The following is a 144,179-nucleotide window of genomic DNA, read 5'->3' as shown; positions in this document are numbered from 1 at the left end:
CTGCAATTTGCTTAACTAGTTTTGCCCTCTGGAATTCATCTAATGAATCCTAGGATTTTGGCTGTGAAATCTAAGAGAAATGTAGGAAGATAACTTGAGGGCATGGTAACATCAAGTCAAGGTTAAGGAAAATTGTAATAATAGTACATGTGGGAATGTATGCATACTTCGGAACACACACACATTTATATATGTGTGTGTATTATATATGCATACATATCTTTAAGATTTGCAAAGTGCTCTACAAATAACATCTCAGTTTATCCTTACAACAACCCAGGGAGGTAGGTGCTATTATTATTGCCATTTTACAAATGAGGAAACTGAGGCAGAAAGAAATTAAGTGACTCACCCAGGGTCACACAGATGGTAAGTGTATGAGGCAGGCTTTGAACTGAGATCTTCCTAACTCCAGGTCCAGCCCTCCATCCACTAGACCAGAGGAAGACCTTGGTCATTCTCCTTCCAGGCTGATGCACTCCATCTTCAGTTTCTAATCTGGCACTCCAGCTCCTGACATTGGGCCCAGTGCTTCTGATATGTGTGAAAGCTCAGTAGACTTCAGTGTCCCCAGACTCACCAGGACCCAGCCATTTTCCACTCATGCTCATGGTAAATGGCCTTTATCTTCTTAGGCAAGTAAAAAATTCAAATAAAACAGGTCCAATATTTTTCCACCAGAACCTTGATGATAGCTCTCATGTCTCCCAAAAGACTTCTTTTTTCAGACAAAGCATTCCCATTTCCTTCAGTTAGTCCTCACAGGGCAGGATCTCGAATACATTCTTCTTTGATTCTGTTCTGTATACAACTTCTACTCTGTATATAACTCATATGAACCTAATAATCTACATATTATCTCCTCCATTAGAAATGTAAGTGCTTAGAAGGCAGACCTGTGTTTTGCTTGTCTTTGTAACCCTAGTGCTAATGAACAACTTATTATGGGAAAAAGAAGTGATGAATACCTTAGGAGGAGGTGGCCCATCCATCCAAGAGTTTGTGACTAAGAGGGAAAACACAACCTGCTCAGTGTCTTACAGGCATCATAGATTTGGGGACAGCAGATGGTACAGAGAAGGATATGTAGGAAGGATTCCATGGCGTAAGTCAGTATAAGGGACACCAGCCTGTGAAGGATGGGATATTCTCAAGAATGGCATTATGAGGATCCAAAGAGAAACAGTTCCAATGAAGATGATAAGGAAGAATAGTCTTAAGAAATCTTTTATCAATTCAAAGGGGATTCATCAGAAAACTGATTTTTTTTTAAATGCCAAGAAGAGGGAAACAAAAGATGGTGAATGAGGATAGAGACAAAAGACTGGCACAGTCTTCTTCGAATAGCAGGCAGATTGCTGGTGCACTGAATGTACTTACTGGTGAGGAATAATAAGGACAACTAAAGGAGGAATTTTGTTTTAATGAGGGCAAATGGAGGATCTAATTAAACAGTCAGTTGAGAAGGAAGAGAAGGGTCAGAAGGGACCTCAGCAGCCATCTAGATGACCCCATAAGTAAAAGGAATCCATGTTTTAGTAGATTCCACAGTGGCCTAGCATTGGTTTAAAGAAACAATGATCAATGATGATAAACAGAAGATAGAACACCTCAGTTCTTACATTACCATTTTCTCTGTCAAAAAGAATCATCTGGGGGCGGCTAGGTGGCGCAGTGGATAAAGCACCGGCCCTGGATTTAGGAGTACCTGAGTTCAAATCTGGCCTCAGACACTTGACACTTACTAGCTGTGTGACCCTGGGCAAGTCACTTAACCCCCATTGCCCCACAAAAACAAAAACAAACAAAAAAAGAATCATCTTTGACTTGAAAGGATAAAAACAAACAAACAAACAAATAAAACTCATAAATGGCTAATAATGAGAGGAGAGAAGCATAGAAAGTGTAAAAGATGACCTAGTTTTCCTTAATGAGTTCCAGTTACAGGGCCCAGATGAATATGTCCCAGCATCCTGAAAGCAATGGCTGATGTGACTACTGGAGCTGTCAGTGATCATTTATTGACCATAGAAATTGGAAGAAACCCTGTGGGACTGGCAAAGAATAAATACTGTCCTGACTTTCAAAAAAAGACAAGGGTGTCTACAAACTATAGGCTAGAGATCTTAAATCTGATTTTTGTCAGACAAAAACTTAGAGTGCGGCATTAAAGGGAGGGTAGGTGAGCAGAAAGAAGCAGCATAGCTTCAAGAGTATTTTAAGTAAGTCCAACCCAGGCCCAAATTAGATGCTCAGATCACTAGGCATCTTGACTTTTGTCTTATCATTCCACCTCAACGACTCCTCTCTCCCTGACCCTATTAATTCTGATGTACTTGTATACCAAAATCTGTGCACATGTTAGTGATCAACCTTTCTTTGTCCTATTCAGATGGAAGTGGAGTTTATAACATACTCATTCCTCCCACTCCTTCCTTCATATTTATATATTCCTCATTTCATGTACCCCTCTTCTGTGAGATAGTAAGTTCTCTCTCCTTCCACTTTCCTCCCCCATATATATCCTTTTCTCTCCTATTTTCTTCTTGTTCTAAAACTATGAAACCATAATAAAATAACCCACTGAAAAACTGTCTGTATTATATAACTTTCTCTATGACCCCATCTAAGTCTTGGCATACTTTTCTGAATTCATGTTCCCTTTTGCTTACAATGCAATAATACTTTATCACATTCATGGCCAAAATTCCTCCATTTCCAAATTGAACTTCATTTGTTTCTGTAGCATTTCATAGAAAATTTTTAAAAGCTAAACCTAGAAAGTACCTTATAGTCTCATCCAACCCTCTCATTTGGAGCATATTATAGTGGAAAGGGCATTGGGCTTAGAGTCAGAAGGCATGGGTTCAAACCCTAGATCCAACCCTTACCATCCACGGAACTATGGGCAAATTATTGTACCTCTCTGAGTCTCATTTTCTCTACCCGTAAAATAAGGATAAGGATTATATCATTGTTTACTCAGGAGGTACTCTGAAAGTTGCAAAAGGCCATATAAATATGGGCTAGGATGATGATCAGAAGAACATCATGGATTGACACGAGCAAATGTCAACTCCCAGAATAGGACGTTCCAATGGTGCTTCACCCTTGAGAAAGCTCAACTTCCCTGGAGATCTGACTGCAACTCCTCCCACCTCCACACTTCCTTTGGCACAAAGGTGATTTTCCTCATGTTCATTCAAATCCATCCCTGACTAGCCACCAAGGAATTGGAAGATGAAATCCAAGCCTGTGGCATCAGTGAAGGTTGGTCCGAAGAAGACAGATGGAACTCAACAGATGCAGACACCAGCAGCTCAGTCCTGCCCCCCTCACTGATTTCATAAGATCACAGAATATTAAAACTGGGAGGGACCTTAATAGTCATCTTGTCCAATTAATTCCCTTATTCCATAGAGGTGTACCTAGTCAGAGCTCTGCCTAGAACCAGTGGGATGTGGATAATGTTGAAGAACTGGCTAGGGGGAGGGGGAGTGGGGAAGTGCTGCAAAGGTACATAAGTAACACACTTCTTAGTTTAATCTGCATTATTATTAACATTTTCTCCATCACTCTCAAGTCTAAACTCCATCCTGCCCCTCCCACACACACACCCCTTATTCTGTACAGACCATGAGCTAAGAATGGGTTTTGCATTTTAAAATAAAATACGATTTAATCTTAAACTGTAAATATCATTCTTAGCTCCACAGCCCTACAAAAACACCTCTCTGGGCTTCCATTTATTCACCTGGAAAAGGATCAGATGGTCTCTAAGTCTATGATTCTTTGGTCCCACATAAAATAAGGGCTATTGGAGATTATAGAAGGGAGAGTCAATCCAGACTCTATGGAGAAAGGGCCTTGAAGGGTGAGTAAGATCTGGATTGAGAGAGAAGAAAACATATTACAGAGGCTTGCCCCTCCAGTGTGACAGGTCCCCACCCTGCCTGGTTGACTAGGGGCAGTCCCCTGTTCCCTCAGCAGTGTCTCTCTTACTTCCAGGTTCTAGGGTTACTTATGACTCATGCCTCAATTCCCAAACCACCAGCATTTAAAACCAGTTAACAAATCACTCAAACTTCATGCAATAATCAAAAGCCAAACCAGTTAATTAATAAAAGCAAAATAGTAACAGCAGTGGCAGTAGCTACAACAAATCTAAATCCCTGCCCTGTCTTGTGTTCCTAGGGTGAAACCTGATCTGTATTGGAGAGGAAGTCAGTGGATTAACATAAGCCTCTTGTCTGGGCATACCTCAGGAGCGGCTGGTGATAGCAAGTACTTGGCTGAGTAGTAGGTGCAGGGCTGTGGAACATAGAAGGGTAAATGAGTCTCCAAGATGCAGCTTCTAGACAAGCATGACATGATGACCAGACATACTCCCTTCTACTTTGTACAGACCTTGTATGTACTTATTTATGTATGTTGTGTCCCCCTCCCCGACTTTCCCTCCATGAGACTGTAAGCTCTCCGAGGGCAGAAACCAAGTATTTACTTTTTGTTGTAGCCTGGCTCATGGTAGGTGCTTCATAAATGCTTGTTCATTGGGGCAGCTAGGTGGCACAGTGGATGAAGTACTGGCCCTATATTCAGCAGGACCTGAGTTCAAATCTGACCTTAGACACTTGACACTTACTAGCTGTGTGACCCTGGGCAAGTCACTTAACCTTCATTGCCCTGCCAAATAAACTAATTAATTAATTGATTGGTTGATTAATAAGCTAATAAATGAATGAATGAATGAATGAATGAATGAATGAATGCTTGTTCATTAATTAATTGACTGATTGATTGACCAGACCTCTCTTGTTCTATGGGCTTGGCAATTCCACTTCCCTTTGAGGTGCCCCACTCCCCTAGCTCATGCTTGCCAGCAGAGATTGTACATCTACCCTGCCTGCATGTGGGAGGGGCAAGTGTAGATGAAGGGTTCCAGTATCCAGAATGAGAGGTCTAGGCCCCCATCATGTTCAAAAGAGACCTAGTTTACAGGAGTCTTCCAGCAAAGAGCAGCCACTGGCCTCACCTTGCTCATCCTCTTTCTTCTTTTCCATTTTAACCTTCTAGCCAGTGCCTGCCTCCTCTGGACAAGGAAAGTATCCCACTAAAAATCACCCAGAGACCACAGAGCTTCATCCAAATGGATCTTTCTTACTCAGGCAGGGGGGATCTTGAGGAACCAATTAATAACAGCTAGCACTTGCATAGTGAGTGCTTCAAGGTTGGCAAAGCAGCTTACATATCCCATCTCATTTGATCTTCACCACAATCATGTGAGGTAGGCATTATTACCATCATCCCAATTTCACAGATGAGGAACCAGGAGCTGAGAGAGAAGTCAACAAACATGTATTGAGTGCTTACTATGTGCCATGTGCTGCCACTTTCCCAAGGTGACCCAGCTAGTAAGAAATTATTTGCCTAAGGTCATATTATAGCTAGTAAGTATATGAGGCAAGATTCAAACTCGAATCTTTATGATTCCAGGTCCAACGCTGTATGCACTATATCACCCTGTCTTCCTCAATGCAGAGGGGAATAAAGTTGGACAGACTTGATAGCAAGATTAGAGAAGCCTGGGGCAGCTAGGTGGCACAGTGGATAAAGTACTGGCCCTGGATTCAGGAAGACCTGAGTTCAAATCTGGCCTCAGACAATTATACTTACTAGCTGTGTGACCCTGGGCAAGTCACTTAACCCCTGTTGCCCCTTAAAATAAAATAAAAATAAAAAATACTAGAGAAGTCTTTTGACAAATTCAATGAGCCTGTATTAAGCTATTAAATCTTCATTATACTGGCCATACCCTGGGGGAAGAGCAAAGATATAGTTTACTTGGCCCACCTCCTCATTTCTTCTTGTTAGCAAGCATTACCTCACATGAGTGGTCTGACTCACAGAAGAGATGTCTTCTTCATAGCAGGGATGTTTCTTTCACATGTTTCAGAGCCTCAGGCTATCATTGATGGATCAAAGCTCATCCTCAGAGGATAGACACCTTTTGAACAAATTAACATCAGTCTTGGTTTCTGGAACTTTTGTTTTTCTGCTTTAAACAGTCAGTATGTTGTAAACTATAGAGTGTCTGCTGAGTTGGCCACTAAATCCACTGACTAAATGAACTTGGGTAGAGTCTTTTTACTTCTCAGGGATTCAGTTTCCTCATCTGTAGGATGAGAAAGTTGAACCAGGTGATCTCCAGGGTTCTTTCCAATCCTGTGATCCTACAAGTTTATGAAGGAGGGTGGTGAGGAGATATAGATGCAAGAGAATAGGAGTTAGGAGACTAGTCATTGATTTGCCAGGACCAGGTGCCCTCCATCAAATAAATGCTCATCCCCCACAGTCACATGAACCACCCAAGATATCAGAGAGCTGTCAGGGATGGAAGTGGGAGTAACTGCCAAACTTCCTGGCTCAGACAACTGGATGCTACTGTCTCCTTGGCTTTTCTCTCTTTCATCTAGGGTAACTGGATTTATACAGTTGGAACTCAAGGCTCTAGCCTTTTCCTGTTAGCTCTTGAATACAGGAGCTAATAATACCTAACTAAATGCACCACTATTTCATCATGGGCCAGGTGCCTTCATTTGTATTCCCAGAGTTTAGCACAGTGCCTAGCACTGTAGGTAGGTGTTTAACAAATATTTAATGATGGACTGACTGAATGATGTAAATAACCTCAATGTAACCCATATGGACATCCCCCTCCTCAGCCCCTGAAATTGGAACATCAGACCAGGTAGCAACTCAAAATTTAAAAAAACAACAAAGAAAAATAAAATATTAGCTCAACTGCTCCCCTAGTTGTTGTCATTTGAAGCTGGCAAAAGCTCTATCAAGGGTGATTTCCATTCATGGTAGATCAGAGTTTGGTTTTTTTTTTTTCCTATAATACAGGATCTTGAGGCTCTCGACTGGTCTCTCACAAGAGGAAAGGCAGTCTAATACTAGATCTGATTTTACCAGTGCTCTTCCCTCTTCTCTGGGTGCCTGTTCCACTTCATCCAGGGTAAAAAGCAAGAGTTCTCAAATCAGAGGCCCCAAATCTGAATGCTGCCTCTGAGGATTCTCACTAATGACAGTCAGTCTTGGTCTTGATAACCCTAGTGCCTGGAACAGAATAGGTACTTTTAAAATGCTAGTTGATTGATTGAGAATCACTATGTATATGATATTGAGTTAGTCACTGGGACTCAGTTTCCTCATCTGTAAGATGAAGGACTTGGACTAGATGGCTTGTGGATCCCCTTCCAGCTCTAGAACCCTATGACCTCTACAATCCCATAGTCTTGTTCTGCTCTCCAAGGACTCTTCAGTTTCATTTAATCCACCATTTGTCCCTAGTACTGTCTCATGACAAAAGAGGACATAGTCTCACTATTAAGACATTACCAAATAAAGGAGGCTGGACAGTCAGACGGGCTGATTCTAACCTGATTACTTTTTTTTTTTACTCTCCTATTTGACTCTGGGTGGGGGGTTGTGCAGCTAGGTGGCACAGTGAATAGTGCAGTGGGCTTGGAATCAGGAAGACCCATCTTCATGAATTCGAAGCCAGCCTCAGATACTTAATAACTGTGTGATCCTGGGCAAGTCAGTTCACCCTATTTGCCGCAGTTTCCTCATATGGAAAATGAGCTGGAGAAAGAAATGGCAAACCACTCTGGCATCTTGGCTAAGAAAACCCCAAATGGTGTCATGAAGAGTCAGGCAGGACTGACACAACTGTACAACAAAATTCCACTTTAAAAATCCCTTTGCTCTACTCTGACATCTCACTTTCCTCTTTTGCCCCATTTCTGCCTTTGGCCAGACCAGGGAGATTGATGACAGCAACTCAGAAGCTCTGGCTGAACTATTAGCATTAAGAAAAACAAGAAGAGATGCCCTTAAGAGTCCAGTTCCTCTGAACCTCCAATTTCTGCCCTACCCTGTGGGACCATCACATCCATCTGATCCTGGAAACCATGCAACTAGGGAACCAATGTAGTGCCTCCTCTGACCAGAAGAGGACCGAACAGCATAAAGAAAACAGGTCTGGAATGCAAGGTAGGGTCACAGATGCAAGCCCAAACTCTGTCAGGGTCCCTCTGTAGTTAATCCTCAGAAATCCTGAAAATACTTCTTACCTGAAGCAGTGGAAACATGAGGCTTGAGTTCTTCCACTGATTAGTGGTTTTAATTCATTCTTCAAAAAAACATTTATCAAGCAGCACCTGTTAGTTGGAAGACACTGTAGCAAACCCTAGCTGATCTTAGTTCAATTCCTAGCTTGACATACTCATCTGTGCTTCAGTTTTCTCATCTGTCAAATTCAATCTGACAACAAACATTTGTAGTGAGTCTAGTGAGTGTGAGTCAGGGGTAACATGAATTAGGTCCTGTCTTCAAGGAGTATACTTTCTTATTTTTTATTTTTATTTATTTATTTTTCTGGGGCAATGGGGTTAAGTGACTTGCCCAAGGTCACACAACCAATAAGTGCCAAGTGTCTGAGGCCATATTTGAACCCAGGTCCTCCTGAATCCAGGGCCGGTGCTTTATCCACTGCACCACCTAGCTGCCCCCAAGAGTATACTTTCTAATGGGGGATATGGCACATGTCTGAACAAGTATAGTATAGCTTATTTTTATTTGTACCCCCACTGTGTAGTATATAGCAAGCACTTAATACATCCTTTTTCATTCAGTCAGTCATTTGTTCACCCAATAAGCATTTATTAAGCACCTACTATGTGCCAGGCACTGTCCGAGGTGTTACTTTTTAATGCAAGTTAGGGGAACAAAACAAAAAAAAATCAAACATGTGTTAAAAAATGAGGAATGAAAAAGAGAGTTAACAGCTGGAGGTGGGGATCAGGGAAAGCTTGAGGGGGGACAACAAAGTTGAGACTAAGAGGAAATATATGGCATCTGAAAGGTGGAGATGTGCAGAAAATGCATTCCAGGTGGGACCTATACCCTCCACTTCCTAAATAAATGAATAATGAGAAAACAATGAATAAATAAGTGAATGAATGAATGAATGAGTAAACAGACATGAGTAAGTAAATAAATAAATAACAAGCCCCAAGATCATTCTGCTGAGTTGAAGGAATAGCTAAGAGTCCTAATGGGATAGAGTCATAAAACATAATATATATGAAGGGAACTAATATAAGCTTAGAAAGGTAAATTGGAGCCGTAGTTTGGAGGGAATCAAACACCAGGCTAAGGAGTTTGTATTTTCTAATAAGGAACCAGGAATGGATTTGGAATCAGGGGAGTAACATGATCAGATCAGATCTGTGCCTTAGGAAAATTATGCTGGCAGAGGCAAAGATATCAGCTGCAGGTTATTACAGTGGTGAAAAGAGAATGAATCAGGCTGGTGGCTGTATGAGTGGAGATGAGTGGAGACAAGGGAGATAAAGCAAGCAATTGACTATGGGGAGGGAAAAGAGGGAAAGGGAAGGGTCAAAAATAACTCTAAAGTTCCAAACCTGAGAAATCAGGAGAATGGTTGGACCCTCCATAGAAACAGGGAAGTTTGGAGGAGGGACTGGTTTAGTCAATGAGTTCAGTTTTTGACATGTTGAGTTTGAGGTATTGGCAAGATACTGGGATAGAAATAGGTGCCCAGATAGTGGTAGAGATAATCTTAAAGGACAAATGAAAGTTTCCTGACTTACCTCTCTGGATTGCTTTAAACATGCTTTGATTTTCTTGGCAGGGAGGTAGAAAAGGAGTGTGGAATGATAGAGGTATTTTAGAAACATAAAGCATTATTATTATTTGCCCTAAGCAAAAGCATTATCACTGATTAGTTCTACCGTTTTTGCATCAAAGGGCCAGTGGATGCTTGCCTACATGTTCAGAGTATTAACTAACCAGAAGGGCTGGTCCTGGAAAAAATCAAAGCATGCAGGCAAGCCCCAACCTCCAAACAGGTTGTGCTCCAACAGTTCATTTGTAAACCAATGGTTTGGAACTTGAAATTATTTTTCATAGAAACAATGCTATAAACATTGATTGGGTGCCCATCCCATCCCTCAAAAGCCCATTTAACCCATAGTGCAACCAAAGAAAAGGAAAGTAGTTTAGGAACTAACCCCTGTGGAAAGACCATGAGAAAATACCTTTCAAGTTTCAACTCACAATTCCAAGGACATATTTCTTGGTGATACAGTGAGTGTATCACCAACGTGACCTAAGGAATAGAAACTCCCATTAAACCTATACTCACTCACAGAAATGGGAACGCAACTATAGAAGCAGCAGGGAGAGTTCTGGGTTACCCAGCAGCTGTGAGCAGGGGGAAATTCTGGCAATTGTAGCAAAAAGGTGACTTCTCAACTAGGACAGAGGGAAGTCTGTAAGTCAGGCCTTTGTGATGGGGGTGGGGGATCATCTCCCTCCTCTCCTTCCCCTCATTGCCCAATGCCTTCATGATACCCAGGATCCCTCACTCGGAGGGAGACCAGCTAGTCTATGGCCCTAAGATTTATGTTCCAGAAAGTATGCAAATGTATTCCCTACCCACCCACCCTCCCTACTATGCCCCAAGCTTTCCTGTCCTCTAGCATCACATAATCAAATTTTAGGTGTTAAATGTTTGCTGATGTATTGTGTTATTCCCAACCAATTAACATCTAACATTTCAACAGGGACCTTCAATGCCTTAGAATGTCCTCTCCACAGCTGACATTTTCTAAGCAATGGTGGGGAAAGAGGGAGGGGACCATAAGAATGGAATATTGACCAAGGAAAGCTTGGCATACAGATTGATCACAAGCAACCCCAGAGCCCTGGTTATTTAGAAGCCTGCTGAGAGGGTTCTTCCCTCAAGAATATCATGTTTAAGTTTTCTATTCAACTTAGAACAGTGACTGGTAGATGAGTCATTTTTTGGTCATGTCCAACTCTTTGTGACCTCATTTGGGGTTTTCTTGGCAAGGATACTAGAGTGGTTTGCTATTTCCTTCTCTAGTTCATTTTACAGAAGAGGAAACTGAGGCAAACAGAATTCAATGGCTTACCCAGGGTCATACAGCTAATAAGTATCTGAGACCAGATTTGAACTCACAAAGAGAAGTCTTACTGACTTTAGGCCCAGCGCTCTATCCACTGTACTATCTAGCTGCCCACTGGGCACATAGTAAGTATCTAATAAATGCTTTTTTATTTGATTTAATTTTCCATTCTCTGGATCTTCTTGACCAGAAACCCTGATCTGGTCCCCTAATGTCTATTACAGTGTTTTCCTGCAGGTCTGGATTTCCTTGACATCTGATTCCTGACTCCTTCAATCAATAAATATTTATTAAGCGCCTATTAGGGGCCAAGTATTAAGCTAGATACTGGGGATACAAATAAAAAAACTAAAATCCCTATAGACAATGAGCTTACATTCCAAAGAGAAAGACAAAAAATACATACAAAATACATATGGCATAAATAGGCAGTTGATATATAGATATACATAGATATATGCAAACATACAAATATACAGGGTAGAAAGTAGTTAAATCCAAAGAGTTTGGGAGGGAGGGAACTAGAGGTTTGGAGAGATCAGGAAGGGGTTTATGTCAAGAGATGGTGCGTAAGCTGCATTTAAGGGAAGAGGGGGACTCTGTAAGGATGAGTCCATTCAAAGGAGGAGTGCATTCCAGGCATGGAGAATGGCCAGTGTTAAGACATGGAGACCAGATATAGGGTGATGTATGTGAGAAACAAAAAAGGCCAGTTTAGCTGGATCTCAAAGTGTTGGGAAGATGGGCTTAAATGTCCAAGGACACTGGAAAAGTCAGACTGAGACCAAATTGTTAATAGCTTTAAATGCTAACCAAAGGAATTCATCTTTTATCCTAGAGGCAATAGGAAGCCACTAGAGTTGGCTGAATAGAGGAGTGACTGGGTCATATCTGTGTAGGAGGGACTGGAATGGGGAGAGACTTAAGGCAGGGAGATGAACTATGATGCTGTTGCAATAATCTAGGTGAGAGGTGACGAGGACCTGAATGAAGGTGGCAGATATATAAATGAAAAAGATGCAAAAGATATGGTGGAGGCAGAAAGAGCAAGATTTTTTTTTTTAGTGAGGCAATTTGGGTTAAGTGACTTGCCCAGGGTCACACAGCTAGTAAGTGTTAAGTGTCTGAGGCCGGATTTGAATTCAGGTACTCCTGACTCCAGGGCCAGTACTCTATCCACTGCACCACCTAGCTGCCCCAGAAAGAGCAAGATTTTTAAAGTGATTGGCTCTGTGGGTGAGGAAAAGTGGGAGGTTGAGGATGATGCCTAGGTTATAAACCCAAGACACTGAAAGGATGGTGGCACTTTCAACAGATATAGGGAAGTAGGATTTAGCACCCAATTATCCCCTAAGACTGAATTCCCAGGAAAAATGGTAATAACTCCAGGCTTTACTTGATGGTCCAATTCTCTCCAAATAACAATATAAAACAAAGGAGGGGTTAATATGTTCAGGTAAGTGTCTACCAGATTGTACTAGAAAAGCAACCAACTAGTCTGGCTTGGGGTAGGATTTTTCCTATTAACCAAACATATGGACATATTGAAATATGTAAGGTTGAAATCTTCTAGAAGGAAAAATGGAGAAGGTGAAAACATCAGGAATTCTATTAAGGCAGCACTTTAAGGATTGGAAATTGTTGATTTTCCCCAAGCCTTGGGTCTTATAAAACTGCACTAGAATGTCCATTATTCTCAATAGTCACAATGGCCAAAGGAATGGAATGTTGTATTTTCACTTAGTCATTTGGGTTGGTGGGAGACCAGCTAGTCTATGGCCCTAAGATTTATGTTCCAGAAAGTATGCAAATGTATTCCCTACCCACCCACCCTGTGAACTGGAAAATGCAAGGTTGGAGCCCCTAAGAGCTGTGATGCTTGATATAGAATGTCTAGACCAGAAGCATATCCATCCTCCCAGAATGCCCAGCACTGGACATACTCCCTTTAAAGCACTGGCTTTGAGAAAGACACCCACCTGCCCTACAAGAACCTTTTCTGGACATTGGAGTCAGCTCCGCATCTTGGTTCCTGCTGTCATGGTTGGGAATGTCAGAGCAGGACCTGAACCTTTTTTACACCTGTGTATTTCTCCTAAACTTTACTGAGTCTGGTTGAACCCAGGCCCTGGATAGACAAGTTGTCCAGCTGGACTAGGGGATCAGATGGCAGAGCTGAAGGTACCAGGATGATGTAGTTCCCCTTAAGCTGGAGTTCATAGGCAATACGAGGAGAAGTGCCCATAAGATGTATACCTTGGGGGCGGCTAGGTGGCGCAGTGGATAATGCACCGGCCCTGAATTCAGGAGTACCTGAGTTCAAATCCGGCCTCAGACACTTGACACTTACTAGCTATGTGACCCTGGGCAAGTCACTTAACCCCCATTGCCCCGCCCCCCCAAAAAAAAGACGTATTCCTTGGTGAAGGGGGCTATCAGATCAGGCCTAGGGGAAAATCAGTGTAGAACTACTTTGGATGATCTGAAAGTCCCTCAAATGGCTCACTCTTGGACCTACCTGGGATCAGGGCTACTTTTTCAATCTTCATGGAATTTAATCTCTTGAGAATGTTTAGCCTATAGAAGGCTGGGATCCCTAGCAACTGTTTTCAAGTGTCAAAAGGCTTTCATACAGAAGAAGGATTAGTCTCATTCTGTTTGGCCCCAGTATGCAGATCTAGGAGTAGTGAATGGAATGTGGAGAAGATGCAGAGGCAGGTTTAAGTTTAATGTCAGGAAAAATCTCCTAACAATTAGTGCCCTCCCAGAGGGAAAGGACTTGCCTTTGTGGGTAACAGGCTGCCCCTCATTTGACTTCTTCAAGCTAGCTGACTCCTTGTCAAGACAATTAGTTAACCTCTTCGGGCATGAGTCACATCATTCCTACAATGAAGGAAAGACAGTGTGGACTCCCCCAGCATGTACATTGTTCTCACATTCAAGAGCAAGGGATGTGGTCTCTCTCTACATCAGCAATTCCCAAGGATAAATATGTGTTCTGTTTCAGAAAAAAAGTAATTTGCATAGGAGTGGTATGAGGACTTTGGAGTTGCTAGCTTGGAGTCCCCCACCATCTGGGCAAGGGGGAAATGACAATGGGGAAGTGAAAGATGGAAGGGGAGCAGTAGATTAGGAAGATTACACTGGCAGCCACAGGAAAGAGGAATTCAAAAGGGCAGGGACTGGAATCAGGGAGCCAGCTCAAATCCAGGCAAGAGACAATGAGAGCCTGGGATGGGATAGTCGTCATCAACAGCATAGCTAACATTTGTATTGAGCTCTTTTCTTTTTTCTTTTCTTTTCTTTTCTTTTCTTTTCTTTTCTTTTGCGGGGCAATGAGGGTTAACACAGCTAGTAAGTGTCAAATGTCTGAGGTAGGATCTGAACTCAGGTCCTCCTGAACCCAGGGCTGGTGCTTTATCCACTGTGCCACCTAGCTGCCCCTATATTGAGCTCTAAGGTTTGCAAAGCACTTTATTTTTATTTTCTCATGGGATCTCCACAACATCTCTGGGAGGTATTATCCCCATTTTATAGCTCAAGAAATTGAGGCAGAAAGGGGTTAAGTGACTCACCCAGGATCACATAGCTAGCAAGAAACTGAGTCAGGACTAGAACTCAGGCCTTCCCGAATCCAAGCATAAAAACAGTATAAATGATAAGGAGAAGAGAGATGACTTAGGTACTTTAAAGGGAGAGTTAAGACAGCTGAGCAACTGATTCAATCCAGTTCAATTCAACATGAATTAGTTAGTACCACCATATGCCAGGCATTGTATTCTATATAGCTATTGCTATAGTCCAAGTGAGAAGTAAGAAGAGCTTGAACTAGGGGGGTGGCCCTGTGGGTGGAGAGAAGGGAATGAATCCAGAAGATGTGGAACAAGAATCAACAACACTTGGCAAGTGATTGGAAAAGGGATGAGAGAGATCCAAGAGTCAAGGATAATACCTCTTCTGTTGAGAATCCAGGTGATGGAGCATAGTGGTGCTCTCAATAGAAATGGGAAAGATAGGAGGACCTGAAGTCTCTAAACTATTTTTTGTGGGGCAATGAGGGCTAAGTGACTTGTGTCTGAGGCTGGACTTGAACTCAGGTCCTCCTGAATCCAGGGTCAGTGTTTTATCCACTGTGCCACCAAGCAGCCCCCTCTGAACTATTTTTTAATAGTTTAGTCATTGTATTTGAGTATAATTGGTTTCTTTTGTACTCTTCTGTATTTTATCTTATGCATTTGTGAACATTATTCTCAAAAGGGCTCCATGGGTCTAGACCACCCCTCATAATGGCATGGGAGAAAGAAATTAAACAGAAAAGAACTCCCTGAATTAAGTTGGCTCCATCTTGTGGGACAAATGCTATTTCACAGCTCCTTTGAAAACCTTCCAGTGTTCTAGTATTGTGTGGAAGTGATATGATGATGATAACCTCATCTCTATGCAGCATTTTCAGGTTTGTAAAGTGCTTGAGAAACATGATCTCATTTGACTCTCCTAACAACCTCAGTAGGTAGGTGCTATTATTACCCCCATTTTACAGATGAAGAGACTGAGGCAAACAGAGCAAAAGTGACTTGCCCAGGGTCACCCAACTGAAGCGGGATTTGAACTCAGTTCTTCCTGATGCCAGGTCACTAGATGCCTCTAAAACAAAAAGTAAAGAACCCCTCATCTAGAGAATAGGGCTCAGAGTTTGGCCATCTTAATTTATGGCCAGGTATGAACTGGAGAAGATGGCCTCAGATTCTGTGACTCAGAATACCTCAGAGACATGCATACCCATGTGCATTCACTCACAAACATTCACACACACACACACACACACACACACACGCACACGCACACACACACATATATATTGAGAGTACTCTTCATAGCCACATCTACCCCACTTTTTGCCTGGTCCGTACCTACCTTCTTGTGGCATGGACCATTCACGAGCATCATCTACTGAGGCCAGAGGTACCATTATGGCTGTTGCTGACTACACAGATGACCCAGAAAGTGGGAAAAGCCTGAGAGGGGTAATTTGTGGTAAAAACTAAACAAACAAAAAAAAAGTTGGAAGTCACTTTCATGTCAAGAAGAGGCTTGGTCAGACTTCCCTTGGTCTTGCCCTGAAGGAAATTCCCCGAATGGAGAGGGGTGGCCAAGGGAATTTCTGGGTGTGAGAAAGAGGGTATCATTGAGGAATGTTCTGCCTCAGAGGTAGGTGGACCATAGATGGGGTGCCTAGCCCTACTTCCTGTGATTGCAAAATGTGTATGCCCATTAGTGTCAGAGGTTAGTCATTGATTTGGTAATGACTAGACTAATGACTGGTGCTTCTACAAGGATGGACAGATAAATGTAAAACATGATATAGATCGTAACATAGATTAATACTTGGGATACTTTACCATGTGATTAATATCTAGATTCATTTTAAGGCTTCTTTTTCCACTCACTCCATAAATACCCAATGCAAGTTGATATACGAGGTAATATGTAGTAGAGTGAGTAAAGTGCTCAACCTGGAGTTAGGAAGTCTTGAGTTCAAGTCCAACCTCTGACACTCCCTAGCTGGGTGACCCTGGCAAGTCACTTAACCTGCTTGCCCTAATTTCCTCAAAGGTAAAAATGCAGATAATAATAGTACCTTTCTCACAGGTTGTTGTGAAAATCAAATGAGATAATAATTTTAAAACATTTGGCACAGTGTTTGGCACATGGTCGGTGCTGTATAAATGTTAGCTATTATTATTAAATTAGAAACCCAAACATAGCTAAAATAAATGAATCAGCAATGTAAGCTAACACAGGACTTAAACTCAGGTAAACGCCTGCACCCTTATACCCACTGGGCTTTTGACAGAGGCATTCCAACAGATGGAGGCCAAATCCCAGTAGGAAGAACTACATGCTATCTGTACCTGCTCTAACAAAACCTAGACTTGTGTTCCTTGAGCCAAATTGTGGAATCATTTTGAGGAGTCCTTCCACTGTTGGCACAATAGAAAAAGACTTGAACAGGTCAAATCCTGCCTGGAATGTTTACTCTCTGTGTGACCTTGGGCATCACTTAACCTAATCGAGCCTCAGTTCTCTCTTCTGTAAAATGAGGAGATTGGATTAGATGGCATCCAAGGTGTCTTTCCAATCTACCTCAATGATCCTCTGATGAAAGATGTTGAAAAAAATTGAGGAGAAATTGAAGTGCTCAGATGGAAAACTAAATCAATTTAATGTTTTCCTTGGCAGTTTCAGAAGGCCAAGGCACAAGTCAGCATCAGTAAAAGATAACTTCATAGGCAGTATGACCTTCTGTATCAGGACAGTGTGCAACTAGGAATGGGCTAAATTAGGGATCAAGCAATATTTTTAGACATAAGGTACCCAATAGCCAAAAGCCCTTATATTTCCAGAGCAGGCTTAACAAGTTAGCACCAAAGTTTGAGTCTCTGCTATCTGTGTGACCTTGGATAAGTAACCTGACCTTTCCAGCCCTCAGTTTCCTCATTTCTAAAATGAGGATCTCTGAAGTTCCCTCCAGTTCTAAATCCTGGATTTTAATCCCCTTCACTTACCCCAGTGACACTGACCTTCCTCACACATAACGACCTGTCTCTCCACTCTGTACTTTTTACTGGCTCTCCCCCATTCCTGCAGTGTTCTCCCTCATGATCTCTGCCTCTTGGCTTCCTTGAAGACTAAGTTCAAATCTTATCTTCTGCAAGAGAACTTTTCTAGTCCCTCCTCTACTTCTGATGTCTTCCCTCCGAGGTTACCTCCATTTTACATTGTACATATCTTAAATGTACAGTTGTTTGCATGTTATCTCCCTCATTAGAATGGAATCTACTTGAGGTCTGGTGCTGTTTTTGCCTTTCTTTGTAGCCCTGGATCTTAGCATAATGGCTAGCATAGACTAAGAGCTTAATAAATGCTTATTGACTTTACTTGAGTATGATCCTTTGCTCTCTAAGTTCTCTTCTAGCTCTAATATTTTAGGATTCCTTGAGGCAGAAAGGTTACTTTGGACTGGTCGGTAAAGGTTAAATTATCCTGGACAAAGCTCAAGGACTGTGGTGGGCCTGGAGATGGGAACCTTCTTCCTCTTCCTTCTTCTCCCATGACCCATTGACTGGCAGTAGAAAATCAGGAAGTGGTTCTAATGTCACCATTTCCTGCCCTTGAGGTGTTGGGAAAGTACAGTATTTGTCTTTCTTACCCGCTTGAAGTGAACAACCTTCCTGATTCTCTAGGGATCTAGCATTTCCAGCACCCTTTCCTCCTTCCTTTCAATTTGGAAAAGTCATTTTACCTCAGCAGGGCTCCATTTGTGGACTACCCAATCTCTATTGTCTCTCCCAATGGTAACGTTCCAATATTGTTATGGCTTTGGAGAAGAATATGGTGGGTCCCCTGGAGAAGGTGAAGGGACTTGCACTGACAGGATACCTTGCACAGAGCAGACATTTTCTATGTCTAAATCTATATTGAGCTATAAAGTCTATAAAGACTACATACTGAAGTAGAATAAGAGAAAGTTAGAGAAGGAGAGACACTATCTTTTACAGGTCAAGAAAGCAAAATCCAAAAAGAAGACACTTCCGAATAGGGTAGCGCAGGGCTATGGAAAGAGTGCTGAACCTGGAGTCAATGAGTCAATGAGAACTGAGTTCAGATCCCCGCTCTGCCATTCTTTCATTTGCATCACCTTGGGCAAGTCACTTTATGCCTTTGGGTTTCAGTTTCCTCATCTAGAAACCAAAGGGATTGGACTAGATGACTTCTTAGCTCCTTCTAAATGAAACTAAGATCCTATAATCCCACAATTACCTTAGAGCTGGAATTCCCCCCATTCAAGCCCTTTGTACATACTCCAAATATCCATTTTGGAGAAGGTCTAGATAGAAGATACCTAACCAGACACCAAGGAAAGGTGAATTTCTCTATTTTTGACTCCCTCCTTTATCTAATCAACGTGCTTGATCTCAGATCCTAGCAATCAACAGGCATTTGTTAAGTTCCTAATGTGAAGAATGAAACAATCTCTATGGAAGATCCTGTTCTGGATATAACCCTTGGGTTTCTGGGAGATCTCAGCAAGGAAGCTAGGGGAGAAGGATACACTCACTGGAGAGACTGGAAAGCTGGGCCTGGGGCTCTTAATAAAGAGGCAAGGTGAGGAAGGGTGACATCTTTAATTCTTAAGATGAATTTGTAAATAATATAATAGGGGCAGCTAGGTAGCACAGTGGATAAAAAATAGTTCAGAAGAGGACACCCCAGTGACGCAGTGGATAAAGCACCAACCCTGGATTCAGGAAGACCTGAGTTAAATCCAGTCTCAGACACTTGACACTTACTAGCTGTGTGACCCTGGACAAGTCACTTAACCCTTATTACCCCACAAAAAAAGTTTAAAATGTAAATAATATAATAATAGCTAACCTCTATGTAGCATTTGAAGGTTTGATGTGCACTTTAGAAACATTATCACATTTGATCCTCACAATAACAATAATAATAGCTAACATTTATATAGTATTTACTATGTGCCAGACATTGTGTTAAGTGCTTTTCAATTATGATCTCCTTTGATGCTCACAACGATACTCGGAGGTAGATGCTATCATGATCCCCATTTATTCCATAATGATAGTATTTATATTGTGCTTACTAAGTGACAGGCACTGCACCTAATGTTTTCCAATTATCCTCTCATTTGATCTTCACAACAACCCTAGGAGGTAGATTGTTTTCCCATTTTACAGATGAGGAAACTGGGGATGAGAACTATTAAAGGACTTGCCTAGAGTTGCACAACTAATGTCCAAAGTTGCTTTTGAATTCAGGACTTCTTGGTTCTTCATTGACAGATGGACTCCTAGGAAAGGAGAGTTCAAGGAAGGAACTGGAGAGACAGGGGATGAAAAGAGAGATGCCCCAGAGCTCTATGCATGTAGCAAAAACCAACACTCCAACAAATCCCTTCATTCCCAGCACCTGAACCCCAAGAGACATCTCAAAGAAAACTGCTTGGGTAAAATTATTCTCCTTAGTCAAGCTGACATTAGGCCTCACTTTCTTTTTTTTTTTCTTTAATTTTTAGTGAGGCAATTGGGGTTAAGTGACTTGCCCAGGGTCACACAGCTAGTAAGTGTCAAGTGTCTGAGGCCGGATTTGAACTCAGGTCCTCCTGAATCCAGGGCTGGTACTCTATCCACTCCGCCACCTAGCTGCCCCATTGGCCTCATTTTCTAATCACCAAGTCCATTTGCTCCTGTATATTCTACTTTCTAAACTAATCCATGTAGTTTTCCCTCAATTTTGGTTTTAGCATTTGCTTTGAAAAGTGTTTATTATCAAATGATCAAATACCAGGCTACTATAATCATTTGCTTTTTTCCATCACATAGCTAATGTGTTCCATGGATCAGTCTCTCTATGAACCAATACTAAATTCTTTTGATGATCACTGCTTTGTGATAGAGTCTGGTATCTGCTATTATTTTGCTACTTATGTTGATGGCACCTGCATCTTCTGAGTCAAAACCTCTGAGTCATCTCTGACTCTTCCTCTCTCTTTTCCACTTCCATCTAATCAGTTGCCAAATCATGTCAATTTTACTTTGACAATATCTCCTCATCTGTTTCCCTTCTCTCCACTCTTACTGGAACCACTTTATTACCCTTGATTGGTAGCCCCAAAATGGCCTTATAATTCTCTGCCCCAAGTCTATCCTCTCTCCAATCCATGACAGTACCAACTAAGAACATAATAGACATTTAGTCAATAGTTGCTGATTGAGTGATTGATCCTTCATACTGCTGCCCAGGTCATCTATCTTAAGTACTGCGAACACACCAGCTATGATGGCTTTCCACTATTTTCCAAAAAGTATATCGATTCCTGATTCTGGCATTCAAAGTCTTCCATAGTTTCATCCTAACTCAGGGCTTCTTAACCTTTTTATGTCATGGACCCCTTTGGTAGTCTGATGATGCCTCTTCTCAAAATAATGTGGGTGGGGCAGCTAGGTGGAACAGTGGATAGAGCACTGGCCCTGGATTCAGGAGGACCTGAGTTCAAATCTGGACTCAGATACTTGACACTAGTTGTGTGACCCTGGGCACTTAACCCCAATTGCCTCACCAAAACAAACAAAAAAAACAATCAAAATAATGTGGGTTTTAAAAAATTCATAAGTGATCCTTCACTTATGCTATGCTAAAGAAATTAGTAAAAATAAAGATTTAACTTTTTTCCCAACCAAGTTCATGTGTGTCCCCTCTCCCCCACCACCCCTCGTAAATGACATTTAAGATTCCCCAGTCTAACCTATATTTCCAGTTTTATCTCATTCTGCCAATTTATATATACTCTATGTTCCAACAAAATCAGACTCCTCACACTTCCCCCTTCTCACCCAGCTCTCTTTCTCATCTCAGTGCCTTTGCTCGTACCTTCCCAATATCTAGCTTTTCTCTAGAGACTTGTAAAGCACTTAGCACAGTCCCTGGCACATAGTAGACGCCTATTAAACATTCATTTGTTTCTCTCATCCCTAACCTTACTCCTTCCTATCACCAATCTCTCCTTCTTCCAATTTCTCATAGTATTTGGCCCAGATTTCTTCACATCTACTGTATTTTCCCTTCTACCGCAGCTAATTGTTTTTGAATTCTTTCCCTCTAATTGGGCTGTGAAGCACCTGGAGGGCAGCACATCTGTGGGACCTCTTTTTGGATCCCCAGCACTAAATATATGACCTTGGAGAGTGTGTTGGACTGAATAGAGAAGATTACCCTTGGGAAGCATTTTTCCCAGTGATGCTGCCTGTGGGCCAAAGATGTTCCAAAGCCCATCTTTTAGCACCATAGTACAGTAGATAGAGAGTTAGCCTTGAACCCAGAAAGACCTGGGTTCAAGTCCCACCTCAGTCACCTACTGTCTCTATGACTTTAAGCAAGTCACTTGGTCTCTTTCTTCTTTAGGCAACTCTCTAAGACTCTAAGTACTCAAAACCTGAATTGATGAGGAAGTTTCCTGCCAGAGTTGTTGTGATGACCAAAAGGGCACTGGCTTATGTGGTAAAAAGTTTTAACAGTCGGTTAGATAATGTGTGCCCTTGCCACTGGAGCACACTAGTTCCTCTCTCTTAGGCTATTGTCACTGTTCTCTAAGCAGTCTTCCAGCCTCCACTCTCTCCCTCCTTAAACTTCTATATACCCAATCTTTCATTTGTTCTCACTGTCCTCAAGTCACTGGGTCCAGATGAACTTCATCCTTGGAAATGGAAAGAATTGGCATGTGTGCTTACTTATCTATAATGAGTGAACTTTGAAAGGCAATGGAAAAAAAAGAAGAGATTTTGAAAGAGCTGGAAGACAACTGTCTCAATTTTTAAAAAAAAAAGAAACAAAGGGAAGAAGCATTCATCAAGTGCTTACATGTACCAGCCACTGTGCTAAGTGCTATGACCTTGACCACAGGATTTCTGTTGGCTGCAAAATCTCTTCACTTCCTGTTGCATAATTCCTTACTCATCTGATACCCATAGTCAAAGCTTCAGAGATCCAAACAGTGGAGGAAGGTCAGACAGAATAAGAAGGGACCTATGATCATGTTCGTTTTTAGACAGGGTTAGTCAACTGGCATAGCAGGGAAATTATGTGGGTAATAGCTTATGTATATTTTAGCAAATCATTTAGCAAAATCACTCCTGCTGTCTTATTGAAAAGATCAAAGGATGTAATCTAGGCAGTAGTAGGATGGGGGTAGAATCAAAACTAACTGAATGGCCAGAACCAAAGAGTACTCATTAGTTGTCAAATGTCAACTTGAGAAAGGCAAGTTAAGTAATACAGTGGATAGAGTTCTGGTCCTGGAGTCAGGAAGACTTATGTTCCTGAGTTCAAATATGACCTGAGATACTTACTAGCTATGAGCCTGGGCAGGTTACTTAACTCTGTTTGCCTCACTTTTCTCCTCTGTAAAACAAGCTGGAGAATGAAATGGCAAACCAATGCATCATCTTTCCCAAGAAAACCCCAAATGAGGTCACAAAACAACAAAAAACTTGAAAGGGGGTCTCTAGTAGAGTGTCCCAGGGATCTGTTTAACATTTTTAATCAATGACTTGGAGAAAGGTATAGATAATATTTTTATCAAATTTTCTGATAATACAAAAATGGGAGGAAAGGTTAACACAATGGATAACAGGGTAAGGATTAAAAAAGTTCTTCACAGGGTAGATCATTGGATACAAATTAAATAAGATGAAATTTCATAAGGTTAAACGCAAAGTCATATATTTGGGTTCAAATAATCAATTCCACAAATACAAGATAGAAATGGTTTGAGTGGAATGGACAGCAATTTTATGAAGAAGATCTAGGGATCTTAAAGAATTGCAAGTTAAAATGAGTGTGCATGATATTGGTAGCACAAAAAAGCCATCAAAGTCTTAGGCTGCATTGAAAAGCATAGAAATCAGGACTAGGGATGTGGAGCCAGAGAATAGTGATGCTTATTCTCACCAGATGGGAAGTCCATGCTATTGACTGGAATGTTGTAAGGGGAAAACACAAGGGGGAGCTACATAAGACAATTGTTATAAAACAGCCATCTGCTCATTTGTGGTCCTATCAACTTCTATCCATATAGTCACCCTCCTTGGAATAGCACTTGGCTGTCTAATGACCCAGTTGGACTCTGGTAAATAATTCAAATAGTGGCTGGGCTGGGTGGGCTTTTAGTTTTAAAGAGGTGGACAAAAAAGGATGTGGATAGTGGAAGAGATAGGTGGTGGGAAGAGCCCCAACATCTTGGCAGAATACACTATTTTCAAGGACTTCCATATTCAGTGGGTGTTTGTTCAATGACAATTTACAAATCAAATTCAGACATTCTATGGATTGATTACAAATCATTTGAGCCCCTTCCAGCTTGTGTATCTGCTCTGAGCTACACTTTGTCATCCTAGCTCCAGTTACTGGGTTGGGTACTAGGTTGAGACAGGTGGAGCAGTCTAGCAGACGACCAGTGATGACAGCAGATTCACTCACAGCTTTGGGGACAAGAGGCAGAGGCTAGATGGCCAGGCTGGTGGGCACCTATAGAGCCAACCAAAACAAGGGCCAAGCAAGGATAAACATAGCAGAGAGTCACAAGGCAAACAGACCTTGGCAAGATGTGATCCAAACCTGTCTGAGTCAGGACATGGTGAGTCAGCTGAGGAAGACAGAGTCCAAGCCTTTGAGAGCAGAGAGCCAGGATGTGGTAGGACAGCACTGGCCCAAGGCCAACTGAAATCCGCAGAGCCCTGCAAGGTGAGCACATTGCTGCCAAGGGCATCTGCCCAGCAGTGCAGGGATTTGATAGAACTGTGGCTGGGCACTGGGACGGTTGCTCTTAATCACTTATGAGGGAGTTGTCTTGTCTTCAAGAGATGCCTTCTCCTGCAGCCTCTCAAGGTCATAGTGTTGTACCTGAAGTATTGGACTTTGAATCAGAAAGGCAAGCATGTGCCTTGGATACCTACCAGCTGTGTTACCTGGACAAGTCTTTTAACCTTTCTGAGACTCAATTTCCTCATCTGTCCTGATTTGATGACCTCTGAGATCCCTTCTGGCTATAAATCTATCGTTCTATAATCATAGGGTCATAAAGTTGATAACTAGGAGACTCATTTAGTCCAACTACTTCATCTGATTAAACTCAATGCAATGGACATTTGTTAAGCATCTGCTATACACATGATAAAGACAAAAACACTTAGTGCTTACCAGTGGTGTCAACTAGAAATGAGGGGCCACCAAATCCTATATAAGAATCCCTGTGAGCTGCATGTAAACTTAAAAAACCACAGTTTAGCATTACCTATGTTTTATTGTATTTTTATTTATTTTGTAAAGATTCCCCAATGACATTTTTTTAAATTTTTTTTTAATGAGGCAGTTAGGGTTAAGTGTCTTGCCCAGGGTCACACAGCTAGTAAGTGTTAAGTTTCTGAGGCCGGATTTGAACTCAGGTACTCCTGAATCCAGGGCTGGTGCTTTATCCACTGCGCCACCTAGCTGCCCCCCCCCAATGACATTTTAATATGGTTGGGGGAGTACTCAGAAGAGTTGTGGGCTACATGTTTGACACATCTGGTTATTATAAAGGGACAAGCATTATACCTTTATGGATAGAACCATGTACAAAAGTAAGTAAATGCAAAGCAGTAGAAAGTAATTTCAAGAAGGAATGAGTAATAATTACTAGAAGATCAGGAAAGGCTTCATGTAAGAAATAGCAGCAAGAAGGCTGGGTAGGCCTGGAGTCAGGAAGACCTCAATTCAAATCCAGCCTGAGACATTTACTAGTTGTGTGACCCTGGTCAAGTCATTTAACTTCTGTCTGCCTTGGTTTCCTCGTCTGTAAAATTAAGATAATAGTAATAGTAGCTACCTCCCTGGTTTGATAAAATGAAATCATATTTGTAAAAGTACTTTGCAGACCTTAATGAAATGTATAACTGATGATGATGATGTGGCATCTAAACTGTGCTTTGAAGGAAGCTGGTGATTGTACCAGGCAGAAACAAGGAGAGAACGCATTTTACAGGTGAGAAAAATTAGGCCCAGCAAGTCCACTAGTCACACAGAGAATAGAGGTAATTAACAGAGCCAGGATTCTGACACAATGTTTTAGATGCCAAGTCCAGAGCTCTTCCCACTATCCCACGCTGCTAAGAAGACAGCCTGAGGGGCAGCTAGGTGGTGCAGTGGATAGAGCACCAGTCCTGGAGTCAGGAGGACCTGAGTTCAAATCTGGCCTCAGACACTTAACACTTACTAGCTGTGTGACCCTGGGCAAGTCACTTATTCCAATTGCCTCACTAAAAAAAAAAAAGAAAAAAAAAGAAGACAACCTGAGCCCTGAGCATCCTCTAAGCCAGGAAACAGGGGGATCTGCAGAACCTTGAAAGGTGACCCCGCCCCTCTGAATTTCTATGGTCTTACCATTTGATGCCTAGCCTGATTGGACCCCAAGATAAGCTGAGAATTAGAAATGTGAAAGAATGCAAGCCAGGAACAGTTGTTGTTTTTCTTCATTCTGGAAAAGGACCATGACATTGGCAGGTGATGTCACAACTTTCAGTGAATTGGATTTAAGTGGGGAAGTGCTGTGCAAAGTCACCAGGCTCACTCTCTCCTCCAGAGCCATCTGGATCCAGTGGCATGACATCCATCAAGATGACTAGTGATGGTCCCAGATGTCTGAGGCAATCAGGGTTAAGTGACATGCCCAGGGTCACACAGCTAGTAAGTGTCAAGTATCTGAGAGCAGATTTGAACTCACATCCTCCTGACTCTAGGGCTAGTGCTCTATCCACTGCACCACCTAACTGCCCCAATAAACTTGAAAACTCTATATTTGAAAGTAATAAAACTGAATTTGTTTCAAATTCATCTTTAATGACAAATTGTTATTGATTCAGACTAAATTTTGCCTCACTTGATCCAAGTAATGAGGGTGAAAATTATGATAATAATAATAGCAAAAGCAGCAGCAATCAACATGGGTAGAGCTTCATGCTTTATAAAATAACTTTGTGAATATAACAATAATCTGTTGATGGACGCAGGGGATTAGGGCATTGTACCCTCTTCCTATCCACTAAGGGGTTCATCTCAGTTTTAGATGCATATAAATGGACCAGGTTTGGTCCTAGGGGAGGCTGCCCATCTAAAAGAATGATCAGGCTCTTTTTCTCATACTTTTCATTCTTTACACTCCCACTCTGGAGCTCCAGAAAAAAAATATTTAAAGCTTAGGATTGACTCATGTTTAGAGTCTCCACAAAAGGGAGAATAGAAGGTACTCAACACAGTGTAAATCTGGTAAAGCATAGCTATTTATTTCCTGCACATACCAAAAAACAATGCTAAAAACAACACAAAGAGTCACATGCACACTGACAAAGACTTCAAACAAAATACAGTAACTCAGATTTATGAGAAGATAGTTACTCTCCTGGAAAGCTGAAACAAACATCATAACCTGAAATACTGTGCAGGACTGCTACGTGGGCATATTACATTTAACCTCAGCTCTGAACCATCTAAATAATGCCCTCCAGATCCATGTTTTCTGGTAAGTCAGGCCAAGTATTGGGCTCATCCTCTGTTCAGTTTTCACTTATTCCTCTAAGAAATGCTATCGTTCACGTAGAGAGGGCTCCTCCCTCACCAACTAAGGACCTAGAAGAGACAGACTGTTCAAAATCACAAGACAGCCTCTAAAATCTAAAGAGGACTTTAGTTATCTTAGATTTATTGTTCAGTCAGTCATCTATACTCAGGAAAGAAATATAAAACAGTCTTCTGCTGCTAGGAATGTGAGATCCAGTCTGTCTTGCTTAAGTGTAACTGACTTTTGAAATAGATCCCTGAAATAGTGAAAGAGAGACAGAGACAGAGAGAGAGGAAGAAGGAAGGAGGGGATGAAGGAAAAGAGAGATGGAGAGATAAGTGATAGACAAATAGATGATAGATACATAGATAGACCGATAGATAGACCGATAGATAGATAGATAGATAGATAGATAGATAGATAGATAGATAGATAGATAGATAGATAGATAGATAGATAGATAGATAGATAGATGAATGAATACATAAGATAGGGCCAGAAACTGGATTTATGATTTCATTACCATAGGGAGCATCCAAGTGAGGAACCTCCCTTGACCAATGCAGATTAATACCTTCTCTGCTATTTATAATCTTAAGAAGTTTCCTTGTGGGGCAGCTAGGTGGAACAGTGGATAGAGCACTGGCCCTGGATTCAGGAGGACCTGAGTTCAAATCTGGCCTCAGACACTTGATACTTACTAGCTGTGTGACCCTGGGCAAGTCACTTAACCCCAATTGCCTCACAAAAAAAAAAGACATTTCCTTGAGAAGTTAAATGACTTGCTCAGAGTCACACAGCCAATATGTATCGGAGGTGGGAATTGAACCCAGGTCAGCCTCTGCTGTGGGTCAGTTCTCTATTCATTATGCTAGTCTGCTTTTCATAGATGCTGTTACTTCTGCTGCTTGCCTCTGGCAGTACCCATTCCCACTTTGAATTGCAGTGTGAAAACTAAATTAAGTGCTGTGCTGTGCAAAGTAAATTACAAAGCTTATTGGTATTGCTTCTGAAATGAGAGTAAATGGACTCTGAGTGAGGGCTTGAAAGGTGCATTGTTTATATCACATGGAATTTATGATAGTCATTTCTATTGCTCAGAGGCTTTTTCCCACTTACTTTCTAGGTGCTCAGGTGTGTTTTGGATCGTTGGGCTGATGGATGTCTAGCATCTGGATAAATAAATGAAGGTGCTACTGTAAGTACAATGGGAGGGATGTTTGACTTGAAATCAGGAAGCCTTAGATTTGAATCCTTTCCCTTCTACTTATTCGCTGTGTGGCCAATGACAAGTTATTCACTTAGCTTTTCTCAACCTTGATTTCCTAATCCACAAAACCTACATCACAGGTAATACATGTTATGGGTTTTTAAGATGATGTAAGTGTAACAGTGATTGTACCTCCATGAAAAGAATGTGTGGAAGTAAATGTATAGGGGCCGTTCCATTGAGTCGCATATGAATGTGCCATCATTCCCCTGACAACTTTCAGATTGAAGCTCAGCACTGAAGTTCTGATGTTTGAGATAATAAAACCATCATCTTATTGGACACTGAGGAAGAATAGCCAATGACTCAATAAATCTGTCAAAGAGAATGAGCTGGGGGCCGCTAAGTGGCGCAGTGGATAGAGCACCGGCCCTGGAATCAGGAGGACCTGAGTTCAAATCCGGCCTCAGACACTTGACACTTACTAGCTGTGTGACCCTGGGCAAGTCACTTAACCCCCATTGCTAAGCAAAAACAAACAAACAAAAAACCACAAAAGAGAACGACCTCCCCCTTTGCTGATGTTTTTGTTCAGTCATTTTTCAGTTGTGTCCAACCCTTCGTGATCCCATTTGAGGTTCTCTTGGCAAAGATTGTCTCTTCAATGACCATGTTTAGATCTTGTCGGAACAATTCAAGCTTATTCCTAGATAACTGAGGAGAACATTATTGAATTTCCCCCACCTTGACCGCACGGAAACTGTGACAACATTGCTAAAGTCCAAGTGTCACCTGTGAAACATTCTGTACTGGTCTGGATAAAGGCTTGAGGTGGGAAAGGAAAAGTAATAAGCATTTATATTGCACTTACTGTGTGCCAGACGCTATACTAAGCATTTGATAAACATCTCATTTAATCCTTACGGCAAGTCTGGGAGGTAGGTGCTGTTATTATTCCTATGTCACAGTTGAGGAAAGTAAGGCAGAGGTTAAGTGACTTGCCCAGGGTCACACAGCTAATAAGTGGCTGATGTTGGATTTGAGCTCCAGGTCTTCCCTGGATTCCAAGCCCAGCACTTTATCCACTGCCCCATCTAACTGCTTGGGGTAGGAAGTGAAATTGAAAGAGGAAAAAATATTCCTTTCCCTCCTCTGGCCCCCAACTTTGCAAATGTAGGTCTTGCCAGCCGCACCTTTTCTCCTCCCAATGGGCAGTTCTTGCTCCTGAGTTATCACCCTTGACCCCACTTTTGCTGAGTTTTCTTTGTGAATTTGTGAAAAGAATTGAGTGTTCTGTGTCCCAACAACCCAACCCTGTCTCAGAAAAAAAATGTTCTTGAACTTGTTTTTAGCATAGAGCAAAGAAAGGAACACTCCAGATGCATTTATGGAAAGTTAGAAAGTTGCTTAAAAGTAATAAATCAGGGGCAGCTAGGTGGCACAGTGGATAGAGCACTGGCCCTGGAGTCAGGAGTACCTGAGTTCAAATCCGGCCTCAGACACTTAGCACACACTTACTAGCTGTGTGACCCTGGGCAAGTCACTTAACCCCCATTGCCTCACTAAAAAAAAAAAAAAAAAAAAGTAATAAATCAAAACTATAAGGTCCTCTCTCAGTTTGCTTCAGTCCCCAGTCAGGAGACCTAGCACTCTGAGGGACAAGGGTTCAAATTTGGGTCCTTTCTGCATCTCTTTATACTAATACCAAACTCTGGTTCTCTCTACTGCAGTCCCCTGTTCACAAATATGACAACACAGTTGAAAAATAGTTAAATTGACTGATTTCCCTAGATGCCACAACTAGCTATTCTGCCCTGTGTACCTAGATGGAAAACTCCTAGTATAGCTGAAGTCCTTCCACCACTTGAGTTCCTACAATCAGGACTTGTTACAACCAAAGCTCATTTCGGTGCCTCCCAGGGTGGGAAAAAACTAGTGTCTGTCTGGGACTCTACCTCCCAGATCCCTACACAGCCAGGCTCTGAACACTTAAACCCATTCACAAGTAACAGTCTCAAAAAGCCAGATATATGTGTAGATAGATAGGTAGATGGATGGATGGATGGATGGATGGATGGATGGATGGATGGATGGATGGATGGATGGATGGATGGATGGATGGATGGATGGATGGATGGATGGATAGATGGATGGATAGATGGATGGATAGATGGATAGATGGATAGATAGATAGATAGATAGATAGATAGATAGATAGATAGATAGATAGATAAACAGAGATAGAAAGAGATATAGATAGATATGTATATTTGCATGAGCATATGTATATATGAATATATGGTATATGTGAATACGTATATATTGAGAGAGAAGAGCGAGACTACTTATCCCTATATCTAATGGTACCAGACTGATTTCTTATGCATATGACTATATGAGTTCTTGGGTATAGAAAATATGTACGTATACATATGCATATAATGTATATTGTGGCATGTGCATATAATTATACATCTATACTTACATATGTGTGAATATATATACATACCCTATATGTGAACATAACAGCATTTTTAAGAGTGGCTTAGATTGTGTTCAGAATCCATGCCAGTGTAGCTAATACCAACAACTACTTCTGAACAGCTGCAATGTTCATATATGTGTGTGTGTGTACAAATAGACATATACATATATATGCATATATATCTACATATGTGTATATGTAGCCAGATTTCTGTGTGCATGCATATCTATACACATGCACATATAGCTCTATATATACATATATATACACACATATAAATATACAGATAGCTAGGTGGTACAGTTGATAAGGCATAGGACTTTGAAACAGGAAGAGGTTAAGGTACTATATAAGTGTTGGTTGTTTTTGTCTATATATGCACACAAATAATAATAGATATTATTATTTTATATGTACTTGGATGAAGTATCCCAGGACACTAAAGTGGCCTCCACTTTCAGTGGCCAGAATGGAGTGGTTATTCTTAACTTTATATTTGGGGAAATAAGTACAAGGCTGTGAACTATCATTTTTCCCTTCAGGGATGTGTGTGTGAGTGTGTGTGAGTGTATATGTGTGTGTGTGCAAAAGCAGAGTCAAGAAGACCCAAGTTCAAACCCCACCTCAGACACTTACTAGTTATGTGAAGACAGGCAATTCATTTAACTTTTTGTGCCTCGGTTTCTATAAGATCATCTATAAGATGATGGAAAAGGCCTCAGGGGTTCCTTCCAGCCTCAAATCCACAGTCCTAGGAAAGGGATAAGCAGCTTTGCTCTATCCCCAGCTATGCTGAGGGTGTCACTGCCTCATAGGGTCATGGCATCACTGCTTCTCACAACAATGACCTTGAGTCATAAAGACAAAATTAAATCGTGTTTAGTGACCAATGAAGCATTACAGCGTTACATAAATCCCACTGCAGGGATGGATCTCTTGGACCCAGGAGCTGCTCTGAGTGTGATGGAAGCAAGCAAAGAAATACCAAGGAGACAGTCACATTTTTCTGACTCAAACTCTGGCACGGCTCCCAGAAGCTTAGCCCAAAGGCAGAAAGTCCTCCTCTGTCTTTCCTGCAGTTTGAGATCTTCTCAGACACTGCATGAGGGCTGAGGCCTGGAGAGCCTGCAGTCTGGCCTGTCTGTCTGTCTGTCTGTCTGGGGGCATGCAGACCTGAGCCCAGCAGTCTGTTCTGTAAGGAGGGAAGAGAAGCTAGTGTCCTAAAGTAGAACTTTGAAGCACCTTCTATGCCCCAGGATTTGGATTCCATGTCAGTAAGGGTGTGGGGGAGAGGGCTACAGCTTCCAGGAATATGGAGGTGATAATCTCCCTGGACCTGCCCCAGGAAGACCCCTCCATCCCTCCGATTCTGTGATTCTGGGGACAATTGGTCCCTTAAGGCAGGTTTGGGAAAGGAAGAAATAGCTGAGCATGACGGTCCCAGTCACTAGTGCCAATGCTGTGAGGGTCTACCAGAGGGTGACAGACAGAGGCCCTACTCTCCCCTTCAGCTGATGCCTCATGGAAAGAAGGTCCCTTTGGAGAAAGAAGTCCTGGTTCCCCATCCTTCTCACTATGCCACAAAGATATTTCAGTTGCAGGTATTGACATGTATTGACTCATACCTCTTTGAGGAGCAGTATGGGTTACTCATCCATTCAATATTTATTGCGTGCCTACTATGTGTGAGACATCATACTAGGCCCAGCTGATAGAGCACTGAGCAGGGGACATTTTCCCTGACTCTCTCATGCCTGGAATTCTCTCCCTCCTCATCTCCATCTCCTTGGTTTTCCAGGTTTCCTTCAAGTCCCAGCTAAAATCACATTTTCTACTGAAAGCCTTGCCTGGTCCCTGTTAATGCTAGTGCTTTTCCCCTGTTGATTATTTCCAGTTTATCCTGTCTATTGCTTATTTGTACATAGTTGTTTGCATATTAATCTCCCTCATTAGACTGTGAAATCCTTAGCACAGTGTCTGGTGTACATAGTAGGTGCTTAATAAATACTTATGGGGCAGGTAGGTAGTGTGATATATAGAGCACTGGCCTTGAAGTTGGGAGGACCTGAGTTCAGATCTCACCTCAGACACTTACTAGCAATGTGACCCTGGGTAAGTCACTTAACCTCAATTGCCATAAACATCGGGGACCATTTCCAATCTATGACCCTATTTTACAGATTAGAAAACAAAGATAAAATTCAGTTCAATTCAACAATCATTCAATAATCATACCTGACTTTTCATAGCAACTAGCAAAAGTCTTTATATATATTGTCTCACTTGAGCCTCACACAAGCTTGTGAGGTCCTATGGATATATTCTTAAGAGTTGGGATCCTGGGAGCAGCTAGGCAGTCCAGTGGATAAAGCACCGGCCCTGGATTCAGGAGTACCCCAGGATGAAGTATCCCAGGGATACTTCAAATCCAGTTCAAACAGTTGAACACTAGTTCAAATCCAGCCTCAAACACTTGACACTAGCTGTGTGACCCTGGGCAAGTCACTTAACCCCATTGCCCTGCAAAAAAAAAGAGTTGGGATCCTGTATATTTACTTACAAGTCACTTAGTCCAGTGACTTCAATGTGGAGATAGTGCAACATAGTGAAGAGAGTTTAGGCACTAGAGCCAGGAAGACCAAACTTCAAATCCTGCCTCAGCCATTTATTAGCTCTATAACCATTGGTTAGTCAATTCATTAAATGGTTACAACATTTATTAAGCAGCCACTGCACCTAAAAATACCCCATATATTCTGAGAGGAGAGGGACTGTATCTGTGATTTCATTAGTATAGGAAACATCCAGGGGAGTTTTCCTCCATCTATGCAGGTTAGCACCTCTTGGTAAATTATGGTCCTATAGATTTGCTTAGACAACTCAAAGGTAAAGTGATTTGCCAGGTTTACATATCCACTGACCCCAAGGTATCTTGGCTTCTAGTACAGTTCCCTGGAAAGAGGAACTAAGAAAAAAATCAAACATTGTCCCTTTCTACTTAGTCTAATAGGAGGAATATGGCGCCTACACAAATAACTATAATGCAAACAAGAACATAAGAAATACAACCTCTTTCAGTTTCTTCATCTGTATAATGGGAAGATTATAATTCCTGCACAATCTGTCTCTCAGGATTGTGAAAATGAAATGAGATAACAGCTATGTGACCTTAGGCAAATCATTTGATCTCTCTTAACCTTCCGTAATTAATCTGTCAAATCTGCCTACCTGGCCAGGTTACTTCGAGGATCCAGTGAAATAAGGTATGTGAAAGTGCTTTGAAGACTATAGACACACTCAGCACCCCTAAGGCAACTCTGAAACCACAATTGTAAAACAGGTGTTGATCTGCCATCAGAGAGGAAGTTTGCTCACCAGGGAGTGCCCTATACCTAATAAATCACAGGTGCAAATAAAAGACTACAAAGCACAGGGTGACTCAAAAGGATTTATGCCATAATATTCACTTGGAGAATATACAGAAGTCAAGTCTTTTGCTCAAAGCCAATTTCTGAATAGCCTCCAAGACATATTTTATCAGGAAAATTGGGGTGGGGGAACCACCTGGCTCACAGGATGGAAGCAGGGAGAGGGAGGCAGGCAGAGAGAGAGAGAGAGAGAGAGAGAAGGGGGGGGGACAAAGAATGGCTTTGGTATTCACTTTAGGAGGCTCTTCCCAACTGAGAATTGATGAAATTCTGGAAAACTCCAAGAAGGTGAAGAAAAGAGGGAAGGTAAATGTAATGAAATGTTCCTCCCTGGGAAGTTATAAAGCAGAAGACTCTTCTGCTGAGTTCCCATCATTACTTACCTTCTTCCATCTACTCTGTATGTATCTTGAACATACCTAATAATAAACATATTTGTTTCCCCTATTGGACTGTAAGCTCCTTGAGGGAAAGGGCCCCTTGTTTTCGCCTTTATTTGTATTCGCAGAACTTATAATAGTGCCTGATTAATTGATTGATTCTCTGGATTACTTTCTGCTGCGGTCATCTGAGCCATGAGGCCATGGGAGAGGAAAGGGTAAGGATTTCCCAGGCCTTTCTTGTAAGCCACTGATACCTGAACAGACCATGAATCTTAATGCCTGCTTATTCCATTATCTCTAGCTTGAACATTCTCCCTCCCTTTCTTCCTATAAAAATCCTACCCTAATAAGCAAGCACTGGTTCTGGAGTCAATGCATTTGGCTTCAAATGATCTTGAGAAAGTGCCATCTGGCCTCAGTTTCCTCATCTGTGAAATAAATGGATAAGACTAAATAACTTTGAAAGTCCCTTGTAGCTTTAGCTCTGTAATCCCGTGAGCCTACCCCAACAAAAGTGTCATGACAGTCACATTTGCTAAACTATGAAGTCCAGTGTAGATGAGAATTCTTCTTCCACATGATAGTCCTTTGCATACTTGTATCATGTATCTATATCTATATAGATATAGATATCCACACATACATATATACATAAATATGAAATCTCAAAGCATACATTGACACCCACTGCTTCCAATCAAGTTAAATATTCTTGATTCTTTTGGCTGTTATTAATACAAGGGATCTTAACCTTTTGAGTACCATGAATCCCTTTCCCAATCAGGTAAAACCTGGAATCTCATTCTCAGAATAATGTTTTTCAATAAATAAACCAAAATAGTGGAGCCAAGATGGTGGAGGAAAGGCATTAAGCACACAGAGCTCCTGATACAATTACCCCAAAAACAGCAATAAAAGAACCCCTGGAGCAGAAAAACCCACAAAAATATGGGCTGAGATTATTTTCCAACCATAGACAGATTAAAGGGGGCTGTGCTGAGCTACCGGTAAAGTCCAACCCTGTGATCCGACAGAGACCCCTGGCATGCTGCATCAGAGGAACTTAACCCCCAAGCCTCCAAATCAATTACTGCACCATCTTCTTCTGGAACTGATCTTACAGTCGGGTGAGAAGGCTGAACAGCTGGCTGGGGGGGAAAGTGCAGGGGTGTCAGAAGGACCTGGGGAGGAATTCAGTTGTCCCTCCCCATTGAAGAACCAGGAAGAAATCCTGAGCAGTGGGAGGCCCAGGTTGGGGAGGGGTGCAGGCTCGGCAAATCTAAGAACTACACTACAGAATGATTTGCTGGTTGGTTGTTTAGTAAGTAGGCTTGAGGTTATCTTCAGACCAGGGAACCAGCCAGGTGAGAGTAAAACCTGCCCTCCCTCAAACCAAAACACCTGGGACCCTCTGAAGCTGGGGGCAGTAGCATAGCCTAGAAGCAGGGTCCCCAAGTGGGGAGTTAAAAGTCAGGTAAAAGGGGAAGCTAGGTGGCACAGTGGATAAAGCACTGGCCCTGGACTCAGGAGTTCCTGAGTTCAAATCTGGCCTCAGACACTTGACACTTACTAGCTGTGTGACCTTGGGCAAGTCACTTAACCCCAACTGCCCTGCAAAAAAAAAACCAACCAAACAAAAACAAAAACAAAAAGTCAAGTAAAAGACAGCAAGATGAGCAAGCAAAGAAAGTTCAGAACTATAGAAAGTTTCTTCAGCAACAAGGAAGATCAAGGTGTACCCTCAGAAGAGGACAACAACCTCAGAGCCCCTACGTCCAAAGCTTCCAAGAAAAATATGAACTGGTCTCAGGCTATGGAAGCTTTCAATAGGGACTTTGAAGAGAAAGTAGGAGAGATAGAAGGAAGATTTAGAGAGAGGGAGGAAAGAATGGAAAGAGAAATGAGAGAAATGCAAGAAAGTCATGAGAAAAAAGTCAACAGCTTGAAAAGTCAAATGGAAAAGGAGATAAAAAAAGCTGTCTGAAGAAAATAATAGCCTAAGAATTAGGATTGAACAAATGGAAGCTAGTGACCTTATAAGAAATCAAGACACTGTAAAAGCAAATCCTATTGAATGAAAAAATAGAGGGCAATGTGAAATATCTCCTTGGAAAAACAGTTGACCTGGAAAATAAATCCAGGAGAGATAATTTGAAAATCACTGGACTACCTGAAAACCAGAACCAAAATAAACGTCTAGACATCATCTTCCAAGAAATTGTAAGGGAAAATTGCCTTGATATTCTAGAAGCAGAAGGTAAAATAGAAATTGAAAGAATTCACTGATCACCTCCTAAAAGAGATCCCCAAAAGAAAACCTCCAGGAATATTATAGCCAAATTCCAGAGCTCCCAGGTCAAGGAGAAAATATTGCAAGCAGCTAGAAAAAAGGAATTCAAATATTGTGGAGCTCCAATAAGGATAAAGCAAGATCTAGCAGCATCTACATTAAAGGACTGGAGGGCATGGAATGTGATATTCCAGAGGGCAAAAGAACTGAGACTACAGCCAAGAATCACATACCCAGCAAAACTGACTATAATCTTTCAGAGGAAAAATGGGACTTCAATGAAAAAGAGGACTTTCAGGTATTTGTGATGAAAAGACCTGAACTGAATAGAAAATGTGATTTTTGAATACAAGACCCTAGAGAAGCATAAAAAGGTAAACAGGAAAAAGAAACCATGAGGGACATTAAAAGTTTAAACTGTTTACATTTGTGAGATTTAAAATTGTATATACGAGCATTAAACTCCCCCTTTAACTTTTCCCTTATATATCTCCCAGACCACTAAGAAAAAGAAGCCTCTGAGCTTTAATCAGTGAGGGATTAGTTTTTATTGTTTGGGAATTAATTAGACAACAAAACGTGATACCAATTAGGGAAATAGGAAAGTAGAAATACACATGAATAATCTTAGATCTAAGCTTAAGGATCTATATTCCTTTATAAAGCTCACTGAATCCCAAACTGCCTTCCAGGCTGAGAACCAGCACCGAACACCAAAATGCACCACCACAGCTAAGCTGCAAAGCCAGAGAGAGAAAGAGAGAGAGAGAGAGAGAGAGAGAGAGAGAGAGACCAAACTTCCGTTGCATCCTCAGTTTTACACTAGCATCCCGGAAGTTTGTCACAGTCTCCACCCCAAAAGGGGGGTCCTTCAAAAGCCACTTCAGTAGCATGAGCTCAACTCTCAAATGATTCGGCTAAAACTTACATTTTTTACCACACATTCTTACATGAGAAGATAATACTTCCAACTCATAAGAACTTTCTCAGTAAGGAATACACAGAGGACACAGGTCTGAACTGAATATGAAGGGATGATATCTGTAAAGCATTCATTTTTTTGCTTATCCTTATTCTTTGTGGTGCAAACAGGGTCAGGTGTCTTATGTCTGGGGCCAGATTTGGGCTCAGGGCCTCCTGGGTCCAGGGCTGGTGCTTTGTCCACTGTGCCACCTAGCTAACCCATAATGACTTCTTTAAAATAGGGTTGAGGGGTAGGAGGAATAGACTGGGTAAGGGGGGAGGGGAGAGGTGGACTGGAAAGAGGTAGCTCACATGAAGAAAACAAGAAAAAAGCTTATGGAGGTGAGGGAAAGAGTGGGAAGGAATAGGGCAGTGAGTGAAGCTTACTATCATCAGAATTGGCTCAAAGAGGGAATAACATACATACTCAAGTGTGTATGGTAATATATTTTTGCCCTATAGAAAAGTGGGTGGGGAGGGAGATAATGGAGGGTGGGAGAAGAGGGGAAGGAGGGAAGGGAAGTTTGGGGGAGGGAGCTGTAAAAAGCAAAATACTTTTGAGGAAGGTGATGATGTTCTGCATAACAGCACATGTATGATATATATATATATTGAATTGCTTGATTTCAGAGGGAGAGTTGAAGAGGGAGGGAGGAAGGAAAATTTAAGAAAACAGAATTAGCTCAAAGACCTTAACCTCATCAGAGTGGGCTCAAGGATGGAATAACATACACACCCAATTTGGAGCAGTAATCTATTTAACCCTACAGGAAAGTAGGAGGGGAAGAGGATAAGTAGGGATGGGTGAATGAAGGGAGGATAGAGCAGGGGAGGGGGCAGTCAGTAGCAAAACACTTTTGAGGAGGAATAGGGCAAAATAAAATAGAAAATAGAGTAAATATCATTGGAAGTGATGTAGGAGGCAAAAAGGGGTTAATAAAAAAAAAAACTAAGACCCAAGTTCTAGTACAGATATTAGCTCTAAAAAGGAGTAAGATCCCAGTTAATGGATAACTTGTGTTAGGTTCTCATACCCATAGTGATCAACACCCATAATGGACCAGAGTGGGTCAGGTCAAAATAACAATAAAGGAAAAAGACAAGCTATATAAATTCTAATGAAAAATGATTATATTTTGAAACCAACCATGGGAATCAGAAAGAGACATGTGCAGAAAATGCCAAATTTATCCCCAGATTCACCTTATGACATGTAAACCCCCAAAACACACCTCCACTGAAAAAAGGTACCTGCCTTGGGGGTTGGCTTAGGACCCCAGGAATTCAAAATTAGGATAAACCCTCCCCTGTAAAACCCCTAGGTGGAGAATATTATAATGAGTAGGACAGGCCCTCCCCTGTACCTCCCCAAGTGGTGATTACTATAATGAGACTGATATTATAACTGTTTTTTCTTTCACTATTTGAGACATACCTTTCCAATATTCTGGTTCTCTCCCTGTGGTCACCCACAGTATTGCAATAAAACTTGGGAAACTGAGTCACTGAGTCTTGTAATTCTTTTGGGACAACGCATAATCAATTTGACCCCAAATTCTAGCCCACATCAGAAGGGAATAGGATGGAGGGAAATAGTTATGATGATTGACCACAATGGCAAAACGTATGGTACCTACTCTGCTGGGATATTGTGAAGAAAATTCTTTATCAAGTTTAAGGTACTATATAAAAGTTATTATGAACAGGATGCTATCAGAAAAACCTGGAAACACACACATGAACTGAGGCAGAGAGAAATGTACTTTATACAAAATAACAGCAATAGCGTAAAGATGATCTGCTGGGAAGCACATGGTTATTTTCAGCAAGGCAATGATCCAATAAAACTCTGAAGAACTTATGAAAATTGCAATACACCTACAGAGAAAGAACTGATGGTATCTGAAAACAGAGTGAAACACATTTTTGACAACTCCTTAATCTAAAGTTTTGTTTTTATCTGTGTTCTCTCACAACCTAGTTAATGTAGAGGTGTTTTCCATGAAATAAATAAATAAACCAAAATATAAAGGATTCCAATGGAAGCCAATTATATCAAAATAAAGAGGCATTTTTTTCTCTAGATCCTATGAAATCTATTCACAGATACCTTGGGGGTCTATGAATCCTAGTTTAAGACTCCTACTCTCATTATAGGGCAGCTAGGTAATGCAAAGAGAACCAGACCTGGAATCAAGAAGACTCATCTTCCTGAGTTCAAACCTGCCATCAAATACTTACTAGCTGTGTAATTTTGAGCAAGTCATTTAACCCTGTTTGCCTCAGTTTCCTCATCTTTAAAATGAGCTGGAAAAGGAAATGGCAAACCATTCCAGTATCTTTGCCAAGTTGCTCTTCAGTCATTTCAACCATGTCTAACTCTTCATGACCTCTTGCCAAGGCAACCCCAAATGGGGTCACAAAGACTCAGACACAAGTGGAAACAACTGAACAACAGCAACTCTTATTATATAATTTTAAGTCCCATTTCCTTTCTGGCCACATTCAATTCAAGTCAATGAATATTTCTTAAATAAATGCTATGTGCCAGGCACTGTGCTAAGTGCTAGAGATACCAGGAAAGGTCCAAAACTCATACTCTGAAACTTCTCCCACTTGTCATGTGGTTCCCAGAACTGAATAAATGAATATAATAGAAATAAATGAATAAAAAAGCATTTATTAAGCAAAGTACTGGGATAAGTGATGAGGAAACAGATAGGAAAATATTACAGTCCCTGAATGTGAAGAGCTCACATTCGCAGATTTACTATATGGCCTAATGAGCATGGAGTATGATGGAATGATTTCTATTTTTTGTTCTGGACACTTCGTTGTTGTTTTTTTTTTTAATATACCCTAAGGTCACACTAGTTCCTTGTTGCTCTTGCTCTTGCTCTTGCTGTTGCCACTGTTGAATCAATCATATCACAGATCGAAAGCCTCAGATTGGGCTTTCAGTCAACAAAACTATCCAGCTCATTTTCACATGGATTGCTGCTGACTAATCATTATAATAATAATAACTCACATTTGTATCTCACCATATGGTTTACAAAAGCACTTTCCTACAACTCTCTGAGGAAGGCAATTCTATTATTATTACCCCCATTTTACAAAGGAGGAAACAGAGGTTCAGGCTTAAGTGATTTGTGCAAGGTTATGCAACTAATAAGTGTCAAAGCTGAGTCTACTGGGTCTTCTGGCTACAATTCACGTGTTCTACCCATCATACTCCACTGCCCCAGCCATGTCTTACTTGTTCTGCACTTGTGTTGATTTTTTTTTATCTAAATGCAGGATCTTACATTTTCTACATTAAATTTCTATTCATTCTGGACCATTTTATCCACCTGTGTATAGCCTCATTGTCATCTTAGAAGTAGCATCCCTGGGACAGCTAGGTGAGACAGTGGATAGAGCACCAGCCCTAGAGTCAGGAGGACCTGAGTTCAAATCAAATCAAATTGACACATTCTAGCTTTGTAACCTTAGGCAAGTCACTTAACCCTCATTGCCCAACCCCCCCAAAATTTAAATTAAATTAAATTAAATTAAGATGTAGCATTGCTCCCAGGTTATAGTTTACGAATGTCCAAAAAAAAAAAATGAGAAATTTGTAACAAATGGTACAACTGTCACGTGCAAATTTATCTCTGAGACTATTCATACAGACCTTGAGCAAGTGCCTTAACCTCATCATGACTCAGTTTCCTCATCTGTAAGACAAACAGGTCAGACCTGATCATCTTCCAGGCCCTTTGCATTTCTAATATCTATCATTATATAATTATTGCTTCTGACTCATTCTTTGGCTTCACTCTGAACAAACCTAACTTATTGACTTCAATCCAAAAGCCTGCTCCTCATTTCCCTAATCACTTAAAAGCTTTCCCAAATCCATGCGATAGGTCTAGACAAGATGGAAATCAGACTGAATAAATAACATTTGCTTGATAATTTTACTTGACTTTAAGATCAAGTTAAAAACTAATTTTTTCTAGCTTAAATAAGAAGTGTTAAAGTGCTCATTAAAATGTTGTTGATAAAAAAGCACCTGTATAATGTCTCAGTTATTTTGTACTTTAAGAATCTGTGATTCTTGTTATTTGGGTTCTCCTTTCCTCAGTGGAGATAATCCCTCTACATTTATTAGTAGGTGGTTTCTGAGAATGGCTGAGGCTAAATCTTTGTCAAAATCCAGGCAACCTCTACTGGGTAGGGAAATTAATCTGGTGTGTAATATGCTCAGATTACCACCCAATTCTATTCTTTTGTTATTTGTGACATTCAAATATTCAGTTTAGCCAGTGGGGAATTCCCCCCAGGCATTTTCCAACCCTATTTCCATCAATGCTACCCTCATCACCATCATTTGATTGACCAGAGCCAACAGCAGGCATTCATTCAGAGGACTGCTTAGCATTACCTCAAGAAAGTTATTCCATTGGGTGCAAAGTGAACTGTGTTAACAATGGGTAAAGTACGAACTTGGAAGGACAAATGGGTCATTGCCATAGCCTCTTGTAGAGTAATTTTTAAAAATCCAGAAGCATAATGAGTCTGATCAGCCACTAGTCACTGAACCGTGTGATGCTTTGATTTAAATCCTAACTAAATCCAAAGCTGAAAGTATCTCCAAGAATCATTGTTGTTCAGTAGTTTCAGTCATCACAGATTCTTTGTGACTCCATTTGGGGTTTCCTTGGCAAAGATATGGTAGTGGTTTTCCATTTCCTTCTCCAGCTCATTTTACAGAGGAGGAAAACTGTTAAGTGACTTGTCCAGGGTCACACAGCTAGTATCTGAGTTCATATTTGAACTCAGGTCTTCCTGAGTCTAAGCCCAGCACTCTATCTACTGTGCCACCTAACTTCCCAGGAATTACTGAGCACATAAACCACAGGATCATAGATCTAGACATGGAAGGGGCCTTAGAAGCCATTGATTCCAATACCCTCGTTTTACATCAAAGGGAAATGTGGGGGGCAGCTCGGTGGTACAGCGGATAAAGCACCAGCCCTGAATTCAGGAGGACCTGAGTTCAAATCAAATCAAATTGACACGTTCTAGCTGTGTAACCCTGGGCAGGTCACTTAACCCTCATTGCCCTGAAAAAACAAAACACACACACACACACACACACACACACACACACACACACACACCAAAACAAAACAAAGGGAAATGTGGAACAGAAAGGATAAGTCACTTATGCAGGTCATAACTAGTAAGTATCTGAAGCAGGATTTCAACCGAGTCTTCTGGATTCCATGGCCAGTATCTCAAATGATATAATATTTTTAAAGTGCTTAGTACAACACCTGCTGCATAGTAGGCACTTCATAAATTATTATTCTCTCCCCTCTTTAATCACTCAGTCAACTGACAAGCAGTTATTAGAGTTTATTGTGTTCCAGGCACTGTGATAAGTGTTAAGAAAATAACAGGGGGCAGCTAGGTGGCGCAGTGGATAGAGCATCGGCCCTGGAGTCAGGAGGACCTGAGTTCAAATCCGGCCTCAGACACTTAACACTTACTAGCTGTGTGACCCTGGGCAAGTCACTTAATCCCAATTGCCTCACAAAAAAACATGCTGTTTGCAATCAAAAACAGGGCAGTTGGGTGACACAGAGGATAGAGTCATGGGTTTGGAATCAACAAGACTCACCTTCATGAGGTCAAATCTGGTATCAAATACTTACTAGCTATGTGACCCTGAGCAAGTTACTTCACCTTGTTTGCCTCCGTTTCCTCCTCTGTAAAATGAGCTGGAGAAGGAAATGGCAAACTGCTGCAGTATCTTTGCCAAGAAAACCCCAAATGGGGTCACAAAGAGTTGGACACAACTGAACAGCAACAACAAAAGCCATCAAAATGCTCCCCTAATGGGGGAGACAATATGCAAAACATGTAAATCTATACGTGCAGAAGGCAAACATCAGGAACAGCTCTCCACTCTACCTCTACATGCCTCAAATAGCTGGGATTCAGGACAACTATTCTGGAATTCTCCAGCCAAGGATTAAGAGCAAGAGAAACCACCAGTCTAGTCTCCAGAGTACCCACCTTGCAAAGCTACATAAGAAATATCTACCTAAATAAAATTCTATTCAATTTTTTTAAAAAAAGAAAAAAAGAAATATCTACCAATCAGTATTGATTAAACATCTCCCCTGAGTGGGGCACTGCAGGAGGTGCTTGGGAATCTTTGAAAAGTCATTTCTATTTTGCTGAGTTTCTGAAGATAGAAAGAAATCAACCCTGCCCTCAAGGAACGTACATTCCATTCCATGCTTTCAATACCATATGACTACACATTTGTTTTATTACAACTCTCTTTACTGATAGCTCTTCAGCATCAGAAAGGCTGTATAATTCCTTTCTTGTAACCTTCTTTGCTTTGGTAACTACAACACCCTGTGGACCTATATTCCTTGTTTTAATGTTAGGCTATTTATAGCTACATCTTTTCAGATTCCTAATAAGGCTTTGGGGATTGAAAAGTGAGTCTATTCATTACTTTCTATAGCAGCAACTAGAACCAGAGTTAACAAACTATGAGACACAGCCTCAAGAGAAACCTCTCTAAAATTAGCCAAGCTGGTCCTTTGATAGCAGGCATGTAGTCCACTGCCAGATCTCTCCTTGAAGCATTTTCATCCCAGCTGATGTGCCAGCTCTTATACATGCCACTGGAATTTCTTTCAAGAATCTGAGGTCAATTTCTTTCCATGGTGCCAACAGAGGACTTTTAGGGATAGCCTGGGATACCTTGGGCCCTAGGTGGTGTAGTGGATAGTGCCAGGCCTGGAGTCAAAAAGACATGAGTTTAAATCCAGTCTCAGATACTTACTAGGTGTGTGACCCTGGGCAAGCCACTTAACCCTGTTTGCCTCAGTTTTCTCATCTGTAAAAATGAGCTGGAGAAGAAAACAGCAAACCATTCCAGTGTCTTTGCCAAGAAAACCCAAAATAGGGTCATGAAGAGTCATACATGATTGAAACAACTGAACAACAACAACAAAAGTTGCATACTATTGATACAATATATGATTAGAAACATTTTCAACCTAGGTGTAAAAATCTTATTGAAATTTTGTTTTGATGTTGATCAAGAGCTGAGAAGGAACCTTTAGGATCATGGAATACAACCCGTTTATTTTCCAGATAAGGAGACGGAGGCCCAGAAGATTCTTTGTTAGTTCTTGGTGACATAGGAAATAAAGGAATATTCTAATGGAGGTCTTCAGACACCAGATCTCGTGCCTTTTATTTATAAAATTTATTTTTTTAAATCCTGTTTGGCTTTTCCTTCTTTCTTTTTTTTGCAGGGCAATGAGGGTTAAGTGACTTGCCCAGGGTCACACAGCTAGTGTCAAGTATCTGAGGGCGAATTTGAACTCAGGTCCTCCTGAATCCAAGGCTTTATCCACTGCACCACCTACCTAACTGCCCCCTGTTTGACTTTTAAAGACCTTCATAAACTAGTTCCTCCCTATCTTACTACCTTGCTCCTTACATTTACACTACCTTATGCCTTGCTCCCCATCTTGTGTTCTTCAATTTAGTAACAGTGGCTTCCTTGCCTTTGTTCATACTAGATAGGTAGGTAGGTAGATGATAGATAGACAGACACCTGTGTGTACACATATTTACATGTATGAACATATATTTATCAAGACATGTATATACATATGCATACATATATACATATACTGTATTTATGCCTTGATAAATGCAAATGCTTGAGCAATAGTATCCAGTGGTTGATTTTTTCCCAGCACTGAAAACACAGTGCCTTCTGAAGCTGTCCAAGGTCCTGATCCATTAGGAGTTAAGGCTCCTATGAAAGTTATTTGTGCGCAGAACAATCCTCTAATTCCCACCTCCCAGACCCAGCAGATTAATTTGACTTAGACACACAGAAGCAGTTATAACAAGGGAGTGTGAACCTTCCTGGTTAGCACACTGACCCATCTTTTAGCTTGCTGGAATGGTTCCATCAAAACACTTCAGGATACTGATATGGAAGGCAAGCTTTCAAAGGAATCTCGAATTTGGGGAAACATATCAGGAAAGAGCAGGCCATTAACAGCAGTCCAATTTTGGTGGAATATATAGCATGTATAAATTCTAAAGCTGGACAGGGAGGTATATTTATGTCAAACTATAGAGTTTCTTGAGACCATTCAAGAGCTTATTCATTTAGACAATGGAAAGTAGGACCAATCAGGAGGCACTGGAGTTTTGAGGTAAATTTCCTTTTGCTCAAAAGTAGTGTGATGGGGCAGCTAGGTGGCGCAGTGGATAAAGCACTGGCCTTGGATTCAGGAGGACCTGAGTTCAAATCCAGCCTCAGACACTTGACACTTAACTAGCTGTGTGACCCTGGGCAAGTCACTTAACCCTCATTGCCCTACAAAAACAAAGAAAAAAAGTAATGTGTTAGGAAGATTATCTAAGTAGCAATGAAGAAAATGGATTGGGTAGGGAATAGCCTGAAGACAGGAAGACAAATTAGGAGGCTCTTACAGTGGCCTAAGTGAGAAGAGCTGAGATTGAGGTAGAATGGTCTCAGTGGGAGTGGAAAACAGAGGCCAAATAAAATGAATATGGCAGGAGTAGAAACAAAAGGGTTTGGCAACTGATTCAATAAGCATTGCAAGGAAGAAGGGAAAACTCAAAGATGTGGAAAACTGAATTCATCTTCCCACTTTTAAATTTGTCCTTTCTCCTGCCTTCTCTTTTTATGATAACATCACTGTCCTCCCAGCCTCCCAGACATATACCCTTGGAATAATCTTCAACTAAAATGTTCTTTAAGCACTGTGAGGCTCTTTTCTTTGCTCTTATCACACTGTATTTTCTGCTTTATGTGCTTACGATATTCTCTGGTAAGCTGAATGCTTTTGGAGGAGAGGTCCTCTGTTATTTTGTATCTTGTCATTCCCAATATTTATCTTTGTATCTTCCTCAGTGTATATTATGATGTTTAACATAAAGTATACACTTAACATGGGTTTGTTAAATTAATACACCAATAACTATCCAAATACACAAGGTTTAGACTTCAAATAACAGCAGAGCCATAACTAGTGCGATGTGAACAGAGCTTTGTCCCTGGACACTGATATTCAGGAGAGCCTGCTTCCTACCCAGGGTAATCACAGGTCCCGCACCTTATCTCGTGGTCCTTTTTCAGTCTAAGATGATGATCACCAGCATTCATTTAGGCTTTTAAGATTTGCAAAGCACTTTATAAATATTATCTCATTTGAGTCTCACAACAACTTTGGGAAGTAGGTGCTATTGTTATCCCTATTTAACAAATGAAAAAACTGAGGCTGGAGGAGGTTAAGTGACTCACAGCTAGTGTCTGAGGCTAGATTTGAACTCAGCTCTTTCTCATTCCAGGTCTAGCACTCCCTAACTGTTTCTGCAATGAGCACAACTGCATCTAGTCACTACTTCCAGGGTTCAATCTCCACAGAGCTGTTCTCCCAGTATCCATCTTCTTCCCCAGACTCTGCAAGGGTAATAGCTGGACTCTGTTGAGGGGACATATCACCTCCTCTTCCAATTTTACCTGTGGTTTAACTATCCTCTGGGCTAAGGCTGCCAACCCTCCCCACCCCCTGAAAAAAACCAACTAAATATGCCCCAGGAACAAGAATTCCTAGGCATAACTGTGATAGAATAAACCCATAGCAATCAACTTATAAGTTATGGGTCCTGTCTTTTGCTATAAATTTCTTCACTTTGATATCTCCTTATCATTTGATTTAGTTTGACATCTGTTTTGTCTATTATTGACAAGACCTTGGGCCAGGCAATAGAAATGCAAACAATCAAAAAGTCTCTCTTCCATTAAAGGGTGTGAGAGGCAGAAAATTCAAGATTATTACCAAAATTCAGTGCCACGAACATCCATATGAAGGATTCCCTGTGGTCATTTTGTTGTTGTCGTTCAGTTGGTTCAGTCATGTCTGACTCTTCATAACCCTATTGGGGGTTTTCTTAGCAAGATACTGGAGTGGTTTGCCTTCTCCAGCTCATTTTACAGATGAGGAAACTAAGGTAAAGAAGGTTAAGTGACTCATTCAGGGTCACACAGCTAGTAAGAGTCTGAGACTGGATTTCAACTCAATAACAGGCATCTTTCTGACTCTTGGGCCAACATTCTATCTACTGTACCACCTAACTGCCCTTGCGCCACTTAGCTAGTCATAATGGTGGAGTGTAGAGAGCCAATGGGAGATCAGGAGAACTGGTTTTAAATCCTGTCTCTGACACTCAGTAGCTGTGACTCTGAGCCAGTCATGTCTCCTCTCTGCAACTCATATCCATCATCTGTAAAATGAAGGGATTGGATTAGAGGCCAAGTAAGGCCCCTCACAGTTCTGATACTTTATTATTTTAATTCTCCAAGAGTTTACTTTGATTTGGTAAATAAGATCAAATTATAATTCTGCTTACTGATGTAATGACAGAATTAATCTGAGGAAATACCAGAAGTCATTCTCTGCTTTAAGATGTATAGTCAGTAGCTTCTAAAAATGAAACCTACATCTGTGACTGCCTCCTGAAGCATATGTAGAAAGGTTCTATCAAGTAACAAGAATTCATTCTCTGCAGAATCAAATCGAGTCTTCCTGACTAGTCATTTAAATCGTGATCTGGTAATAACTGACATTTACACAGCACTTTAAAGTATGCAAATCCCTTTGCATACATTATCTCACTTGAGCTTCACAACTACCTTGTGAGATATGCTTTACAAGGATTCATCCCCATTTTTTTTTTTTGGTGAGGCAATTGGGGTTAAGTGACTTGCCCAGGGTCACACAGCTAGTAAGTGTTAAGTGTCTGAGGCCGGATCTGAACTCAGGTCCTCCTGAATCCAGGGCCAATGCTCTAACCACTGTACCACCTAGCTGCCCCATCCCCATTTTTCAATGAAAAAACTAAGGTTCAGAGAAGTTCAAAGATTTGCCTCGAGCTACTCAGCCCATAGGTTTCAGAAGTAGAATTTGAACTTAAGTCTTCCATGACAATTTCCATTTCAAACCTATCCTGTCCTAAGCTCAAATGCAACCTTGAAGGTGGATCCCATCATTCCCCCATTGTCACCCAGGTTAATTATTTCCAGTGAGTTCCTTAGTGTACTGCACAGAATGCCATATACCACAGCAGACCCAGACAAGACCAGTAAGAGCTTCTGACCAAAGTAAACCATGAGAGAGAAGGATCCCAGAGCACCAACTCCAGTTCAAAGGACCTACTCACAATGTAAACAAAACTTTCTGATTCTTCTGCAGTTGGCTTTGCTCTCCCACCAATGGATTGCTTCACCCCTCCCCAGCATTGTTAAAACCAAATATTTCAACAATGACAGCTTTCCACCTCCCTCATTCCCCCTACATACCCAAGGGGCCTCCTTCAGGACTTCAAAGAGCCACAATTTTGTTGGTGTGGGGAGTCCTTCCACCAACAGATACCAAGAGAAACCCTTACTAAATCATCTTTAGGAATTTGTACAGCAAAAAGGGATGGAGGAATGTAAGCTTTTTGAGGGCAGGGACTGTTGCACTTCTTTCTTTGTATCCACAGTGCCTAGGACAATGCTCGGTGCATAGTAGGTCTTTAATAAGTGTTTATTGATGTATTGAGAAGCACTGTGGCACAGTGAAAAGAGAGGTAAAATTGGAGGACCTAGATTGGAATTCCAGTTTTACCACTTACAACTTGTGTGACCTTCAACAAGTCATTTGGCCTCATCTCTTTTTCTTCATCTGTAAAATGAAAATGGTTGATCAGACAGACTCTGAGGCCCCTTCCAGGTCTGAAGCTCTGGTCCTGACTGACAAATTCTGTCCTTGGAGCATTTGTCTGTCTACAAACACAAGAGAAAAAATAATGTATGAATGATTGGAAAGATAGTTACTAAGCATTTATTAGATGCCAGGCAGGATACAAATCACTGGGGATACACGAATAAAAGAGACACATTCCCTGTCTTCAAGGGGTTTATGTTCTAGTAGAACAAGGAAAGACAAATAAGGTAGCAAAGGAAGGGGAGAGAGATGGAGAGGTGGAAGAGAGTGTGTGCACACCCACTATGCATTATGATTTAGAGATAGCCAGGAAGTGAAAATGGCGGGTTGAGGATCAGGAAGTTGAGATGACAAGTCACCAGTAAGAGCCCAGGGTGCCAAGGGCAGGGGTCTGAGTTCTGAGGGGGTGACTCAGGAGACTAAACAAGCAGTGAATCACTGGGGCCTGTCCTTTCATTCATTCTCTGTCTCTGTCTCTGTCTCTGCTCTGTCTCTGTCTCTCTCTCTGTCTCTCTGTCTCTCTGTCTCTGTCTCTCTATCTCTCTCTCTCCTCCATTACTCTTTCTTCAAGTCTCTCTCTCTCCTCTCATTTCCTCTCTTTTCTCTCTCCTCTACTTGTCTCTCTCTGTCCCTTTCTCTCTCACATTTTATCTCTCTCTGTCTCTGGTTCTCTTTATCCCCCTTTCCTTTCCTGTCTCTCTGTCTTGTCTCTGTCTCTCTCCATCTCTCTCTGTCCCTCTCCTCCCCATTTCCCTTCTTCTCTCTCTCCATATCTTTTCTTTATCTCTGTCTCTCCTTCTTTCACCTTCACTCTTTTCTCTCTATCATTGTCTCTTCCTTTCCTCTCTCTTATCACTTTCTCTTTTCTCTCTCCTTTTTTGTGTCTTTATGTTTCTGTATCTATCTCTATTCTTCTTTCACTGTCTCTCTTCTTCTTTCTATCTTGTTTCTGTCTCTCTATTTCTCTGTCCCTCTCCTTCTCCCCCTCCCTTTCTCCCTCCATCTCTCTCTTCCTGTCAAATTATATGCTTCCCTTTCTCCCTTCTTCTCTCTCCTCCTATCCCCCCAGTAACATGCTATACAGGCAATAAAAATCCTTTGATATGTTTCCCTTTCTCATTTCTTTCTCACAATAACTGTTATCTAGCAGGGACAAGACATATTCCTCCCCATTTCACAGATGAGGAAACTAGAGAGACTTGCTTCCAGTCTCACATGTAGGAAGTAAGAGAGATATGACTCTTCTGTCTTTCTACTAAATGGCCCCATTGTGTGTAGCTGTATGTAATGTAACATGTATGTAGATATATTTATGTCTTATAACTGACAGCAATCAATCCTTGGGCATATGTTAAATGACTGTGTGTCTAGCACTGTGCTAGATGGTGTGAGATAGACAACAGTCATATAAAAGATAGTCCCTGCCCTTGGGGAGCTTATAGTCTGTGGAGAGACAAAACTGGTATACTTATAACAGACAAGGAAAATTCAATACAGCATTAAGTTAGTAATAATACTAACAATAACAACATCTTATTTTACAGATGAGAAAGCTGGGGCTCAGAGATCATGAGTGATTTACCCAAGGTCACACAAGTAGTCACACATTTCTATAATGCTATCATTTTTACAAAGTATTATATATATCCTCTCATTTGAGATCACTAAGTTGCAATGGTTTTTTTCCCTTCTTTTCAACTATTATAGAATATATCAACTGTGGCACTCCTTCAGCATTAGTGTTGGTATTCATCTTCTCATATGTATATCTTCTTCCCCCAACCCCACTGAGCATAGGGACAATGTCGCACTTTTCTTTAGCCCCATTGCCTAGGATCCTATATATTCAATGAATGCTCGTTAGTTACCATCTATTTCTTCTTCTGTGTATGTGTTCTAAGCTACCAGTAGAACGGAAGCTCTCTGTGAACAGGACCTGTGTTATTTTTGTCTCTGTGTTCTCAGCACCTAGCAAAGTGCCTGGCATGTAGTAGGCACTTGATAAATATTTATTTGTCAAGTTACTGAGCTGAACAAATTGCTAAGTTGGGCAATGCAGCTGACCAGGGCTGTAGGAATTCAAAGAAATGTCCCCTCAACAAATATTTACTGATGATAGTGCAGATCTATGCAACTAAAGAAGACTGATCTCAATCAAAAACAATCATTTATTACTTAACTATCTGTGTGATCCTAGGCAAGTCACTTAACCCTGTTTGCCTCAGTTTCCTTGTCTGTAAAATGAGCCAGAGAAGGAAATGGCAAACCACTCCAGTATTTTTTGCCAAGAAAACCCCAAAAAGGTATAACAAAGAGTTAGGCACAACTGAAAAATGACTAAACAACAACAACAAGCATTTATTATTTGTTAACTATGTGTCTGACACAGTGCTAAGAGCTGGTGATACAAATACAAGCAAAAGGATAGCCCTTGCCCTCAGGAAGCTTACATTTTTTTTTTTGGTGAGGCAATCAGGGTTAAATGACACAGCTAGTACATGTCAAGTGTCTGGATTAGAACTTAGCTCCTCCTGACTCCAGGGCTAATGTTCTATGTACTGTGCCACCTAGCTGTCATAGGGAGCTTACATTCTAATAGGAGATAACACATACTAGGGAGTTGAAAAGGGGTGAGGAGGCCTATCTCGTGATCCAGAGAATGCAAGTGTCTGGGAAAAACTCATTGATGGGAGAAGGGAGCCACTGAGGCAGAGGAAGAAGTCAAGGAAAGCAAATATACCTTTATCATGACCATTTATTTATGGTCCCAAAACCCATTTGTAGGAGACTCCTCATTGGTGGAGACCAATGCCCTGTCACTACATGAAAGGTGGGGTAGGAAAGAAGAGAGGAGTGTTTCATTCTCTTCACTTTCTTTGAGTCTCTTAAGTCACTTGGACTCTTTTGGCATCCAGCTTCAAGAGAGAAGATGAATGATGTCAACCCCACTTCAGGTTACCAAAGGTAAAACAAGATTCTGGAAAGAATCTGACATGAGAGTAGCCAGCATCATGTCCCTCAACTTGCTATACTAGACATTTCAAGAAATTTCCCCTAAAGTGAGATCTTGGACTCACTCTTGGTTGAGCTGAGTTCCTTTACTCCTAGTAGATCTCCTTTATTCTGTGTTGTCTGAAATATATTTCCCTATGAATACTTCCTCTGATTTCTGTTTTGCTATCAATTTGGATAGATGGGTTGACCACTGCTTACTATATGGAACTACTATGCCATGAAACTGGTATTTGGTGTGAAGGGGGTCAAGTCTAGAATATAAAGTTTGGATCCTCCTTTCCCCATTCATAAGCAGAAAGCAGAAGTTTAGCTTGAACCTAAAAACCACACCCCCTAGAGCAGGGCTTCTTAACCTTTTTCTACTTGCGACCCCTTTTTGCCCAAGAAATTTTTACATGACCCTGAGTGTATATATGTGTATGTGTATATGTATATGTGTGTATGTATGTGTGTGTGTATATATATATGTATATATATGTATGTATGTGTGTGTGTGTGTGTATGTGTATAATAGGTATACATAACCTTTTACTGTTGCCAAATTTTTCATGGCCCCCACATTCAGTTACATAACCCCATATGGGATCATGACCCACAGTTTAAGAAACTGGACCCTAGACTAATAACATTTAAGGGAGTAGATATATCTCATTTTAGCCTGGGGATTCCTCTCTGAGGAGAACAGAGTGGTGCTCTCCTGCTTCCCCTCCTGGCAAGGAATAAAGTCTTCTCTGGAGAAGGGTGGGGGGAGAAGAGGTTAGATTATGTCTATTCTGCCTCCCTTCAGGCCACACGATAACACTCTCATGCTATATGTGGAGAACGGCCCTGTTACATAAGACAGGGGAAAAGGGGTTAGATGAGGGGAGAGTTATTCCCCCTGAGCTTGTAGTTCTCAAACCTGAAGTCCATGAATTTGTGTTTTTGAAAAATACTTTGACAATTATTTCAATATAATTAGCTTCCTTTGAGATTCTATGTATTTTATTTTATGCATTTAAAAACATGACTCTGAGAAAGGAATCCTGTACCAGACTGCCCCAAAGGATCCATATACAAACAAGCTTAAGGACTCCTTTTCTAGCCTCAGGAAGACCATAATCCCTTCAGTAACTGAATCATAAAATCAGAGATTTAGAACTGAACAGGACCTTATGGGCCTTCAAATCCAGCCCCCCTCATTTTATAGGTGAGGAAAGTAAGGCCTGGAGCTTGAATGATTTGTCCAAGATTATAGGATCATAAATCGGAAAGGACCTCGGAGGCCATGTGACCCAACCCCCTCATTTAACAGATGAAAAAGCTGGGGCTCAGAGATCATGAGTGACTTACCCAAGATCACACAAGCAGCAAATGACAAAAGCAGAAACTGAAGCCAGGTCTTCCAGTGCCCTTCTTGCTGCATCATGATGCTTCTCAATTCTGTGATACCTGCCACAAATGTCCCCCTCTCCAACTCAATTGTGCTAGGTCTCTCTAAAATGGCTTTGAAAGTAAGTGCCCCAGAGACAGCTAGGTGGCACAGTGGATAAAGCACCGGCCTTGGATTCAGGAGGACCTGAGTTCAAATTCAGCCTCAGACACTTGACACTTACTAGCTGTGTGACCCTGGGCAAGTCACTTAACCTTCATTGCCCCACAAAAAGAAAAAGTAAGTGCCCCACTGCTAGCCTCTGCCCTGGGGTCCCTTTTCTCATTCTCCAAGTCAACCATTTGGGTCCATTTCACAAGGGGTTTAGTAAAGGAACTCAAGGTCAGACAGAAGCTTGCTCCACAGCCTTCATTCCTCCTATCCATCCAGATTTTGTCTATCTGGGCAGATTTTGAGAAACACTCTGAGTCATCTTGTTGTCACTGCTGATCTCAAGCTCTCATACTAATTCTTTATGATTAAGCTCTAACTTTCTCTCAAGAATTTCCCTTGAGGATGGCTAGGTGGCACAGTGGATAAAGCACTGGTCCTGGATTCAGGAGTACCTGAGTTCAAATCCAGCCTCAGACACTTGACACTTACCAGCTGTGTGACCCTGGGCAAGTCACTTAACCCCCATTGCCCCGTAAAACTAACTAAATAAATAAATACATACATACATACATACATACATACATACATACATAAATACATAAATAAATGAATGAATGAATGAATAGAATTTCCCTTGACTTGAGAAGATTGAAAATGTCTTCCCAATAAATTCTCATAGCAGGTACTCATGCAGGTCTCTGACTTCCTTCTTTTCCAACACTATTTGTGTCTTTAGGGTAAAGAAGGTGACATGCAATAGAAAACTCAGACTCAAGAAACCTAGGTTCAAATCCTGGCTACTGTACTTAGTAGTTATGCAAGCATGGGTTATAGAAACAGAGGTTGTTCTAATGAGTACTTCATATAATATAGCCATCTACTCACAAATTTAAAGTTAGAGTATAAAAGTTAGTTAGAGTATGAAAGTAAAGTTAGAGGAAATAAATGGGATCCAGGGCATAGGATTAGTTAGCAAAGGCAAGGATGGAGGAACAGTTGAATTGGAGGAGAACTAAGAGAAAGCAGTTATGGAAGCCAAGCGAAGGCAGAAGAGAGAGTAGTCACCAGTTTCCAAAGCTTCAGGGGCTCAGGATAGGTGAAGACTGAGAAAGGGTCATCAGAGTTACCAACCAAAAGATCATTGGTTGGAATTGATTCATTTTAAAATGTAAATAGTTTCTAAGCAAGTTTAATTGTATCAGTGTTTAATGTTACATCTCTAATAAAACAGTTCCTTTTTTTAATGAAAGATCATTGGTGATAACTACAGTAATGTAAGTAGAAAGAACACTGAGTTAGCTAAATGCTGTCTTGGCCTCATAGAATAAATGATGAAACATTTCCCTCCATCATAGCAGAGGGGGAAGACTGCTGGATTTAGAGACAGAAGATATGGGACCATATGTAACCTATATCAGAACACTTTCTGTCTTGGGGAGAGGAGAGGGAAGGGAGAGAGGGAGAAAAATTTGAAACTAAAAATCCTATGAAAATGAATGTTGAAAACTATCTTTACATGTAACTGGAAAATAATGAAATACTTTTATGATGAAAAAAAAAGATATGGGACCAAATCTTGGTTCTGTGGTCACTTGGGTGAGAGGACACAGCCTCCCTAGGGCTCAGTTTGGGGGGAGGGAGGTAGACTAGATCAGTGGTGTCAAACTGAGATAGAAACAAGAGTCACTACATTGTACATAAGGATCTCTGCAGGCTGCATATTAACTTAGAAAACTACATGTTGATATTATCTGTGTCCTATTGCAATTGGACTTCTTTTGTTAACTATTTCCCAATTTCATTTTAATCTGATTTGGGTGGTGCTAGGGAGTGTATGTTTGGGCCCTCTGGTCTAGATGACTTCTAAATTCCTATTCAAATTGTAATTTATGTTTTATTTGGTAGCGATGAGGAGGACTGTGTATACACAATGTTGCACATATTGCTAGTTATGTATCATTTGGTTTTGTTTAACTGGTTTTTAACAAAAGAAGGAGGGGAGAGGGTGCTATGTCCAGAAGTAACTATGGTAGAAATACAAAAGGCATCATTAAATCTCGTTTTGAAAGGAAAAGTTTCTGTAGTGTTACTGGCTCACAAGCCAAATTGGGAGTGGCTAATGAGTGACTGGCTCTGGATGACAGCTGTCGGGAAAATTTCTAAGTCCGACAGAGGAATAGAAACAACAAAGTCTACAAGTTGAAGCAGATAGGTTTATTGAGAGAGGGCCAGTTCCACAATAAAGCCGGTCAATCAGGGGTTGGACCTGAAAGATCTAGAGTTACAAAATAAACAGGTTTTTATACCCCTTCAGAGCTTAAATGAGTATATACCATACTAATTAAAAGTATCTAAAATTAAATCATATTCTTAGGAAATATTGAGACTGCCCACGTGACGAATGTCAGCATTTTCCAATACTCTTATCAGTCTTCTTGTGACAACAGGGTCATAATTCTGCTGCATGACCCCTTCTAGTCAAGCATATCACTAATGAGCTTCATGACCCCCTTGATTCAAGCATAGCACTCGTGGTTTCTAAAATATAGTATTGCTGACTATTGTATCTTCTGATATTACTTAATGCTTGACATTAGAAAGTATCATCTGACATTATTAATTAGAAAGAAAAGAAACTTAATCTACTAATACAATTAAAATAAGATATCTAAATATAATAAATCACAATTTTTAGTTAATATGCTGATTATTATCATAATTAAATCACTTATAACTATATTAAATCTCTTATAACTAAGGGGTGGGGAAAATCTCACTCACACAGCTAAAAGTACATGATTATTTCCAAAAGTTTAGTACTGAAAAGGACATTCAGTTTGTGCATGGCTATATTGATGTCCCAATTGGAGCTGGGGTTTTCCAGACATAGCTAAGAGGGAAAAGTAGGGAATGGGAACCCCATAAATTATGTCAGCCAAGTCAGACTGGGATTAGGCACTAGTTAAGATTGGGATCAGAAATTCTGCACTCATTCTATCAATCAATCAACAAGTGCTTATTTTGTTCCAGCATTGTGCTTTGTGAATGAAAGAGAGAGTAGTCTGAGTAGATTACAAGGTAGATGAAAGCTTTTAAGTACAGGGGAAAACAGAGCATATTTGTAGATAGAGGCCACTAAGTGGTAATCCTTTCACATATGTTATCTCATTGGATCCTCACAACAGCCCTGAGAGCTCAGCCCCATGATTATTCTTGGCCCCATTTAACAGATGAGGCAACTTTCTATTCCTAATGCTTAATATAGTCCAGCGCAAAGGTAGTGTTTATTAAATGTGTGTTGGAAGTTGTGTTATATGAATGTAATGTAATACTAGTGTGCTGTAAGAAATGATGAGCAGGGGGGCAGCTAGGTGGCACAGTGGATAAAGCACCAGCCCTGGATTCAGGAGGACCTGAGTTCAAATTTGGCCTCAAACACTTGACACTTACTAGCTGTGTGACCCTGGGCAAGTCACTTAACCCTCATTGCCCTGGAGGAAAAAAAGAAATGATGAGCAGGTAGATTTCAGAAAAACCTGAAAAGACTTAAGTGTTCTGATGCTAAGTGAAATGAGCAGAACCAGGAGAATATTGTACATAGTAACAGCAACATTGCGTGATGATCAACTGTGATAGACTTGACTCTTCTCAGCAATACAATGATCTAAGCCAATTCCAAAGGACGCATGATAGAAAATGCTCTCCACATCCAGAGAAAAGAACTGTGGATTCTGAATGCAGACTAAACCATATTGTTTCTACTTTTGTTTTTGTTTTTTGAGGGGTTTTTTCTTTTGTTCTGACTAATGAAGAAATATGTGAGTATACATATACAACTTATATCATATTGCTTTCTCTCTTGGGGAGGGGGGAGGGCAGGGAGGGAGGGGAAAAACTGGTACTCAAAATCTTATTAAAAACAAGTGTTGAAAACTATCTTTACATGTAACTGGAAAATAATAAAATACTTTTATCATGAAAAAATTTGTGTTGGACATTGTACATAGTAAAAGCAACACTGCGTGATGATCAGCTGTCATAGACTTAGTTCTTCTCAGCAGTACAAAGATGCAAGTCAAATCCAAAGGACTTATGATGGAAAATGCTCTCTACATCCAGAAAAAAAGAACTGTGGAATCTGAATGCAGATTGTACCATACTGTTTCTACTTTTGTTTTTGTTTCTGTTTTTTCTTTTTTAAGGTTTTTCCCTTTTGTTCTGATTCTTCTTCTACAACATAACTAATGCAGAAATACGTTGAATGTGATTGTACATATATAACCTATATCAGATTGCTTTCTGTCTTGGGGAGGGGGAAGAGCAGGGAGGGAGGGAGAAAATTGGAATTCAAAATCCTATAAAAACAAGTATTGAAAACCATCTTTACATGTAACTGGAAAATAATAAAACACTTTTAAGATAAGAAAGAAAGAAAGAAAGAAAGAAAGAAAGAAAGAAAGAAAGAAAGAAAGAAAGAAAGAAAGAAAGAAAGAAAGAAAGAAAGAAAGAAAGAAATGTCTGTTGCAGTGAAATAAATCTCAAATCAGCACCCTGAATTCTGTAGAACACGTTTCTGAGCCAGAAGAAAAGTACGTGACCTCAAGATAATGGAAGGGAGCCACTGACAAGTCTGAGCAAAAACATCCCCTGCCCGTTGGTCCAACAGTGGTGTGGCTCAGGTGCGTGCCCTATCATGGCTCAGGCAGCTGGGCATTTTATCGTCTGATCAAGGGTTGTGGCACCCCCTTGACCTTTCCCTTGCAATTGCTTGGAAGAAACCAATTAAAAAGAACAGAACTCCCTTAATTCAGTTGCCGCCTAAACCAAATCCTATTCTGAACTAATACTCAGAGCAGAACCTTGCAAATCGAGTTTAGATAGCACCAGTGGTGATATCTTACAAGTATTTACCTCCAATAATGTCCTCCTTCAATGCCTCAGTATTTTGTGGGGATAACAACAGCAACAACAACGAAGCTAGAATTTATATAGCACTTTAAGCAAAGCGTTTTACAAATATCTTCTTCTTAGCCTAACAAGAGCCCTGGAAGTTAGGTTCTATTATTTCCCCCATTTTACATATGAGGAAACTGAGGCAGTCAGCTGTTGAGTGACTCACCCAGGATCTCATAACTAGTAAAGACCTGAGGCCAAATTAAAACTTAGGACTTCCTGATCCCAGGTTCACTGCTCAAACCACTGCAGCACTCAGCTGCCTCAAAAAAGGAGCCAAAGAAATATAAAATAATAGTCTCTGAGGTCTATTCCAGTGGTGGATGTATCACCTATGTAATTTCAGAGGGAGGGAGCATTAACAATTGCAAGAATCAAGAAGGGCCTCTTGGAGGTGTTATCATTTGAGTTGAGGCTTAAAGACCGTTAGGAGCTCCAAGAGGCAGAGATGGGAAAGGAGAACATTCCAAGCATGGGTGGCGGTGGCGGGGGTGGGGGGGAGGGACAGGATGTGTCATTGAAGCACTTCTTCTGTGGGCCCAGTGAAAGGTTGTGTGAATGTTGTCCCAGAATCCATCTAACTAAACTGCAGAATACAGAACCCATTTAATTCACCACCTGCTGAACCACAGGGGAGATGACTTTCAAAGGCCACAGCAACTCTCAGAGACCTCCTAAATCATAGAAAAAAGCATCCATGTTGGGAGTGACTACTTTGATGAACTTCCCTGGACCTTGAGGTCTGAAAGAAGAAAGATGCAGTAAAGGCCATTTGGCAGGAAGCACCTTGAGGCAGAAGAAAGGGGAGAAAAAGACCCTGACTCAAATTAGAATGCCACCAGATATCTTTATAATAACCAAACTTAGAGAAGAGCTGGGAAAATGTGCTCTCCTTCCCTCTTTTATTTTGGGGGGGGGAGGCAATTAGGGTTAAGTGACTTACCCAGGGTCATACAGCTAGTAAGTGTCAAGTGTCTGAGGCCAGATTTGAACTCAGGTCCTCCTGAATCCAGGGCCGGTGCTTTATCCACTGTGCCACCCAGCTGCCTCTCCTTCCCTCTTTACAGAAATGACTCTAGGTGTGGAATATTGCATGCACTGTTAGAATCAGTTGCTATATTACTTGGTTTCCTGAACTGTTTTTTCTCTTCCTTTTTTATTCTTTATTACAAGGAGTGCCTCCCTGAGTAGGGGAGGATATAATGAGAAATAGCAATATACAGGCAAAAGATATCAACAATTTTTTAAAAAAGAATGGAGCCAGAATTATCCCCATCTTCATGATCTGCTTCCAGCCTAGGCAAGATTTTCCCACTCATGACTTGGGTGTTAATTACTGTTTTATATTCTGGGTTTAATTTTGAGTTGAAAAGATGCTGTTCCAAATGCTGTTTCCCATGAGTAATGATCAGATCCCTGGTGTTTGGGGAGTCACGAGAAGGAAAGGCACGATTTCATCATGAAACAGATACCAGACTAGAAGACATTTGGATTTTGACCTTAAGTCCTTGTATGACCAAGTCACCTTACCTTTGTGAGCCTTGGAAGATCTATAAGTAAAATAAGGTGGTTGCATTCTACAATCTCTTCAGTCCTCTCCAATTCTAGAAGTGCTATATAATTAGGAATTTTGCCATTATTAATAGGATAGAAATGACATACCTAGATAATCGTTAGTAAGTCCTTTATATTGAGTCAAGATCTGCCCCTCTATACCTATACTGCCTTTCGCTGCTTGGTTCTTGGTCTCCAGGGAGATGCTTTTGGCATAAGTGTTCGGAGTTTCAAACCATGGTGAGAAACAATGTCATTATCCACTAGCCACAAACTCCTACTCAGAAACCCAGGGAAATAGCTCATGTCTGGGAAGTAGCACCATCTTCTAACCCAAGGCTGCTGCTGGCAAGAATCCTTCAAAGCTGCAGAGGGAGGGGATAGTCATTTCCAAAGGAGTAGCAAGAAATTCTCATTGGTGGGCTTTGCAAACCTCATGAAGTAGGTGGGGCATCTCCCATCTATGCAGAGAGTCTACCACTTTACTGCCACCTCATTGTCAGGCTCCTCAGGGGAGAAAAAGACCTCAGACCACATATGTGCTGGTGCCTCCAGCCTTTCATCTCCTGCTGGGTACAGAGTGCCTCCTGAGGAAAGGGTGCTAAGAGCTGGATTTCTTCCATTTGCCCCAAAGCAACTACTTCCATCTGTACTAGAGTAAGATAATTGCCAGATCGTTCTCACAGCTGGGATGTGGAGAACCTCTGGTGCAAAAAATAATCCTCCCTTAGACTTCAGGCCTCATATATCCTGCTGTGCCTGTCCTTTAAGGGTAGAGGAGTGGGGCCCTCCACTCAATGATAAATATTCCCATACCTGGCCATAATTTTCACATCCCAGGGACTAAGAATTCCTGTAGATCATCATCTAAACCCCATTGCACACCCCGTACCATCTGATTCTTCATTCCCATCCCCCTCAACCCTCCCACTCCAAAGCTTCACATAAACTCCACCCAGCCCTTTCACTGTGCCCTCTGAAATGCCTGCCTGTTCCACAGGCAACAAACTTCCCTTCAACTTAAATCTTTTCCTCTCCCTTTTCATCCATCTCCTAGCTCCTACTGAAATCTTGCTACCTCTTTTGACTCAGCATCCATGGTCACCCCTTTCCATTATTGGCTACACCTTCACTTATTCTCCTTGGCTCACTAGTCAAAGCAAGGAAGTTGCTTCCCATTGCCATTTCCAGCTTCTCTCCTTCCCTCCATGTTTGTGCTATTCAGAGCTACCACTTGATCCAAATCATGGTAGCTGTTGTCTATAGACAGCTCCCCCCAACTCCTTCCTCAATGAGTTTAATACCTAGCTCCAAGTTGTTCTCTCCTCCCCATTTCCTGCCCTCATAATGGGGGTTTCAACAGACATATTGATTCTTGCTCAGATACTCTAACCACTCAGTTCCTCAACCTACTTACCTCCCATGAATGATTTCTCCACCCAACCTCAGCCACATACAAAGATGGCCAGACCCTTGATCTTGCCATCACCCATAAATGAACCACCTTCATGTTCAAGAATTCTGAAATCCACTTTTCCAACCATATTCTTATTGGCTTCTCAGGGCTCCCTCTGCTTCCCTTACAAAATCCTACTCTTGACCCACATCATGACCTTTAATCTCTTGTTCCCTCAGATCTCTCCCAGGCCTATCTCCCCTACACTAGCCCACTTTCTCCTTGTCTCTTCATGTTGACTCTTTGGTGAACCAAATCAACTCTACAATACCCTCCTCTCTTGAATCCTTGCCCCCTCATTATATCACCAGTTACTCCAAGTCAAGTCTCAGCTTTGGATTACTCCTACTGTTCACCATCTTCACTCCTATACATGTGCTGCTAAGTGAAGGTGGAAAGAATCATGCAACCATTATAAGTGGGTTCACTTAGACTTGAACCTTTTATGCCTCACTATTTTCCTGTATTTCTTCTTCCCTTTGTAACTAAACTCCTCTAAAAGGTCATCTACAATAGGTGCCTCCAATTTCTCTCTTCTCACTTTCTTTTTAACTCCTTACAATCTCACTTCCAACCTTATCATTCCACCAACACCTCTCTCCAAAGTAACCAATGATCTCTTAGTTGCCAAATCCCATGGCTTTTTCTCAGTCCTCATTTTCCTTGACCTAGCTGATTATTCTCCTCCTTGATACTCTATTCTCATTAGATTTTCTGGATACCATTCTCTTCTGGTTCTCCCCCTACCCATCTGATTGCTCTTTCACTGTCTCCTTTGCTGGATCCTCATCCAGATTATACCCTGTAACCACATGTGACCCTTGGGGTCCTGTCCTGGGTTCTCTTTTCTTCTCTCTCTATATGACTTCACTTAGCGATCTCATCAGTTCCCAGGGATTTAATTCCATCTCCAGACATTTCAAACTAGATATCCAGTGGACATCTTAAATTCAATATGTCCAAAATGGAACTCATTATCTTTCCTCTTATAACCTTCCCTCCTACTACCCTCACTATTACTGTAGAGGGAAAGACCATTCTCCCAGTCCTCCAGCCACAATCTAGGAGTCGTCTAGATTCCTCACACTCTCTCACCCTTCATGTCCAAGCTGTTGCCAAAGCTTGTCGATTTCACCTTTGCATCATCTCTCTAATGCCCCCTTCTCTCTTCTGATACTGCCACCACAGTGGTACAGGACCTCACCACTTGACTTTTTTTTTCTTTCTTTCTTTTTTGGTGAGGCAATTGGGGTTAAGTGACTTGCCTAGGGTCACACAGCTAGTAAGTGTCAAGTGTCTGAGGCCGGATTTGAACTCAGGTCCTCCTGACTCCAGGGCCCATGCTCTATCCACTGTGCCACCTAGCTGCCCTCGCTACTTGACTTTTTTGCAATAGCCTGAGGATGGGTCTGCCTGCCTCAAGTCTCACCCCACATAGTCCATCCTCTATTAAACTGCTAAGGTTATTTTTGCCTAAAGCACCCCCAACTCAAACACTCCAATGGCTCCCTATAATCTTCAGAATCAAATACAAAATGCTTTGTTTGGCATTCAGAGCCCCACACACACCCTTTTCAGTGTCCTTATACCTTACTCCCTGAAACACTCTTCAGCTCAGTGACCCCGGCCTCCTAGCTCTTCCATGAACAAGACCCTCCATATCTTGGTCCCAGTCATTTTCCCTAGCTGTCCCCCATGCCTAAAACGCTCTCCATCCTCTACACTGACTTCTGACCTCCCCACCTTCCTTTAAGTCTTAACTAAAATCTTTCTTTCTCAAGGAAGTCTTCCCCAACCCCAACTCGTTCCAATGTCTTTCTCTGTTTATAATTTCCTATTTATCCTGTACGTGCCTTGGGTTTTTTTGTTTGTTTGTTTTTACAGGGCAATGAAGGTTAAGTGACTTGCCCAGGGTCACACAGCTAGTCAGTGTCAAGTGTCTGAGGTCACATTTGAACTCAGGTCCTCCTGAATTCAGGGCCGGTGCTCCATCCACTGCACCACCTAGCTGCCCCCATGTGCCTTGTTTTCTATATATTTGCTTGCAGGCTGTCTCCCTCCTTACACTGTAAGCTTCTTGAAGGCAGGGACTATCTTTTGCCTCTTCTTATATCCCCAACACTTAGTACAGTGCCTGGCACACAGTAGATGCTGAATAAGTGTTTATTGGTTGATTCATTGATTGTTCGATTTTAACCAACATGATGATGTGCTTTTTTGCTGAAGTCTCATTGAATTCCAACTGTGTGTCCAAGTACTTTAACATGGTTGTACCTTTTAACCATCTCAACTTTATACTGAGTGAGAGTTGGCAGGGTGAGGCAGAAATGGGAAGGATTTCTCATGTTCTTCCCAGTAGGGAGGATTTAGGTAGGGATTCCCCATGCCATACACAGCTGGGAGGATGTGAGTAAGGATTTCCTACTCCTGGGGCATCTGGTGACTCACAAAGACTTTCTCTGGGCCTGGGTTAAGTTGTTTCATAGACCATAAAGTATCTACTGGCAGGGGCCTGGAGATGGGGGGAGGGGGAGCAGCAGGGCCTTGCGAGCACCTGAATCAATGAAAACCCTGTCTTACAAGTGAAAGGTCAGGATAACAGCAGACACTCAGGTCAATCTCCTGGAGAGTCCAATAGCTCTGCATTACCATCATCACCACAAACATTTTTGAGAGAATTTCCCTCTGAATTCCTACACCCCTGGTCATCCATACTACACAATTTAGCACTTTGTTTAGTTCAGCCATTCAATAAACAAGCACTTATTAAGCACTGACCATGTGCCAGGCACTGTGCTGTGTGATGTTTAAAATCTAAATGTGTGGTTGCCTTAAATTAGAAGCGTTAGCATCAGTCTTTGGGCAGTAAGCATTTATTAAAGCACGCCAGGTATTAGTAAAAAGGAAAACACATGGAGTTCAGAAAGTTAAGAAAAGCCTATCTAGCCTAGAGTTCCAATCTGGTCTGGTCTGGTCTGGCTCTTCCTCAAGTCCTCTTCCACAAGCCTGCTTCAACCACGTACTGCACAGCAAACTGAGTGTGGAAGCTTTTTATAGGTCTGGAGCATAGGCAGTCCTTACACACTGCTTCAAACTGATTGGCTAGCATCATCCAAATCCATTGGTTCACTGGACTTGAAGGTGGTCTCCAGTTGAGTTCAAAGTCCTTAGCTTCTGAGAACAAAACCTTCTTAAGGGCCACCAGGTGTAGTTATAATCTAATTAACTTGAAGTAGGCTAATCAGAAGTCAATCACTCTCACTTAATTCAATCAGTTTAGATTAATCTCCAGGGGGGCCTTTGAGTATCTCCTAAATCCCATTATTTTATCACAGCTGGGCAATGGGAATATAAAGACAAAAGTGAAACAGTCCCTGCCCTCAGGGAGCTTACAATCTAATGGAGGCAACCTGTGCACAGATAATTAGAATATATGTGTGTATACATATACATGTATATATATATATATATGTGGTATATGTGTGTATACATACATACATACATACATATATTTATGTATGGCATGTTTGCATATATGTGTATGTATGTGTGTGCCTGGTCTGTTATGCTCTTGTATGCCCATCCAAAGTCTATTCAACCAAGAATGACTCACATCCAATTATCAGTCCATTGTCTTACAGGCCAAGGCACAGGAGGGTAGAGAGGGCAATCTTTAGATTGTGATTTAGAAAAGAAATCTCTGAAGGTCAGAATTGGGAGTCTTTGGAATAGTGTCCTCCACAGTTAAAAGGGAAAGAAAGTTGGGACAAGGTACTCTATAAACTATGTCAGCTAAGCACACCTGGGACTAGACTATAGTTAAAATTGGAATCATAGTGACAGATAGATGATGCAGTTGATAGAGTACCGGCCCTGGATTCAGGAGGACCTGAGTTCAAATCCAACCTCAGACACTTAACAATTACTAGCTGTGTGACCCTGGGCAAGTCACTTAACCACAATTGCCTTACCAAAAAAAAATTGGAATCAGAAATCTGTGCTTATCAATGACCACTGTCATCTGAATGTTGATCCCTAAGTTCCCACCTCTGCTGGTGGTATCCCAGAGCCACAATTCAGTCTGACCCTTGAATCTGCCATATTCTTTGTTGGCAACCATCTGCCCTGCCATTGTTTCAGTGACCTGAGGACCTTGCCATCCACCCTGCTACTTTCCCCACCAAAACTTCAATATTACCTGGACTTTCCATTTGTCATTTGGAAAACATGACCATGATCTCTTCTTTACTGGCTATCTCCCCAAATTAGAATGTAAGCTCCTTGAGCACAGGGACTGTCTTGATAGTTTCTTGGGATCCCCAGTTCTTGGCACAATGTTTGGCACATGGTATACACTTAATAAATACTTTTACATTCCATCTTCTCCTCCTCCCAGTTTCATAATTAAAATTCCTTTTGGAAAAAATCACAACCTTGTCTCCACTGACCTAAAAGGACAAACAAAGGTGTTTTCCCCCACACCTCATATCCATACTACCTGTATGATCTTGTAAATGAGTCATTGAAAGTCCTTGGGCATCAGTTCCTTCATCTGTAAAAATAAGAAGATTAGAAAAAAGGGTTTCTTGGGTTCCTTCCTGTTCTAAATCTAATGTGATCCTCACTGGCCCCTTTTCTGAGCCCCAGAGATTCCTGTTGTGACTTTTCAGGGGTGCATTGGCAAATGTTTAACAACCAGTTCTGGGGATGGGCAGAAAGAAAAAACTTTGTAGGACACACTTTTAAGTTTAATATGCATTATTAATATTGATTATTAATATATATTTATTTTCTTAATTCTAAATAAACAACAAAATAATAAATCAAACCTTGATTTATAGTTTGCCATTTCGAAGGTATAAACACTCACATGGAAAATTTAACAATCCCCTCTCACAGGCCTGTTCAAGCTATATCCAGCATATCCCTGCTTTAGGTCAAACTTACAACTATCTACTTGACCCTTTCCTAAAAGTTTATTTGGCTCTAATTCTTTCCACATTCTGGTTATCTTCCTGGAAGATAGGCTCAGAGTTCTCCCTTATCATTTATCTGACTTTACTGTCCTAACTTGGGCAGGTATATGGCACAGTGCTCCTACAGAGCACTGACCCTGGAGTTGGGAGGACATGAATTCAACTCTGCCCTCAAACACTTACTAGCTATGTGACCCTGACTAAGTCACTTAACCTCAATTGTCTCAAACATCTGGGACCATCTCCAGATGTCCTGATTTATATCTTGCCACTGGATCTAGATGGCTGTGGAGGACAGAGTGAGGTCGATGATTTTGTATAGCCCTCCCTTACTTAAAAAAATTCAATTCACTGCAAGTAGTGACATCACCCCAATGTCATTGTCCTCTTTGAGAACAAAGGACAAACAACAACAACGACTGCCCTAACTGGATTTTCCAAAGCTGTATCACTAATCAGTGCATGTAGTTGACTCAGCTTCCTGAAAGTAATGGGAAGAATGCTGGCTCTAGCAGCATGGTATCTGGGTTCAAATCTTGACTCTGCCACTTACCATCTGTGTAACCTTTAGCTAGTCTTTTATCTTTTCTGAGGCTGTTTCCTGAGCTGCTTAAACTAGATGACCTCTAATATCTGTTCCAGTTCTAGACCATAATTCTCAATTCTCTCAATGTGAGCATCCAGTCTCTTAAGGAACTTAACTTGCTGTTCTTCCCACATGGGACTCCATACCTTTGCACTGACCGTCTCCCATGCCTGGAATGTCATTCCTCATCACCTCTACCTCTTGATTTCCCTGGCTTCTTCCAAGAGTCAGCTCAAATTCTGTCTTCACCAGACTTTTTCCTAATTCCTTCTAGCTACTAGAGCCTTCCTCTCTGGGATACCTTCCATCTGTGCCATATGTGTTATTTACATGTTGTCTTCCCCATTAGAGTGTAAGCTTCTTGAGGGCAGGCACTGATTTTTGCCTTTCTTTGTATCCTCAGTGTTTAGCTTATCAAGTGCCACATAGTAGGTATTTAATGAATGGTTGTCATCTGAATGACATCTGATCATCTGACTAGCTAGGCAGGGCCACCTAGTTTCTCCTGTATGGCAATCCTTCTTAGGGCCTGCTAGAAATGAAACATTCTTCCTTCTTATTTAATGTTCACTAGCTCCCTTGGTCCCATACTACTGATTGCTTTTCTTAACAGCTAACTCTGGCAGTTTTTTTCCCCTGATAACTATATACAGCTCTCAGATGAGTGACATGGATAATTGACTAAAGCATCCTGAATGACCCAGACTCGGTGGCACATACCTGCTGCTGGTGGGACTAAGGCTAGTGGAATACTTAAATGGGAGAATTAAAACTAATGAGCTATCCATTCTGAGTTTGGCACTGTAGGGTACAGCAAGAGCTCAGGTGTATAATACCCCGGTACCCAAATGAAAACTCAATACTGAAGAAAGCCATTGGCAGCTCTGGGGTGAAAAAGATAGAATTTATTTAAAGGAGACTTACTTATAGGAGGGTCAGTGTGTCCATGGGAGCAGGTGGATGTTGTAAATTTCTTTCTTTCCCACAAATTCCCTCCCATTACCCTGATATTTATATATGTAGGTTACATAGGGCAAGGCGCTTTCTTTGTTCTAACTAGCATTATTCATTGGTTGTAATGCTGGTGAAGAAAATTTTGAGTGGTTTAAATGATGACTATATGTACTTTAAGTGCAGCATGTATAGCTCTTCCTTACACATATATCCATACTCCATGTCTTAGAATCCACATTCCATCTCTTCTATGGATATTCCATTCTTTATGTCTCAGATGCCACACTCTGTCCCCCCAAAACATTATCTTTACATGCTATCCACCAATCTTCCTCAATATTCCCTAGATAGTGTTTTTGAATGGCTTCCTTAATGGTGGGACCATCATCTGTAGTAGGAGTCCACAACAACAATGTAAGACACAAGCACTGTGGTGCAGTGGATAGAGTTCCCAGCCTAGAGTCACAAAGATTCATCTTTGTGAGTTCAAATTTAGGCTCAGACACTTACTAGCCATGAGACTCTGAGTAAGTCACTTAACCTTGTTGGCTTTAGTTCCCTCATGTACAAAATGAGCTGGAGAAGGAAATGGCAAACGACTCAAGTCTCTTTGCCAAGCAAACCACAAATGGGGTCATGAGGAGACAGACATGACTAAAAAACAACTGAACAACAATAACCAAGGATCAGAGAGGCATCACAGGTCCCACAGGTGGCAGAGCTAGAATTACACTGCGGTGGTCTGGCTCCAAATCCATGTTCTTTCCATTACACCATGTTGTCTGGTTACTCAGAAAGGTAGTAAAAAGAGTATTGTCTCTGGAAAAGGAGGACCCACTTCAATCCACAAATCACTTATCTTCTCATCTAGAACATCCTAGAACATACCTAGAACATCCTTCTGTTGAATATAAAAATACAGTTTTTATATCTGCCTATCTCCTACAGATCATAGAAATACTCTTTAATCTCTCCTACAAGATTAATAAACAGATCAGAGAAATTATAATATCTTATAATATCTCCTACAAAACGAACCAGATCAGAGAACATGATACCTGTCCACGTACAAAACAGATCAGAGACAGACAGAAAAAAAATATCAATTTAATATTTTGTTTGTTCCAAGAAGAAATACAACACACAACATGATCATGTGGAGACTTCCCTCCTAAGAGAGAGGAGCTCAGAAACCCTTCTTTCTAAGTGTGTGTTTTCTTTTTAAGTTATTTGGCTCACAGGTTACAGAATAACTTCATTGGCATGATACAGATCAACCCATTGCAAATGTAAATCAGTCAAACAATACAGATCAGTTTAACAGCTCAATTTAAAGCAGATGCTAATGAATAGATCAGTGGAAATGTACAGAAGAAGATAGTTAATGGGAATTTCAAAGGGGCATTTGAAATTGCTTATTCTCTTGGGGAAAGCTAATAGGGACTATATGGTTCACTTTGAAGCCTTTGAGCAAAGGGCATTTTGCTACTATTAATCCAGGGTCCCATAAAAAAATACTTTTGGATAATAAGGTACCTCCATCAAATCCAGGTGATCCATATGTTCATATTAACACTTCAAACATGCCAGCTCCCTTTGAACACAAATTCTAGACAAACACTTCTCCCTCTAGGCTCCCCCTACAAATTCATCTTTTCTTCCCCTGAATTAGAAGTGACTGAAATGACTGAACAACAAACCATACTTTCAGGGCTTTCCACTGGCATATTGCTGATCTTTTCTTAGCATTGAATCATAGATTTAGTCCTAAAGGATCTAAGAGGCTACCTAGTCCAATCCTTCCTTTTACAGAAGAGAAAACTGAAGCCCAGTGAGGTCAAGAGATTTGTTTAAGGTTATGAAGGTAATGAGTGCCAGAGGCAGGATTTTAACAAGACTGATTGTCAAACCAGTTCTATATAATTAAAGACTTTTTCTGTAAAAAGGACAATAAATCTCCAGAAAGACTAAATAATAGACCTGCTCTACAGGCATTTCTCACTCTTTTTGGTTTATTTTGAATAGGTTACTGCCCTATTCAAATAATTGGGGGAGGGGGCAGGGCAATGAGGGTTAAGTGACTTGCCCAGGGTCACACAGCTAGTAAGTGCCAAGTGTCTGAGGCCAGATTTGAATTCTGGTCCTCCTGAATCCAGGACCAGTGCTTTCTACACTGTGCCACCTAGCTACCCCCAAAGAATAATTTCAATCTGTGATGTTCATATGTAGCCTTTGTTTTCCTCTCTGGGTATAGATGAAGCCAAAAAGGAAAACAATATTACTTGCTCCTCTGGCCCCCACCTTTGGAATGTGGGCATTACCGGCCAGTTAATAGATAAACCTTTTTTTTCTTCTACCAGGTAATTCCTATTCCCTAATCAGTGCCCCGAATTCCATCCAGAAAAGTACTTTGTGTCTAGTGGATGGGGGAGGGGAACAGGAAGAATAAATGAGACAACCTGACCCAACAGCCCAGCCTTGTCCCAGATAACAAAATTGTGCTCTAGTTCATTTTAGCTTGAAGGGGGGGAAAACACCTATCTCCTTTTTAGTTCTGTCTTTTGGGAAGTTGATCCAAAAAAATTATGATTAATCAAACCCATGATGTTTTTGCTAATTTTTAGCCCCTAGCTAAATTTAAATGCCCAGTTGTTTTAGAAGGAAGAGTCAGGCTTCTGTCTTCATTTCTGTATACCAACACTGCTAACACTATTCCCATTTCCCTTGCAGTCTCTAATTTGTAATTAAGAACATATGTTGATCCAAAAAAAGTTGACTGTTCTTTTTTTATCTAGAGAAAATAAGCTTTGGCACTAACTAAAACAAAAGGTATAAAAACACCTTGAAAGGACAGAAAAATTTTTGGAGTAAATATCTTCTGTTGAAGGCAACAAAAAGGTAGAACCAGCCCATTTGGTACTCGTTCTCCCAAATGGATAGTCATTGGCTCAGACAACCATTGAGGCCACTGAAAGTAGAGACAACCGCAGCACTATGGGCTCAGTCAGTTGGCCCCAGGAGCATAGACAATGCCTCGATGCTCAGATTCTCCAATTGTTCTATCTGCCATTCCTTAGTCACTAGGAATGCAGGCTCTGATGCTCCTGCTCCCTGTTAATTTTTTCTCCATCCACTCTTATAAGTGTTCTAATCTCTTCCTAGAAAGGAAGATCCCAACGCTGTCTCCTTAAAAACTACATCGCCCCAAAACCTACATGCCAGGGCCCTGAACACTTCCCTCAGGAGTGTATCTTCAAAGTCGGTTCCACATAAAAATGTCATTAATTATAATAATAGCTCCTGTTTATATAGCACAGTGAGAATTATAGAACACTTCACGCACAAAACTGTAAGGTAGGAAATGCCCCCATTTTATGGATGAAGAAACTTTGGTTTAACTTTTAAAGCTTTACAAAACCTGGCCCCAATCTATCTTTCCAGCTCCACTGGACATTGCCATCCCACCCACTGGGCCACCTAGTTTTGACCTTCTTTGGGACTCAAAGTCCATAGTTTTCTCTGGAGCACAACAATTTATAGCCTCAAAAATTAGCACACTAAAAGTCCAACAGGTTTGGAGGGGTTTTACCCCTTCCTTGTAACTTTTCAAAAGTCCTTCCCTTTCTGCCCCCACACTAAGATAACCTTCATTTCCATGAAAGTTCTTCTAAGGATATTTATTAGTGCCAAAGCTGAGTATATCGTCCACCCTGACCTGAAAGTGCTTGGCACATAGAAGGCACTTAATAAATGTTTACTGATTGGTTTACTGATTGATTAGCTGCTGCCTCCTAATGTCACTATCGGTTTAGCATCCTTGAATTAGTTACAAAAGCCAGTCAGAAGTTTTCTAAATGCCTGTTTACAGAATCATGGGTTTCCTCTGGGTAACCACACACATTTAGTTTTACCAGTCATACCTCAAAGACAATAGGCATTTACATGTGAAGCTACTGAGCATCTTAATTTTGAAGACCTCAAGTATGGAAAAGCCTTCTTGAGCTGGACACTTATGCCTTGGCCTATGAGGGCTCTTAGATCTTCAAAGACACTTTCTGGGTGGGAATGGAGGTAAGGGTGGCTTGCTGATATACATTTATGAGGGGAGAACTTTGTCTCCAGATAATCAAGTGAAATCCAGTCCCAAATTGCATTACTGCTCGAAACTCATCCTTGGGCTATCCAACCAATACTGGTGCTTTGAGGACGAATGATGGAGGAATTTACTCTACACCATCTTCAGGATTGGCATATAATGGCTAGAATCATCTCCCTTGTGAGATGTTCTGGGTGATAGAAGAGTGAACAGTGGGTAAGACTACACAAAGTTTACATTAGCTGGGCCTTGGTGAACTAGAATGTCCCCCTCCTTTCCTCCCTGTTATCTCTGTGTGCAGCCCTAGCTGCTGTCCCCTCTTGGAGAAGTCAGGAGTTTGTGTGACATCTGCATTTCCTGGGGGGGGGGGGAGCCTGTGGTCAATGGTCAGGTCCTTGTCAACTTAGAATCCAAAACACAAGTCATATCCGAGGAAGTATTTGAGTGATGATGAAGAAGAAGAAGAAGATGGAGATGATGATGGCAATGATAGACGTAGCACTTTAAAGTTTGCATAGCACTTTTATAGAAATGATTGCACTGATTCCTCAGGACAAACCATGAGGTACTTACATGTGTTACTAACACTTACAAGTGTTATAATTCCCATTGTACAGATGAGGAAATTCAGGCTTATAATGGTGAAATGATTTGTCACACAGTAAATGTCTGAGTTCAAATCTGGCCTCAGACACTTACTAATTGGGTGACCATGGGCAAGTCGCTTAACCCTGTTTGCCTCAGTAAAATGAGCTGGAGAAAGAAATGGAAGACCACTCCAGTATCTTTGCTTAAAAAAACCAAACCCAAATGAGGTCACAAACTGTCAGACTTGACTGAAATGACTGAACAATTACAACATCAAAGCTATCTTACTTTGCTTACCTAACACTTAACCAACGTTACCCAAATATGGCTTAGCCCACGATCCTCTCTAGGTCCCTAAAGAGGCTGGCATCTTCCTCCCCTCAATACCCCCAAGTAAATTATCAATTCATCCCCCTAAAGGAATCCCATTCATTGGTTCATTTCCTAATTCCAGGTTCACTCTCAGCCAATCAGGAAACCTCCCAATTAGAAGACAGGTTTGAGAATGTTTCTTTCCCCTCTCTACCTGACTACTAGATTGCTAGCTTTCTCTTAAATGCAAAGAGAACACTTTATGTTAGTAAGGAGGAGAAGAATCCAGCATTGAGTTCAGGAAAGGAATAGTAATCTATTCTGGCTGGAATATAAAGTCATGAAATTATGCACCAAGACTGAAACAGGCAATGAGTATCAGACCGTAGAAGCCGAAATGCCACGTTGAGAGGTTTGTACTTCAGCCCCTTGGTAATGTGGACACATGGATGGTTTTTAAACAGCAGGAGAATAACATGGTAAGACCTGTGCCTTTTGAAGATAATTTCGGCAACTGAATGAAGGATGGATTGGATCATGGAGAGACTAGAAGTTGAGAGGTTAATTAGGACACTATTACAGGGGGCAGTTAGGTGGCACAGTGGATAAAGCACTGGCCCTGGATTCAGGAGGACCTGAGTTCAAATTTGGCCTCAAACACTTGACACTTACAAGCTGTGTGACCCTGGGCAAGTCACTTAACCCTCATTGCCCCAAAGGAAAAAAAAGAAAAAGAAAGGACAGGATTACAATGGTCAAGATGGTATTTATGTAAATGGAAAAAAGAAAAGAGATACAAGAGATGGGAATCAACAGAAATTAACTGTATTGTCTCCTCCGTTATACTGTGAGTTCCTTGAGAGCCAAGACTATCTTACTTTTTTTACTTACGTGTTTATCACTTAGCAGAGTACTTTGTATATGGTAAGAATTTAATAAATGCTTTATTCATCCATTTATTCATGAGGGATGAGGAAGAGGAAAAAGTCAAGGGTATTTTTAAGGTTATAAATATAGTTGACTTGGAAGAGGTTGCTGCCCTTAACAAAAATAGAAACTGGTCCAGTTCCTTCACATCCTCAGATTCCCAAACTCGTGTCTGGTACAAGCATGAGCCTTTCCCCACTCCAGGCCCTCCCAACATCAATAAAGCTTATTTCATAGACTGATATAGTGTTGGAGCTAGAGGGGACACAAGAGACCATCTGGGAATTTTTCACCTTGTTTGTGTCATGGACCCCCTTGGCAACAGTCTGGTGAAGTTTATGGATTCCTTGGCACAATAACGTTTTTTATGCACAAAATAAAACATAGTATTACAAAGGAAAGCAATTATCTTGAAATATAGATACAATATTTTCCCCATTCAAGTTCACAGACTCCCTAAAATAAAACTACAGACCTCCCCATGGAGTCCATTGACTCCAGGTTCAGAACCAAGGTTGATCTAGTCCAACCTTCCTCTTTATTTTTCATACAGACCAATGAGATCATCCAGCCTGTTCCTGGTAATAATGGGGCTGGGTATCTTGAATAACAGTCCTTCATGCCATAGTCCATTTCCTCTCTTGGCCTTAGCACTGTTTTTCTTTTATTACTTTTTTGCCTAAGAACAAAAAAAGGTCTCTCTATTCAGCTTCCAGGTGTATAAAAGGGTGTATGCCTATGTATGTGATAGTCAACATTCATTCAACAAGTATTTAAGTAGCAAGCACCCAGTAGGCATCCAAAACTCTTCCCCATGACCTAGAGGTGACTCTAGGTTCTGAGCTCCAAAAACGTTTGGTATCTAGGGGTAGATTGGATTTCTGTTATCTTGATGATCAGTTCAGCTAACTCCAGGGATAGTTGTAATCAGATTGGTAACAGGGTGATGAAATTATTTCGTATATAACTACTCAATGACAATCACCACCACCTACATAATTTATATGTGAGTAGGATACTGATCTATGCCAATGTAGGGGAGAATCCCACCAATGAAATGAAAAATCCATTATTGAAAAATATGTGAAGCAAAAAAAAAAATGTATGAAGCTCCATGTAGTGGACTGGGACTACCAAGGCAAGAATGTGAGCAGAGACCTTAGGGACCATGACCTTAGGTATTTTTCCAACCCTTGCTGCTACCATCTGCCAATCTCCATGTAAAGTTCCCAACTTTCTCAATGACTTTAGTAACTCATCATCTTCCTCTCTACCTCTACTCCCTCCAACATCTTTAGGCACTTCAATCTTCGTGTTTCTAATAACCTGACCACACAATTCCTTACCTTTAGAAACCTTCTTTGCTCATGGAATCATATGTTTAGAGCTAGAAGAGACCTTCAGTACCATCAAAACTCAACCCCTTCATTTGATAGATGAGGAAACTGAGGCACAGAGAGTCTGCATGATTTGCCCAAGATCACACAGCTAGCAAGTATCTGAGGTGGGATTTGAATCCAGGTCTTACTGACTCCAAGTCCAATGCCCTCTCTGCTATAGCATGCTATCTCTCTCTCATTGCCCCTCTATAGTCACGAGTGGTCATTGCCACCCTTTTGACCTTGCCCTCTCCTGAAATTGGACTACATCCAAGATCCTGAACATTAAGATTCCATTACAGTCCTTCCAATCCTCTCACTCACTCACATTAAAACTACTCTTTTAGGGGCAGCTAGGTGGCACAGTGGGTAAAGCACCCATCCTGCATTCAGGAGGACCTGAGTTCAAATCCTAACTCAGACATTTAACACTTACTAGCTGTGTGACCCTGGGCAAGTCACTTAATCCTCATTGCTCCAGAAAAAAAAAAAACTGCTCTTTGCCCTAATCATAACCTTTGCCTCCTTGATCTATTACCACTCATTCAAATGACTTACCTGTATGAAATAGAGCAAATCCCTTAACCTAAGTCTCAGTTTCTTCATCTGTTAACTAAGAGAGTTGGACCAGATGACCTTCAGGGCCCCTTCCAGTTTCAGATATTATGAACACTAGGAAACAGAATCAATAGGGCTCCACAGTAGGTGGCTGAGAAATTCCAGCAGCAGATAAATAAACCTGGCACAGGTAGTGTATGTGGAAAGATTCCATTTCATCAATAGTGTCCAAAAAAACCATGAAACATAAAAGCAGTCAGGCAGTCAATAAGCTCTTAGTCCTGCAACGGGATTTTCCAGTAACCATTACATTCATGCATCAAATATGCAAACACTGTTAGTCACACTTCTATCTTTCCACTCCCACTCCCACTTACATACACAGATTGAGATCCCTGTCAAGAACTCCTCTGTATTGAATAGAGGAACAAGTGGAGGAAAGTCACAAGGGAACACTAATCTATCAGTCAACAAACATTATATGATGTAAGTGTATATAATATAAAATAGATGTATTCAATGTATAAAATATACTTATATGTAAAATTATGTATATAATATGAAATAAACAATATGCTCCAGCCATTGTGCTGAGCTCCAGGGATACACACAAAGATAAAAGATAGTTCCTGTTCTTAAAGGGCTGATTAGCTTATGGGGGAGACAGCCTGCAAACCACTATATACAGAAAGTCTATATACAAGATAAGTTGTAATTAATCAATAGAGGGAAAGCACTGAAATTAAGAAGGATAAGAAAAGGCTTTATGTAGAAGTGAAGATTTGAGGTAGGAGTTCAAGGAAGCCAAGAAAGCCAGAAGGCAGAGATAAAGAAGTAGAGCATTCTAGGGAAGGCGGGCAGCCAGCAAAAATGCCCAGAGTCAAAAGATTAGATGTCATGTTCAAGGAACATCAAGCATGCTGGGCAACATTTGTTTACACGTTGTCTCCCCCATTCAGTTGCAAGTTCCTTGAGAGCAGGGATTGTCTTTTGCCTCTTTTTGTATCTCCAGTACTTAGCATAACATCTGGCACATAGTAGGTGTTTAGTAAATGTTTATTGGTTGGTTGACACATAAAGGGAAGCAACATGCCCCTCTGGACCACACTCATTTCCCTTGGTTTCCATTATTGTATTCAGTCAGTCAGTCAATCAGTCAGTTTCCTTGGTTTATCATTCATTCCATTCGTTTGTCCTATATTCTGTCAACAAATGCTTGTTGAGCATTGGAAAGCTATAGGGTCCTAAGTGAGGTGTTTTGGGTGAAATAAGAACAAAGCATGACCTCAACAATCCCAGATGATATAACTAGTTTGGGAGATATAACCACAACATAAAACAAGACAACATGTGATAAATGCCATTTGAGCAGAGATCTATAACCCCCTACTCACTCAAATGGATTCATTGGTTTTTCCCCAGGTGAGACTATGTTGGAAGACTCTCCTTGGGTATAGACTTTGAGATGGATTAGCCCACCTTATAACACCTTAACTCACCCTAGAGTAAATCACAAAGTCCCATCGTTTTTTTCTTCCAAAGGTATTTCATACCCATCTTTTCCAGTCCCTTCACACTGTAAACAAAACTTTCCTAGGTCCTCATTATTTCACTCTTGAATAACCACAATTGCTCCAGAACTGATTTTCTTGCCTCCAGACTCATCCCACTGCAATCCCTCACTCACATGATGTACTACAACACAACCTTTATTATATCTCTCCCCTGTTCAAAAACTTAGCATTTGTCCCCATTGTTAATTCAGTTAAGTCTAGACCTTATGTTCCTCAAAAACAAAGACCTCTCTCCTTCCACACCAGCTAGCCATTTGGCTCACTAATTCCCAACATCTACCCTCCATTCTGATCATTCCAATAGCCTCTTTCTTGCCCATTGAGCATCACACTCATTCCTACCCATCAATCTTTTTTTTTAATAATAAACATTTTATTTAAAGTTTTGAATTCCAAATTTCATCCCTCCCTCCCTTCCCTCACCCCTCCCTGAGACAGTAAGCAATCAGATATGGGTTATACATGTCCAATTATGCAAAACATTACCATGTTAGTCATTTTTGCAAAAGAAAACTTGAATAAAAGAAAAAATGAAAGAAAGTGACAAATAGCATGCTTCAGTCTGTGTTCTATCGATATCAGTTCTTTCTTTGGAGGTGGATAGTATATTTCATCAATAGTCCTTTGGGATTGTCTTGGATCATTGTAATGCTGAAAATAGTTAAGTCTTTCAGAGTTCTGCATCAAACAATATTGCTGTCTCTTTGCACAATGTTCTCCTGGTTCTGCTCACTTCACTATACATCCGTTCATACAAGTCTTCCAGGACTTTCTGCAATCATCCTGCTTGTCATTTCTTATAGCACAATAACATAACATACCATAGCTTGTTTAGCCATTCCCCAATGGATAAGCATCCCTTTGATTTCCAATTCTTAGCCACCACAAAAAGAGCTGCTATAAATATTTTTGTACAAATATGTCTTTTTCTCCTTGGGAGGATGTCTTTTCTTACCCCTCAGTCTTTATAGATAACATTTCTCCAGCCTGGAATATTCTATGCCCTCCTCTCTGCAATCCAAATCCTATACATTTTCAAGGCACAGTCAAATCTCTCTTCCATGAAGCCTCCCCTATTATATCAGTTAGATTCTCAGATCTCCTCTTCTTCTTGTGAGATATATACATACACACAGATATACTTAAATATAATATATGTACATATGCAATATATAATCCATGTGAAGATGCATATATACACATCTATATTAATGTATACAAAAATATACATGTACAATATACATATTATACTGTACCAAAATATGTTACACATATACAGATATATGTGTGTGTATATACACACAGGCTTATACAGATATATACATGAATGTGCATGTATATGTAAATATACTATATAATTATACATGCATATAAATATATAAATTAGTATACATGTATGTGATGTGCATGGATATGTGTATATATGCAAATATACCTATAACATGCCTTATTAATATACATAATTATAAACATATATTGTATAGTATGTGATTATATTATAATATACATAAATACTTTACAATATAAATATACCTCATACAAATTTATGAATATACATATATTTAAAATACTTATCACATGTATACATGTTGTACATATGTGTGCACTGGGTATAGATGGATGTCAGTTTGTTAATTTACTTCTTAAAAACAAACTGTACCTAACAGAAGTTCATAGTATCTTATATGTGCATCTTTTCATCACCAAAAAGAAAAAAAAAAGACCAATTTGTACAAAAATATTTCTAGCAGCTCTTTTTGTGGTGACTAAGAATTAGAAAATAAAAGAATATCCATCCATTGGAGGATGGCTAAACAAGCTGCGTATGTGATGGTGATGGAATATTATTGTGCTATAAGAAATGACAAGCAGAATGATTGCAGAATGTCCTAGAAAGACTTGTATGAACTGATGGATAGTGAAGTGAGCAGAACCAGGAGAACATTGTGCACAGAGACAGCAATATTGTTTGATGAAGAACTGTGAATGATTTGACTATTCTCAACAATACAATGATCCAAAACAATCCCAAAGGACTATTGATGAAACATACTATCCACCTCCAAAGAAAGAACTGATATTGATAGAACAGACTGAAGCATGCTATTTTTCACTTTCATTTATTTCTTTTAATCAAGTTTTCTTGTACAAAATAACAAATAGGATAATGTTTTACATAATCATACATGTCTAACCCATATCTGATTGCCACCTCAGGGAGGGTGGAAGGAGGAAAAGAGGAATAAAAATTGAAACCCCAAATTATAAATAAAAATGTTTATTACAAAAAATATATAAATGTGCCTCTTTTTATATTGAAATGTTTGTATTTGTTATGTAAATTCATAATAAAAAAGAACTTTTTAAAAAAGAAGCAAATGGTAGAATAGCTTAAGCTATGCTATCAATGTCACCTCCCTTCCTCTTTCTACTCTTAGTGACACATAAAAGGGGATTACTGGGAAAATACACAGGAAGGGATAGAATGAGAGAATTATTTGGGGTTTTTTTTAATTGGCCAACTGTGGACAGGATAGGGAGATGTGGCTAGACCACAGTTCAAGTAGAAACGAACTGGGAATTTTAGTGGCGTGTAAGCTCCAGATGAGTCGACGGTATGACATAACAGCCTACCAGGTTAATGCAATCTTAGGCTTCACTAAGGAAAGCCAAGCATCCAGAATGAGGAACAAGAGAGTTCTCTTCTACTCTTCAAAAATCAGGCCACATCTGGAGTATTATATTCAGTTCTGTACATCAAATATTATGAAGGCCATTAATAGACTAGATAAACTAGGGTATAACCAGAGAGAAGCAAACAGGACATTGAGAGGGCTAGAGGCCATACAATGTAAGGATTAGTTGAATGAATTAAGGATATCCAGCCTAGAAATATTGGTGAAGGGGGAAATGGCAGGTCTATTCAAGTATTTGAAGGGAAGTTTTGTCCAAGAAAGGTTCGTTTCCTTCTGCTTCTCTTCTGAGGAAAGAATTCACCTGAAAGGTCTAGAGGGATTCGGCCAGCCCTCTGATCTTATATATGGGCAAACTGAGGCCCAGAAAGGTGAATGGATTTGTCCTAAACAAGTATGAAAGGCAGGATTTGAACTCAACTCTGATTCCAAATAGAGTATTCTTTCCACTGTACCATACACATTCAGGGGAAAGAAAGAGAGAGAGAGAGAGAGAGAGAGAGAGAGAGAGAGAGAGAGAGAGAGGAAGAGACAGATGGCATATAGATAATAATAGAGCTGTCCAAAAGTGAAATGGTTGTACTTCAGAAAGGAACGGGCTCTCCATTGCTAGAAGTCTTCAGGAAGAATCTAGATGTCTGCCTAAAGATCATGTCAGAGAGGTGATTCTTATTCAGGTACCAGTTGATATTAACTCTTCCGTCTTTGAGATTCTATGACTCTAGTCCAGCCCCCAGAGACTGTTCCAGCTACTCATCTTTTAACACTTCCAGGGGCAGCTAGGTGGCGCAGTGGATAGAGCGCCAGCCCTGGAGTCAGGAGGACCTGAGTTCAAATCCAGCCTCAGACACTTGACACTTACTTGCTGTGTGACCCTGGGCAAGTCACTTAACCCCAATTGCCTCACCAAAAAAAAAAAAGAAAAAACTTCCATTTCCATATCTGGTCGCACATTACCAAAAAATCATTATCCTTATAGATTAATTGGATACTATTTCATTTTTCAAAAACAGCTAGGTGGTACAATGGCTGAAGTGTTGGGCCTGGAATCAGGAACACTTGAAAATCTAACTTCAGACATTAACTAGCTTGTGACCCTGGAAAAGTCTACCTCCATTTCCTCAACCATAAAATGGGGCTAATAATAGCATCTACCTTTCATGGCTGTTATAAAGATCAAATGAGATAATATTCATAAAGCATTTAGTACAGTTCCTGGCCAAAACTTGGCCCTTAATAAATGCTTATTCCCCATTTCCATGTCATCAATGATCACAGAAAAGATGAATTATTTTTGTAAATATTGTTTGTAAATTGACGATTTGGAATTTGGATCATAGTGTCCCACCAAAAAGATGTTGCAAATGACAATCAGGTTCCCAAGCTAGACCATTATTTATTTATTTTTATTATATACTTAACATGAACATTTCAATATATGAAAATAGAAAAGAGGGCTGTATTTGAAACTGTGGGCTTCTGTTACATGCTGCTCTTTTTCATTAAACGTATGTTAAATTTAACATAGTTGTAAAGACACTTGAGCTGTGATCCCTTCTGAGTTTCCTTCTGTTCTCTGCTGGATATTTTCTAATGCATCAATGACTCTCTTTTCTCCTTTTTTTTTGAATCACTTTCACTACCCACCAACTCTCCTCACTTCCCATTCCCACCAAGAGAAGCCTTCCCTTATAACAAAGTATAATCAAGTATAATAAACCAATGCATTACAATTCCACAATTTAACTAGAGTACAATATTGGCATGACATGCCTGGCTTAGGAGTCCTGAGAGTGGAAGACTTTGGTATGGAAGGGAAGAAGAATAGAAAAAAAGAGAAATTCTTCACCTTTCTGTAGGACCAAAGAAGGCTGTTTGGCACCCTCTAAATTTTTCCTGTATCCTTTGCCCACATTTCAATGGTCCTCTCCATGGTGCCATCATTCAATTGATGCTGCCCTAATGTTTCCAGTGTGTCACCTCACCTATGACCACTACTTCCCTTTCCCAAGAACTGAAAACCCCATTCCCTCAGTATAGCTGATCTCATCAAGGTAGGCAAAACAAATTAATTCACATTAAATATATATCTTATATTATTTTGTCTGATTGGGTTTTTAGAAAATGTTCTCCTTTTTGACCCAAACGAATCTCTAAGTTGTGAAATTTCAAATAAAATAACAAAGTGGAAGGAAAATGGGAACAGTATGGGGAAAACTGTTTTGGAGGGACAGGTATAACACCACCCTAGGCAGAACAGCTTTGCCTTGGGGGTCTAAGTGTTTTGGATGCATTCCCCTAGAATGTCCCTGTTTTTCAGTTTCTTCCCTTTCTCAATCATTAAACTCAAAGATTCTCTGAAAGCAGCAAGTAATCAAACTTTGGTAGGGGACAGAAAAAGGAAAGGCACCTGCTGATATTGCTGCTGTTTGCTAGCTTGGTGTTTGTAAACCAGGGACTACCTGTCCATTTCTGGATCACCCACAATAACTTGCACACAATAAATACAGGAATACTTGTTGGTGGACTCATTCCCTTACCCTGTTCACTGAACTTCCACCTAATTTCTTTGAGTGACTCCATGGAAGCCAGGTCTCCATAGGCCCAAAGATGACTCCATCCTATGAAAGGATTTTTCATTATCCAAAGTCTTGGGTGCTTCAAAGCTAACAGTAGTGACCCAGAGGTCAGAAGGGGAGTTGAAGGGTACTTTGATCCCCACCTAGACAACCTAGCCTTACCTACTTCCACTTGTTCAGGGCTCTGAGACACTGTTCTTCCTGTGCTAAGGCTTTTCCATTCTCTTAGAAGGGGCAGGTCCACCATCAACTGGGGAATGGCTGAACAAGTTGTGGTATATGAATGAAATAGAATACTGTTGTGCCTAAGAAATGATGAGCAGGCAGATTTCAGAAAAACCTGGAAAGACTTACAGAAATTGATGCTGAGTGAAGTGAGCAGAACCAGGAGAACACTGTACATAGTAACAGCAACACTGTGCCATGATCAACTATGATGGACTTAGCTCTTCTCAGGAATACAATGATCCAAGATAATTCCAAAAGATTCATGATGAAAAATGCTCTCCATATCCAGAAAAAGAACTGTGGAGTCTGAATGCAGATCAAGGCATCCTAGTTTCACTTTTTGTTGGGTTTTTTTGTTTCTTCTTTCTTGTGGTTTTTCCCCTTCTGTTCTGATTCTTCTCTTACAACATGACTAATGTGGAAATATGTTTAACATGAGTGTAACATATAACCTATATCAGATTACCTGCTGGCTTCAGGAGTGGGGAGGGAAAGGAAGGAGGCAGAAAAATTTGGAATTCAAAATCTTACAAAAATGAATGTTGAAAACTATCTTCACATGTAATTGGGGGAAATTAAATAAAATACTATTTTAAAAAAGAAGAAGAAAGGGCAGGTGCCAACTGCTCTGTGGCCAGAGGGACTTCTACCTCACATCCTTGCCCAGAAGCTTGTGTAATCTGCTTGGTTATAGTGGTTTCACTTCTGGAAATAAAACAGGATGGGAATGGGGGCTGGGCAGTCAACCCAAACCACAACACCCGAATGGGAAATACCACTGCCAATGAGGCCATTATGTCATGGGTAATTTGCACATGGACATTCCTGCTTGAATGTCTCCTCCCGAGAATTAGCATTTCTAAGTTTTTGGCCTCTGTAGAAAATAACTTGGGGGAGCCGTAAACAAAAAGTGGGCTGGGGAGTCAGGGCCTGGAGGCGCTCCACCACATCAAAGGACCTGCGGGCTCCGGGAGCCACTCACCTCCACGGGCATGTCTTACAAGCCCAATTTGAACGCCCACATGCCGGGCGCGTCCCTGAACCCGGCTGGGCGTCTCCATTCTCCCTCTTCGAGCATAACGGCGTCCACCCAGTGCCAGCAGCTGATCAATGACTATCGACCCCCACCTCTAGGCTAGACCCAGGCTCCAGGGAGCAGCCAGGTACCCCAAAGCAAATATGCAGAACTTCTAGCTATCATTGAAGAGCTGGGGAAAGAGATCAGACCCACATATGCAGGGAGCAAAAGCGCCATGGAGAGGCTAAAACGAGGGATCATTCACGCTCGCGGATTAGTCCTGGAATGCCTAGGAAAGACTGAACGAAACACAAGAGCCTAGCCTCCCACTTCACTTCCAAAGTTTTCCATTTCTTTGTGAAGAAGAAAGAATAACACTTATTCCTCTGGTGACTTTCAAAACATTCATAAGAATCTCTTATTTTGAATGGTCCAAAAGTTTGGGTCCTTTCTCCTTTTCTTCCTCCTATCTGTAAAGAATTGTTATTTGATAACAATTGTTATTTGATAACAATTAATTCTTTACACATCCCCACCATAGTCTGTAGGAATAGAAGAAAAGACAATTTTGCATTGCATTATAAGTAGTTAGGAACAACCTAGGTCACTTGTCTTTTATTTTTTAAAAAAAAAAGCATTGAAGGGGCAGCTAGGTGGCACAGTGGATAAAGCACTGGCCCTGGAGTCAGGAGGACCTGAGTTCAAATTCGGCCTCAGACACTTGACACTTACTAGCTGTGTGAACCTGGGCAAGTCACTTAACCCTCATTGCCCCACCAAAAAAGAAGAAGAAGAAGAAGAAGAAGAAGAAGAAGAAGAAGAAGAAGAAGAAGAAGAAGAAGAAGAAGAAAAAAAAAGCATTGAGCCCAGAAACTGCATGTAGAAAGTTTGATTATGTTGCTTCCAGCTATAGTTTATTGCCCTGCTAACCTGTCCCAATCTTTGATTTTCTTCCTTTGAGTACACTTAAAACATCACCCAAAGTGTCATTCTTTGCACCTTTTTTGGAATCTCCAATAACTCTTAACAATTTTTTCATGAGTCAATGCCAATGGGCAGTTGGCTGTCCCAGATTAGGGACCTATGACAGACCCTGGTTTAAAAAATAACATGGGATTTGTTTTGGTTTTGGTGTGTGAGCATTTGCATGATTGTTTGTGCTTTGAAGTCAATTTAAAATGCATGAGCTATAAATACAGAGGACTGATCAGCCTACTAAAAAAATAAGAACCCAGATAGCTACTTTTCAGCCAAAGCCTGTAGATTTTACGTCTTGAGTTTGCCATAGAATGATTTTTTTAAATCTAGATAAATGACTAAAACTGTTATGTGCATATTTGTATGTATTTATTACTTGATGTAATAAAGCTTATTTTCATTAACAATTTGTATTTTTAAAAAAAGAATTAACTTGGAAAGAGCTCTAAACTAGCAGTCAAAAGAGTTGGGTTTTAGTCCTACCATTAATTATTTGGTAAACCATTTAATTTCCACACTTTCTACCATTTCTACCATTTAAAAAATGAGGTAGTTGGACTACAGGTAAGGATGCCCAAAATGAGACAGATAATAGTCCAATGTATTCTGCCCTGGTAATAACACATCTAAAGTGTTATGTTCAATTCTAGGTGTCAGATCTGAAGAAATAGAAGAAGAAGGAGGAGCAGGAGGAGGAGGAGGAGGAGGGAGGGAGGGAGGGAGAATTATATAATGCTTTTTTTTTCTTCGCATTTTTTTTTTGCAGTGCAATGAGGGTTAAGTGACTTGCCCAGGGTCACACAGCTAGTAAGTGTCAAGTGTCAAGTGTCTGAGGTCGCATTTGAACTCAGGTCCTCCCGAATCCAGGGCCAGTGCTTTATCCACTGTGCCACCTAGCTGCCCCTGTATAATGTTTTAAGGTCTACCAAGCACTTTATAAATATTATCTCATTTTATCCTCTCAACAACCCTGGCAGGTAAGTGCTGTTGTTGACTCTATTTTATAATGAAGAAACTGAGGTAAATAGAGATTAAGTGACTTGACCCTGGATGAGACAACTTGGACTTGCAAAGTGCTTTATAAATATTATATCATTTGATACTCACAACAACCCTGGGATGTAGGTGCTATTATTATTCCCATTTTACAGATGAGAAAACTGAGGCAAGCAGAGGTTAAGTGGCTTGCCCAGGGTCACACAGCTAGTTAAGTATCTAAGGCCAAATTTTAATTCAGTTCTTCCTGACTCCAAATTTAGCATGACAGGCCACTGACAAGATGGAACACAGCAAGAGGACAACCAAGATGGTGAAAGAACTAAGGAACATTCCATAGGAGGATAAACAAAGGGAAAAGGGGATGCTTAGCCTAGCAAAAGAAGACTAAGGGATAAAATAGGGGGAAGAGGAGAGCCTAAGTACCTATTTTCAAGGATTTGAAATGCCATAATATGAAAGAGAAATTAGAATTATTTTCCTTGTACCCAGTGGCCAATAAATTAACATTTATTCACTTAATGTTACTTTGTGCCGGGCACTGTCAGAAAAGAGACAAAAATCAAACAATCCCTACCCTCAAAGAACATACAATCTATCAGAGAAAGCAACATAGACAAATAAGTAGTTATAAAAAATTTCAATATAAAATACAAAATATTGACAAAATTACTCTAAGGTAATTTCAGCGGGGGGAGGCACACACAGCTAGGAGAATTGGGAAAGACCTTATTCAAGAGATAGTGCTTGGACTGACCATTGGAGCAGGCTGAGGATTCAAAGAGGTAGAAGTGAGGAGCTCATGCATTCCAGGCATGAGACAGCCTGGAAATGAAAGATAGAGTGTCATGTATGAGGGACACTAAATGGGCTTTGAAGGGAGTGAGGTGACACCATAGTGCATGGCGCATCAGTCCTAGAGAGTCATCTTCCTGAATTCAAATCTGGTCCCAGGCACTTACTAGCTATGTGACCCTAGGCGAGTCACTTAACCCTATTTACCTCAGTTTCCTCATCTGTAAAATGAACTAGAAAAGGAAATGGAAAACCACTCCAATATCTTTGCCAAGAAAACTCCAAATGGGATCCACAAGGAGTCATCTACAATTGACCAATCACAACAAAGTAGATTCTATAGAGAATTCATGAATATTGGTAATGTGCAAGAACCCTAGAAAGTTAGGCTGGGCCTAGGTAGTGAAGGGCTCAAAAGGCCACACAGAGGAGTCCGTATTTGATTCTAGAGACAATAGGAAGTCACTAAGTTCCTTGAACAGATGAGTGAATCCTGATAAGGTAGGGGTAGACTAGATGAACTTTAGAACCCTATGATTCTAAGATGGAAAAACTGAGGCAGATAGAAGGATCAGTCTTGTGTCCCATAATCAATCATCATCAAATAAATACACACCCTAACTTCCTCTCTCCAAGTCACATTAGGGAGTAGGATATTTCTCCATTCCCTACAGTAAAGAGATGCTTCAAACCAACCAGATTCTGCCTATACCATCTAGGTCATATAGTCCAAAACCCTCGTCTTACAAATGAGGAAACTGGGGCCCAGAGAGTATAAGTAAATCAGAAATTCCAAAATTGCTTGGGAGAGAAATCCAATGCTACAGTGCCAGCTTCCAAGGCTTCAGGTCCACAAATTCTTCTCTGACATGATTCAGACAATTTCAGTTGACATACAAGAAACTTGGGAACAAAGAAATGTAAGAGTAGGAATTTTATCAACTTGTTAATTGACGACTCAGATGGATGCATCTGACTGTATGTATTTTGTTTGTTCTCATGCAATCTCCTCTATTAAACCATGATCTCCTTGAAAGCAAAGATTGTCTTTTGCTTTTTCATGTGTCCCCAGCACTTAGCATAGTACCTGACATATAGTAAGTGCTTAATAAATGCATATTAACTAACTGACTGACTGTATCATCATTTAATCCATGTCTCTCCATCTTTTCTCCAAGAGGAACATTTTTTATGAAAAGTTGTGTTTAAAATCTCCATAATCTATATTCACAGCATTCCCCTCATCGACCAGTGTAGTAACCCTCTCAGAAAAGAAATTGAGGTAATAAACATTTGTATTTATAATTTGGGGTTCCAATTTTTATCCCTATTTTCCTCCCTCCCCCTCCCTGATGTGGCAAACAATCAGATATGGGTTAGACATCTACGATTATGTAAGACATTATCCTATTTGTCATTTTGTACAAGAAAACTTGATTAAAAGAAAAAAATGAAAGAAAGTGACAAATAGCATGCTTCAGTCTGTTCCATCAATATCAGTTCTTTCTTTGGAGGTGGATAGTATGTTTCATCAATAGTCCTTTGGGAGGGGCAGTTAGGTGGTGCAGTGGGTAGAGCACTGGCCCTGGATTCAGGAGGACCTGAATTCAAATCTGGCCTCAGACACTTGACACTTACTAGCTGTGTGACCCTAGGCAAGTCACTTAACCCCAATTGCCTCACACACACACACACACACACACACACACACACACACAAAATAGTCCTTTGGGATTGTCCTGGATTATTGCATTATTGAGAATAGTCAAGTCATTCACAATTCTTCGTCAAACAATATTGCTGTCTCTGTGCACAATGTTCTCCTGGTTCTGCTCACATCACTATACATCATTTCATATATCTTTCCAGGCCTTTCTGAAGTCATCCTGCTTGTCATTTCTTATAGCACAATAATATTAAAAAACCATCATATACCACAGCTTATTTAGCCTTTCCCCAATGGATGGGCATTCCTTTGATTTCCAATTCTTAGCCACCACAAAAAGAGCTGCTAAAAATATCTTTGTCTTTTTCTGTTTGGGGAGAAGTCTTTGGGATATAAAGCTAGCAGTGGTGTATGATCTGTTCTTGATAGAACGAGGCTAGCTCTTTGTAATCCCTGTTTCTCTGAGTTCACCAACCATATCTTTAATATTCCATTCTAGACTTTCCCCCAGAAAATCAAGTCGAATTCACTGTTCCATAGCCGTTCTATTCCCTTTTTTAAAAAATAAGAGGGGGCAGCTAGGTGGCGCAGTGGATAGAGCACCGGCCCTGGAGTCAGGAGTACCTGAGTTCAAATCCGGCCTCAGACACTTAATACTTACTAGCTGTGTGACCCTGGGCAAGTCACTTAACCCCAATTGCCTCACTGAAAAAAAAGAAAGAAAAAAAAATAAGGACATTTGTCCTCTGATATAATGGTGCCTCTTCTGTTTCCATGACATTTCAGATATCAATGAAAGTGGCTCAATAATCTGAGACCACTCATCACCACCCCCATGGACTATTCTAATAGCCTCCTAATTAACTGTCCTTCTCCTAATTTCTTCTTTCTCCCAATAGTCCTCCACACAACTTCTGAAACAATTATCCTAAAGCACAATTATTTTAACTGATTGAGATTCCCCTGATCAAGAACTGATGTACTGGGGCAGCTAGGTGGTGCAGTGGATAGAGCACTGGCCCTGGAGTCAGGAGGACCTGAGTTCAAATCTGGCCTCAGACACTTGACACTTACTAGCTGTGTGACCCTGTGCAAGTCACTTAACCCTCATTGCCCAGCAAAAAAAAAAAAAAAGAACTGATGTACTAGCTCTTCCCTGGACACAACATTCCAACTCCTGTCCCTTTGCCTTCACCCAGGTGGTCCTCCAAGTCAAGACCCTCCCTGCTCACCTCTACTTCTTAGTGTCCCTATATTCATTCAAGGTTTGATTCATGTGCCTCTGGCCATGGTAAGCCTTCATAGATCCAGCTAATTGTAAGGGTTCTCTTCCTCCTGAGATTATGATGTCTCTTTCAAGCAAGCAAAACTTATTAAGCCCCTATCATGATCCAGGAAATGTGTGCACATAGGAGACAATTAATAAATGCCTGTTGAGGCAGATTTCAGAGAAACCTGGAAGGACTTGAATGAAGTGATCATGAGTGAGATGAGCAGAACCAGGAGAACATTGTACACAGTATCATCACCATTATGTGTTGATCAACTGTGATAGACTTGATTCTTCTCAGCAATACAATGGTCCAAGATAGTTCCAAAGGACTCATAATGGAAAATGCTCTCCAAATCCAGAAGAAAAAAAAATGAACTGTGGAATATGGATGCAGATTGAACCGTACTATTTCTTTTGTTTTTGGTGCTGTTGTTTTTCTCTTTTGAGGTTTTTCCTTTTTGTTCTGATTCTTCTCTTATAAGATGACTAATGCAGAAATATGTTTAATGTGATTGTACATATATAACCTATATCAGATTACTTGCTGCTTTGGAGAGGGGGGAGGGAGGAGAGGGAGGGAGAAAAATTTGAAACTAGAAATCTTATAAAAACAAATGCTGAAAACTATCTCTACATGTAACTGGAAAATAATAAAATACTTTTATAATTAAAAAATAAATAAATGCCTGTTGAATTGAATTGGAGGTAGTGAACAGTGGAGATGCCATGAATGAGAAAGTAATGTTTACCTTTCACAAATATGGCAAGGGAAAAATCTTTAACAAAGCAAGAGATCGAGGTGACCATGGGAATTTTAATGGACAGTTTTATTGACAAAACTGAGAATTTTGCACATGGAAAATCAGTACAGTTGCAATGAGAAGAGAGATTATTTATTGGGAAAGAACATTCAAAGCTCATTTCTCTGACAAAGATATGATATTTTGGGCAGCTAGGTGGTTCAGTAGATAGAGCACTAGTCAGAAGGACCCGAGTTCAAATCTAGCCTCGATGCTTACTAGATGTGTGACCCTGGGCAAGTCGCTTAACCCTGATTGCCTCAAAAAAAAATCTGATATCCCAAATATAAAGAAAACTGATGATGGCACATAAGATCAATATATGGTTGGAAAGATACTAAAACCCTGCTGGTGAAGCTATGACTTGATCCAATTATTCTGGAAACCAATTTAAAACCATACCAAAAAGCTGCTAAACTATGATATACCCTTTGACACACTGACTCCCCTACTATGTATATGCCCCAAAGAGATCAAAGACAGAGGAAAAGGACTCATATGAACAAAAATATGTAACAGCAAAGAGATGGCAGGAAAATAAATACTCACCAACTGAGCAATAGTTAAACAAAGTGAGACATATGAATGAATGGACTATCATTGTACTATGTGCAATGATGTTTATCACAGTCAGAAAAACTTGGAAACACTAGTATGAACTCATAGACAGTGAAATGAGTGAAAAATGAAAACTATTTATCTGATGGCCACATTAATATCAAGGAAAACCACTTGGAAAAACCTCAGGACTCTCATCCAAGTAGTGATGGCTCATGACTTGAGAAGACTGAGAAAGAAGCATGACTCCTGCCTCTTGGCATCAGAGTTATAGTATCAAAAGTTACCAGATTGTCGATTCATTTTGCTTGACTCTCCTGATTTGTGTAAGGATTGGGGTTAATATAAACATGGAAGGCCCAGATTTCTCTAATGATGCTCCATGGGAAGTGTTTTGTGATTGGTTGAAAAGAATGTCACCCTAGGTGGGACTGTGGATAAAAACAACATGGCACTCTGGGAGTTTGATCAGTCTATCAGCAGTGAAGTAATAGTATCTTCTAGACTTGGGTGCACCTTGAGGAGATAGAACTTAAGCCTAGAGAAAAGGGCAGCCAAGATGGTGGGGGAATTAGCACTAAAATTTACATTACCCCACCACCACCATTGACCAGGTGACAACTTTGTGAACTTCAAAGAATCAAAAAATCTGGAGTTCCCAGCAACGTGAGTAGCTGAATATATCAGAGCTGGTGGCAGAGCCCCGAGGCAGTATCTGTATAGGGAGACAACAAACTAGACCCCGCTATAGGCTCTGCAGAGATCCTGGACTTTGGAGGCCAGCAGAGAGCTATAGGTAGGGGGAATGTCATGAGAACTCCACAAAAGTAGAAAAATGGCTTCCAAAAGCTGTGAGTTTATCCTTCTGCCATATGTATCATCTAGCTTTGAGTCCATTTTCTCCAGAAAAGGTGTGTGAGCACTTCATTTGTTATAAGAGGAGAAAGGGATTGTTTTATAACTACTGTTCTTTGTTTTGCCTTCTCAATAAATATCCCTTTTGCAAAAACTAATTGACATTAACTGGTTGAATGATGTTGAGAAACAAACTGAATGGGCTTTATGAGTGACAGTAATAGCCCCTCTGGGTTACCCCAGAACCCTGAATTAATAAAGTAGCATCTGTCCCCTTGACACTCCAACCTACCAGTGGTAATGCAAGTTGGGAGACTGAGCCTGGAGGGAGCATTCTATTTGTTATAAGAGGGGACAGGGGAGGGGGGATGATGGGTAATAATACATGAAAAAATATAAAGAAAGAAATAAGCATCAATAAGATAATTTTTAAATACACAGATATAAACAGAAGTTCAGAAGAGGCACTTTTTACTAAATTATTTATACTTTTGAAGTTTACAGTTTCTTATATAAATCTTTCTTATCCTTCAGATATCAGAATGTTTATGTTTATTGATGATAATGTTCATAATAAGAAAAGGAAGTTTTGAAAAATACTCTTTATTTTGTTCCCTGTGATCCTACAAATCAAAAACTATACTCTGTAAATCTAATGAAATTCAATCCTTAATTTATATTGTAGTCAAGGACAGTATAGCTATTAGAAAACTACAGTATTCGATACTACAGTATATGTTGTCATCATATTTGGAAAGGATTACATCACTACAGAATCCAAATTGCTTTTTATTTTCCTGAAAGTCTGAGGTGTCATTTCAAGTTGCCCCCCACAAAGTTCCCACAATTCTCTTTCTTTTATTTTTAAAAATTGTGCAATTAGTTGAGGCCAAAAGGGAAATTTTGTCGTACCCTACTTCTGCTTTTGAAAACGAATAAAACGGCCCAGGCGGTAACAGACAAATCATTTCTCTGCTTGACAGCTGAAATTGACTGAAGACTCCTAGCACTCCTGCCTGTAAAGGTAACCATTTCTCTGAATTCTTCCCAATGATTATTGCCTGGGAGAACCTCCCTGTCTATCCTGGTTTGGGGGGAGGGGTTCCAGGAGTTGGGGTAACCGGTCTTTAAATGTCTTTTTAATGTAACTTTCTATCCAGTCATTCTTGACACCTTGCTGATTTGGGGGGTTTGCTTCATTTTTGTTTAGTTTGAGGGATTTTTTTTAATCATTGCTCTTTTTGGTCTCATTTGATGACTTGGTGTGCATGTGGTTTAATTGCGGTGATGCTCCTGAATGAGACATCATAAGGTCATAGATACAGATTTCAAAAGAGACCTCAAAAACGATATTGTCCAACCCTCTCATTTCACAAATGAGGAGAGTGAGGACCAGGGAAGATAAGTAAGCTGCCCTAGGTCACACAGGTGGTAAAAATTAACTATGTAATTCTAGGACCTCTAACACCAAAGTCTGTGCTCTTTCCACTGTTCTTGATTGAGTCTTTGAGCTATATGATAACATCTACTTTGAAGAAGACCCTACCTGGCATTCCCTCTTGGCTGTCTCAATTGGACCACAAGGGGTTGTCTTTTTTTACTGTGAAGTACTCAATCTAATGTAATTTACCAGAAAGAGGACAGGAGGCATTGTATGACAGATGTTTTATTTCATGCTGCCACCCATTTAGATTGCAACAGGATGACGGGTTTGATTGGAAGAACCAGAGTTTTTAGCCTGGGGAAATGAATTTAGGGGGAGGACATGATAGCAACTTTTAGGAATTTGAAGAGCTGTCACATAAATAAGAGATTCAACTTGACTTGTTTAGCTCCAGGAAATGGAGCCAGGAGCAATGGGTGTAAGCTGAAATGAGATAAATGTGGGCTTATGATTGGAGATAGCTTCTTGACAACTGGAGTTTTCTATAAAGGGACTGAGCTGACACACAGGGTGATGGGTCCTCTTCATCGGAGTCTTGAAGCAAACACTGGATAATCAGTTCTTGGGCATGCTGTGAAAGGGCTTCTTGGTTGTGGGTTGGACTTGATCAGGGGCTCTTCATCTTTTTTGTGTCACAAACATCTTGGGCAATAGTCTGGTGAAGTCTATGGATCCCTTCTCAGACTAAGGTTTCTAAATGCATAAAATGAGCTACATAGGATTACAAAGAAAACCAAAGGTTAGTGAAAATAAAGATAAAATATTTTCCCATACAGTCCACAAAGCCCAATTCTCCCGTCCCCCAAAAACCAATCCATGAACTTCTTAAAGGTCCATGGACTTGGTTAAGATCCTTTGGACTAGATGAATGCTAAGGTCCCTTCTACTTAACCATTAGATAGATGTGCAAACCAAGGTCCTAGGGAAGGGGCCTGGGACTGTAGAATGAATAAGATATGGTCTCTGTCCTCAAGGATCCTCTAGTCATTTAGAGAAAAACAACTTCATAGGGAGTGAGATTTGCTCAGTCACCTGCAGCTTGTGACCCTCTCTGTTGTCTTTGTCCAGGAATAAAAAGCTATCATGGCCATGGTACCTGAAATCACTTGTGACATGGAGTATATTTACCGGTAAGTGGAAAGATTCAGCTGAATGAGAAGTGGTGGCCAACTAAAGGGTCATCCTATGCCTGTGCCAGGAAAACAGACCAGGACCAAAGATTTAGAAAGCTGCAGAGGTCCTTTAAAAAAATCTTAAATTTTCCCATGGCAAAAACTAATATTGCCTCAGTTTCTTCATCTATAAAGTAAGGGAATCACGTGAGATGAGCTCTATGGTCCCTTCCAGCTCTAAAATTCTCACCCAGTGACCTTTTGCTTCTTTTTGCCTGCTACTATAACCGGTTATGGCCCTGGTCATTAGGCATCTGTCTATGTACTCCAAAGGCTAGGGGAAATGAGCTGGGATGGTGGGATTTAGTTGGGAAGGAAGCAAAAGGAAGAGATGGGGAATCAGGCATTGGACTGGAGAGGACTCCTTTGTAAATTCTGGCTTAGGAGTCTGGGCTTTTATTTTAGTCCACTTAGTATCCTTGAGTCTGATCCAGGACTTGGTCAGTAGATTGCCCCTTTTCTGATATATACTTCCCAGTCCCTACTTAACATGACCAAAATCAGTGATGGGGGGGTGCCTTTCCAAGCTTGCCTGGGGTCCAGTCCCCACTGACCACTCCCTTAAATTTCAAACTGGCTCAGATATTGGTTCCCATCCTAATGGAACTTGTCTGAAAGACTTTAGGGCCTTGATCATAAGTTAGCCATTGATAGTAGAGGCTCTTGCACAAGGAAAAAGACACACACACACACACACACACACACACACACACACACTTAGAAGTAACCTGACAGTTTGTTTGTTTTTGTTTACAGAGACGATGATGACAGCCAATTTTATGAGGCTGATGGTCCCAACCCAAAGAAGGTAAGCTTCTTGGCTAGATTCTTTTTGTAGTCTAAATTTTTCATCTCCTCATGAGAATTAATATGGTGCTGTGGAATCAGAAAGCTTGAGTTTGAATCCCAGCTCTGTGATCATAAACAAGTTACTTTACCTCTCTTAGGTTATTTTCTCATCTACAAAATGGGACAGGGAGTTGGAATGGACTAGGAGGGTTTCTGATGTCCAATCCAAATTAGATCTATAATCGTATAAGCGGGAACCATTAAAATCCAGAGGTGGTGAATACAGGCCATGTACTTACATTTGAATTGTCTCTATCTTCCCAGAAAGTATATTTATCATTATAGGGCAGCAGGCTAGATCATAGCCGACCTTGTATAAAACACTGATGATGACATTGGAATAGAAATCTGGGATTGGAAAAAGGACCAGCAATTTTAAAAGAGTAGATCTGGATTCGAATCCTGACCATACCAAGCTATGAAACTTTGACCAAATCAAGTTCTCTCTCTGGGTTTTACTTTTTTCATTTGTGAAGTAAGAGGGACTTGGTCTACATGACCTGTAAACTTTTTAACAATCTACCATTCAAAGTGACTAGTGGAATCTCTCCCCAGTGTCAATTAAATCCCTGGATGGGGTGATTGATTAGAGACAAAGCAAACAAGATCTCAACAACCCTAAACCTGACCAACTCCCCTGTTTCCCTGCAGGGTCACCTCCAGTATCCTGATCTTTGCTCTGGGGCAAGTCTTCTGGAGGAGGATGACATCCAGCTGAAATTTACTTCTCAACCCCATCGATTCCATCAAACTGTGGTGGTAGTTGTTGCCATTGAGAAAATGAAGCATCTGAACGGATCCTGTGCCCAGCTATTCCGGGATAATGACCTGATGAATATTTTCACAAGTATCTTTCAAGAAGGTAAGAGAGCCGAGAGACAGGTGCTGGGGCTTTCCTATTTCCAACTCCTCCCTAAGACTGATCTCTATATTTCTCTTTTTCCTGATGTTTTTGACAAACATTTGTATCATGCTTTGAGGTTTAGAAAGTATTTCACAAGTATTATAATAATGATAATAAGATGACTAGTGTTTCTATAATATTTTAGGGTTTGCAAAGCATTTTGCAAGTATTCTCTCATTTGATCTTCACAAAAACCTTAGGAGTTAGGTGTTATTATAACTCCCTTTTGCAATTACATTTTTTCTTTCTTTTTTCTTTCTTTTGTGTGTATGGGGGGGGGCGGGGGATGAGGGTTAAGTGACTTGCCCAGGGTCACACAGCTAGTAAGTGTCAAGTGTCTGAGGTCGGATTTGAACTCAGGTCCTTCTGAATCCAGGGCTGGTGCTTTATCCACTGCGCCACCTAGCTGCCCTATAACTCCCTTTTGTAGATAAAGAAACTGAGGCAAGCAGAACTTAAGTGACTTATCCTCAGTCACACAGTTAATAAGTGTTGAAGGTAGAATTTGATTGCTGGTTTCTCCTGATGTCAGATTCAGCACTTTTTCCAATGTACCAATCTCAAACTCTCCGGAAAGGGCACTCCCTAAGATAAGAAAAGGAGCAAAAAAAAAGTGGATTGAGCCAATGGCAGAGTTTCCAGGTGAAGCTGTTCTTCATGAAAAGGTCCTAAGAAGTGAGCCTAGGGAGGACTCCATGACCTCAAGAAACAATCTGAGTCACCTAGCTACCCTCTTGGCAGATTTCCACCTCTGATTCAATGCTTCTGAATAATATGCACGTTCTACTTTTCAGAACCCATCACCTTCGAGAGCTGTAACATTTATGAGTCTGACTCCGTCTTTCAGTTTTCATCCTCCCAAGACTGCACCATTCAGGACATAAATCAAAAATGCCTGACCTTGTCCAATGCCAGCGAACTGAAAGCTCTCCATCTCAATGGATACAACATAAACCAAAAAGGTAACTTCTGACATCTTGTCTTTCCTTTTCACTATCCATACCTCTTGGCCTATGTAGTTGGTCTCCAACTTAGACTAACTCTCATAGCCTCTACCCCACGTGTCTATTTTACTATCATCCAGGGCAGCAGGCTAGATCATAGCCGACCTTGTATAAAACACTGATGATGACATTGGAATAGAAATCTGGGATTGCTTTGTCTCTAATCAATCATCCAGTGGTACAAGACACTGTATCAGATCCCATGAAAAGAGATTGTCTTGGTTTTTTTGTCTGCTATGTTTTACACAACTGCACATGTATAACATATTGAATTGCTTGAGTTCTTAAGAGGGGGACAGGGAGGAAGGATGAGAATTTGGAACACAAAATTTTAAAACTCGATGTTACAATTTGTTTTTACATGTAAGGTGGGGAAAAATTCTAAATAAATAAATACAAAGAAAAGGGATTGTCTGAATTCAGATTGGTTCAAAGTATAATCAAATTTGGGGTCTTATTGGCTACTCTCTCATTTGATTTGGTTCAATCTGAGTGATCAGAACATTAGTTCTTAGAGAAACCACTTCAGAGCATCTCCACTTTTATCTTGGATCTTTTCATCTCCAGAACTCAAGTTTCTGTCCCAAAGATCTCAATTTCCAAAGGAAACTAATTTAAAAGTGAAAGTAGGCAAAGTTAAAGAAGGTTTCAAACTTGGACTCCCCATTTCTAGCTCTCTTTGTTATGAACTATCTAGCTTTAAGAATTCCTAAATTGTTCCAAATTGAAGTAAAAGAAAACTGTGACATTAAGCAATCCTCTCAAGAAAACTTCTAATAATTGACTGAATTTTTATTCTAAAAAGTTGTTCCCTATGGTGAAAGTTAATAAGTACTAGCCATATCACTATTCCCTACCCCTCAGAAAGTAAAAGCTAAGGCTAGAAGCAGGTGTGTTGGCAGAGGGAGTCAATGAGACAAGTGGCCTGCTTCTTTTCTGAGCTTTCATTTTCCTTGAAAGACAGTCATTTGTGGAGCAGCTAGATGGCACAGTGGATAAAGCACTAGCCCTAGATTCAGGAGGACCTCAGTTCCAATTCAGCCTCAGGCACTTGACACTATCTGTGTGACCCTGAACAAAACACTTAACCTTCATTGCCCCACAAAAAAAAAAAAAAAAGACAGTCATTTGAGCAAAGAAGCTACCTACTTTCTATTCTCATTTGGAAATGGGAAAGCCTGATTTCTTTCCCATTAAGAATTAAAAGTAACCTTGGAGCTTCTGATTGAGACATCTTTGACTCAGGAGGCTCATAAATGTGAGCTCAGTATCATGACACACTCAATTTATCCACCACCCCATTTCTCAATGTTATTCCTCACATGTTCGTGCCCATTTATTGCCTCACTTCCAAAAACATATGGTCATCCTGAGTTGGTCACTTTGCCCAGCAACTTCTCTAGAAAGAGGTTTTTAACCTGGGGTGCCTGAACTATTTAAAAAATAAGTTAATAGGGGGGCGGCTAGGTGGTGCAGTGGATAAAGCACCGGCCCTGGAATCAGGAGGACCTGAGTTCAAATCCGGCCTCAGACACTTGACACTTACTAGCTGTGTGACCCTGGGCAAGTCACTTAACCCCCATTGCCCTGCAAAAAAACAAACAAAAAAAATAAGTTAATAACTGTATTTCACTAGAACTGGTTTCCTTTCTAATTTTATATATTTCATTTTATACATTTAAGAAGATTATTCTGAGAAGGGATCCTTAGGCCTCACCAGACTATCCAAGAGGTCCAAGATACAAGCAAGGTTAAAAACACCTGCTCTGACATTTCTATTCACCACACTGTTCTGTTTTTTTTTCTTTTCCAGTAATTTTCAGCATGAACTACTTCATTGGTGACATAGGCTCACAGAAAATACATGTTGTCCTGTGTATCAAGAAAAATAATCTCTATCTGTCTTGTGTGATGCATAATGGGAAGCCCACCCTGCAGCTAGAGGTGAGCATACTAAGAACAAAAAACACTATCATTCCTGTAAAAACAACAACAACAACAACAACAACACACTTGTTTCCCACAGCCAAGTAGCTTGAGATGGTCAAACTTTTCCCCCAGTAAATTGATGGAGTACCTGGATTTGACTCATTTGCATAAACTTCCCAAGCTCCTGATTCCAAATGATAAAATAATATTGGTTCATCCATGTATCTTCCAGTTTCTTATTGAATTCTTACTTGAATAAACATTTATTAAGCTTCTACTTTATAGCAAGCTCAAAGTATCATGTCCCTAGATACCTGGGACTCAGCCGCAAAGAAGAATGGGGTCCTTCCTCCGATCACTCCCAAATGCAAACCTATAAACAGAACCCAGAAATGATGACTTCTAGCCCCTGCCTTTTTATCCTTATCCCACCATACCATCACTTTCTTCAACCTAAGGACTTTCTCAACCAGCTCCTATTCAAGTCCCAGAGATGAAGTCATAATTTGCGATCTAGAACAGACCTTAGAGGCCAGCTAGTCCAATGCCTTCACTTTACAGAGGAGGAATCTGAGGTCCTGTGAAGAAAAGTAGCTTGCCCATGGTTACATAGGTAGTATGTGTCAAGGGCAGGATTTGAATTCAGGTTTCCTGCCTCTAACTTCATCACTCTAGCCCTTATTTATGCTCTTTGAAGTTTCTTTGTTCATTTTCTCATGGGTGCAATCTATCTTAATCATTTGCAGCAAATCGCTCATTTCCCCAGAAGGAACGTGGAAAGGAGATTCATCTTCAACAAGACAGAAATAAATCATAAGACTGAATTTGAGTCAGCAGAATACCCCAACTGGTATATCAGCACTTCCCAACTGGATGAGCAGCCTGTCTTCCTGGGGAACATAAGAGGGGGCCAAGACATAACTAACTTCATTTTGGATGATCTCTCTTAAATGGACTCTCAAGCAGCAAGTCACCATTTACCATGTACTCTAGGACTTAGGCAGAGGGGAGAAGAAAAGGAATTTGGGAGTCCATATGTTATACATATGACATGTCTTCAACTTAAACCTTAATATGTTCTTTGGAGGTTTGTACTGCTACCATTTAGATACTGACTTTGCTTAAGGAGAGCCCGATGGCCCATTTCAATGCCTGACTGAGTAGAATCTGGTGAAATCATGATGATAGTTTGGTATTCAAGGTAGGGCCTTGAAGGTTGCCAGGCAGGGAGCATTAGGAGGGGGAATTTGGAGAGAGAGAGAAGATGGCCATGGAGTAGGAGGGCAAAAGAGGCCTCTGATCTGTGAAGTTTAGTAAGAAAATAGGAAAGTGCTGTGGAATCACTAACTTGACGGTCTCCTGCATCATTGATTCTAAATGGGCTAGGCTATGATTGAGCCCTGTTGACTGTGACTGTGTTCAGAAGCTGCCCTGTTATTTCCCAGAGACAAAAATAAATTGCCTCTGCCAAGATGGGGCCCCTCCTGAATCACCCAGAACGATCTCCCCAAGCCTTGGTTATTTCCAAATTCCTCCAAAACTGCCCTGTCAGGTCTTTAGTAAGTGCTTGTTTGTCTATTTATTTATTTATTTATTGCTCCATCTGTTTGTGGATGCACATATGTATTTAATTCTCTGAATGAAAAGGCCAAGATGAGTCACTGTCAGCTAGAGAGTAAAGCGTTTAATGTCTGTAAAACTGAATTAATTTATATTGTTATGGTCCACTCAAGAGAACTAGAAATGTAAGTCTGTGTTCTTGAAGTGTTAATATTTATGAAAAGGGAAGGCCTGATAGCCTTAGCGTTTCCACAATAAACTTTTATTAAATGAGGATTTGTTTGCCTATTCATTGTCTTCATCTGGGCTTCTGAGGTATGAGTGAGAGGGTAATGTATCTTCCCTGCTATAAGGCACAGTATAAGTGGGAAGGGAGTACTTAGGAGCCCATTATAACATGAGTCTATGGATTAAACTGAGATTAACTTTCAGTAGGTGCTGTCAAATCCTGGTAACTAATTTGGGACTCACCTCCAAATCTCTCCAGCCCCAATGAGACTCACAGATAAGGGGAGATTTACAAAAGAGCTCTACTTTCCCAGTGACACAATATACCATTCTGGTCCCCATTCCTACCCATGTATCAAATCCATGATAACATCATAAGAAAAAAAGGGAGAGGAGGCAGGGCTGACCAACAGATAGTTCAGGGCAGAGTTCTAAAATGAAGGGATTGGGGGCTGCTAGGTGGTACAGTGGATAAAGCACCAGTCCTGGATTCAAGAGGACCTGAGTTCAAATCTGACCTCAGACACTTGACACTTACTGGCTCTGTGACCCTGGGCAAGTCACTTAACCCTCATTGGCCCACAAACAAAAAACAAAAAAAATAAAATGAAGGGATCTCAGCATCTCTAGAACTTTCTCTCTTAGAGACAGGAGTCTATGAAGTTTCCTGCGGGATGGAGAAGGGTTTTCTCTAACCAACATTGAAAAGGCATCATACATATTCCAGAGGGTAAAGGAACTAGGATTACAGCCAAGAATCACCTACTCAGCAAAGTGTAATCTTTCAGAGGAAAAAATGGAACTTCAATGAAAAAGAGGACTTTCAGGCACTTGTGATGAAACGACCTGAACTTCATAGAAAATTTGACTTTTAAATACAAGACCCTAGAGAAGCATAAAAAGGTAAACAGGAAAAAGAAATCATGAGGGATATTAAAAGATTAAACTGTTTATATTCCTACATGGGAATACTTTGAACTCATAAGAACTTTCTCAGTATTAGGGTAGCTGAAAGGAATATACTTAGACAAAGGACACAGGTTAACTGAATATGAAGGGATGATATCTGTAAAGCGTTTATTTTTTGTTTATCCTTATTCTTTGTAGGTCTTGCAGGGTGAGGGGTCTTATGTCTGGGGCCAGATTTGGGCTCAGGGCCTCCTGGGTCCAGGGCTGGTGCTTTGTCCACTGTGTCACCTAGCTAACCCATGATGACATCTTTAAAATAGGTTTGAGGGGTAGGAGGAATGCACTGGGGGAGGGGGGAGGGGAGAGGTGGACTGGGGAGAGGTAGCTCACATGAAGGAAACAAGAAAAAAGCTTATGGAGGGGAGAGGAAGAGGGGGAAGGAGTGGGGGAGTGAGTGAACCTTACTATCATCAGAATTGGCTCAAAGAGGAAATAACATACATACTCAAGTGGGTATAGTAATATATTTTTGCCCTGAGGGAAAGTGGGAGGGGAAGGAGATAATGTGGGGGTGGGGGGGAGGGCTTGGAGCTATAATGAAGATGGAGAGGTGTGTGTGTGTGTATGAATAGTCCACTGTTCTGGGAAGATTGTTTATTTACATCCTTGTAAAATGAAAGCAATTTTTTTAATAGACATAGATTTGAAAGGGTTTTGGTTTTTTTGTTTTTGTTGTGATTTTATTTTTTGCTTATTAGAATCAAGCGATTCAGCTATAAAAACTCTGAACAGCTAGCTCTTTCCTTCTCCTATTCTATCTCTCTCCCTCTTCCTCTCTCCTTTCCTTCTTCTCTCTTGCCCCCTCATCATTCTTTCTGTTTGTCTCTGTGTATATCTCTGTCTCTCTCCTTCTTTCACCTTCTCCCTCTCCCTCTCCCTCTCCCTCTCTCTCTCCTCCTTCTTCCTCCTTCCATTCCTCCCTCTTTCTCCCTCCTCTGTATCTCTGTCTCTCTCTCTCCCCTTTTGATAACATTTTCAGGGGATTTCCTATTTTCATTACTTTTACTACATGCTGACATGTTGTTCTCCAATAAAGTTTGCTAAGTTTACAATTCTACTGGAAATGTATGAAAGTACTGAGGTGTCTCTTTGTTGACCCAATATAAATCACAGAAAGGGCTGCTCTTCATTTGAGGCATGCATGTATCCCAATCTGCTAATCTTTGTCAAGTCTGACAACCACTGTTCACCACCAATGACAACCCACTCAATCCAAGTACAACTTTTAGCCTATGATGCATGTGGAGAAAAACCCAGGTCCATTAAAAACTGAGAAATCATTGTTAAATCATATGAAGTCATAGGCAACAAAAAAAAAAAAATGAAGGGGCAGCTAGGTGGTGCAGTGGATGGAGCACTGGCCCTGGAGTCAGGAGGACCTGAGTTCAAATCCAACTTCAGACACTTAACACTTACTAGCTGTGTGACCTTAGACAAGTCACTTAACTCCAATTGCCTCACTCACTCAAACAAACAAACAAAAACAAAATGAAGACTTCAGAAATATTGATAGCATTTCCACCCCTGATGAAGGCAAGAGCATCAGAAGGAAACTGGAACTGAACAAAGACTACAAAATCTGAGAACTTAATTTGAATTTCAGTAGCATAATTTGAAATCTACAAATTATGGAATTTTAGCCAAGGGTAGAGCGCACCTAATGAGAGCCAATTAAAATATACTTAGCTAGGGCGGCTAGGTGGCACAGTGGATAAAGCACTGGCCCTAGATTCAGGAGTACCTGAGTTCAAATCCAGCCTCAGACACTTGACACTTACTAGCTGTGTGACCCTGGGCAAGTCACTTAACCCCCATTGCCCCGCAAAAAAAAAAAAAAAACCAACAACAAAATATACTTAGCTAGAATTGTGCAAAGCAGATAAAGATATCCTCAAGGCAAAAAAGAAAGGAAAAAACCACCCACATCTCTCCCAAGTTGGACACAATAAAGAGTAGCATGTAAGGGGTGGCTAGGTGGCGCAGTGGATAAAGCACTGGCCCTGGATTCAGGAGTACCTGAGTTCAAATCCGGCCTCACACACTTGACACTTACTAGCTGTGTGATGCTGGGCAAGTCACTTAACCCCCATTGCCCTGCAAAAACAAACAAACAAACAAAAAAGTGTAAAAAAAAAAGAGTAGCATGTAGAATATAGAACGAAGAGCAAAAGAGAGAACCAGAGCCTCATGGGAGAGTATTCTCTCCAAGAAGACAGCCCCAAATAAGATGGCCTTGACTAGAATGTGGCTATGTATAGGTAGTGCTTATTCTAAAGGAAAAGACAAGATGGAAAGTTTGGAGAGCAACATTGTAAACTAAGATATACTCATGTTGGAAATCCAGGAAGCTGAAGGCAGGGTGTGATGGAGAACATGTGGGTGAGGATTGAAAAAGATAGATAAACAGAAATAATCCTAGTAATAGGCTCAGAAAGGGCTTACAAATATTATCTAATTTTATCTTCACAACAACCCTGAAAGGGAGACATCCAACTAGTAAGTATCTAAGGCCAGATTTGAATTCAGGTCTTCCTGATTCCAAATCAATTGCTCTAAATATGAATACATACATACAGATATACATACATACATATAGATGTGTGTATGTATGTAAACAATATACCTACTCTATGATATGTATGTATATGCACATTTATATATGCATATGTATGTGTGTGTCTATGTGTATATATACACACATATTAGTACAATCTAGAAAGAAGAAGAAATTAGGCATGGAATTCAAGAACTAAATCATGGAGGTGAGATCTAGTCCAATGCAATACAACAAGCATTTATTAAGGATTCCCTAGGTGTAATGCATTGTCATGATGGAATAATGATCAAAGACTTCAACTAACCACATAGCTACTGAAGGTCTCAAAGAAGAAGGAGAAGGAGGAGGAGGAGAAGAAAGAGGAGGACAAGAAGGAGGAAGACAAGAACAAGAACAAGGAAAAAAAGAGCAACAAGAACAAAAAGAAAAAGAAACCAATTGAGTCAACTTGCTTCAATGTTAATTTAATTCTCTAAAAGTGGAAGAAAAAACAAAAAGAAAGTACTATTTCTGAACCTACTACTCATGAATAAGGAGGAACTAGCCATAGAAAGTAGAGATGTTGGGAACCTTGGAGAGAAGTGAGCACTCCATCTTAGAATGTGAAAGCTATTTCCAAGAATTCCTAGAAAGGGCAGGTAGGATACATGGACCCAAAATTCCACAGGAGAAATCATCCCAAGAAAGTTAGAAAGTCCTAAAACATAAAGGCCTGAAGACACAAATAGTAATTTTCCCAGTAAAAAAAGTAAGAAAGAAACACTGTTATAGTGAAAGAAACCAATATGGCTCCACAGGAAGGTCATCAACCCAATTAGATTTGTAAAAATACATGCACGAAAGTTGGAAGCAAGGGCAGATCCTGGAAGCTAACCACTTTGATTCTGTAAAAATTGTGTTAGGGACCCTAAAGCTGGAAAGAGGTGAGATAGGCAAAAAAGGTTGATGATAAAAAATTAGAATTTTTTACAATCTCTGTTTGGGTCAAGAAGAAGTAAAAAAAAACTAGGATCACTGCCATGGGTAAATGGGACAATAATAACTTATGACAGCAAGACAATGAAATTACTTCTCATTTTGATTTTGGGGTTTTTGTTTTGTTTTGTTTTCTGTCAAGGATCTGATCTTTGAAATCAAAGGAAGGAGGTGGTGAGATAGAATTTGCATGCCCTCAAAGAGTTCAAGACACTAGTATTGGATAAATTATGTCCTATGGTGCTAAAAGAACTGGCTGACTTGATTACTGACCCTTGGTGGTGATCTTTGAAATGCCACAAGGACTAGAAGAGATGCCAGAGGATGACATAAGGGCAAATATTGTTTAGACTTTCAAAAGAGTAAAAGGATGCTTTCTAAAAACTATGTCAGTGTGTTTCACTTCAATTCCAGGAAAACCTTGTAGACCATATTACTAAAAGGGGTGGTTTGTGAGTATTTAGAAAAGGAAGCAGTCATGAACTAAAAACTAGCATGGTTTAAATAAGAACCCATCACATGTCAGACTTCCTTTATTTATTTTGGTGACAAGCTAACAAAAATAGTGTATCAGGGCAATACTTGTGGACATTGAACTCCTAGATTTCAGCAAAGCATTTGATAAAGTCTTTAATGCTCTCCTTGAGGGAAAATAGGGAGATATAAATGATGACAGCACAACTACTCATCTTTAGGAACATAGGATCATGGGTATAGAACTGGAAGGGATATTAGAGATCTCTTGATTCAAAACTCTTCATGAGAAAATTGAAGCTCAGAGATATGAACTAACTTGCCATAGCAAAAATAACTGATCTGGAAAATAGATGGAGAGAGAAAATTTTAAGAATTATTGGGCTAGGGGCAGCTAGGTGGTGCAGTAGATAAAGCACCAGCCCTGAATTCAGGAGTACCTGAATTCAAATCCAGCCTCAGACACTTAACACTTACTAGCTGTGTGACCCTGGGCAAGTCACTTAAGCCTCATTGCCCCACCAAAAAAATGTAATTTAATTTTAAAAAGAATTATTGAGCTACCTGAAAATCATGAACAAAAAAAGAACCTAGACATCATATCAAAAGAAATCATGAAAGAAAACTGCCCAAATCTTTTAGAACAAGAGGGCAAGGTGAAAATAGAAAGAATTAACTGGTTGCTTCTTAAAACAACCCCAAAATGAAAACTTCTAGGAATAGTATAACCAAAATTACAGGTCAAAAAAAAATTACACAAGCTTCCAGGAAAAAAGAGTTTATGTACCCCAAAAAACACAATCAGGATCACCCAAGATTTAGGAGATTCAATTACAGTATAAAGAAGCAGAAAGTATCAAATATGATATTACAAAAGGAAAAGATATAGGTTTATAACCAAAAATAACTTACTTAGCAAAATTGAGTATAATCCTATGGGGTAGAAATGTATATTTGATGAAACAGAGGACTTCCAAACATTACTAATCAAAAGACTGAAGTTTCAATCAATTTTGAAATATAAACACAGGAGTAAATATACATATATAGATATATAGAATGGTAAATACAATGCGGACAATTGGAAAAGATTTTGTGAGGCTGAAGTGTTTGCATTCTAATGGAAGGAGTATTGTGATACAAGTATCCCCTAAGAATTGCAATGCTATCAGAAGTCATGAAAGGAATTAAATAAGATGGAGGACCTGAAAGTGATTTTTGTTATGTTTTGATTATCTCAAAAGGAGAAGGGAAAGGAGATGGGGAAAGCACACACTACAGAAGAAAAAGGAGATAAATGGCGTAGAGGGGAATTGTCATCTCATCGTCAGGGGGGGTGCAAGTAAAAATCTAAACAAAAATAAAAGTGTGGAAGAGAATCACTTGAACATCCCTTTGAACTGTTGTAGACTAAAGTGAGCAGAACTAGGGGGACAAAATTTACTGTGATAAAAACATCATAAAAAACTAACAATCTGGGGAAAACTTGATAGCAATGATCAATCACGATCCCAGAAAATCAATGATTTAGAATGCTGTCCAACTTCTGACAGAGAAGTGATGGATTCCACGGGTGGTAGGAAACATTCATTTTTGGAAACCTGTTTGCCTGGTTGTGTGAGGAGGTTGGTTTTCTTTCTCTTTTCTCCCAGAAGGCATGAAGCAAGTAAGAGAGAGAGAGAGAGAGAGAGAGAGAGAGAGAGAGAGAGAGAGAGAGAGAGAGAGAGAGAGAGAGAGAGAGAGAGAGACTGGATTCTTATCAATTGAAAAAATAAAATTTAACCAAAAAGATCAACTGCAGAAGCCAAGGGGTGTGCAACCCAGGGAAGAGTAGACTTAGGCAGAATATTATGGCAGTCTTCAAGCATTTAAAAAATTATTGCAGGGTGGCGCAGTAGATAAAACACCAGCCCTGGATTCAGTAGGACCTGAGTTCAAATCCAGTTTCAGACACTTGACATTAGCTGTGTGACCCTGAGTAAGTCACTTAACCCCCATTTGCCCTGGGGGAAAAAATACAAAAACAAAAAAAAATAAAATTATTGCGGGGGGGGGGGAGAAATTATATTGGTTCTGGTTGGCCTAACAGGGTAAAACTAACAGGAATGGGTGGTCATTGTAAAGAAACAAATTTAGGTTTGACGATATGAAAATCCCATTCATTAAACCTATATAGGTGCAATGGGCTATCTCATAAGGTAGTGAGTTTCCCCTTGAGGTCTTTGAACAAAATCCAAATGGCCAGATTCCAGGGATGCTATAGAGGATATTCTTGTTCATTTTGGGATTGGATTCTGAAGCCTCCAAAGTCCTCCCTAACTTTGATGTTCTGTGATTCCGTGTATGATTCTGCTTAAAGTCCTTTCTTGTATCATGAACTCCCTTGGGTGTCTGGTGAAGCCTAAGGACCTCTGCTCAGAATAAGATTTGTAAATGAAGAAAAGAAAATTCAGAGGATAATGAAGGAAAATCAATTTTGGCAAAATACAGTTATCAACATTTTTTTTAATTTCAGAAGCCCCAGGTTAAGAACAATTTCCTCAGATCATAGTCTGTGACATCTGAGAGCCCCCATGTTTTCATACATGCTTCCTATCTTCCTCAGAACTTGAGTGATGGCTCTGTGGTCACAGTCAGAATTAGAGTGGAGGGCAAGAAGGAGATTGTCCAGGGTAAGGTTTGTGTTTGTGAATCATGCTAGACCAAAGAGTTTTTCACCTTTGTTGTGTCATGGACCCTTCTGGTAGTCTGGTCCAGCCTATGGACCCCTTCTCAGAATAGTGTTTTTAAATTATGACAATTGGGGCAGCTAGGTGGAGCAGTGGATAGAGCACCGGCTCTGGAGTCAGGAGTACCTGAGTTCAAATCCGGCCTCAGACACTTAACACTTACTAGCTGTGTGACCCTGGGCAAGTCACTTAACCCCAATTGCCTCACTTAAAAAAAAAAAAAAACTAAAAAAATTAAATTATGACAAAAATGTGAGACATAGTATCTGGGTATTTTGATCATTTTATTAATAAAGCCAGCAGGTTATCAGTAAAATGAGGTCTATGGTCATCTCTCTCAGACAAAAGACCCTTAATGGTGGAGTCACAGATTATATGCCCTTCACAGAGGAGGTGTTCCTGAGGGATGCCTAATTACCTCTGATTGGTCGACTTAATTTGGAGGTAAGCTATATTAAAATGAAAGGCTGATAGCAGATTGCCTCCCCCCCCCAAACCTAGGGTTAACTATTAATCTTCACCCCAGACCAAATCAGAAGGGCCTGAGTTCAAATCTGGCTTCAGATGCTTGACACTTACTAACTGTGTGACCCTAGGCAAGTCATTTAACCCTAATTACCTCACCAAAAAAATTTAAAAATTAAAATAAAATTATTTTATTCTACTAAGCCATCTTGCAAATAAACTAAAAAGCTTAATATATCTCTGAATCCAGCAAATGTGCCAAGGAACAGAATAAACAGGATCATGGTGGGCAGAGACATAGATATAGACTTTGGGGTAAAAAAGGAGTGAAAGGATATCTATCTCATTAATATTGGAAAGGGTCAGCAGCAAGTTTTGCCACACACACACACACACACACACACACACACACACACACACACTCCTCCCATTCTCTAACCCTGCATCTGGTCCCACTGGAAGTTATGGAGCAAGGTAGCCCTAAAAGATGGGTGTGATGCTTAATTAGACAAAGGTGTGGTGGTAAACCTTGGCCTCCTCCCAGCTCTAACTCAGCTCTCAATCATGCCTTTGGTTCTCAACTGAGAATCTAAAAGAAAAAACAAGATATCAGATTTAATCCTTAGGAAATCGAGAAATAATAAATGTTATACGCTTATGAAGGTACTTGAATATTTATATCTTGGGGGTTTTTTAAGTCCCTTACTTTAAGTCAATTAATAAAATAAATCAATTAATCAACAATCATTTATCAAGCACCTACTATGTGTGGGGCACTGTGCTAAAGATTGGAGTTAGAAAGAAAAGCAAAAACAAAAAATGAATAAAAGCAGTAGGTGTGTTGGGTCCCAATACCCAATGCCACTGAAAGAGGTAGAACTGGTGTAGCCTTCTGAGGAATCACCCAGATTACTTTTGACTATCATGACTTTGTCAACCCCAGGAACATTTTGTGTTCTGGAGATCCTGATGTAACCAGAGACTGAGAGGTCAAGAGAAGCTAAGAGACTTGTACGTGGTCATACAAAAAATTAGCAACTATCAGAGGTGACTAAGATGACAGGAAGGCCAATGGCAAATGCTGGAGGGGACATGGGAAAACAGGCATATGAATGCACTGTTGGCAGAGCTATAGAACAGTTGGAGAACTGTTGGAATTAGTTCAACCATTCTGGAGAACAATTTGGAATTATGCCCAAAGAGTTATATAAGTGTGCATACCCTTTGACCCAGCCATACCATTGCTTAAGTCTGTGCCCCCAATAGAGCAAAGGAAAAAGGACCCACATGTACAAAAATATCTATAGCAGCTCTTTTTGTGGTAGCAAAGATTGGAAACTGAGGGGCTGCCCATCAATTGGAGAATGGCGGAACAAGTTATGGCATAGTAATGTGATATAATATTATTGTGCCATAAGAAATGAAGAAGGGAATGGTTTCAGAAAAACCTGGGGAAATCTACATGAACTGATGCAGTGTGAAGTGGCCTGAACCAGGCGAACAATCTACATAGCAACACTGTAAGGAAAATCAACTTATTAACTCTGATCCATATAATGATCCCCCACAACTCCAAAGAACTCACGATCTAAAAGGCTATCCACCTCCAGATAGAGAACTGACGGACTCAGGATGCAGACTGAATCATATTTTTTCCTTTCTTTTTTTAAATCATACTAATATGGAAATATAGGACTGTATACGTATAATATACACTATTTCTTTTGTCAATGGGTGGGGGAAGGTTTGGAGGGAGGAAGAGGATTAAGGATGAGAACTTAAATGAAAAAACTATCTTAAAGCCCAGCATTTTATCCACTGCTGTCTAACTGAAATAGGTAGGACTCACACCCTCACATAAATTAGCAGTCCCCACAGTGTGCAATGCTCCCCACAAAGAGTTGTAAAAGCCTGAGGTTTTTTAGTTCTGCTCCTGGCATGGCTACTTGGGGTACTGATGGGGGAGAGAGACGGGTCTGACATAGTTATTTGCTTTGAAGCCCTGAGCATTGTCCTTTACGTGTCTGCTGCTTTAAACAGCCTACAGTAAATAGTAAATAGCACTCATTCACTATTCTGAGAGACTAGCTCCCTAACAACTAGTCCATATGGGAAGCGCCTCTGTGTTTCCTCATAACCCAAAAACATTCACTGAAGTTATTCATAAATTGTGTTTTGCAAAGAACTCACAATCCTAGAACTCACAGAGAATCCAGAGAAAATTTTCCTTGCACCTTGGAAATGAATTTGCCTCCAACTCCACACCCTCAATACAGATGATATGTGTCCTTGTTCGTGTCAGTACTTTCCTCTGATTCTGGAGAATCAGAGCTAACATTTCTCCCTGTCTCTCTATTTCCATCTCTCTCTGTGTCTTTGCCTCATTCTCTCTGTCTGTCTCTCTCCCCCTCCTTCCCTCTACTCTCTCTGTCTCTCTCTCTGGGTCTTTCTGTCTCTCTCCCCCTCCTCTCTCTCTCTCCCCCTCTCTCTCTCTCTCCCCCTCCACTCTCTCTCTCTCTCTCTCTCTCTCTCTCTCTCTCTCTCTCTCTCTCTCTCTCTCTCCCCCCCTCCTTTCTCTCTCTCTCTCTCTCTGTCTTTCTGTATCCCTCTGTCTCTTTCTCTCTCTGTCTTTCTATGTCTCTCCTTCTCCTTTCTGTCTCTGACTCTCTATCTCTATCTCTCTGTCTCTGTATCTTTCTGTGTCTCTCTGTGTCTCTATCTCTCTCTCTCCCTCTCTGTCTCTCTGTCTCTCTCTGTCTCTCTCTCTCTCTGTCTCTGTCTCTCTCTGTCTCTCTCTCTCTCTCTCTCTTCCCCAGTATCTGTCACTTTGCTCTGGGTCACTTGGGTTGTATTATTCAAATTCCCCAATAAGTTCTTCTTGAAATCTCTAGACAAGAAAGGAGGATGGCACCAATCTTCATAGAATTGAATTCCCTTGGAGCAGGCCAGTTTTGTTTGTTTGTTTGCTTGCTTGTTTTTTGCAGGGCAATGAGGGTTAAGTGACTTGCCCAGGGTCACACAGCTAGTAAGTGTCAAGTGTCTGAGGCTGGATTTGAACTCAGGTCCTCCTGAATCCAGGGCCAGTGTTTTATCCACTGCGCCACCTAGCTGCCCCAGCAGACCAGTTTTAAAAGCAGGTTCCTAGATAATTAATACCCTCCTAATATATTTGTATAATCTAAAAGTCTTCCACTCAGGCCCTCAGTTAAACACAGCTGGCTACTATCCCAGCTTCACTATCCTCTGTGGCTTTGGAACCATAACAGCCTCTATACTGCAACTAGGACCCACCCAAGTAAGATATTTAGCCTCTAGAGCTAAAAATAGACTGGGTTCATTCTGGGCTAGGCTAGAGACTGAAGAAGTGCAGAAACAAGGGTTTCTGATTGGTTACTTCTTGATTCCACCTGACTTAACTTCCTACTCCTTTCACTATGATCTGTGTTGTGCAATTTTAAGACAAAGAGGAAGAGTTAGGAGAATCTGTGGGATGGAGGATGGAGGAGAAAAGCAGAAGAGAGGGCAGCGTCAACAGCATTCCCCACAGTGCAACACACACACACACACACACACACACACACACACACACACACGACAGGAAAGTGGGAGATTAGTATTCTCCTCCCAGCCAGATTCTAACCTAACCCAGAATAACTTCTCTGGACCTCCGTTTCCTGATCTGTGAAATAAAGGAGTTATTAAACCAGGTAAGGTCTCTTTAAGATCAAAATTCTCTAATTCCGATTTGATCTCTACCCTCTTTCTGCACCTAGGTACAGTGGGGAAAGCCTCTACCTGGAATCAGGAAGACCTAAGTTCCAATGCAGCCTCAGGAATTTACTACCTGTGTTCCCCTGGGGAAATCACTTAAACACAGTCTGCAGGTATTTTCCCTATTTTACAGAAGATATTAGCCTCATAATGTGATTGATGCTCTGAAAATAAAGGATGAACAACAACAGCAGATGAGAAAACCTGAGCTAAGAGTTTAAGTGACCAGCCCAAGATTATTCAACTAATAAGTGACAAAAGCAGACTTCAAACTCAGGGTTCCTAACTCCAAGGCGGGTTGAATTTTCCTGTTTTCCCATCTCCCTTTTCATGGCAGGCAGTCAACAAGCATTTATTAGGCACCTACAATGTGCCACACACTGTGCTAAGTTCAGGGGACATAATGAATGTCCATAGAGAAGTTCACCATCTAATGGGAGGACAATTTGCAAATAATTATGTTTAAACAAGATATCAACAAGATAAGTTGAAGATAACCAAAAGAGGAGAGGCATTAGCATTAAGGAGGATGAGAAAAGGCTTCCTTCAGAAGGTAAGACTTTAGATGGGATTTGAAGGAAGCCAGGAACATCAGGAGGTAGAAATGAGGACAGAAAGTGTTTCGGGCATGGTCGACAACCCTTGGAAAGGAACAATATATATCTTTTTTAATCAGTAGACCATTTTTAAGGCATTAAAAAAAAAAGCAAGTTAGCTACCACATTTGGGCATCGATTTCCCTTGCTGAGGATTAAGTATATTTTCCAAGGTCTCCTATAGTTCTACCATTCTAGGGAATCTAGTCCTTCTAGGTAAGGGGACAACAGCTTTTCCAGAAATAATTCTTTAATCAAAAAGAATAACATCAAAACAGTGGTTTGAGGCACTACAATAGGCTACTAACAAAGGTATTTTTTGGATTCAGATATTTCTGTGTGATTCCCATGTTATCTTTCCTCCTCTAGAAGGAAGCAAACACTCAATAGAATATTGTTTTTTCTAGAAAGACTTACATGAACTGATACAAAGTGAAATGAGTAGAACCAGGAGAACATTATATATAGTAATAGCAATATTGTAACATGATCAACTGTAAATGACTTAGGTATTCTCAGCAATACAGTGATCTAAGACAAGTTTAAAGGAGTTATGATAAAAAATGCTACCCATCTCCAGACAAAGAATTGATGGAGTCTGAACACAGATTGAAACACTCTTTTTTTAGTTTATTTTCCTTGGGATTGGTTTTTTGTCTATGTTTTCTTTTACAACATGACTAACATGGAAATATTTTTTGCATGGTTATAGATGTATAACCTATATCAAATCACTTGCCTTCTCAATAAGGGGGGGGAGGGAGAGGATTTGGAAATCAAAATTTTTTAAATGAATGTTAAATACTGTTTTTACATGTATTTGGGGAAAAATAAAATATGGGTTTTCAGTCTTGCTGAATTATCCACAGTCTTTCCCTAGACTCTCCTTGTGAGGTAGCTGACCAGAGCTAAGGATGCATTCTTTTTTTTTTTTTCCAACTTGATTTTATTTTTTTAAAAAGTTCCAACTCTCAGGAGTTTTTGTTTTTTCAATTTGCAATTTCTATGCCCTGGGCCAACAACCTCTGGTAATTTTCTTTTTTGTTTTTTTCCCCACTTGTTTTTTATTTGTTTGGTTTGTAAGAAAGAAAAGTATTTCCTCTCATACTGATGGCTACATCCTAAATAAATAGATGTAAAAAAGACATTGTTCTTTTTTCTGAGTGGGATTTTTTTTTCTATTAAGGATACATTCTTAAGCTACAAAAGACCCTTCCTTTGTATGACTGACCCACCTTAGAGCAGAACCTAAAACCTCAGCCCTGTTCTAACTCCCCCAAGCTGACTAGGCATACCCTGTGTTTAGTTCTCTTATTGAGATAAGTGATGTGAGGAAAGGAATGAGCCTGCTTCCCTTAAGAATGTGCAAGAGAAGGAACAATGGCCCTCACAACCCAAGAGAAAGGATAACAGAAAGCCTGGCAGCTTTCCAAAAAATTGATCAAGTTTGATTGTTGTCAAGAAAATAAATGGTTTTAGCTATAACTATTTCTCCTTCTGACAAGAGTAATGTTTCAGCGAGCTGGCTCAAGAGAGCCTGAAACCAGTGCAGGAAAATTCAAGGTTCATGACTGTGTTAGGCAATCATCTTTTATTACACTTTGCCCAGGGTGATGACTTTGTTTCTACTTCCTTTGTAATTTCCCCTAAGCAAGATCCTGTCCCACCAGCTATCAGCAGAGGTCATTCACTCAGTGTTTGTCTCCCTTGGAGTTTCTAAGATTAAAAATGAGGTATTTGAACAGTAGCTTCCTCTATCTCGAGGAGGAAACTCTGGCTTTTATTTTTCCCTCTAAAAGGGAGCTAAGAAAAAGAGGGAGAGAGTGACCTTTGATCAATGAGATTGATCCATGGTGTTCTAAAAGCACATGTAGACAATCAAGCCTATTAGGGATACAAAAAATTCAAAAATACAGTCCTGCCAGGAGCTCACATTCTAAGGGGGGGGAAGGAATTGGGGAAGGAAAGAATAATCATTTATATAGTGATAACTATGTGTCAAGCACTGTGCTAAGCATTTTTTTTGTTTGGGGGTTGTTATATTTTTTTTTACAAATAATTCATTTGATCCTAACAACAACCCTGAGAAGTTGGTACTATTATTACCTCCATTTTATATTTGAGGAAACTAAGGCAGAGATTAAGTGAGGAAACAGGCAAGCAAGGGTTAAATTATTTGCCCAGAGTCATATAGTAAATTTTGAGGCCAGATTTTAACTGAGGTCTTCCTGACTCCAGGCCCAGTGCTTTATCCACCATGCCAGTTAGCAACCTCAAAGAGGGGGAGACAACATACAAATGACTATATACAAAACATATAGGGGCAGCTAGCTGGTGCAGTGGATAGAGCACTGGCCCTAGAATCAGGAGGACTTGAGTTCAAATCTGACCTCAGACACTTGACACTTATTAGCTATGTGACTCTGGGCAAGTCACTTAACCCCAATTGCCTCACCAAAAACAAATATAGAGATAGAGATAGAGATAGAGATAGAGATAGAGATAGAGATAGAGATAGAGATAGAGATAGAGATAGAGATAGAGATAGAGATAGAGATAGAGATAGAGATAGAGATAGAGATAGAGATAGAGATAGAGATAGAGATAGATACAGATAGATATATCAGCTCTTTTTGTGGTGGCTAAGAATTAAAAATCAAAGGAATGCCCATCAATTGGGGAATGGCTAAACAAGTTGTGGTAATATGATGGTGATGGAATATTATTGTGCTATAAGAAATGGCAAGCAGGATGACTTCAGAAAGGCCTGGAAAGATATGTATGAAATGATATATAGAGAAGTGAGCAGAACCAAGAGAACATTGGGCACAGATAGCACTATTGTTTGGTGAAGAACTGTGAATAACTTGACTATTCTCAACAACATAATGATCCAAGACAATCAGGACTATTGATGAAACGTACTATCCACCTGCAAAGAAAGAACTGATATTGATGGAACAGACTGAAGCATGCTATTTTTCACTTTGTTTTGTTTTTTTTCTTTTAATCAAGATTTCTCGAATAAAATGACAAATATGGTAATGAGTTAGATATTCATACATGTATAACCCATATCTGATTGCTTACCAGATCAGGGAAGGGATAGGGGAGGAAAGGAAAAAGGGATAAAAATTGGAACCCCAAACTATAAATAAAAATGTTTATTACAAAAAATTACTATGGAGGCAGCTAGGTGGTGTAGTGGATAAAGCACCGGCCCTGGATTCAGGAGTTCCTGAGTTCAAATCTGGCCTCAGATACTTGACACTTACTAGCTGTGTGACCTTAGGCAAGTCATTTAACCCCCATTGCCCCACAAAAAAAAAAAAAGACTATGTACATACAAATATAAATGGAGGGCTGCTGTTGTTCAGGCTTCATTTTTGAAAAAGATCAATGACATGACAAATGATGTCTTGACTCTCACATGAACTGGATTTATATGAGGCAGAGCTGTACAACTTTATCAACCTCACTTTCTCTTCCTGAATCATCAAAGTCCAATGGCAAGACAGAAGTCAAGATGATTGGCAATGGTCCAGGATGCAGTGGACAACCTTGGAGTCTTCCTTGTTTAACCTTGTCTAAGAACTCCAAAGCACCTGCTTCAGCTGCCTTCATAGACATTTGAAACAAACTGTTCTCATCTATGCATTCCACATGCTTGGGGTACACATCTCCCTAACTCACCAACAGGTTTGAGGTTGGTCACTTACCCTTAACTTAGTTTAGCCCATCTGCCAAGACCATTTTACCAGGGTATGGCAGCTACACATGGTACAGGTGAGAATTGGGTGGCAGGTGGACCACAGAGGCAGATGAGCAGCTCTGAAAAGGGCTCAGCAAAGCCTCATGACAGAGGTTAGCCATCCACCCCCCTCAACATCCCATACATACAAAGGGAATGCACGAGAAATGGGGGTGAGGGGTGAAGAGGGGCAAGAAATACTTCTTACACAAGATAAGATTTGAGCTGTATCTTAAAGGAAACCAGGGAAACCAGGGGGCAGAGGTGAGGAGGCAGAGAATTCCAGGCATGGGGGGGATAGCCAATGAAAAGGGAGTCAAGAGATGACGGAGAGTCTTGTGCGAGAAACAAAAAGAAAGCCAGTGTCATTGAATGATAAAGATTATGGAGTGAAGAAAAAAACTAAAAAAGGTAAGAAGGAGCCTGGCTGTGAAGGGCTTTAAAAGTTGAATGAAGGCTCTTGTATTTGATCCTGGATCAAAATAGAATCAAAATTGGATCAAAAAATCCCATTACCGGGGCAGCTAGGTGGCACAGTGGATAGAGCACTGGCCCTGGAGTCAGGAGTACCTGAGTTCAAATCCGACCTCAGACACTTAACATTTACTAGCTGTGTGACCCTAGGCAAGTCACTTAACCCCAATTACCTCACCAAAAAAAAGAAATTCCATTACCAGGAGTCACTGGAGCTTACTGAATAGGAAGGTGATGGAGGCGTGCTTGGCCAGACACTATCCTGGCACATCATGGTCTCAAATACTGGCTTATGCCAAGTTTTTGACATTAATTAATCTATTTAAAGACCTTTGGAAATATTAAAGTATTAATAAATGTCACTTTATTATTTTTATTATTTATCCTTATTGTTATTTATTATTATTATTTTCCTTGCAAGAGGACCAAGACCTCCTCTTGCATATCTCCTCCCTTAGTGTCCATGACATTCTGCCATCCTGATTCTTCCTAGAGTCTAATCATTGTCTTCTCTCCCCTTCATTAATTCCTTCCCCTCCTGATGGATCCAAAAGTCACATGGGCTACCTTGAGAAGGGATAGGTTTGCCCTTCAAGTGGCAAAGAGTCTGGATGATCATTCGTCAGCTATGTTATATAGTGGGGATCCCTCTCAGATATAAGTTGGACCAGACCACCACTGAGATACCTTCCGGCTTTCAAATTCTGTTACTCTATGATCTCTCTTCGCTGAACTTCCTAGAACCTATGGCATGCACCATACAACACAGCCCTTGATCATGTCCTCTCTTGCACTGTTTTTTGTTTCATTTATTGTTGTTCAGTGCTTTTCAATTGTGTCTGACTCATCACCCCTTTTTCAGTTTTCTTGGCAAAGATACTGGAGTGGTTTGCCATTTCCTTCTCCAGCTCATTTTACAGATAAGGAAACTGAGACAAACAGGGTAAAGTTACCCTCCCAGGGTCACACAGCTAGTAAGTTTCTGAGATCAGATTTGAACTCAGGAAGATGTCTTCCTGACTTCAGGTCTGGTGCTCTATATACTGTGCTACCTTCCTAAAGGATATGTTTCTTATTCTTCCTTCACCTTCTCCATACTCTTTAGTAAGGGAGCAGCTAGGTGACTCAGTGGATAGAGCACCAACCCTGAAGTTGGGAGGATCTGAGTTCGAGTCTCACCTCAGACACTTACTAGCTGTGTGACCCTGGGCAAGTCACTTAACCCCAATTGCCTTCAACATCTGGGGTCATCTCCAGTTGTCCTGAGATAGATATAGACATAGACATAGACATAGACATAGACATAGACATAGACATAGACATAGACATGGACATGGACATGGACATGGACATGGACATGGACATGGACATGGACATGGACATGGACATGGACATGGAGAAGGACATGGACATAGACATGGACATAGACATAGACAGAGACAGAGACATAGACATAGACAGAGACAGAGACAGAGACATAGACATAGACATAGACATAGACATAGACATAGACATAGACATAGACATAGATATAGACGTGGATATAGACATAGACATAGATGTAGACATAGACGTAGACATAGACGTAGATATAGACGTGGATATAGACATAGACATAGATATAGACATAGACGTAGACATAGACACAGACACAGACACAGACACAGACACAGACACAGACACAGACACAGACACAGACACAGACACAGACACAGACACAGACACAGACACAGACATAGACATAGACATAGACATAGACATAGACATAGATATAGATATCTTGCCACTGAACCCAGATGGCTCTGGAGGAGAGAGTGAGGCTGGTGACCTTGCACAGCCCTCCCTCACTGAAATCCAATTCAGCGAAAGTCATGACATCCCCCAACATCATGGTCCTCTTCGAGAACAAAGGACAAAGAACAGCAACAACAGCCTTAGTAATGGTGTGAGCACAAGAGTGGCCCAATAATTATTCATATACTTGAATCAAATGAGATATTTACAAGATATGGGTCCCGACTGGTACTAGTCACATCTTATTATGAGTGTTAATGGGGACATGAGCAGGCCCTAGCTCCCTTCAATCAATCAATATTTATTGATGTTTCTCATGCCAGGCACTGCACTAAGTGATGGGAATACAAAAAGATGAAAGGCAGCTAGATGGCACAGTGGATAGAGCACTGGCCCTGGAGTCAAGAGGACCTGAGTTCAAATTCAGTCTCAGATACCCTTACTAACTGTGTGACCCTGAGCAAGTCATTTAACCCTCATTGCCCTGTCCAAAAAAAAATTAACAATATTATAAAAAGATAAGAAACACAATCCCTGACATTAAGGGGCTTACAATATAATGGAGAAACAACATGCAAACAAATAAATATATGTGTATGTATACATATACGTATATAATCCTATATATAAGATAAATGAGAAATAATTAACAGAGAGAAGGCACTGGAATTAAGATTTTAGTCCCTCCCAGGCTTCTTTAGTCCAACTAGTTCTAGGGTAACAAGGCTCCTTCCTCAAGGATTCCTCATGATAAGAAAAAGGTGGGCCAAGAACACAAGACTACTGGAAACACTTCAAGTTTGTGGTCATCGAGCAAAGTTGAGCTACCTGAGCAGCTAAGGGCAAATTCCAACCCCAGCTCCTAATCTGATGGAACTTCCAGGTTGTTCTCTAAGACTAGAGAAGCCAGGACAACTAATAGAAAGTGGTGTTGTTCAATCCTTTGTGTCTGACTCTTCATGACCCCATTTGGGGTTTTCTTGGCAAAGATACTGGAGTGGTTTTCCACTTCCTTCTCCAGCTCATTTGACAGATGAGGAAACTGAGGCGAAGAAGGTTAAGTGACTTGGCCAGGGTCACACAGCTAGTGTGACTGAGGCCATATTTGAACTCAAGAAGATGACTCTTGGGGACGGCTAGGTGGCGCAGTGGATAAAGCACCGGCCCTGGATTCAGGAGTACCTGAGTTCAAATCCAGCCTCAGACACTTGACACTTACTAGCTGTGTGACCCTGGGCAAGTCACTTAACCCCCATTGCCCTGCAAAAAAAAAAGAAGATGACTCTTACTGACTCCAACTCCAGCATTCTATCCACTGCACCAGCTAACTGTCTCACCCATTTCACCTGGTCTTTCCTCCTATATTAGTTGAAAGTGGAGAGAGGAAAAGCATAACCACAATCCTCTCCAGCCAACCTCCAACCCCTGTGTAACCAGGGACTGCCTCCCCATTTTTAAGCGCCTTAGCTATTCTCCCATCTCCTTCCCTCCCTCCTTTGCCTCATACTGCCTTCATTTATCCCAACACTATTAGTCACCCTTGAGTAGACTGGAGGGGAGGAAAGGAGAGACATTCCAATCCCATGATTCTCTCTCACCCAATTACAATACTCTAAAAACCAAAAATGTCCATGTGATATTATGAAATAAAGGTTACAGATACCTTACTCCCTACTAATGATCATCCTGGAACCACACTCACCCCTCTCCCCCCGCCAAAAAAAGCAGAAGCATCCATAAGACAAATCAGAAATGAGACTTTCCTATACAAAGAGAAAGCCAAGACGCCATCCTTAGAGTTACCATTACCACTTATCCAATCTGGATGCAGATTTGGAAATCAGAGTACCTCATTTCCATCTTTGGTTTTTCTGAGGCATCTGCGGTCTCTACAGAGTACTCTTCAATAAATCCTATTTGAGAAGGTAAATCTTGTACAATACCTGTTTTAGAGTATCATTATAGACAAGAGACTCAAGCTAGAGGGTGCAGTTGGATAGATCACCTGGTCTGGAGTCAGGATTTGACCTGAGTTCAAATCTCCCTTCAAACACTTCCTATCTGTTTGATGCTGGGCAAGTACCTAACCCCTGTTTGCCTCAGTTTCAATCCCTGTTTACCTCAATTTTAATCCCTATTTGCCTCAGTATCAACACCTGTAAACTGGGTAATAATAATAGCATCTACCTCCCAGGGTAGTTATAAAAATAAAAATGGTAAATTGCTTACTTAGCACAGTGCCTGCCATATAATAAGCACTATAGAAATGTTAGCTATTATGAGTTTGGGTTCCATCTTGAAACAAAATGAGACAGTTCCAAGTCTTTCAACAGTTAACAAAAGGAGAGCTAATAGTACGGGGGAGGGGGGATGTTTGGAAATGAAAGATCTTATTTATGACCCCAGGTACTATGAGGCAAAGGAAGAAAGGAATGAGATGGGAAAATGGCTAAGGGCCCTAAAACTAGGGAGACTGTCCGTGTTTATGCAGGGGCTGGAGGTTAGGGAAAAGGATTGTGGTTATACTTTTACTCTCTCCACCTTGAACCAATGTAGGAGGAAAGACCAGATGGAATGAATGAAGTCACTCCCTATGAGCTGCACTGGCTTCTTTGGTCTGTTTCCCCCTCACATAGAATGAATGAATACTCAACAAGGATCCTGTAGCACTTCTCTCAGCCCCTTTGGGTTCTTATGAAAGCACCTCTGGGCAGCAGGGCAGGATTCTGTGACTCACACAGCCTCAGGACGCCCACCAAATCTGAAGGTCTTAAGGCCATTTGGGTGGACGTTTTTATGCCTTTAAGAGACCAGGAAGGGGGGGGGGGCAACTAAGTGGTGAAGTAGATAAAGCACTGGCCTGGATTCAGGAGGACCTGAGTTCAAATCCACCCTCAGACACTTGACACTTACTAGCTTTGTGAAGCTGGGCAAGTCACTTAACCCTCATTGCCCCACAAAAAAAAGAGAGAGAGAGAGGGAGAGAGAGAGACTAAGAAGCCACAGCTTGATCCCTTAGCCACCTGGGCCAATCAAATCCCAGAGACAACTTTGTCCCCTTTAAGGGGACAAAACTAACCAACAACACCTAACCCGTGTGGCAGGGAGAATCCTGATACTGACTTTTTCACTCCCACATTATCCAAGAGTGTGCCAGCTGATGACATGTTTGAATTTGAATTTATGGGACTTGGGTTTTTTTTGTTTTTGTTTTTGTTTTGGGGGGGGGGGTGTTGGTGAGGCAATTGGGGTTAAGTGACTTGCCCAGGGTCACACAGCTAGTAAATGTCAAGTGTCTGAGGCTGGATTTGAACTCAGGTCCTCCTGAATCCAGGGCCGGTGATCTATCCACTGCGCCACCTAGCTGCCCCGGGACTTGGTTTTTTTAAAGTATTCTGGGAGAAAGAAGCCAGAAGATACAAGATCATTCTTGGAGCTCTTCAGGCAGGGTCAAACAATGTGTCCAGTCTGTGGGTACCTGCTCACCCGCTCACTCCTGAGACAGAAGGGCTACTATTTCTGGGTACAGTGAGCAGAAAGTGAAGTGCCACAGTGACCACTGAGAGCCAAGAGCGGTGGGAAATAAGCCAGAAAACAAAGCTCAGCCAGACATTTCCCTTTCCCTCCCACCCTTCACCAGGGAAGGAAACAGCCCCATCAGCTCCTCACATTCTTCTTCTCTTCCCTCCCTGAAGAGGTAGGAGTTAAAGGGACCAGATGCTGATTCTGACTCTGCAACTAGCAGCACAAACCACTGGCTTCTTCCTGCACAAATGAATTCTTTCCCACCTTTACTCACGGGTTGTTTTATTCCCCCGCCTTTACATAAAAGAAAATTGGTAGCCACTGATCCTTATTTTTGTGATTAATGCTAGTTCCTGCAGAGAATTGAGAAGTTTGGCTCTTTGCAAAGGGCCAGAAGATGGATTTATGCTTTTCGAATTGCTGAGATGTAGGGAAGGAAGAGCAGCCAATGAAGCCTTTCTGAAGTCACAAACATAATGGCAACATCATGAAATCATATCCCTAAGCAAGCCCAAATTTTCATAAACAGGAGAACCTATAAGTTGTACTTTTAAGTTTAATTTACATTTCTCCATCACTCTCCAAACAATAAGCCTTGATTTATAGCATTTGCCAATTTCCAAGGTATAATGCTTATGCTGAAAATTTAACAATTGGCTCTCCAAAACTATGATGAGCTGACTTAGCACACACCTGAGTGTAGTTACCAATGATATAAGTATAAAGATGATCATTATATATATATGCCAGGCCTGGTAGAGATGAGCCATTGAGACAAAAATGAACCCAAAACAGGAAAATGGAATCTGTCCCCTACTTAAAGGAAACCACATGCCCCTAAGTGCTATATCCCTGTGTATTCATTGTGGAGCTCTTTCTCCATATCCCATTATAGGTCATGACCCCATTCAAACCTGAGTCCCTGGTTTTCTTCTTTTCCTTCCCTCAGTGCAAACACTGAGTAACCATGCAATCAGTCATTTAGAGAGTCCTTTGTTGCCTAGGGTGGAAGTTGAGCTGGTAGGAGAAATTAATCAAGTCTTTTCTCCTTTTCAGACTTCTAGGCAGACATTGAAAGTCCTCAGTCAACTAATCTAAGCAGTGGCCCTGATTCAGTGACAGAGCTGCTCCTTGTGTCCAAACCAATTTTTTCCTGTTTCAATCTCAGCTCATTTCCTCTTCTTCCACCCTCTCAGGACATGGAGAGGACTATCATTACCCTTATGAAACCCTTTCTCAGAAATGAAAACAATTAATAAAACAATCTCTCGATTTTCTCTCCTCCAGGCTAACTGGCCCAGATTTTTTTTTCAGTTTTCCTCAGAGGTAAAGCCCTTTATAGGCAGCTAAGTGACATATTAGATAGAGAGCCAGGCCAAGTGTCAGAAAGACTCTTCTGTGTAAGTTCAAATCTGGCTTCAGACACTTCCTAGCTGTGTGACCCTAGGCAAGTCACTTAACCCTATTTGCCTAAGATACTATAAAGCGAGCTAGAGAGGGAAATGGCAGACCGCTCAAGTATCTTTGCCAAGAAAATCCCAAAATGGGGTCACAAAGAGTCAGATCAAACTGAACCTAACGAACAACAAAGCCCTTTGTGCCTAGCATGGTGCACAGGATTTATGCACAGAATAGAGGTTTAATTGATTTTTGTTGACATGGATTGAATTAAATTGTTCTTGCCCTTCCCTCTATGAGTCACGATAGAATAAAAGGCTGGAAGGAGGGAAGAGAGAGGTGATCAAATGCCAGAGGGAGACACCCTCAGAAACAAGTCTCTCTGCCTTGGTCCACAGCCACCACCCAAGAAATTAAAGAATGTTCTTGTTTAAATTAAAATCAACTGTTTAGGGAACAAGAGAGTGTTTTAACCCAGTGGGAGCAATCTTATGTTACGGATTCTATAGAAGTTAACAAATCAAAAGCATACAGCCTAGTCATAGGATTCAGCTTTATCTGGCTTAAGAAAAAAAATATATATATATATTTGTATGTGTATATATATATATATATATTCATTCATTCATTCATTTAGAGTTTTTCCAAAGTTACATGTAAAAACAAATTTTGACATCAATTTTTTAAAAACTTTGTGTTCCAACTTCTCTTCCTCCCTCCCTTCCCACTCCCCACCCCCAAGAACTCAAGCAATTCAATATAAGTTATACATAGTCATGCAAAACATCTCCACATTAGCCAGGCTGTGAAAGAAAACAGACAAAAATAAAACTTCAGATTAAGGAACTATCAAAAAATTATGCTTCAATCTGTTTTCAGATACCATCAGTTCTTTCTCTGTAGATGGACTGCAATTTTCATAAGTCCTTGAGAGTTATCTTGAATCATTGCTTTGCTGAAAATAACCAAGTCATTCACAGCAGATCATCTTACACTATTGCTGTTATTTTGTATACAGTACATTTCACTCCCCATCAGTTCATGAAGGTCTTTCCAGGTTTTTCAGATAGCATTCTGCTCATCATTTTTTTTTGTTTCTGATAAAGTAACTAACAAAAAAAATTATGTTTCTATCTGTATTCAAATAAAAATATCTTCTAACACAACTTTTTTATCTCAGAGCCCCTTTATACTCTTTTTTTGGTGAGGCAATTGGGGTTAAGTGACCTTACCCAGGGTCACACAGCTAGGAAGTGTTAAGTGTCTGAGGCTGGATTTGAACTCAGGTCCTCCTGACTCCAAGGCCAGTGCTCTATCCACTGCACCACCTAGCTGCCCGTCCCTTTATACTCTTAAAAATTTTTGAGGACACTCCAAAAAGTTGTTGTTTATGTGGGTTATATCTATATTTAACATAAGATAAATTAAAATATCTTTAAAATATTAGAAATTAAAATATCTTAATATTATTATAAAAGTAGTTTTGAATTTGTGGACCCCTTTCAAGGATCTTAGGGATCTGTGGGATTTCTAGAACACTCTTTTTTTTTTTTAAGTGCGGCAATTGGGGTTAAGTGACTTGCCCAGGGTCACACAGCTGGTAAGTGTTAAGTATCTGAGTCCGGATTTGAACTCAGGTCCTCCTGACTCCAGGGCCAGTTCCTAGAACACTCTTAGAGAACCTCTGCTCTACCCAAATCAGCTAATCTCTCTCAGTCCCCTGTTCCTTACAAAAAGCAGTCAGATTTTTAACTAGTTTTTCAAGTTTAATGGAAATTTTTCCTCCAGGCATCCCTGCCCTCAATATCTCCCTTTCCTCAATTCCAGATCTCCTTCCACTGTTCTCTTTCATCAATGCCTAGCTCCAGCCCTCTCCCTCTAAATATATGCTTTAATTAACTCAATATTGTCTTCCCCTTTTCTCACTGTTTTCTTTTCACCTCTCAGCCCTTATTTCCCCCCACCCCCTCACCCCAGGGAATAATTCAGTTTTCTGTAATGTGTCCATATTTATTTGTAGCAATGCAATGTACAAAGCGAGATGATTTTTGTTCATGGAACTAGCACAAAATGATTAGACGTAGAGCAGTAACTAGTCATTTTAGCATCCTTAGCATGCAAAGCATCCTGAGGGAGATGCAGGAGGCAGCATGTCAAGCAGCTGGGAAAGTCAAGCCTCCACCATCACGTCAAACTTGACCTCTCTGTTCAGTCATTTCAGAGTGGGTTTGCCACTTCCTTCTCCAGCTCACTTGACAGAGCTATGCTCACAGCCCATGCCTTCAGGCATCATGCTGAGAAGTAATTCCCGTAGAGTTCAAACCTGGCAAGTCCTCCTACAGGTGATGGAGTCCCAGAAAAGAATGTAAAATGCCTCTACATTAGGGGCTGATATGAGGTCACAGGAGGAAATGAGGTTGCAAAATAATGCATTATCATCCACTTTGCTGCTACACCCAACGGACAAGGGGACTTTTCCAGCTGACTTGCTGAGGAAGCCTTGTCTACCTCATTTGAATGGGAGCTCCTTGAGAGCTGGGGCTGTCTTGTTTTCTGTTTGTATCTCCAGTGCTTTACGCATAGTAGGGGCTTTATTCATTCGTTTGGATCAATTTGGTGGTTTGTGATGTGAAAATATTACAAGAAACCAAGAAAATTCTGTTGTACAACTAGGGTCACACACAGATCCAGAGCTGGAAAGGACCTTAGAAGCCACCTGGATATTTTATAGATGAGTTAACTAAGGCCCCAGGGAGGTCAACTGAATTATTGAGTGTCATACAAGTAGTTAGCATGGGAGATAGGATTTGAACCCAGTGCTACTGCTCAGTATATTTCACACTGAGACCCCAGGACATGGCATCTTCAGGATTAAAGACACTGGGACATAAGTTCTATAGGATAAGAGACCACAGGAGAGCATGAAGTCCTCACCAGTGGTAAGCAAAGTGGGACTCACCTAGTAAGCAGCAGCCTGGAAGGGGCTTCACCTACCTGGCGAGGTAGCTTTCTAATTTAACTAATTTTTTTTTCAGGGCAATGAGGGTTAAGTGACTTGCCCAGGGTCACACAGCTAGTAAGTATCAAGTGTCTGAGGCTGCATTTGAACTCAGGTCCTCCTGAATCCAGGGCTGGTGCTTTATCCACTGAGCCACCTAGCTGCCCCCTTAACTAATTATTCTTGAGATCTAAGTATTGTTTTGTTTTGTTTCCATGCTGCTGAAACATCAAATGGATGGTCTCTAAACAAATGTAACTAATTTTAAAACTGCACAGTCTTTCAAGACCACCATTTCATAGTTTCACATCTGGATTGTAGAGCTGTTGGGTAAAACCCAAGACAAAGTATTTAACTACTTGTGGCCTCAGTTTCCACCTCTGCAAGCTTCTGAGATCGTTTTCGACTCTAGAACTACAAATCTCTGACCTCATGATTCTGTGACCTGGAGGAAGTCACTTGACTGAGCCTGAGGTTCCTACTCTGTAAAATGAGGGCCTTAGATAAGATAGCTTTTAGTGTCCCATTTCAGCTCTGAATTCTATGATCTCATTCACATGAGACTAAAGTCTTCTCATACAAAATTTACGATCTTCTGACTCCCAAGATGCAACACTGGGCAGCTTGACCGGCAGAGTGCTTTAAAAGGAACCAGTTACCAGCTGATCATTTGTTGTTCGGTCGTGTCAGACACTTCGTGACCCCATTTGGGGATTTTGCCTTAAAGCAGGTCTTATTCTTGCCTGTGAATGCACATATACACACTGTATGTATGTATGTATGTATGTATATGTATACATATATATTGATATGTATACATACATATATATACATATACATATATATTGATAACTGCATTTCAATCTACTTGGTTCCCTTTGTCTTCCTCTGTCTTATGAGTCATCACACTTTTAAGAGCTTTATTCTAAGATGAGCTCCATGGGCCCAACAAGGTTAAGAAGTCCTGCTCACTGGGTTGTTCCATCAGATTAAACTGCACCCACAGAAAATGAGAAGCAAACAGATGGAGAAGACCCAAAGAAGAAAGGGAAGGTCTAACAGCATGGCCTTACTGTTTCTGAGGCCCTGGTACTAACATCTAACATTTAGAGAGTGCTCTTAGGTCTGCCAACAGCACAATAAGCATCATCTCACGCACTCCACACAATGACCCTGGTAGGTAAGAGCTACTCATAGTTTTCCCCATTTTATAGAAGAGGAATTTGAGTCTCAGAGAGGTTAAGTGACTTGACCAGAGTCACACCACTAGCAAGTATCTGAAGTATGTTTCAGACCAGAGGCTTTTTGATTTTCTGTTTGTGAGCGCCTCCAATAGACTGTGTGCTCCTTAAAAGCTGGGACTGTCTTCTGCCTCTTTAGATCCTCAGCACTTGGGGCAGTGGCTGGTGCAGAGTAGACATTTAATAAACATTCACTGTATTGGTCATAGTAGCTAAGTCTTTGTTGAGTGACTGATTTTATCTAATAAACCAAATTGGCTCCTTTTCCAAGAAGAAGCCCCTGAGGAGATATTGGGAGGTTCAAAATTTGAGGGGGAGGGAAGAGAGACCTCCTGTCCCCTTTTGGAAATAATCCGTCCAATAAAATGAGAAAAGTTTTTAATAGGAGACAAGCAGAAAGAATTCTGTAAGGGATGTAAGAAGTTGGGAGACCTAAGCTGTAGTGTAGGCTCTATCATAACTAGCTGTGTGACACTAAGCAATTCATATCACCCCTCTTGGTCTCGTTAATATGAGACTGTTGGATCAGATAATCTGGAGCTAAGAAATTCTGGGATTCTCTTCCTGAGCCTGGGCCATTCCAATGGGAGGACCAGCTTCTAGCCTTCCTCACTAGGGAAGAAAATTAACAAAAGGGAAATGGAAAGAATGTCTCTTTGAAACACATGCATTGTTGGTGGAGCTGTGAACTGATCCAACCATTCTGGAGAGCAATTTGGAATTATGCCCAAAGGGCTATAAAGCTGTACATAGCCTTTGACCCAGCAATACCACTATTAGGTCTTTTTCCCAAAGAGATCATAAAAAAAGGGAAAAGGACCCACATGTACAAAAATATTTATAGCTGCTCTTTTTGTGGTGGCAAGGAATTGGAAATTGAGGGGTTGCCCCTCAACTGGGGAATGGCTGAACAAGTTGTGGTATATGAATATAATGGAATATTATTGTGCTGTAAGAAATGATGAGCAGGCAGATTTCAGAGAAACCTGGAAGGACTTACATGAACTGATGCTGAGTGAGATAAGCAGAACCAGGAGAACATTGTACACAGTATCAACAACATATGTGTTGATCAACTGTGATAGACTTGATTCTTCTCAACAATACAATGGTTGAAGATAGTTCCAAAGGACTCATGTTGGAAAATGTTCCCCAAATCCAGAAAGAAAAAAAAAAGAACCGTGGAATCTAGATGCAGATTGAACCATACTATTTCTATTGTTTTTGTTGTTGTTGTTGTTGTTGTTTTGAGGTTTTTCCTTTTTTGCTCTGATTCTTCTTTCATAGCATGACTAATGCAGAAATATGTTTAATGTGATTGTACAGATATAACACATATATAACCTATATCAGATTACTTGCTGTCTTGGGGAGGGGGGTGGTAGAAAAATTTGAAACTAGAAATCTTATAAAAACAAATGTTGAAAACTATCTCTACATGTAATTGGAAAATAATCAAATACTTTTATGGAAAAAAAAGAATTATCTCCTTGAAGGTCCATCCAACCACCTTGGGTCCCCAGTCACTTAACTGTCCTTAACTGAAGAGGAGTCAATAGGATCATGATTTCCTCAGAATCCTATTCCATCCCTGGAAGGGAACCCTAAAGAAAGAAGTGGTTGTTTTGCTGTTGTTCATTACTATCTAACTCTTTGTGACACCATTTGGGGTTTTCTTGGCAAAGACATTGGAGTGGTTTGCCATTACCTTCTCCAGCTCATTTTACAGATGAGGAACTGAAGCAAGCAGGTTTAAGTGACTTGCCCAGGGTCACACAGCTAGTAAGTGTCTGAAGCCAGATTTTAACTCAGGATGATGAGTCTTCCTGACTTCAGGTCCAACCCTCTATCCACTGGGCCACCTAGCTGCCCTAAAGAAAGAGGTACCATTTATGAAATGAATTCTCCTTTAGTAGAAAAATAACCTCAGGATTGTCCCTTGAACAAGAGAAGTATTGTATTCTTGCCTACTCAGGCCACATCTGGGGCTCAGTGTTCAGTTTCAGGCATACTATGCCTTAAAAGAAACAAAGATAAATGGGAACTGGACCAAAACAGAGGTGTTAGGTTGGAAAAAAGAATCAAAATGATGTCTTGTGGAGGGTAATTGGATGAAGTGAGCCCATTTAATTTGGGCAAGACAGTGGATGAAGATGTGAGGGCATGTCTTCAGATTTTTAAAATATGTGGAAGACAGAGAATAATTATTCAATAGACCATGCATATTGTATATTGTAAGAATACGAAGCCAGTGGCACATGCCTATAATCCTTCACATGTTGTTATGGGAAAGGAGCTAAGGAGAAAAGGGGAAAGGGGGTGTCAACTTTCAGGTTGCCAAAGGATGGGCAAACAGGACCAAGTTGGAAACTAAGCAGGTTGAAACTCCTAAGCTAATTAGAAGTGGAATCAGCCATCCAGAGAGAGAGAGAGACAGAGAGACAGAGACAGAGAGAGAGACAGAAAGAGAGACAGAGACAGAGAGAGACAGAGAGACAAAGAGAGACAGAGAGACAGAGAAAGACAGAGGGACAGAGACAGAGACAGACAGAGACGGACAGAGAGACACAGACACAGACACAGACACAGAGAGAAAGAGACAGAGAGACAGAGACAGAGAGAGACAGAGAGAGATGCAGTCTACAAAAAAAAAAACCCACCACCTAAACTAAACTAAAGATGTAAGCTCTCTGCGGGCATAGATTGTTTTCAATGAATTAAACTGCTGAAGATACTATTTCAGATGACAGCAGCCAGTGGTGGAAGAAGTCAAAAGGAAATAGAGTTTTTTCCAGTAGAAGAAGGAACCTTTTAAGCATCATAGCCATTTGCTGATAGAATAGGCTATCTTGAGTAAGAGTGAGCTCTTTGTCACAGAAATGTTTCAAGGAGTCTGGGTGACCACCTGTCAGGGAAGGAGACTGGAGATGACCTAGGGCAATGCCCCTTTAACAGTGGCCAGAAACAGCTGTAACAGGAAATGCAAAACTGGGCTCTAATAGAGGGCTGAAGTTAAACATTAAAAGTGGCACCCAGTGCATTTAGGCAATGCCCGGGGCCTGACTTAGCTAAAGAAACCAGGGACGAGTCACTGCAGCATGAGGTCATAGTGACCATCTAATCCTGGGGAATTCACAACTTGAATGGAATAAGGAGGGAGGGAAGGGAAACTGGAGCAATGGTTCCTCTTGCCCTGGATCACATGTGGGGAAAAAATTAATTAGAAGGGCTTCATGGGGAGTGGCACTACTGCCCAAGCAGCCCTTGCAGCATTTTAGGAGTCCCTGAAAGGAGCCGGGTGCCTCCAGGGGCACTGGGATGAGTGTTTCTGGGACTTGACAAGCAGACAAGAATCCATTTCCAAAAATGTCCTGAGGAGTCTACGATTCAAATGAATGCTATTATTAGGTGATTTTCCCTCCCTTTTGGTCCCCACCTGTCAGGGGAGCTCTGAGTATGGAGACTTCCTCCAACATGACAAAAATCACAACTGAAAAGCCAAATCATAATGTGATCCATCAGTAAAACTGCCTTATCAGAGACTGGCTTCTGAAATAACAATGCTGCCCAGCCCATGCAATGTCAGCCTGTCAAACCACCAGATCTCTTTGTCATTCAAGGCTGATTTGGAGCAATGTGGGGTATAATGGGGCAAAACTCTGGACTAGAAGTCAGAAAACCCGGGTTCTAGGCCTAGCTTTGTTCCCATTAGCTGTGAGTCCTTGGGCCTGCTGGGTCAAAGTTTTCAAGACCCTCTCCTTCCCCAAGATGGCAGATATGGAGTTACATTGGTATGAAGTCCATTTCCATCTCCTGTGTGATTCTAACTACTTCAAAGGAGGCCAGAGCCAAGAAATGAGGCCCCGTAGCACTCTATAAGGCTCCCTTCCACCTTCCCTTCCTCCCCAGGTCCCTGTTACAGTTTTATCTAGCCCTTCCAAAACCCCATATCCTTGGCCTTCCACCTGCTAACTTGTAGGGGGAAAGAATTGGACTGAGATTTGGGAAACCCAGGTTCCAGGAAAGGCTCTAAAACTGTGTACAGTTGGGCAATGTTTGGTTGGGTATGGGTAATGATTGGGCATGGATATGTTTCTGTCCTAATTTCCTTATTTGAAAAATAAGAGTCTAGACTACATGATCTCCAGGGTCTCCTGTAGCCCTAAACGTACATAAAGCCTTCTCTGAGAGGAAATAACCAAATTTGGTATATTTATTTTATTTTATGCTAAAATAAATTTAATTGATGTCTTTTACATCTCAATAATTTCCTATCATAACCCCCTATACACACACACACACACACACACACAATCTTAAACCCTCTCTTAAAATAAGAACAATGAGTCAAGAAAAACTGATCAATACACTAACATTGTTTACAGTATTTGTGGTTCCCACCACCAAAATCTCTCTGCAAAGCAGAGTGAAAAATGTCTTATCTTTTCTCTAAGACTAAGATTGGTTACTACAATTAACAATAACTGCTAATAATAATTTGTTGTTGTTCTTTAGTCATGTCTGATTCTTTTTTACCCCATTTTAAGGTTTTAATCTTAGCAAAGATATTGAATGGGTTTGCCATTTCCTTCCCTAGTTCATTTTATAGGTGAGGAAACTGAGGCAAACAGGGTTAAGTCACTTAACCAGGGTCACAAAGCCAGTAAGTGGCTGAGGCCAGATTTGAACTCAGGAAGATGAATCTTTCTGACTCCAGGCCCAGGACTCTATCTGCTTTGCTAGCTTGCTTCATTGGCTAGGAATTGAACACAGAACTCTCACATGTCAGGAGATAGTTATTATTATTGCAACTAATAATCATAATAGCTAATATTTATAGAGGAGTTTTATAAGCAGCTAGGCAGCACAGAGATAAGAGGGTTGGACCTAGATTCAGGAAGACATGAGTCCAAACCCAACCTCAGACATCTACTAGCTATTTGACCCTGGGTAAGTCACTTAATTTCTGTGTGCCTCAATTTTTTCATCTATAACGGGGGGCTGATAATAGCAGCCATCTCCTATAGTTGCTGTGAGACTCAAATTAGATAATATGTGCAAAGTATTTTACAAGTGTTAAAGTACTATGTAAATAGCTATTATATGTACCTATAAATCTATCTATAAATAAAATTGATGGGTGGATAGATAGATAGATGATAGATAGATAGATAGATAGATAGATAGATAGATAGATAGATAGATAGATAGATAGATAGATAGATAGATAGGTAGGTAGGTAGGTAGATAGGTAGATAGGTAGATAGGTAGATAGGTAGATAGGTAGGCAGGCAAATAGAGATGCTAGCTAGTGTTATTATTATATAGTACCGAACTGTAGAAAGCCATGGAAGTGTGACAATTCAGACATCTCACTCTCTCTATGTCTTTGTCTCAATTTCTCTTTCCTCTTTCTCTCTCCCCCCCTCATCTCTCCTGCTCTCTGCCTCTCTCTCTTTCCTGCCCTCTCTCCCTATCTACTTCTGTGTCTCCCTGTATCTAAGCTAGAAATGATTTTGATGTTAAATTAAACTGTTACTGACAGCCTTGAATGTAGGTACAAAGTACAATATAAGTGTTAATATTTTTGCTTTGACATCTTCAAAGTTCAACTTTAGTGCCAACTTCTACATGAGACCTTCCCTGATCCCCTCAATTACTAGTGATTCCCCCAAAGAAATGACTTTCCATTTGTGTTGTGCAGAGTTTGTATGTTTATGTACCGTCTACCCCAGATGAATATAAATTGTTCCTTGAGTGCCAGAACTGTCCAACTTCTGTTTTTCTATCCCCAGAAACTGGCATATAGTAGATGCTTAATAAATGCTTGTTGAAAGTCATTCTCCAATTGATATGTGGTCAAAGGATATGTAGTTTTCAGATGAAGAAATCAAAGATATAGATATATATATAGATATATAGATATATATGAAAAAAATGCTCTAAATCACTATTGATTAGAGAAATGTAAATTAAAACAACTCTGAGGTACCACCTCACACCTATCAGATTGGCTAATACAATATAAAAGGAAAATTTTAAGTGTTAGAAAGGATATGGAAAAATTAAGATACTAATGTACAATTGATGGAGTTGTGAACTGACCCAACCATTCTGGAAAGCAATTTGGAACTATGCCCAAAGGGCTATAAAACTGTTCATGCCCTTTGATCCAGCAATACCACTGCTAGGGCTGTATCCCAAAAAGTTTTGTTTTTTAAAGTGAAAAAGACCAATTTGTACATTTGTATATTTATAACAGATCTTTTTGTGGTGGCAAAGAATTGGAAATTGAGGGAATGTTCCTCAGTTGGGGAATGGCTAAACAAGTTGTGGTTTATGATCATAATGGAATACTATTGTGCTATAAGAAATGATGAGCAGGTGAATTTCATAAAAGCCTGGAAAGATTTCCATGAACTGATTCTGAGTGAAGTGAACAGAACCAGAAGAACATTGTACACAGTAACAGCAACATTGTATGAACAACTGTAAATGACTTAGCTCTTCTCAGCAATACAATGATCCAAGACAATTCCACAGGACTCATGATGAAAAATGCCATCTTCCTCCAAAGAAAGAACTGATGGAGCCTGGATTCAAATCAAAGCATACTATTTTAAACTTTTTCTTTTGGTTTGTGTTTTTTTTCATAACGTGACTAATATGGAAGTATCTTACATGATTGTACATGTATATTCTAAATCAAATTGCTTACCATCTCAGAGAAGGGAGAAGGAGGGGAAAGAGGAAGAGAATTTGGAACTCAAAACTCTAAAAAAATGTTTTACATTGTTTTTACATATGATTGGGAAAAAATAAAATATTATTCAAAAAAATGCTTGTTGATTTTCCAGATTCTTTCCCCTAATAGTTGGACCAATTCTCAGCTCCCTGAAGAGTGTGCTACTGTACCTGTCTTTCTTCAACCTCCCCAACAATGAATTTGCTTTTTGTCATCTCTGTCCAACAGCTGGGTATGATGGGAAACCTCTAGAGCTGGCATATATATATATATATATATATATATATATATATATATATATGTGTGTGTGTGTGTGTGTGTATAGATATGTATATATATGTATGTACATGTATAAACATATATAAAAAATTCACCACAAGGCATTGCACTGACTTTTCTCAAACCTTAGAAAATAATAAATATTATTCATAATAATGATGGTAGTAGTGGTGGTGACGATGAGAATGCCTTACATTTGCATCACACACTGCAAAATTGCAAAACTCTTTCACAAACATCATCTCCTTTCATCCTCAGAACAACTCTGAGATGTAGAGGGCAGGCATCTTTATTCTCTTTTTGCAGATGAGGACACTGCATCTCAAGAAGACTAAACAAGTTGGCCAAGCTCAAACTTCCACAGAGTTGAGGAGACAGAACTTTAAATTGGAACTCTACGTGCAAGGCTTTTTTTCTTCTTAGTTCACCTTTTGTATTAAGTGTTTAGCTAATAAGGGGTTGTATCCTTATGTGCAATTTTAGACATGTAGAAAGTGCTTCTCACCAGTATTGTCCCCTATGATAAGATGTGACTAATTGCTCCCAATATCCTTGTGGACTCAAGAAGGGAAATACTTCTCCTTTGTCCAGTCGAGATTTTTCTAGGGCTGAATGGTGTGCCGTTTTGCAAATTTTTGTTTGAATGGAGACAGGAGAGAAGGGAGAGGATTTAAACTGACCCCCAACATCATCCATAGAAATTATCAATCCCACAATATACTCTTCCAGTCAGATCCAGAGGTAGCCTATGGTGGAATGAAAAGAACTTGAAGGGAAAGTCCAGTCCTCCTCTGGCATACACTGACCATGTATTACTTGACCTAGGAAAGTTACTTTGCAAACATTTGTTAAGCATCTACTACAGAAGGGCAGTGTGGTATAGTGGACAGAGGTCTGGCTCTGGAGTCAGAAAGCATAACCTGGATTTGAGTTCTGCTTCTGACACATTCTGGCTATGTAACACTGAGCAAGACACTGCTCTGGGCTCTGAGCAATTCTATGATTATAAATTGCAGAGTGGGTGTGGTCTACATTGGCAGAGAAGGTTAGTAGTTGGGAGCTCCCTTTACTGATGGAATCACAGTAGACTAGACCCTAGGCATACAAAGATTTTTCTTTAATTAATAGCCTTGCTGTTAATGAGATTATAATCTAAAATGTGGAAATTGGACTAGATGGAGGTTGTCATGGACCCTGTTGGCAGTCTCAAGAAGCCGATAGACCTCTTCTCAGAATCGTTTTTAAATGCATAAAATAAAATACATAGAAATACAAAGGATGCCAATCATATTGAAATATAGTTATCTATTTTTTTTATTCTATAGACCCTAGGTTAAGAACCTCTGGACTAAATGATCTCATAAAGTCTGTCCCAGCTCTAACATTCCATTAGCCTACAATCTGTCTCCAATGTGTGACAGCTAAGGCCATGAGTAACAAAGAAGAGCAAAGAAGAATTGGGCAAGGGGACCTAGAGTTTCCTTTGGGCTAAACCCCCTTTGAGTCACCTAGTGGATTTAGTTCTTACATGTCTTAGCCCCCCCACACACACACCTACCAGGAGGGCCTGTGACATAGCTATCTCTGAATCTCTAGCACTTATCAAAGCAGGCACTTGATACATGTTTACATTGAATGAAATTCCTGACCAGTCCAGACTAAATCTGGCTCCAGGAAACAGAAGAATAGACTCCAAGAGCATGACCCCTCAAGTAGCCTTCTACCACCTCAACAGCACCACCAAGTCAGTCCTGCAAGAATCTGCAGGGTCTACATCAAAAGAGGAACTGAGCACTATGAACTAATTTGGGAAATCTTTGACAATCTACCTCACCCTGGGCTCTGCTGATGACTCAATACATATAAAACCAAACAACTAAACATCACAAGATTATAGGATCATAAATTTGGGGCAGAAAAGGACCTCAGAGGCCATTGTGTTGACACCTTCATTTCACAGATAAGAAAAACGCAAAAATTGGGGGTCTTTCTCAGGGTCACACAGTTAGTAAGTGTTTAAAGTAGACTTTGAAAGGAAATCTTCCTGGTCACCTTTCCTCCAAAACCAACTCATCAAGGGACTTCCCTAGATCATCACCTTCCCTATCATGAAGCTTTAAGGTCATCCCTCACCCCATCCCTTGTCCACATTCCCCATAACCTGGGTAGAAGTCCTGTCAATTCTTCCTTCCCAGTATCTCTTTTACTTTACCTTTCCATTCCATTCCTCTCTGATCCCAGGTCATCATCCATTAACTTCATGCTGGGCATATTACAATACCTTGAAATTGACCTTTCTATCTCCAATCTCTTTCCCATCCTAGCCTTTTGACTGGTTTGTACATTTTATTCCTATCCTATGAAATTTGCAAGGGGTCCCCACTGCCCACAGGATAAAACCCAAATTTCTTTAGCCCAGCTTTCAAGGACCTCCGCAACCTATCCCTAAATGAACTTTACAAATGTTCTTCAAGGATAATTGTTTTATAAATATGCAATCAATCATCCACAAGCATTTAGGTGCTCTTATTCTCTCTCTCCTACTCTTCTTCCTCTTCCTTCTTCCCTCCTCCTCTCCTCCTTCTCCTCCTTCTTTTTCTTCTCTCACCATATACTTAATATATATATATAAATATATATACATATGTCATACACATTTTCCCTCATGGTTCAGCTCAGATCTTAACTTCTCTATCTAATCACTCCAGCCAGCACTGGTTTGGTCTATTTTATTTATGTGGTTTTCTTTTTAATTACATCATAGTATTTAACACAGCGACTTATACTCTGACCATTAACTGAGTAAAATAAATGTTCATGTTGGAGTTAAGAGTATGACGAGATCCCTTGAGGCAGCCCTCTGCTTTGAGGGACTATATATTTTCTCAAGCTTCTTTTGGAACAACAGAAGTAGCTGGAAGATTTTTACTTAGGGAACTCTAAATTATCTATTTTACACTGTTGGTGCCACCACCAACAACAAAGTTTTTCTGTGGGACTTGGTTAAAATTTTTATTTTGAGGGGTTTGGTGAATTGGTTTTAATGAATTGGTTTCAGCGATTTTGATTTAGTAGAAAAAATGGTTCCAAAATCATTCTTCTTTTGGAACCCTCATATTCTGTTCCAAATATTCCTGATAAAAATTTGTACTCAAAAGGGTGAGATCTAGTTAGTCCATTTCTTCTAAAGACATCTCTCTGGGGTATCTCCTTGTTAACTTGGAAGATTCCCTCAAGAAATCTCTTAGTGGGGGCAGCTAGGTGGTACAGTGGATAAAGTACCAGCCCTGGATTCAGGAGGACCTGAGTTGAAATCCAGCCTCAGACACTTACTAGCTGTGTGACCCTGGACAAGTCACTTAACCCTGTTTGCCTCAGTTTCCTCATCTATAAAATGGCCTGGAGAAAGAAATGGCAAACCACTATAGTATCTTTGCCAAGAAAACTCCAAATTTGGTCACAAAGAGTTAGACATGACTGAAAAATGACTGAACAACAACATACCTAAATCAGCTCTCCCTTTTGTCTATAATTATTGAGTTCTGATGTTAGAAGGGACTTACTTCCACTGACCCTTTGCTCAGACTCAACAGTGGGCGATAAAGTTTTAAAATAGGCAAGAAAAATGGAGTTTTTTTCAACTTTCAAAAGTCATAGTTTCAAACCATTGTTGGTGGAGTTATGAATGCATCCAACCATTCTGGAGAGCAATTTGGAACTATGCCCAAAGGGCTATAGAACTGTGCAAACCTTTTGATCCAGCAATACCACTGTTAGGTTTATATTTCAAAGATATCCCCAAAAAGAGAAAAAGATCTATTTGTACAAAAATATTTATAGCAGCTCTTTTTGTGGTAGCTAAGAATTGGAAATCAAAGGAATGTCCATTCATTGGGGAATGGATAAACAAGCTGTGGTATATGATAGTGATGGAATATTATTGTGCTATAAGAAATGACAAGCAAGATGACTTCAGAAAGACCTGGAAAGATTTATATGAACTGATGTATAGTGAAGTGAGCAGAACCAAGAGAACATTGTACACAGACAGCAATACTGTTTGATAAAGGACTGTAAAAGACTTGACTATTCTCAACAATACAATGCTCCAAGACAATCCCAAAGGACCATTGATGAAACACATTATCCACCTGCAAAGAAAGAACTGATATTGGTGGGACAGACTGAAGCATGTTATTTTTCACTTTCCTTCATATTTTTCTTTTTATTCAAGTTTTCTTGTTCAAAATGACTGATATGGTAATGTTTTACATAATTGCACATGTATAACCTATATCTGATTTCTTACTGCCTCAGGGAAGGGGGAGAGGAGGGAGGGAAGGAGGGGTAAAAATTGGAACCCAAAACTATAAATAAAAATGTTTATTACAAGAAAAAAAAAAGAAAATTCAGATTGTGGCAAGATCTCATAGACAATGAGACTTCCTAAGGCAACAAGTTTACTTTGACCAACAAGATCATGCATTTGAATATAAAGGAGGGCCTTTAATCAAAAAGGAATTCTGTAAAAGTCTCCCAAAAATAACAATTCAAAGTTATAAAATAATAGCACTTCTTATACAATGGTTTCCCAAAATTCCAATGCAAGGAATTTAGAAACATAATACTAACATAAGACAATATCACGGATTTAAAACCTATACAAAAAATAAAATTTATTGCCAGTCAATAACATCAATCCAGTTTAATGTATTTCAGAATTTATCTTACATGGAAAATTAATTTTCTCTACCAATTTTGCATTCTATACTAGTTGCACAACTGAAATGACTGAACAACACCACCATGTTGCATTCGGAGACCAATATAGAATAACTAAAATCAAAACTAACACATTATAAGGAACAAACAAGCATTTTTTGAAATAAAGTTGATAGATTTTCTGGCATAGAAAGCTTTCTGTTCTTTTATCTAGATCAGATCTAAAATTCCCCTAATCCTAGGCTTTTCTTTCAGCCTATATGAGACATTTTGATAGCTGACAAAAAGAAGGACTTTTCATTGTTCCAGCTTGTTTGAAAATAACTAGTTCTCTATGCTTTCCTTGATCAAAATCGAAACTTTCAAAGTATCCAGGCTTTTTTTTGTCTTGTCAGGTAAAATTTTACCGATATGAGTTTGTAAGACCTTTCAAATTCATTGCTGTTATTCAGTTGTGTCCAACTCTTGATGACCCAAAGTGGGATTTTCTTGGAAGAGATACTGGAGTAGTTTACCATTTCCTTCTCCAGTTCATTTTACAAATGAGGAAACTAAAGCAAAAGGGGTGAAGTAACTTGCCTACAGCTACTTGTCTGAAGCCAGATTTGAACTCACAAAGATGAGTCTTCCTGACTGCAAGCCTGGCCCTCTATCCACTATACCACCTAGTAATCTCTTCTAGTTCCTTTAAATGACTTAGATTTCTAATTTACCTAAACAACTTAGTTCTATTCACAGCCTGAACACCAAGGTAAAAGAAAACATTCTCTCTCTGATTTCTAAGCTTCTTTCTCTCCAGGCTGGAGAGTTAATAGCTGGACAAGGGGAATAGTCTTCAAAACTTCAAAATGAAAAGAAAAAAAAAACACTTGCCTGTTTATAAGATTAAACTCTTATATGCTTAAGAACTTGGTGTTTGCTGTCACTTTTCCAGAAGAGAGAAAATGGTAAGAATGTGTGAATATTTCATGAGGTTAAGTGCTAGGGAGTCATTTCTTCATTTATAAGAATGTTTATTCATCTCTTTGCTTTCCGAACATGTCTAGAATTAGAAATAGAAAGAAAATCAGTCAATAAACATGTATTAAGCACCTACTATTTGCTGGGCACTGTCCTAAACAGTGGGGATGGGGGCAGTTAGATGGTACAGTGGATAAAGCACTGGCCCTGGATTCAGGAGGACCTGAGTTCAAATCCAGCCTCAGATACCTCACACTTACTAGCTGTGTAACCCTGGGAAAGTCACTTAACCCTCAGTGCCCCATGCGTGCAAAAAAAAATAATAAAATAAAGGATGTAGAAAACAGTCCCTGCCCTCACAGAGCTCAATCTAACAGAAACTTTGAAATTTTCAGCAGATTCTCTTTCCAGTTAGATCTTAAAACTTATATCCCACTGGAAGGTTAATCAAAGGGTCAATAGATAGCCTTGTTTATTGGAAAGAGAGTTTAGCATCAGAATTGTCTCTTTTCAAAGGTACCATTTAGTGCTTGAGGCAGCTAGGTAGAACCATAGTAGATAGAACACTGGCTTGGAGTCAAGGAAGAACTGAGTTCAAATCCTGCCTCACACATTTCACTAGCTGTGTGACCCTGGGCAAGTCATTTAATTCTGTTTGCCTCAGTTTCTTATCTGTAAAATGAGCTGAAAAAGGAAATAAAAACCACTACAGTATCTTTGCCAAAACTACCCCAAAAATGGGGTCATGAAGACTCTGACAGAACTGAGCAACAAAGAAGACATTATCTTCATTATCTTTTTTTCTTTTCTTTTTTTCCCATATAAATATTTTATTATTTTCCAGTTACATGTAGAGATGGTTTTCAACATTTGTTTTTATAATATTTCTTGTTTCAAATTTTTCTCCCTCCCTTCCCCCTCCCCAAGACAGCAAAGTAATCTGATATAGGTTATATATGTACAATCACATTAAACATATTTCTGCATTAGTCACATAATGAGAGAAGAATCAGAGCAAAAAAGAAAACCTCAAAAAAGAAAAACAACAACAAAAACAATAGAAATAGTATGGTTCGATCTGCATCCAGATTCACCAGTTCTTTTTTTTCTGGATGTGGAGAGCATTTTCCATTATGAGTCCTTTGGAACTATTTTGAACCATTGTGTTGCTGAGAAGAATAAAGTCTATCACAGTTGATCAACACACAATGTTGTTGATACTGCGTACAATGTTCTCCTGGTTCTGCTCATCTCACTCATCACCAGTTCATGCAAATCCTTCCAGGTTTCTCCGAAATCTGCCGGCTCATCATTTCTTTTTTTTTTGGTGAGGCAATTGGGGTTAAGTGACTTGCCCAGGGTCACACAGCTAGTAAGTGTCAAGTGTCTGAGGCCGGATTTGAACTCAGGTCCTCCTGAGGGCTGGTGCACTGTCCACTGTGCCACCTAGCTGCCCCCTGCTCATCATTTCTTACAGCACAATAGTGTTCCATTACATTCATATACCTCAACTTGTTCAGCCATTCCCCAATTGATGGGCAACCCCTCAATTTCCAATTCCTTGCCACCACAAAAAGAGGAGCTATAAATATTTTTGTACATGTGGGTCCTTTTCACTTTTTTATGATCTCTTTGGGAAAAAGTCCTAATAGTGGTATTGCTGGGTCAAAGGGTATACAAAGCTTTATAGCCCTTTGGGCATAGTTCCAAAGTGCTCCCCAAAATGGTTGGATCAGTTCACAGCTCCACCAACAATGAATTAGTGCCCCAATTTTTCCACAGCTTCTCCAACATTTATTATTTTCCTTTTTTTGTCATATTAGCCAATCTGATAGGTGTGATATGGTACCTCAGAGTTGTTTTAATTTGCATTCCTCTAATCAATAGTGATTTGGAGCATTTTTTCATATGGCAATAGATAGCTTTGATTTCTTCATCAGAAAACTGCCTGTTCATATCCTTTGACCATTTTTCAATTCTGGAATG

At 40.5% G+C, this 144,179-nt stretch overlaps 1 protein-coding gene and 1 pseudogene across 1 annotated transcript; both read left to right on the top strand.

Annotated features, from left to right (window-relative positions):
• The first annotated feature begins 27,023 nt into the window (after positions 1-27,023).
• IL1B (interleukin 1 beta) lies at positions 27,024-101,788 on the top strand. The gene is made up of 9 exons (XM_043987952.1): positions 27,024-27,153; positions 28,319-28,390; positions 93,664-93,704; positions 95,193-95,254; positions 96,053-96,104; positions 96,797-97,007; positions 97,844-98,011; positions 99,867-99,997; positions 100,729-101,788. Exons 4-9 carry the CDS (start codon positions 95,208-95,210, stop codon positions 100,930-100,932), a joined length of 813 nt encoding a protein of 270 aa, XP_043843887.1. The 5' UTR covers positions 27,024-27,153; positions 28,319-28,390; positions 93,664-93,704; positions 95,193-95,207; the 3' UTR covers positions 100,933-101,788.
• LOC122743183 lies at positions 84,734-85,081 on the top strand (annotated as a pseudogene).
• Positions 101,789-144,179: the final 42,391 nt, after the last annotated feature.

This window comes from Dromiciops gliroides, chromosome 2, assembly GCF_019393635.1.
Source record: "Dromiciops gliroides isolate mDroGli1 chromosome 2, mDroGli1.pri, whole genome shotgun sequence".
NCBI lineage: Eukaryota > Metazoa > Chordata > Mammalia > Microbiotheria > Microbiotheriidae > Dromiciops > Dromiciops gliroides.
Note: the sequence above shows the minus strand (reverse complement) of the source record. Positions and strands in the feature narration are given on the sequence as shown.

Excerpts from the sequence above, each read along its gene's own strand:
- IL1B (XM_043987952.1), top strand. The coding sequence starts at position 95,208 with ATGGCCATGGTACCTGAAATCACTTGTGACATGGAGTATATTTACCG. Across the intron at positions 98,012-99,866 it reads ATACAACATAAACCAAAAAG|TAATTTTCAGCATGAACTAC; the intron begins GTAACTTCTGAC and ends TTTCTTTTCCAG. Across the intron at positions 99,998-100,728 it reads AGCCCACCCTGCAGCTAGAG|CAAATCGCTCATTTCCCCAG; the intron begins GTGAGCATACTA and ends AATCATTTGCAG.